The 144179-nt window shown below is 40.8% G+C and overlaps 4 protein-coding genes across 5 annotated transcripts; 2 read left to right on the top strand and 2 right to left on the bottom strand.

Moving 5' to 3' along the window:
• Positions 1 to 40993: 40993 nt before the first annotated feature.
• Positions 40994 to 49336, bottom strand: LOC141776288 (peptidase inhibitor 15-like). Its single transcript, XM_074649750.1, has 5 exons — positions 49011 to 49336; positions 47886 to 48004; positions 46357 to 46489; positions 45274 to 45389; positions 40994 to 42691 (listed from the first exon to the last, which is right to left on the bottom strand). Exons 1-5 carry the CDS (start codon positions 49266 to 49268, stop codon positions 42556 to 42558), a joined length of 762 nt encoding a protein of 253 aa, XP_074505851.1. The 5' UTR covers positions 49269 to 49336; the 3' UTR covers positions 40994 to 42555.
• A 10727-nt stretch (positions 49337 to 60063) lies between these two features.
• Positions 60064 to 111454, top strand: LOC141777713 (junctophilin-1-like). 2 transcript variants are annotated; one of them, XM_074652227.1, is made up of 7 exons: positions 60064 to 60749; positions 78759 to 79518; positions 85151 to 85269; positions 85720 to 85998; positions 88209 to 88609; positions 90043 to 90139; positions 111436 to 111454. In XM_074652227.1, exons 1-6 carry the CDS (start codon positions 60371 to 60373, stop codon positions 90121 to 90123), a joined length of 2019 nt encoding a protein of 672 aa, XP_074508328.1. In that variant the 5' UTR covers positions 60064 to 60370; the 3' UTR covers positions 90124 to 90139; positions 111436 to 111454. The 2 variants fall into 2 exon arrangements, with proteins under 2 accessions (XP_074508328.1, XP_074508327.1); XM_074652226.1 differs by lacking the exon at positions 111436 to 111454 and adding an exon at positions 91049 to 91300.
• A 170-nt stretch (positions 111455 to 111624) lies between these two features.
• On the bottom strand, positions 111625 to 123051 carry tgs1 (trimethylguanosine synthase 1). Its single transcript, XM_074652225.1, has 16 exons — positions 122938 to 123051; positions 122697 to 122804; positions 122502 to 122569; positions 122245 to 122375; positions 122027 to 122114; positions 121851 to 121928; positions 120962 to 121516; positions 119521 to 119641; positions 117986 to 118072; positions 117623 to 117773; positions 116586 to 116943; positions 116301 to 116468; positions 115809 to 115955; positions 115082 to 115298; positions 113760 to 113838; positions 111625 to 112655 (listed from the first exon to the last, which is right to left on the bottom strand). The coding sequence occupies exons 1-16, from the start codon at positions 122967 to 122969 to the stop codon at positions 112542 to 112544; spliced, it is 2502 nt and encodes an 833-aa protein (XP_074508326.1). The 5' UTR covers positions 122970 to 123051; the 3' UTR covers positions 111625 to 112541.
• A 1137-nt stretch (positions 123052 to 124188) lies between these two features.
• Positions 124189 to 140690, top strand: tmem68 (transmembrane protein 68). The gene is made up of 10 exons (XM_074652224.1): positions 124189 to 124341; positions 124912 to 125065; positions 127525 to 127698; positions 128013 to 128112; positions 129876 to 130043; positions 130439 to 130632; positions 132020 to 132080; positions 132431 to 132570; positions 133799 to 137875; positions 138129 to 140690. Exons 2-9 carry the CDS (start codon positions 125006 to 125008, stop codon positions 133901 to 133903), a joined length of 1002 nt encoding a protein of 333 aa, XP_074508325.1. The 5' UTR covers positions 124189 to 124341; positions 124912 to 125005; the 3' UTR covers positions 133904 to 137875; positions 138129 to 140690.
• Positions 140691 to 144179: the final 3489 nt, after the last annotated feature.

The raw sequence follows: 144179 nt of genomic DNA, 5'->3' as shown, positions 1-144179 counted from the left end.
TTTGGCCACTACGAAAGTCGGGATCGACGACCGGCACACTTCCTGGGAGCTTGACCCATCTTCGCACTCCCCTATGTATCCACCTTACTCCTAGCCCCCCAATGATGCCTTGTGTGAATTATGGGCACAACTTGCGGCGCGGCGTGTTACTGAACCGGAACCGGTGTTTGCCATGGTAACAGTAATCCTCTCTCCTAGAGCAACTGTATTAAAATATACAGTAAAACATGTGTGAACACCATCTATTACACCTCAGATGGGATAATGTGATCAGAGCTCTGCCTTCTACTATGGAGGGATGGGAGGACGACCTGAAGAAGTGGCCTCAGATAACCTACACTTGCATATTTAGCTACGTTATCGACTCTGTTGCTACAGACGGTGAAGCGATGAACAATCTGAAAAGCTCTGAGGCAGATCAGTACTTCCACAGTAACAAGTTTTTCTTTTTTGAGCAGGAGACCAACACAGGTTGACACAGACTTCACATTTCCAAAAAGACACCCAGGCAATAGAAGTATCCACTACCATTACATGCTTATATCACTCATAAATGGTGAAAAAGTTTGGCGAAAGCTGGTTGACATATTCAAAGAAAAATGATGCTGTGTACTGTTGTAAATTGTTTTCAATAAAATCAACATAGCTCAGTACAGATGGTCAACGAGACCGGGTCAATATTGGCACATTACTTAAGCAACATTACAACATTCCAGATCATGCTAAAGATTTGGTGTTTGGAAAGAGCTTCAAGTCTGTCCTCAAAAAGGGGAGACAATAGATCAGACTGAACTGTCCCTCTTAGAAGCAGAGAAGAGGTGGAGGAGATGTCAATAATAATGGTAACTTCTTAAAAGAGGTGGAAATACTAGCGAAGTTTGACCCTGTTTTGAAAGAACATGTACGACGCATTGTACAATGGAGCAAATCACACAACATACTCAGGGGAAACAATACAAAATGAGCTCATCACTTGAATCAGTGACACCATTCTCCGTACAATTGTGGCTGAAATCACCAACACACCAGAAATCAGAGAGCACTTTCTGGGGTTTCCTAATAGCCCCTGAATCAACTGGGCTTGGCTTATCCACACTGATTCTAAACAGGCTGAAGGAGCTGAACATCCCCTTTGAGGACTGCAGAGGACAATCCTACGACAACGGCGCCAACATGAAAGGACAAAATAAAGGGGTTCAGGCCAGGATGCTGAAGAGGAATCCTCGAGCTCTCTTATGTGCCAAGTGCAGCCCACACATTATATCTGATGGTGGCAGATTCAGCCAAAGGGTCAGTGGATGCTACTAGCTTCTTTGGAGTGGTGCAGAAATTGTACACCTAATTTGCAGCTTTCTCCCCAGAGGTGGACCATCCTAAAAGATCATGTGGACCTCACTGTCAAGGCCTGGAGTGAAACAAGATGGGAGAGCCGAATGAGCAGCATCGAGCCTTTGCGCTACCACACCATCAAAGTCAGGGAGGCTTTGCTTGAGGTGAGGGAAAAGACAAATGATTAGAATCGAGGCCCAGTCCCTGGCAGAAGACATCGGATCATTTAAGGTTCCAGATCTGCACAGTTGTCTAGTATGACATTCTGTCAAAAATGAACACAGTTAGCAAGCTCCTTCAGTCCGTCAACATGCAGCTGGATGTAGCAGTAGGTCTCATAAATAAGACCAAAGCATTTCTGCAAACCTACAGGGCAACTGGGTTCATAGATGCTCGGACCACTGCAAAAGAGCTCTGTGAAAGCATGAATGTTGAGGAAGTGCTGAAAGAAAAGAGGCTGCGAAGCACAAAGAGGCACTTTGCCTATTAAGCAGCTGACGAGGTAGTGACCACTGCAATGAAGAGAATGGAAACAGGATTTTTTTCAATGTTGTGGTGGACTGTGGCATCCAGTCTTTGGAGGACCGATTCAAGACACTGGAGTGAGTAAAAGATAAGTTCGGAGTGCTTCTGAATCTGAACTTCCAGCAACTTGATGAAGAATCACTGTTGTGAATTCTTTCATGCTGTCAAAATGGCAGCCTCTGTTGGACAGATCACCTAATCACATCATTCCCCTGCCTGCTGGCCAACTACAGACAGGTGTGCCTCAAGCCACTGAAACCAATCATCCACCTCCCCCTGATTGCCAATGCAGTCAGGTGTGTTTCACAACTCTATATAAAGCCCTATAAAACCTTCTTGGGTTCAGTTCCAGAACCCAAGAAGGTTTTAATAGTCACATTTAGACACCAATGTGCCCAGCTCGGGGGAAACATTCACCTGTGGAGAAGAGACTGATATTGATTGGAGAGAGCTAGCCACGGAGAGGCAGAGCCTTCCAGAGCTTCCCAAAGAAGTTATGACAGCATTGGAACTACTCATTCATATCCATGAAAAGGGGCTGTGTAAGCCAAACCTTTGGGTAGCGCTGAGGATATCCTGCACTCTTCCAGTGAAGATGGCAACCGCAAAGAGAAGCTTCTCGAAGCTCAAACTCATTAAAACCTACCTGAGGTCCTCCACGCTCCAAGAACGCCTGAGTGGAATGGCAATGACTAGCATCAACCACCAGATTGGCAGCCAGATCTCATATGATGAGGTTATAAATTACTTTGCATCAAGGAAGGCAAGAAGACAAAGATTCTGAGGAATTAAAAGTCAAAGAGGACGCGTAGCGTCATAGATTTGAAGCACTAATGAGGGGGTGCGCCATTAGGCATAAAATAAAGGTTCTGTCACACAAATTTCCTTTTAAAGGTTAACATTGTTTTAACATTTGAATGTTCTATTTATTATTTTTTATGTAATATTTAATTTAAAAGGGACTCTATGTAAGAATCAGAAATGTCTTGTTAACAGCGACACCTGTAGCCGTTAAGTCAACAAAAGTCAGCGTGCTGTTGCTCGCGCTTGTGCTCGCTCTACATAGACATGAACGAGCATCGTTCAAAACAGTGAGGCGACACACGTCAGCTAAAACCACAATATCACTCTATATTTCAGCGGCTTGGCTGAATGTTAGCTGACCAGATGAAGGTCTCTCCATGAATCAATGCTGATACTGTGTTTTCCTGCTTCAGCCTCCCGACTGCGGTCGGAAGGGACAGGGAAGACACCGCAGCCCCGGTCGGAGACGATAACGTTTCTCGCTCCGGAGCCCCGTCACTTCACAAGACACGGGAAACCTCCGTTGGTCTGGAGGAGCTGCAGCAGTTATTTCTGCACAAAAGTCCACTGTACATTCACTAGATATTCTCAGAACTAAACTAACTCTTCTGCAGTGTGTAGTGTGCACGCATGCACGTGAGAGGTATAGCGAGTGAGAACGAGCGTGGTGTGTGAGTGAAGGCAAACAGACAGGCAGAGGAGCAGAGGAGCAGAGTACAGCATCGACTCCGGCCCTGGAGACCAAAGCTACAGCCTCCCCTGTGTTTTCTGACCACGGTCGGGGGGCCGAAGCAGGAAGAGTCAACACTGTTTAACAGACGGGCTTCACTAGATAGAACTTTGCGGTTTTGGTGCTTCCGTGTAGTTTGTGTTGGAGTCCGAGTCTGAACAGCGTAGCCACATGCGAAGGCGCATGGGACACCGACCCGCAATGATTTATACGTGTTAGGACTTACAAACAGTCCCTTTAATTTGTTTTAAAAATGTATATATTTATTTAATTTATTTTAATTTCATTTCATTATTTCAATATTTTTTTTAGTTTATGTTTAATATTTATTTAAAAATATTTAATGTTCATTTTCATAAATATTTTGTTGTTTTTGTCTCTTAAACTCTCAACACCTTGTTTGGCAGTTATTAAAGATTTATCTTTGATCACATTATAAGTCTTTTCGAGTTCCTCAGTGTCCATTGGGTCTTGCACTGCCATTCAGCTCAGAACCACTAGTGGCATCATATTTGTCCTGTTAGACATCAAACAATTATATATTTAGTCTATATAGTTATAAGGTAGTTATTGTTTTTCATCAGGTCTTACTTAAAAACAAAAGATGTTGTTTCTGTTCCATATGAACTGAGAACGCCCAGGTCTAGGTTTCTGATTACAACCACGGTAATAACATGATCATAAGGAAATAAAAGACCTGCCATAAACAAATAAAAAAGATTGGCAAAAAGAAATCAAACAAAGCGCATTGTAGCAATTAGAGTGAGAGAGTGAACAGGTGGAACCATTCTGTTAACAGTAATTGACTATAAATCTCTGATATGCTCCGACAATACAAATGATTCAGAGGTCTGTAATAACTTCATTGTGATTAATGATGTCATGCAGCTGCAGGACTGTCCACACCCTGCATCATTACCATCCGTTTAGTGGCCACCACTGGGAGACACTCTTACTGGATACACCAAATGACCCATCCTACGATCATACGTGGAGACATTATCGGCACAATTATTAGGAGTCTTGTTGGCTATTACCTGTCCTAACCGCGAAACCGTGCAACTCCAATGTAGTGGAACAATTTAGATGATCCAAACATCAACGTTTTGTGAGATTAATAGCAGTATAAACTGTACAATGGATTACAAAAAAAGTTTGCACGCATTCACTCACATTTTTTTTTCTACCGTGTGACTTTTAATGAGGTAATAAAACTTTTTTTGTGGAAAAACCATATCAGACACAATTTATTATTCCAAGGATGGTATTTTTTATACGTCTTAAAACACACACACATATATACAGTATATAAATGTGTGTGTGTGTGTTGGGAGGATAAATAAAGATTTTGTCCCAACCAGAACACATGATTTGAACAGACTAATATTTATTTCCCAGTGTGCTTACTGAATTATGACCCCCAGCTCTGTCAATATATAAATGGTGTTGGTGCCAGAATGGTTGGAAACCCCTGCCTTAATCCATCCACACACTCATACACATCAGTGGTTTCCCAAGCTTACAATTACACAATGACAGTAATGTAAGAATCATCTGATTACCAATAATTTCAACTATTACATCATCAAGAGGAAAGGACTAACTTTTCACCCATACAGGCGGCACACCCATCGGTGCTCTCAAAAGCTTACTCATCCAGAATACGTGTTGCATTGACATCCTGTTTGTTAAAGCTTCAGTAGGCAGTATATTTTCGGCATCATTAGGCAAACATTCTATAATAACCTTTCTGCATATTGTAATTCAAGTGTTCTGAGAGAAAACTAGACTTCTGCACCTCCTCATGGCTCTGTTTACAGGCTTTAGAAAATCTAGCCCGTGACGGGAGACTTTGACCAATCACAGGTCATTTCAGAGAAAGAGCGCGTTCCTATTGGCTGTGCTTCGGTCATGTGACCGGAACTTGGCGTTACTTCACCAGATTCACAATATATTAACGTAACAGAATATTGATTCATATTTGATCAGCGCTGCCTAGTTTGACCGTTTGGTTGGAGTTCGTGAGTGATTGACAGCCAGCTCTCATAGACAGCAGCTGGACAGCAGACCTCAGATCAGCTCTCACTGCTTGTTTTCCTCCGGTTGGTGAAATCTTGCAGATGCCATTAGGAGCACCGGAGGACACAGAGGCACATGATATTTTTCAGATTACCTGTCTCATGTACTACTGTCACGGTATAGCAACCGTTTTATAAAAATAACTTTTTTTAATCATATTTGTTCCAATCTCGCCTACTTCAGCTTTAACACCAGGTCGTTGAATAAATATGAACTGCTGAATACTGAATGGACATGTGATTTTTTTAATGCAGATGTCACTGTAGGCTGTAAAATTTAAGAATTATAAAATAAAATACGATATTGTGGCGCAATTGACAATGAATGTACGGCAGCAACACACATGGCTGAAAGCAAACGAACGTCCTCTATGTTTGTTTACGCTAAAGTCACGTTTGATCGTGAAAGATTTCGGCATTTTTTTTAAAGGGACTGTTTGTAAGAATCAGAAATGCTTGTTAACAGCGACACCTGGGGTCGTTAAGTCAATGAAAGTCAGCGCCCTGTTGCTCGCGCTTGTGCTCGCTCTACATAGAAATGAACGAGCATCGGTCAAAACAGTGAGGCGACACACGTCAGCTTGAACCACAATATCACTCTATATTTCACCTGCTTGGCAGTAATGTTAGCTCCCGACCGCGGCCGGAGGGAACAGGGGAGACACCGGAGTTTTGGTCGGGGACGATAACGTTTCTCGCTGCGGAGCCCCGTCACTTCACAAAACACGGGAAACCTCTGTTGGTCTGGAGGAGCTGCAGCAGTTATTTCTGCACAAACGTCCACTGTACATTCACTAGATATTCTCAGAGCTAAACTAACTCTTCTGCATTGTGGAGTGTGCGCGCATGCACGTGAGAGTGGAGCGAAAGAGCGAAAATGAGCACAGTGTGTGAGTGAAGGCAAGCAGAGGAGCAGAGGAACAGAGACTTCGGCCCTGGAGGCCAAAGATACGGTCTCCCCCGCGTCCTCCGACCGCGGCCAACACTGTTTTGCAAGACGGGCTTCACCAGATGAGAACTTTGCGGTTTTGGTGCCTCCGTGTAGTTTGTGTTGGAGTCTTGTCTGAACAGCGTAGCCACACGCGAGCGCGCATGGGACACTGACCTGCAATGATTTATACGTGTATATATAGTTACAAACAGTCCCTTTAAGTCGGGACTCGTGTTGTTCAAGAATTAATCTGTTTTTCTTTTAGTGTGGGCCAGCCTTTACCAGTATTCTCTCCATTCCAAGAGAATATCTGATGTTGTGATTACGTAAATGTCTAGTTCTCTCAAATATAACACAACCCACACACGCAGACTGTCAGAGAGCACAAAAACACTGTCAGAATTGCAGAGACTCTTGCAAGGACTTTGGCATACAAAAGGACAATGTTGAGTCTTCTCCCCTGCTGAGAGCTTGATGTCAGTTTACTGATAGCCCGCATGTCGAAAAAGCAAGTTTCAACTGGGACTTAATTGTGTTTGTGTTATGGATTTGATTACGTTGAGTTCGGACTTGAAGCGCACTCAATTTATAATATAAATAGCGTTTTTAATGCACTGAATGACTACGTCTCCAATGCCATTATATAAGTGAATCAGACAGCATTGTTGTCATCAGTGTTTAGTCCAGCGTGCATATGCTTTGGTGTTAAGATAATTGTTTACAATGCGTCATCCTCACTTAATATGTTACTGTGAAGCACCAATCAGAGCCCAGTGAGGGTTTGTGTGAAACCACACCAGCAGAGATGCAATGAGGGAAGTGTATATGTGGCCTGGAGTGTTTTGAATCAAGTGTGTGTGTGTGGGAGACAACAGAGCCTCTGTAGGCACAGCGGTTGTTAAGTGTTTGGACATTGGTGTTTTCACACTTAGCTGCTCTCAGTGATGATACATCTGAGGTCATGTATTACCCCGAACCAAGCAGCGAGGACAGACATACCCAAATGATCCATGAAACCTTGTTAAAATGACTTATGTTTTATAACTGTATTATTTTTGATTGCACAAACATGTCAACAGGTCTTATTGTGTAGATTCAGGTAGGTACTTGCCATCAGTGCACCACCAGATTAGCACCATGAGTTGACGTCCCAGAGGGCTAACTACACACCCACCCACAAACACATACATTGAGATATCACAGTGATAGATGTAATTGTTACTTCTGTATACTGGCCAGATGCTGCAACTGCATTGTAAGCTGAAAATGCAACACCCACCACTCATACGTATGTTATCCATGTTCTGCTGTAGCTGCAGGTCACTGCTGTTGACACTTGTTGTGTTGATGGAAATTAGTGTTATGGAAATTTACAATTTACAATTCACCATTTGAGTTTCAATGTATGAGTGAGGGGGTGAAATGACCTATAATGTCATTTCACCCCTTCACTCATACATTGAAACTGTAGTGCTGTTGCTGGTATGATGTCAATATATACTGTCAAATGATCATTTTCATAGTAAAAATAGGCGAGACCTCGAATCTCTAGAAGAGAGGCAGCTGACACGCAGCCGAGCCGCACTGCTCACGCGGGCGGTGTGGCTGCTCGAACCTGTTCACACGGACGCCAAAATAAAAAACAACAGGTTCCGCAGCCTACACGCACAGCTGACGTCTGTGTGGCCCAGGCTTCACCGTGTAGTCTACAACTTTAAAAAAAAATCACATTCACAAAAGTAAATTCGCTAACCTTTTTAAAACATTTTTAAAACATTTTTATTATTGTCTGAACTGCTATTTTTTTTTAAAAACTGCTCGGTGCTCCTAATGGCATCTGCAAGATTTCACAGACCGGAGGCAAACAACCAGTCAGAGCTGATCTGGAGTCTGTCGTCCAGCTGCCGTCCATTAGAGCCACAAGTCAATCACTCTCGAACTCCGACCAAACGGTCAAACTAGGCAGCGCTGATCAAATATAAATCAATATTCTGTTACTGTAATACCTATTTCCCTCCTCAAATGTTTTCAGAATCATCTTGTAGTGTACTGTTTAGCTGTAAAATGAGAACGTTTGTGACCCGGCAGCCATGTGGCGATCTGCTGAGGACATACCAAGCCTCCCAGCCCGCGGTCCAGCCTCGGTCTGGGTCTCCTTCACATGAACGGAGGAAGGGAAATAACTCTGGATTCGGCTATTAGTGTATTTTACAACGTTTAGGACCTAATGATTTAAATAAGGGCTATTCAAGTGTTCCTACTGGGAAGTTGATTTACCTAAAAAAAAAAAAAAACAGTAGTTGTAGTTGTAGTACCGCCACGAAAATTTGCTTCACAGCCCGACGCTCTTCCTGGGGGGTTGGTTATATAACCCACTTCCACTCCTCGCTAATTGGGGGTGGTTTGAGAAAGGCCCAAGTCTCCACCCTAAGACCCTCAGAGACTTCATTAACATCACTTGGTAAATGGTTGAGTGTGAGAGGCTGCAAGGGCCAGGATATAGGAATATGGGGATATCAATTAGAATAGGAATGGGATAGAAGTTTGTGACGTATCATGCTACTTTTTTCAAATAATCAATTTACTCGTTGTTGTCAAAACAGCATCATTAAGTACATTTTAAAGAAATGGCTTGCATTCCTCTGATGTAATGTGTTTTTATATACCATCTTAAATAATAAATACATGAACAAAAAATGTAGCGTTTCTGTGTACATTTAGGCATGAGGACTGACTTCAGGGTGTCAAGGCAGGCTTTCAATGGTCTTCTCAACATTTTTGCACCAGGAGAGGGATCATGGCTGGGGATATCATTTAGAGGTGCTTAAACTAGATTTTTGGCTGGCCTATGGGGTGTCTTACCGAGTCACGGCACAGCCTTCTGATGTGCCAAAGTCGACCATTGTTAGAGTTGCCAAGGAGATCTGTAGATCCAAATCTAAGGTCATCTTCTTCCCCAGTCCAAACATCTTGGAGAAAGTTAGCTGAGGATTTGGACAGCTGGCACAGCTTGAGGCCTTCAGTAAGGCTGTCAGATAAGAATTAAAGCGCCCAAACACAACCAGTTAGATTATTTCAAATGGAAATGTTTGCCTCCCCATACAGGAAGCCCTTGGCAAAGTTAATGCAATTGTTCACTATTAACCCTTAAGATAATGATCTATACAACTGGTAGTTGTTGGCTCGATGTGCGCTTGATTTTTATGAATGAAGCAGCTCTGTTGGCTCTGCCACAGGCATGTACAGTATCTACCGTTATGGAAAACTGCAAATGTATTTCAACCAATTACTCTGGAAGTGCAGCACAACCTGGTGTTGGTCTGTTGGTCAGAAGGATGTAGTGGAAGCTCTGTTAAGTGTTTGTCTTTAATAAGGGTCATCTAGAGTTCAGAGAGACGGACGAAGGCGAGCTCCTCCGACATGTGATGCTTTAAGCTCTTCACATACTGAAGTGAAAGCTTTCTGTGGGGACGCTAACTCTTTACCAGCATACTGAAAGTGAATTCATCCATTACTACTGATTGAATTCATCCATTATGGCTGAGGGGTTTCATGGCCACAAAGGGGACTGGAAGTACAAGTATTCATTATTGTTCTTGGAATACCTTCAACCACTTGAACAACTTCCATTCAGGTGGATTTACAATCAACCCTGAACTATCCACCCTGAACTATTTGCATTTATTCCAGCATAATAAAAACATTGTACTAAATATATATGTACTTTCATGTTGAATAGAACAGATACGTATGGAGCCAGGATAGTACATTTTGGCATTTGAAACAAAACCTGAACTGAAAAAGGAAAAATGTTGGCATTGTACTTTTCTGCAATCAAGGGATACGTCGCAATGATGTTGTTTCTGAATCAAAAATCCATCCATCCATTATCTTTAACCGCTTGTCCTATTCAGTCGTGGCGGGGGGGGGGCTAGAGCCGATCCCAGCTGACATTTGGTGAAGGCTGGACAGGTCGCCAGACTATCACAGGGCTGACACAGAGACAGACAACCATTCACACTCACATTCACACCTACGGGACATTACTATTAACCTGCAACAACGATGGAGATGGATGGACAAAGATAAAACAGGGAAGATTCCCCCATAGCAAAGACCCACAGGGAAAGCACCCCAGAGGAGAAGAACCAGGTCGAGCGCTGCCCTCCAGGCCAACCCCCAAAACAGGATTACGGGAGAGGAACCAGTTTGGAATTACAATCCTAAAAGCCCTTTGAACTGCATCATACTGGATCCCACATTGGTCACATGACATTAGGTAAACACAGCTGGTCAGACAGCCCAAGCCCAGACTGTGGTAGCCGAATGAAAAAAAGGCATTTTGCTTATATGCTAGATGACGTAAAAGGCCTCAAGCGGAGATGTACCCGCCAAGAGTTCAGGCAAAACTGATCTTTAAAAATTGTGGGAGGGGGGCTACTCATAGCGCTGGGTCTGGTTTGTTCACCTCGGGCAAAGGCTGATAAATCAAAACAAAGAAAAATGTTAAAACAAAACAAGAATAATGTATTATATACTGTAGGGGTGTCACAATTTGGATTCTAAATGGAAAATCAATCAAAATACACTTTTAATTTCGACCTTCAAAGTCAAAAGCAGGATCGGCGATTCTCCCAGTGTTTTTTTTTTTTCTCTCTCCACCTCCACCTACTGGCTCGAGTACAAAGAAAAGACTTTAAAGACAGCACAGCGTATCTCACCGCTGGAAAGAACACTCAACAGACTGCTGGCCATACTGGACAACGCCAGCCATCCTCTGCACGCCGTCATCACCAAACAGGGGAGCTTGTTTTGCTGCTCCCAACGTGCTCCATAGACAGACTCAGGAAATCCTTTGTGGAGGACGGTCTGCAGGACAGATAATGCACACAGTGCACTTTAATAGACTGAGCTACTTTTTTTAATTCTGCACACCACAAACAGCTCTACTCTGCACCTTTATAGACTTGTTTTACTGTATTCTACAAACAATGTACAGCTTTATCCTGCACCCGACAGGGACTTCATGGTACATTCAGGTGCACCTCGTAAACTCTGAGAAACTCTAGCTGTTGTTGTAAAGTACCGCCTGTCATCTCATGGATCTTCTTTTTGTTGTTTTCCCAACTGACTGGTGAAATAGGTTTTGTTATTACATATTAAATACATATATTATTTGACCATATTTTGCCTGAGTGTGGTACATTCCAAAGAAATATCACAATTGATACTATGTAGCTTTTTAAAGAAGAATTTGAAAATGTAAATGACAGTTGTCAGGGCATCAAAACTCTTTTTGATTGTCTAACAGAGGGATAGCAGTCATTACTGAAAAAAAATGTTTAAATCGAAAGTCGAATCGTGGATTTGGAGAATTGTGACACCCCTGGTATTATACAACACTGTATGCAAGTCCAGGTCAAAACCAATTTTGATGTCTGTTGTGTCCACATGAATTCAAACAGAATAGGACGGACAACAGCAGACAGATGTACTTTAATCTGCAGTGTCAGTCGGAGTGGAAAACATTCAGACAGGCTTCCTGAGGCTCAAGAGGACAAAGACCAGACTTGCTTTATAGGTGACAACCAGTCAACGAAGACCTGTGGCGATGCTCCATTTCTCTCTTTGTTTATCTGTCTTTCTATCATCCAGGTGTTGGTCAGCCCTGCGGCAACGTGAAGTCAGCCACACACACACACACACACACACACACTTGCTCAGGTTAAGTATGTGTTGTATTAAATTGTCTGGCAGACACACGCACACACACTCTGCTTTACCTAAGCCCAAAGGTGGGATGTTTGTTTTCTGACGTTCAGACTGAAAGAAGACCACCTACGTCTGTACACACAATCACAAAGTGTCCCTCTGCGTCCTTACCGATTCTCAAATACAAACAGCACCCTCGAGGTTACACTGCTGTCTGAAACTTCTTGGTATTTATGTTGTTTGGCTCACAGCAAAGTTTTTCCACAGAAGTGTGTCCTGGTGGGTGGCAGAGAGATTTATAAGGAGCATTTAGAGCAAAACGTTCCGACTTCAAACCAATTAATTTCTCGAAGGCTTTTAAAACAAGTATGAGTAGCTGCTATCGGTTTGTGTTGTCTTTTTAATTAAACCTGATGAAGTCCAGTCAGTGCTGCCCACCCCGAATACGATGAATGTGATGTGGTTTGATTAATTACATGCCAAAGTAGGCATTAGTATTTTTCTGTCTACTCAGTTTGGAGTTAAGTGGAGTCAAGGTGCAGGCGATAAAGACTTCAAATCATATCTCTGTGTTTTTAGGCTTTGTCACGGTCGTCGGCGTTCGGTACCAACGCGGAAGGCACCCTTTAGCGCTGGTATGAAAAGCAACAGGCGTTCCATTAACTATAATTTAAACCCATCCGCGGCAACCGTAAATGCCGAAATAAAGTGCGGTGTAGTTTAAAAAGGAGTAACGAGAGGCGGCGAGTCGCGTCGGACGCCCGTGATTTGCATAAAGCAGACTAGCCCTCAACTTTATGCAAATTAGGAACGGCCGTCGTGACGCTCCGTCTCTCGAATCATGCTGCCACGCTACCAGAATGCATTGCACGGCTGCTTACATAGACAATGAATGGGAAGCGTGGAAAGGACGGATCCTGTGGACACGTACCATCAGTCAGCGACTCGTGACATACTGTCACATGTGTAGGGCTGCCCGCCCCCTATCAATATAAACAGTATTGTCTCATCTTATATCTCCCTTGAAAAATATCTCGATATTCCTTAAAATGTTGATATACCGCCCAGCCCTAGTAAGGTCTACGTTTTACTTCCCCATTATGGCCTCATGTCATTGGAGATGCTTTTTATTGAGATGTTAATGTGCCACTGATGTATTTAAATTTTATTCATTTGAAAATAATAAGGTCATTATTATAAAAGATCAAAGAAAATGGAAAAGGTTACTCTCAAATGGCGCTGATGTTCTCTCTTTCTCTCTCTTTCTCTCTTTCTCTCTCTTTCTCTCTCTCTCTCTCTCTCTCTCATTCACCACAGGTTGATTGCAAACATTTGTGGGCCATATCTACTTCTACAAGCTCTTGCATCTATTTATCTATTTTCCTAAAATAGAGTCCTTCATCTGTCTAACACTGACTGTGTGGCAGCGGCGCCGGAATGAGTTTTGAAGTGGGGGGGGAACCGGGGGGGGGGGCTTTGGATGATACAGTGTTTCCCACAGATCCGAGGGCATGCTCGAAGACGGAAGAACATTTTAAACATGTTAAAGTTAAACACATCAATCTGAAGCACTTTGAGAGCAAAATTACGAGGCTAGATCTGTGAAGAACTTTGTGCTCTAGTAAACAATTTAATCATAAACGTTTACGAATGCTGATGGCAAAAAAGTCACACAGCACAAGCACGGTAAAAGAGGTTGCAGTTACGTGAGACTCAGCTGAGACGGAGTCGTGAAGACAGCTGCTGCACTGATTAATATGAGAGTGAATCCGTAGAGTAAAAACACCTCTGACGCACTCCAGTCTGGACATGCACGGGGTGGACGGGAATGATTGAAACGTGTTACAGTTTTTTTTACAGTGTTGCAGATGCAGTGATTTGCAACCTTAAAAAGAAAGTAGGACAGGGCCGTAAAGTGGGGGTACAACCCCCAAAACTGCAAGAATCAAATGCAAGTACATCAACTTCATCAAATATGCTGATCGACTTCATGTGCTATATTTAGAAACAAGATTTCTTTTTTGTACTGTTTTTTTGTACTATTTGAAACTTTATACTTTGTACTGGGACTGTATGACACCTAGATCCTTTGAGTAGTGTAAATGGTAAATGGACTTGCATTTACATAGCGCCTTTCTAGTCTCCCGATCACTCCAAGCTCTTTACATGTCAGCATTCACCCATTCACACACACATTCATACACTGATGGCAGAGGCCATGCAAGGTGCCAAACCTGTCCATCAGATCTAATCTATATACTCATTCACACACCGATGGCTCAGCCTTCAGGAGACATTTGGGGTTTAGTGTCTTGCTCAAGGACACTTCGAAATGTGGACTGGAGGAGCCGGGGATCGAACCGCCGACCTTCTGATTGGTGGGCGACCCGCTCTAACCTCTGAGCCTCAACTGCCCGTCAATGATAGTAAAAAAGTAAAAAGTCTGTTAAAAAGGGAAATACACCATAAGGACAGTTTAGTTGATAATCTTTTTCAGCATTGAATAAACAGAGGACATAGCATCTGACAGGCCATTATTCTTCAAATTGCCATGTTATTGTAATAATAATTTGTGGGTGGGCAGGGACAACCGGAGCACAGGCTGAATAGATAACTCTGACACGGCTTTGTGTAAACCCAATGACTGGAACTTATGAGCTGATGAGTGTTTGAACAACGTCAACACTTTTTGAGGACAAAGACACATTGCTTTATTTGACTCTGCTGAACAGCCAGAACACAGCAGACATTTTCAGAATATGATGGAATAATATTACTCTGTACAAGAGAAAATAACTTTGACAAAGTAAGGAGTTCAGACCAAAAAGTTGCTGTGTTGGTGTGGGTGTGTTGCTACAGGTACTGGAAATATAATGAAATAGTATAAACCCTGAACCAGCAGCAGCCCACATATCTGGAGTGGTACAGGAATTCTGCAGTAAATTTGGTTCAGGTTCAAGAGTTATTTGAGAATTTTTTTTTTTTTTAATCAAACCAAAATTTACCTTTCAGATGAGACTGGAATTTAAAGGTTGACTCCATCTGCGTTCATTTTTGGGTTTTCAAATGGGAATGCCCACTAAGCCGTTAGCAAAAAGCAGTGACGTAGGCTACCACAGTAAGCTAATCAATAAGGTTAGGAATAATGTGAATGTTAACACTAGCTGAGTCAACGTCAGCTGTGCTAAGTTTGGAAACAACTGAAAGATTTAGTTCAGATTTTTGTCAAGTGGGGTTGTATGGATACTCCCGTGTTCTGTGAGGTAAAATGACTGTTTTTGTTAATGGAGTCTTGTGGCTTTGAAGAGAGTTCAATAATATCTGACAGTGACAGGACAGTACATGTCTCCCAACTATAGCCTCTAAGTGAGTGTTATTTGCACTGTCAAAGAACAATGCAATTACACACACACCTGAACCAGCATGGGACTCCTGATTGAATCAGGTGCAACCGGCACTGAGCTGCTGCAAAACAAACCACACTACAGAAGTCAGTATTTCATCCAGCTTTCGAAGCTCATGCAGGTTTTATCATCAGGATTGTTCTAACACACACAGAGTTCCATGAAAAATCATTTACAAAATCCACCCTCCTTTGCAAACCACTAAACTCCATCCTTACTAACCCCTTCTCGGTACCAGTGTCTCTCTATCCGATCTGTTTGTTGTCCTCGTTTCTTCATCACAGCTGTTTTATTGTAATTTTTATTGCGAACTCAATGCATGCTCTCTCGAGTTCTCAGGTATTAACTGGCTAGATGATGTGGGTGAAGTCATCCCTTTTCCTTCTGGACCATTTCAGACAGAATTCCTTTTGTTGTTTTCCTCCCTGCCATCCTTGGTAGTGACCGCTATGTTTTGTTTTTTCTTGCGAACGTGATGAACTGTTCCAGCTCACCAGGCCGGTCTTGTTTTAATTCATTGCAGTAGGGACATGCTCTTACAAACTGAGGCAAGTGTCAGCAAGACATCACTATGAAGTGCCTTGAAGGTCTTCAGCATCATCAGATTCTCTTTATACCACAAAAACTGTTTTAGTGTTCAAATTACTGCCAAAAAAAAGAAAATCCAGCTTGCACTCTCCTGGTTCTCGCTTTTCATATCTTTCTCTTTCTCATTGTATTCTGCAGAGGTTAGAAGGTTAGAGTCGGCAGTGAGGATGGATTAAAGTGGTCCGGGAACATCTGATGGGTGGGTGACACCACATTTAACAAATCAGGAAGAATAAGCAGCCAATGCTCTATCAATGCTCATTGCATGTCTCTCTCCTGCTTCCTTTCCTTCCTTCCTCTCCCTCCCATGTTTTTCTAATCTAATATTGACCTCCCACAATACCTCTCTCCCTTGTCTTTGTGTGATGCTTCATCATCTCTCTGTTGAACAAATCCCATCAGTCTCCACTGAACAGGAGGAAGGGTTCAAAGAAGAAGAATGATCATTTGTTATTCATGATCATTATGATGTATTGTTGTAAAGCACAGAATTTTTTATTGCATGGTTGTTGTTTTTCCATAACTGACATTTTCTACACTGTAGTACTGTTTCTGAGAATAGATGAATTGGCTGGTAACCACAGAGAGAGAGAGAGAGCGAAGGGATGAGGGAAAACAGCTTGTTGGGCGGTATGAAAATAGAAGCTCTTCCATACTTGACCCATGGGTAAGTAGTAACCATGTTGTACATAAGAGAGGGCTGTCATAACTGCTGCTGTTTGCTTCAAATAAACAGCAAGCATTACGATGATGACTACAGCAGGTAGGAGGGGGTTGGGGGTGCCATGCCATTAGACCGACAGCCTGTTATTCCCAAAACAAACAGCCATTGTTCCGAAATCCCGTTGTTCCGAAAATACACACTCTCCCTGCACCGCCAGTATACAGTGGCCCACTTCTGAGACATGTCTTCGTGATCAAACGTACCGCTTTACAAAAAGAGGGTGGACACAACAATGTGAATACCTGTAAGGTATAATGCAATTCTATTAAATATGCATGCAATAAATAGAACTTAGAATGTTCACACATGTGCTCCGTGAGCTCCACGCTGACCGCAACACCACACTGACAGGGTGTCAAAAAAAAGGGAACATTTAACAAATACTACAAGTTTGCTGTCGAGGTGAAGACTCCAACTTCACAGCCTCATTCCAGCAATTAGTAACTCCACAATCTGCCATTTCTAAAAAGGAATCTGCCAACACAAATCACAGGCATTATAAAAGAAAAGTTGCCCAATTATTTTTTGCTGATTTGTGCGGAGTAGAAGTCCAGAAAGGTGACTTTTTTTTCATCTTGTGCAAAATACAATTTAACTTTGATAGTTTTAAAAAAGTTTGCCGATGCTCGTCTCTGTGATGATTCTGTTTGGTTTTGTTTGTAGGATTTTTGTGTTTGCTCTCACTCTCTCTTCCCCTCCCCTCTCTGTCTTTTTCTCCTGGTAGGGCATGTGTGTGGCTGGCTCCTCCCAAGGCAGCAACGAGGCACACCAGTTTCCACTCAGCTCATCAACCTGACTATAAAAGCCTGGTCTTCTGGTTAGTCCCATTGAGATTGAGAACCTCTTTTCCAAAGGAGACCTGGCCATGACAGTCAGCAGCAAGAACACAAAGTTGCAGACAGACTGGGACAGGGACCGACAGGGGAGAGGCCACAGCGGCCACATGGCTGTATTTTGGGAGGCCAGCTATAGATCCTCCCACCCTAATGGACTCGACTTTTCAGATTTGTTTGCATAGTTTCTTTTTTTGTGTGTGAATGTCGTATCTCTCCTGCGACAGTGCTGTTGAAGTGATGAGGAAGGATGCTCCGAGGACGCTGTTCTTGCTGGTATAATAGAGTTTATTACAAACAAGCAACACATGTCATAACGGACGTCTAGAGCGTCCGGAGGTCTCAAGTCGAATCTGAAAGTCCTGCTCTTTGGGGCTCTCGCGCCTCCTTATATCGGGCTCAGATGTTATGCAACATCTGTCATGCAACATGCGAGCTGAGCATAAAAACATGTGTGTCCTACATGTTTATCTTTCGACCCCTTGACTTTGGTCCGACCCTTTGTCCCCGTTATGCTGTTTACCCATGTTTACATTTAGGGGCCCCGCTGTCTTTGTGTAACTCCTGAGCATAAAAACATGTGTGTTTACATTTAGGGGCCCCGCTGTCTTTGTGTAACTCCTGAGCATAAAAACATGTGTGTTTACATTTAGGGGCCCCGCTGTCTTGTGTAACTCCTGAAAATATACCACATGAACAATTGAGAAAAACTATTTTTCTGCCAATATCATCGCAGACACCAATTCTATACTGCAAATATACTTTCTTTGTTTTTTAAATTATAAAATAAGTATGTTGCAAGCAAATCAAGCATATGTCCTTTTTTGGAATTCAAATCAAGACAATCCAGTTTGAAGAGATAACAAGGAGATCTTTATTAAATAGAAATCTGTGACATGACAAAAAAGCCAAGGTTTTTAAACATTTCACTTTTGCAACCTAAATTCACAAGGACATCACTGGTCATATTGAAACTGATCATCAGCACATTGAGAAGTGCACATTCAGCCCATAAACCTGTAGCCTGCATAAAGTAATGCAATGTCAGCATCAAAATCAAATGTGATCACCGAGGAGAAATTGCTCACACTCCAGACATTAAAGAAATAAGAAAATATAAAAACAAATGTTAAATATGTGCATCAGTCTAAATTGTCAATAGTAATAGACCAATAATATTATTGCACTGAACATGACTCAATATCAACACTGAACATAAAACTTCTTATCACATGAGCTAATGTGAAAGCCTATTTTAACATCCTATGGGCCTACAAATTGTATTATACACCTGTGGTCTGTCAAGCTCTTTTGAGATTGTAACTGTAGGTAAGGTAATTAAATAAACTAGAGCATGGAAAATGGGAAATTAGACCTACATGAATGTGAAAAAAAAGTGCAGTTATGTGGTCAGTGCTCACAACTGGAATTTTCTGGTGAAAACATGAAAGAAAACATAAGAAAAATAATAACTGAACATAAATTAACAAATTACAAATAGTCATGGTCATTTAACTCCTCGGGGTTATGGTGAGGAGCCGAGATTCGGTTTGCCAGTCTCTCTCGCCAGCCTTGGCCACTTTGTTCCCCCCTGACTGGACGGGGTGGAGACCTTCCAATCTCCTCAACATCTTCGGTGGCTTCGATGATGTCCCCTGCAGTCAGACAAATGTTGTGGAGCACACAACAAGCAGTGATGACTGCAGGGACAAACGTGTGATCCACCTCCAAGGCCTTAAACAGCAGGCACCTCCATCTCTACAATGTTGCGGGCTTTGGCATGGTGGTGGTTAAATCAGCCCTGTACCCTCCCCTGCAGTGGCTCCCGATACGGGGTGATGATGGTCATGGGCTGGACTATGCAGGGGTAACCACCATCACCCACAATGAAATACCCTGGGGGAGGGTACAGAGCCTCTTTATAGATGCTGCTATTTTTGAGGACACGGGTGTCGTGAACGGACCCAGGGTATCCCACAAAGGTGTGGAGAAACCGCCCCTTCCCATCACATACAGCCTGCAGCTGTATGGATGGGAAGAGCTTACGGTTTATGTAGTCCTGGCCACTGGGTCCGGGAGGGGTCTTCAACCGTATGTAACACCCGTCAATGGCACCCACACAGGTGGAAAACACGGGGCTGTTGGCCAGCTGCTGGAACTGCCGCCCAATCGCCTCCAGCTCTGGAGCAGCAGGCAGTGTGATGGCTGTGAGCCGGAGAGCAGCAATCTCCCCGACTCCCTTGTGGACCAGCCTGTGTACAGTAGAAACTGGAACTTGAAAGGCCCGGGACACCAAACTGTACGACAAAACCGTGTGCCAGCCAGTACACGGTTACCAGTATAGTGATGTGGTGTCCCCAGGCCTGTTTCCTCTCAGGTCCCAGACAGAGCATCGAGGCTTCCAAGGACTCACGGCTGAGCCGGTAATCATGAAGTAGGTCATGCTCCTCATCAAAATAAATTTTTAACAGGGGAACAGTGTTGTTCAGGCACTTGTAGACAGCCGCTGGTGGATCTTCAGCCTACAGAATAGAATAAAATAAAAGCTGTTAAAGTGTGCACATGTTACCCTTAAGCCAGCAAACTCATAAAATGTTCTGTCAACTGTCACAGCCCGGCTCTAGAGGTGTGACAAAAACGGGAGACACACAGGTATACTGAATAAATAAAGTGATTTATTAACCAAAAACTATGTAAAAAGTCAAAAGAATGTATGTGAGGAATCTGTAGAGTCAGTAGTGAAGGGAGCGGATGTGTGGAAATGTGCTGCATGGATGTTGTGCTGTAAAACAAAGAACCAAAACCATGTAACAAAGGTAAAATGTGCAAGGAGGTCTGCAAACCCCAGACTGCTGCATGCTCTGGCTTATATGCAGGGAGCACACCGGGCCAAGTGTGTCCAATTCTGCTGATTAGCCTCATCAGGTCTGCAGCCCTGATGAGAGAAAGTAAACACAGTACAAGATCCAAACACAGAGGGGCCGTCATACAACATTAAAAACACAATCCTTTTGGACAAACATGTTGCCCTTCTGATATCCTAATAGTATGTGTCAATATGTGCATTACCTTATTGCTACTTGTGGTTGGTCATCTTTAATGCCAATCAAATGAGTGCCCTCTTTTACAACTACATTTGAAAGAAGCAGTCATAAATAGGCCTACCTCATGCTGGATGGCATGACGCATCCTTGCTCTCCGGCGCTGGGAACGGCGTCTCTCCTGCTGCAGCATACCACGCTATAGCAGTCTTCATAGCCTGACAATGCTTCTAAAGTTTTCTCTTTTTTAATTTCTTTCTCTCTCCCTCTCTATCGCCACAACCATTAGTTCTGAGTTGTTGATGTGATGGAAATCGGAGGTGTACCTTTACCTTATATACTCTACTGTCAGGTCCTTGATATGTTAATTACTGAGCTCCTTGGAAAGTGACTGCAGGTGTTTTGCGTTTACAGAATTGAGGAATGGATGATCAATCATGTCATATAAAAAAGGAAAAATATATAGCCTAAACTTGATAGATAGATAGATGGATAGATGGATAGACATTAGTGTGTTTGCGTGTATATAATAGGCTAAATCACTCAAACATATGTCTCTGTGTATATTGTAGCCTACTTTCTATACAGGCTAAACATTTGTAGTGCTTCACACAAAATACATGCACATTTTCTGAGAGAAAACTACACTTCTGCACCTCCTCATGGCTCTGTTTTCAGGCTTTATAAAATCTAGCCGGTAACGGAAGACTTGTACCAATCACAGGTCATTTCAGAGAGAGAGAGAGCGTTCCTATTGGCTGTGCTTCGGCTGGTGGGCGGTGCTTGGTATTTCCACAACAGATCTCAACATGGCTGCCGAGTTACAAACTTGCATTTCACAGTTAAACAAAGATGATTCTGAAAACATTTGAGATGAGAAATAGGCATTACAGAGACAGAATATTGCTCAGAGATGGCAAGGCTCCAGATCAGCTGTGATTGATTGTTTTCCTTCGGTGTGTGAAATTTTACAGATGCCATTAATTTGCAATAACCTGCCCAGGGATTACAGATGAAAAGTGGTTTACGAGCTAATTCTGGCATATTTACATGAAGGTAGCAACTGACATATTGATTAATGTGCACTGTCCCTGATAAAGAAGATAATTAACTTGTTCTCATAAGATAATAACTTGTGCGCACAAGATAAAAACAATATGACCTTTGGGGACTTTAGGGGCTCCGTAGATTTGTTATTGCGCTGCTTCAGTGCCAGACATCATTGTGTTTCTTTGTTCTCCATGTCATGGTGAGATCTGTAGAGGCCACTGGCAGAATTATAGGCTTTGTCAGTGGTTCATTAGAATGTCTTCATTAATTATCTCTGCCAGGCGTAGCCTGAGGAGATTACGTGTTCGGTCGTGTGTGTATCTGTCTGTCTATATTTATTTTATATTATAAAGGTCTTTAAGTTAAGCATTATTTATTTATTTTGTCGTAAGTGTGATGAATATTTAATTTGTTGGCAAATATAATTTGTTATTCTTTCAGACTCATTAAACATTTTAAGTTATGGAAACCATCTTCACTGTTCTCCAAAATTCTTGGAGGTCTTGAAGGTCTCTTCAGAAATTCCTTTTCCAGACTAATGTTCCGTGGACAGGAGCACAACAGTGTTATCATTAAGTTTGTAGTCACGGGAAGGCATTTCCTATAACCTTGAAACACCATAGACCTCTTTCATATAATATTGTAAATTTCAGTACAAACTGTACTACAAACCTAAATAAATGATACAAATAAAAGCAGGCAGACAATACAAGATATAAGTGAGCCGGTAATGAGATGTTGGGAACAAACTGGAACTTATTTACTGCACAAAACACATGTTTATTTATTTCCTTTACAAGATAACGGCACAACAGAACTCAAACTTAAAGGCAACTTAAGAATATACATAACTAAAAGAAAAGGAGCTTCAAGGCACAGGGCTTATCATATAAAGTGTGGTAATCCTGGCCACTGGGTCCTGGGGGGGTCTTTATGTGGACATGGCAGCCATCAATGGCACCCACACTATTGGAGAACACTGGACTGTTGGCCAGCTGTACAAATGCTTGGCCAACCCCATCCAGTGCCCCAACGGTAAGCAGTTTGATGACCTCCTGTCGAAGAAGGGCTGCAATCTTCTCCACTCCAGCGTGCACCAGTCTGCAGACTGTAGACTTGGGAACACGAAAGGCCCCGGGACACCACACTGTAGGATAAGCCGTGTGCCAGCCAATATATGGTAATAAGTAAATGCACCTCATGTGAGCAGCCTTGCGTGTTCTTTGATGGCAGAATCCTCAGAAGGACCTCGACGGACTGTCTCCCCCCAGCCTGTAGTCCGCCATGAGGTCCTTCTGGCCATCAAAGAACACAGCAAGGACTGACGGGCACATGAGGATTTATTTGCGCATACACTACTGGCTCTGTGTCCATCTCCATCTCCATCTACAAAATAAAAGACACGGTTACTTCCCACTAGGGGTGGAACGGTTCACAAAATTCACGGTTGATATCACGGTTTTCGGTTCGGTTTGGTACATTTATGTTACAGCAAGGAGGCCAATTTCTGATTTCAACATGCTTTTAATTTATTTTGCAAAAATAAGTTAACAAATGTTTGCCTTAACAAAAGTATGGCTTACAAAAGGAACATAAACACTTCTTCATTGACAAATCTTAATTGAAAGAATAGGTCTTCTACAGTTATAAGTACAAACAAAAAATGCTTTTTAACTTCCACTCATTCAACAGTGGCTTATTGGTCATAATTCTTACTAGAACAGTTAAGGCACTCAAATACTGACATATTGTCAATAAGAAAAAATTAATTACAAAAATAAAATCACAAATGTCTGTAATGTAAATGTAATGTTCCATCTTAACGCTGTTGGTAAATCCTCAACTGCTGCTTACGCTGGTTTATACAGGGCAGGCACAACAGACTAAAATTCCAAACTTTCCGGGTAAACTCACGCTCCAGAGTTACTGTTTCGCGCGTGCGAGTAGTAGACATAAACAGCTGTTTGGGTAACGGCGAACCGAAAGGATGTCGCGGACCTAACCGAACGTCCTGTACCGAACGGTTCGGGTCAAATACACAAACCGTTCCACCCCTACTTACCACACCTAAATTTGCTAAACTGTGATTAGAACTAATCTTACATTAAATGAAACTCATCGGTACAACCAGTCATAAAACATTACACTTGTGTGACGCTTACCTCTAAACACAGGATAGCCGGCCGTAGTCTTCCTCTCCTGCGCCGTGCATTTTCCTGCTGCAGTATGTTAAACAATGCTGTTGCACAAACTAATGCATTGGATGCCATCTTCCTACTTCTTCTGGCATCTTCTTTTTTCTATCTGACACTTATATAGGCTACCTTCTTCTTGAATTAACCTCATAAGGTACAGCTGGTAAGGTATCAACCCACCTAATTAGCCTCAATGTGGGTGCTGAATTGCAGTGATAACATTGAATGGAATTTGAAGGGGTCATTTGCAAGAATTGATCGTTTTTTATTTTCCTACTGTCGTATCTTTTCTGCGACAGTGCTGTTGAAGTGATGATGAAGGATGCTCCGAGGACACTGTTCTTGCTGTTATAATAAAGTTTATTACAAACAAGCCACACATGTCATACGGGCGTCTAGAGCGCCCGGAGGTCTCAAGTCGAATCTGAAAGTCCTCCCTTTGGGGCTCTCGCGCCTCCTTATATCGGGCACAGATGTTATGCAACATCTGTCATGTAACATGCGAGCTGAGCATAAGTCCATGTGTGTCCTACATGTTTATCTTTCAACCCCTGGACTTTGGTCCCTATGTCCACGTATGCTATTTACCCATGTTTGCATAAGAGGGGCCCCGCTGTCTTGTATAAGACCTGAAGATATACCACACTACATTATTTTTTGTGTGCAATCCAGGGAGTATTAATCAAACTCGGTCATGGGTTGTTTTGATAATATATCTTTTCTCATAAATCTTGTATTTTTTTTATTGTATACTTAAAGGGAATATTGATGAAATTTGCTTGTTCATTTTAATAATGTTTTTTATCTGTTTTTGCAAATTAACTCTTCATTTATACACTTATTTCGGTCTGCAATTATGACAGAAATGTAAACACAAGTAAATGTGTCAAACAGAGTCCACAGTTGGCGGGGGCTATCGTTTGTGAGTGAACATTGAACAGATAACACGGCTGTCAGCAGATCCAGCTGTGCCGCCGTCATCGGAAACGGACGTCGTTTCACGTGACGCTTCAGAGGAAACAACGTCTCATTTCTCTTAAAACAGATTTCCTCGTTTTCTCTCTCCTCGCACGGTTTCGAAGACGCAAGTGAGGGAAATGTGGATGCAATTGAGAGCTTTGGGATGCACCCAAAGTACCTGGATCATCCGGCGATCTTCCGCATCCATTGGGCCCGTAGAGCAGGCGCAGTAGCGTTTCCTTTAACTCCGCCTCCCGGCCCACGCTCCAGCCTCGGTCTGGGTCTCATTCACACGAACAGAGGAAAGAAAATAACTCTGGATTCAGCTATTAGTGTATTTTACAACTTTATTACCTAATGATTTAAATAAGGGCTATTAGAGTGTTCATACAGGGAAGTTGATTTACCTAAAAAAAATAGTACAGATGTCTCTTTCCCAATGTAAATCTATGGGGAAAAGTATTTTCAATTGTGGTTTGAATTCATTCAATCACATATTACAGCAGTGGTTGTTGCACACCTGGCAGATCTGAACTCTACTGAGTGCACTTTTCTAGTAAAATAATTTTTTTGTATGTTTAAGCAATTAATTGTTAATCAAGCAAAGTAATTTAATCAGCATTTTCAAGATGAAATAAATGAACAAATCTTTTATCCGGACTGAAGGGGACATGTTTCTGGAATTAGATGGGTGCTGTTGAATCATTACATGTCATTCACCTCCATTCTGATATTGTTTAGGCATATACCCCAATACAACAAGTTTCAAAGCTTGGACAAATAAAACCAAAGCTATCTGCATGGAAAGACACCGCCAGAAATAAATGGGAAAAAAAACATGTCTATTTGGTGAACCAGCCATGTTTTTTCATGTTTTTTCTGACTTTGAAACTTAATGACTTGACTGTGCAGTGACATTGAGTCAATCCTCTACAGTGGTGTAGATCACTCTATAGTTTCATAGCTGGAGGCAGGGACAAGACAGAGGGCGTATGGCTGCCACCCTCTGACACACAGATGGCAAGACTAATTATTAGAGCACAGGCCTGCAGCACACACACACACACACACAGTTTTTTTGTGTAGGGTATGTTACACAGTAGTGCGAACAACTAAACCCACGCCGAGTATGAACACACCACATCCACTCACAAACCCTTTTACTGGGGCAAGGCCACACCACTAAAGAGAAGAAAGAGGGGAGCTTTATTAACACACAATATCACACAGTAAGTAGTGCAGGAATGATTAATTGATAATCCATTTACTGTTTAAAGTGATTATCAAGAAAAGACATTCACAAATATATTGAATTCCTGCTTAACTCCGTTTCATTTCTTTGCCAGTCAGATGATCTTGGGGTTGTATACTGCAGGGTTGAGCACAATGCTCTTCTACACCAGAGTGCCTGTAAAGCCTCGTCCACACTGGGAACGTCAGGAGCGAGTGGCGGCTGCGTTACCTGTTGTTTTTTATTTCGGCGTCCGTGTTGACAGGTTAGAGCAGCCACAATGCCCGCGTGAGACGCGCGTGTCAACTGCATCTCTTCTAGAGATTCAAGGTCTCGCCTATTTTTTACGCAAGCCACGCGGTTCATAGGAGCGACAGAGTATATTGACATCATATCAGCAATATTACTACAGTTTCAATGTCTATCTGTAGAATATGTCACGGAGATGAAAAAAGTAAAGATTTATTTTTAAATCAACACTTCCTGCGTTCATTTAAAAATAAAAGCCCCAAAGCGTTTTTTTCTGTGGACAGAATACCTTCATTATTTAACACAAGGCTTTTATTCTGAAATATGTGCCGGACAGTGTTGTAGAACATGCAGTGACTTGGAGAGCTCCATGAATGAACATAGTACAGAGTTTTAATTGTGGATTATTACTATTATTTACAAATTACCATAATGAATTGCAAATTCCATATAGAAAAGAAAGGGCTGACAGCAGCAGCAGAAACGCAATTGGTGTGGACACCCGACGCGTGAATCACGCAGCCGGCATGCAACGCAGCCGCCATGTGCTCCTGACGTTCCCAGCGTGGACAAAGCGTAAGCAGAGGCACCTTAATGTGACGCGAGGCCCTGGGGTTACGGTTTTGGAGGCCCTCCCCTCCCCCTTCACAATATGCCATGGTAACTTTAATTCAGAACCCACCCCCCCGCCCCCCGTCAATGAACAACGACAAATATTAAATGGAGTGCCCTCCTGATCAGTAAACAGAATATGAAAGTCACCATTATAAGACAATACATCAAAATAAAAGTCAAGACAAAGCTAGGTTATTGAGCCAAGTAGTCCTGTGTGCACAGCAGCAACACAAAAAGATCACTTAAAAACCCACAAACATCAAAGAGCTGGTATAAGTTTGGGGTGGGGGTTTGGGAAGTAGGTAGAGAAACCACTCCTTATCCAACCAGTCACCGACCTTCAACCTATACCAATATCCTTAGGGCTATATGCCTACATTTAAAAAGTATACTGACCTGCCTACAGACTTTCTTTCTTTCCCTTCTAGGTCTGTCATCACAGACAACCCCCGTACAATGTTTAGCCTGCCGTAGACCTCAAATAAAGATTTTGGAAACCTCATTGTGTCTGCCCTTTATCTGCCTGCATGGTTATTTATCCAATTCACTGGATAAAACTCATTGCCACCGTAGTCCTCCATATGAACCCATCGGAGTTTGACCTTTACTGAAAATCATTATTCTGCGCTTATCTTGTGATGTGTCAAATGAATATTATTATCTTTTAATCTATTTATTTGTGTACCACTTTTTATCCATTACGTAGCACTTTATTTATCCATGATTTTACTCAGTTTGAATATTTACTGGACCTGGACCCCAACCTGTCTATGGACATATACTGCGCTTTACTTTTGGGGCCACAGAGTTTAATGTCGCAAGGTTACTAAAAGCACTTATTGAGATTTTAATCAACATTATTGTGCATGCTTTAGAATGTATTTGTTTTGTACTATTTATTGCATGTCTACATAAGTAACACTTGGCATTTTACAACCCCTACCGCAGACCATCCACATATATCAGTTATACCAGGATTAGGATTTTGTCTGGTCTTTGGTGTGATGTATTTTGAATATATTGTATTATTCTTTCATTTATTTAATTATTTATTGACTCAAGCCAATACATAATGAGCACTTACAAGATGGGGTCAACTCTGGGGGACTACCGCGGCAAGCCAAAACATGCACATAGCCCAACTCCTAGTATTCTACCCTTTTAACCTTCCCTTTTCTGTTTCCCTTGCCCACACAAACCCATATACCCATCCCTTTTTAACTCAACTCCTAGCATACCCACAGTCCATATCTGTAGGCCAACGCAACAGAACCCCACAAGGAACCCTGGACCAAAAACCAAACCCTAACCCTAACCTTACCCTAACCTGCCAACCTTATTCTACACTGAACTTTAAAACCAAATCTGAAACCTCAAACAGACCTTTGAACACACACACACACACACACACACAAAGAGAGAGAGAGAGAGATGGTGTAAAAAAAGACGTGTAGTGTTGACAGAATGGTGGAAATCACGACAACCTCCCTGCCAGCTTTAGATTACTCATTAAAGACACACACGTACAGATGGGAGTCTGCAGAGACACAAGACATGATGGTGCACGATAGTGCTAAGTGGATTGACTCTGTTAATACGGTGTAAATCACCAGAAACCCCCTGCTATGTGTGCGCGCACACACACACACACACACACACACAGAGTCAATGGATTCAGGTTGCCAGGCAACAAATAGTAATGCTGTTTTTTTTGTTTTTGCAGTTTTCGGACCCTTGATTGGTGCAGGGGGCCTCTGTGATCATCTGTCTGATTCTACTCAGCTAGCCTGAAATTATGTGCTGCTGCTTCTTTTCATTGGACCTCCATTCAGAATAACGTATGACCACTTTGCTGACACTAAGTCAAGCTTTAAGACACAGAAATGGTGAGTAATGGTAAGAAATCACAGACTCATGGTGCATTCCTAGTAGCTTGGATGATTCACCACTTTATGTGCGGGTGCACAAAGAGTGACTAATATGTTCCTAATAAGGAAGTAATGAGTAGTTATTAGCTCTGGGTCATTTAGCGGCTTATTCAGAGTTAAAACTAAGAACGAGTCATTAAGAAAGTGTTCAGTATGCAGAGACATTAACAGCATTTAGGAGTCAGTTCTAAAGTAGCATATAATTGTTCATATTGGGAAGTTGATTTACCTTAAAAAAAAAAAATATCCACTGAGTTACACATGTTTCTTTCTCAATGTAAGTCTATAAGAAGAAGTCTTTTTTTCAAGATTCAAGATTCAAGAGTTTTATGTTCCATTTGCACCTAAGTACATTGGAATTCTGAGCAGTTTACACCGAGTCAGCTTTAAGAAAATAAAAAAGGTAGAAAAGGCACAAGGTAATTACAGTACAAAATAAGTAGCACAATGGCATCATGTGATGGAAACGGAAGTTGTAGTACCACGGGCGCTAAATGGCGGAACACACAAAGCGTTTGCCGGATTCGTCTCTAGTGTTACAAAGCAATTTGTGGGTTTTATTGAGTTAGTTTTGCAATGTTGTTTGTATTGTATTAAAAGGAAAAGAAGAAGAACAACAACTCTTGTTAGGAAGGTTCATGTAAAGTGGCCTAATGTTAGTTTTGTGACAGATCTCTTGTATGACATTATTTGAGAAAAGATTGAGCACCTCTTTGAATCATCTACTGACTGAACTATGAAGAGGACACATCAGCTCTACTGTACAGGCTGCACAGTTCTTATAATCCATTTTACTTTATTTTTTATAATAATAGAACATGTTTACAGTTTTAAATCTGCATTTGGATCTCGAATTTTAAAATATATCAAATTTAAATTTTGAAGAATATTTAATTCCTGGATATATCCCGGCTTTGTACAAGCAAGAGTCAGACTTGTGGCCTCAGTTATAGAATATACATTTATCGGGCCCAATCTTACACCCGGTGCACAGCGCAGCGCAACTGTCATCGTTAGTTTCAGACCGCTGCAGCTGTCATTTTCACGCCCAGCGCCCACATTGTGTAAGTAGCAAATGTAGTTGCGACCATCTGCGCGCCCATGGGCGTGTTGGTCTTAAAATGAGGTGTGGTCAAGGCGCATTGTTGGTGCATTGTTATCCTGAGGAAACAGAAAGCAACTGTGCCAACAAATATCTGGTCTAAAGTCTGGCGCAGTATTTTCCTGCTATTTATAGGGCGAATTATTCAGACAGTAAGATGCGTCTACACAGTTAACAACACGCGTACACTCTGCTTATTACAAACACAGGGACGCAGCAGCAGCTCCTCCTCCTCAGTTCAGACGGCAGGTGACAATTCAGAATATAATGAAGTGAGGCTCTCAGGCATTCTGTATTCATCAACCTGCAGCGCTCTCAGCACCGTGACCAGAGAGATCACGGTGCACACACACACGCCTCTGTGGCGTCTCCTCTCATCATCCCTCTGTGTGTGCGAGTGTAGACGTAGGTTACATCAAAGTTTGAGGGCCTTCCCCCCCTAAACCACGGCATTTTGAGGCTGATGGATCCGTGCGTTACGCACCGCCTCTCCGGCTGCAAGCCCGTATGTAATGCATCTCTGGAGGATTCTGCTCAGCCGGTCCGATTCCCCCGTGGGTTGCATCAGAGAGCAATAAATTTCCTTTAATTACAAATACATGTTTATCATATTTAGCCTAATGCTTATTATCATGTGAATTTACTCCCCCCCCCTCCCCCCCACCATGTGCTATAGATTTGTCTAAATAGGGCTATCGTGTTACTGTAACGACACTCATCACTCAAGTTTTATAAGTGCAAGAGAAGCATGAAAGGCAGGTCAAGAGCTGAATGAGCCAAACAATAAGTGCTTGATAAATGGCCACATGAAGGCTCAATCTGCACCAAAAACTGATCAGTTTCACCTCATTTCACTGAATTCTGTTAAGCTGTTAAGTTCAACCGAGACACACACACACACACACACTTCCTCTCCCATCTTTGTTACTCAAATACAGCTTTGAAGAGCTGATATCCAAATGCTGTTAGGAAAATTAAATCCACCAGCCCCAAACGTGTGTTTCTGAGCTGATGTAGGTGAACCTAATTAAATGTGTGTCTGTGTGTGTGTGTGTGTGTACATAGACGCTTATGTGTGTATGCGTGTACTTTTTTAATTAAGTCAGTTGACACCCCTGGGATAGTGTTATTGCAGAGGTGACAGAGACCTCCTGGACAGTGACTAAACACACTGAGTTTTCATTTACCCGCTCATGCAGCGCATGTGTGTGTGTTCATTTACCCTGTGTGTGCGTGTGTGTGTGTGGGTGTGCGTGGGTGGGGGATAATGGCTTCAGGTGTCACACCATATCGGCTCGTCTTTTTATTAGACCCTGACTGTAACGAGTAATTAACTTCCCGCCGAGAACATGTTTGCTCCTCTGTTGATGTCATAAAGAGAGATATTAGCAAGCCACGGGTCAGAATTTACTTTTCCATACCAGAGGCGAGGGAAACTAGTGTGTGTGTGTGTGTGTGTGTGTGTGTGTGTGTGTGTGTGTGTGTGTTGCACTGTAAATCCATCAAATTTCTCTGCTGTAATTTATAGATAAGTGACAGTTTTGAAGCTACGTCATGTTGTGTGTGTGTGTGTGTGTGTGTGTGTGTGTGTGTGTGTGTGTTTGTGTTTGTGTGTGTGTGTGTGTGTGTGTGTGTGTGTGATAAAGTCACTTGAGTTCATCAAACAACACTTTAATCCCTGACAGTAGTGCATGAGACAGGTAATCTGAAAAAAACAACATGTGCCTCTGTGTTCTCCGGTGCCCCTAACGGCATCTGCAAGATTTCACAGACCGGAGGAAAAGAAGCAGTCAGAGCTGATCTGAGGTCTGATGTCCAGCTGCCGTCTATGAGAGCCACGAGTCAATCGCTCATGAACTCCGACCAAACGGTCAAACTAGGCAGCGCTGATCAAATATGAATCAGTATTCTGTTACTGTAATGACTATTTCTCTCCTCAAATGTTTCCAGAATCATCTTGTAGTGTACTGTTTAGCTGTAAAATGAGAAAGTTTGTGACCCGCCAGCCATGCTGAGATCAGTTGAGGAAATACCGAGCACCACCCACCAGCTGGAGCACAGCCAATAGGAACGCTCTCTCTCTCTGAAATGAAATCTGTGAAATCTGAAGCCTGAAAACAGAGCCATGAGGAGTTGCAGAAGTCTAGTTATCTCTCAGAACACTTGAATTACAATATGCTGAAAGGTTATTATGAAACTATTGCCCAATGATGCCAAAAACATACTGCCTACTGCAGCTTTAAGCCCCACAGGTACATCGTCGTGTGTATGCTGTCTCCTGTGCTGAAACACTTCTAGTCTGGCAATGTTAGACTATAACCTCTCTTTTAAAGTTCCTCTTGTGCATCGCAGAATAAACACTTTGCTCCGATTTGACGTATTTGTTACTGTGCTATTGTCTGAAAAGAGTAAACAGCAACACATTAGCTTTTAAATGCATGACAGTAAGAGCATCACAGGGACAGAGCTACTGTACAGTGTGTTCCTGATGTAGAGACACGCAGGCTGTGGAGAATGTAAATAGTAATAAATAATAATCTTCTCTTTGCAATTCAATGTGGACAGTCATTTCTGCCTCTAAGGTTAGCTTTTAGTACTGATTTTGAAGCTAACGTTAATCTCTACAATGCAAATTACATAAGACCGTATATTGTTGGTCTAAAGTGATAATATTGCACTAACATGATGTTCATCTGTCCATACTCAATGCAGTCTCACGAGAAGGCTTATAAATACCACAACGTTAAACAGACATTCTGCATGTCATGAGTATGCATTTTAGTCTTTTTGCGTGTTATTTGTACGCTGCTTTAATAGTCTCCAGTTAGGTTTAGGCAAGAAAACCACTAATTTAGGTTAAGATAAGAAATCCACTTACATAGGGTAAAGAAAAACATCATGGTTGGACTTAAAATAAGTAAGTAAGCTAAGTAAAACATTTACGAAAACAACTACGGAACTACTACAACTACGGAAAACACGTCACAAACGTCACTAACATAACTTACAAAACAAAACAACAGTCTCGAACACAGGTCTGCTGGAGTTTGTTGGTCTTTCTCTCCTTTAAAACTACGTCCCTAACTTGTACCGTAACATTTATACGCAGATGCGTTCACACTGCTGTCAGTAGGCTACAGGATACATGGCGTAGAAATGACACACATTTATACGCCTTTTCGTGCCAAAGGGCTGACATAGTCACACAGGCTTTGTTTTAGACATACAGAAATATGTTTCCAGCACAGAGACAACACACATATGTGGCTCAATCTGTGACTTAAAGCAGCAGTAGGCGAGATTGGAGCAAATATGATTAAAAAAAGTTATTTTTATAAAACAGTCGCTATATCGTGACAGTAGTACATGAAACAGGTAACCTGAAAAAAAACATGAGCCTCTGTGTCCTCCGGTGCTCCTAACAGCATCTGCAAGATTTCACAGACCGGAGGAAAACAAGCAGTAAGAGCTGACCTGGTGTCTGCCCTCCAGCTGCCAGTCAGTCGCGAACTAGGCAAACTAGGCAGCGCTGATCAAATATGAATCAATATTAGATAGATAGGTTTTTTTAAAGCCTGAAAACAGAGCCATGAGGAGGTGCAGAAGTCTAGTTTTCTCTCAGGGCACTTGAATTATAATATGTTGAAGAGGGGTCCCCCTCGCATCAGAATCCGATGCTGGGGGGCACTGACCAAGCGGCGGTATTTGACCCTGTCACCCTGTCACCATGACAGCGTCATCATTGAAGCCTTACATTCTGCTATTGTCAGAAGTGTCAAAGCAGGTAAACATGTTTGAGGTGACATTTTGGGAAGTTCCTGTATCGAAGAGGAGCATGAGAGAAAGAGAGACATATGTCTGCTTGGTCGCCTGGGCCAAACTGTCTGATGTTGAAAGACCCAGTGACATTACTGATGATGTGTCCCCGTGCACACTCCCCTGACTCCTATTTAAGTGATTGGAGAATCCTCAATGATGACAGACTTTGGTTGATTTTTGGGCCATGGGCTGGAAGATGGATGACAAAGGGAAGCATAATTAGCTAAATGGAAAGTACCCAGGGTCTGTGACAAACCCTGCTATATGTTTTACTTTTTGCTGCAGACGTTGTCAGTAGACAGACCGAGAACTTAGACATTTTATGCAGACGGGTAGAGAGACTGTCAGTCCGTTGACAGCAGAGCAGGTAGCAGGTCTTTTCCTCTCCTCCTCACATCCCCATGGTGCTGCTTAGGCAGAAGACAATCAAATCTCATTTGTGAAAATCTCTCCTCTCTTCCAGCTGGGCTGTAATAAGACACTCAAAAATCAATCTGAAAAAAAAACTAAAAAGATTTTTAAGTGCTGCCTTTGTTTCATGAAATACAGAGATGGACTTATTTCAAATCTAAATGTTAAAATATATTAGATCTTTATTTCTGCTCTCAACACCAAATCAAACCTTCCCATCATTATGGATATTGGAGAGCGTACAGTTTTAAAGCTAGAGAATCTAGAAAACCTGAGGAATCCATCGGTACCAACCATGTCATACTTGCATGTCGAGAATGAGGCTAAATAACGCTCCAAAGTTGGGCAAAATTTTGGCGTGAGAAAAGATGGTATGGCCATTTTCAAAGGTGTCCCTTGACCTCTGACCTCCAGATATGTGAATTAAAATGGGTTCTATGGGTACCCACGAGTCTCCCCTTTACATACATGCGCACTTTATGATAATCACATGCAGATTTTTGCGTGTAAATGGGTTATTTTCACCAATTCTAAAACTATGTATTTGAATATTTCTATTAATAATAATAATAATAATAATAATAATAATAATAATAATAATACATTTTATTTGGTGGCGCCTTTCTGGACACCCAAGGACACCTTACAAGAATTAATTAAAACATAGACAGATAAAACAATATAAAAACAACAGGACATGACAGAGACATATTTGTACAGACACATAGGATGGGTGATGATGAGTGCTAGAGAGAGTATGCCAGTTTAAACAGGTGGGTTTTGAGGAGGGATTTGAATGATATGATATTGATGTTAGTCCCCAAAGTAGCCACTTTTTTTTACTAAGTTTTTATACATATAGTTTGTCTTTATACTATGACAGTTTTCCTAAAATTAGATTGCAATATATTGCCTTAACTTACAGTACTGCAATATATTGAATCGTCAACGCTGTATCATGATGTATCATATCAATAGATTATTGCCAATAAACAGCCCTACAATTAATGGTGGAAATGTCTTTATCTGTGTAAAGGAAAACACAAAATTCAGACAGCAGGTGACGCTTCACAATCTAAACATGTAATGGAATATAATGCAGTAAAGTTCTCAGACATTCTGTATCGCTTTCAAATATTTATTCTCCTGTAATTTTAACCAACCCAATCCAACGAAGGCAACAATTAATCAGAGGCAGAGCGGTGGGTCCTGCCTTCGCCGGTAGGAATAAACAACTGGGAAAGTCCAACCAGAGATGACTCAGTCGTGACCTCTGGAGGATTACACATGAAACAATGATCAGTAGGGGTAGTCCTTTTAAGACAGGCCACTAATGAACGAGAGAAAATGACGGTAAACCGAACTAGTCTCTGCAAGTCTGAACAAGAACATGGATACATGAGACATTTTGGGCTGTGGTCTGTCTTTGGCACCAGGGGGGGGCAGACAACCCATGGATCACGAGCCTCACGGGGCTCTTTGCCTTCATGTGAAATCCTTTTGTCTTTTTTATTTAGGTTCAATATACGCTCGTTACATGCATGGTGTTCTTTCAAAATAAACTTTCGTTTTCACAGGAAGTTAGGTTTAGGCAACACAACCACCAGGTAGGGTTAAGAAACGGTCATGGTTGTCGTTAACCTCACTGACTAATTCCCCATGTGACTGACGATACCGAAAAAGTCACGTGACTAAAGACTTACGTGACAAAATAAGTCAACGTTACTTTTTGTTTCACGTGGGACATGCACACCGGTCTCCTGGTTGAAAGTCTGGTGTTTGTTTGACCCGTCCACCTCCCTCCCGCCCTGAGCGGACTCTCACACTATTAATACTACGTCACTTTCTCCGACTGTCGAATCTATAAACATTACATAGATAGATGGACCAGAAACCAATTATTAACTATCTAGCTAAATAATGTTTATAGATGCTTTACAAAGTATTTAATAACCATTTAACAATGTATTATAATCATCAGTTGTAACTTTATAAATATTGTTTATAGACCAACCAATTATTAACCATTAAGAAAGTGTTACAAATATCTGGTCCATGTAATGTTTATAGATTCTTTACAAATACTTTCTTAAAGGTTTACTAATCATTTCGTAATAATTAGCAAATACTTATATACATTTATAAAATTGTATAATATGTGCAACAATAAGTTGTTAAAATAACAGAAATTATAGCAACAATAAAATAACTACTAAGTTAGTTTAAGTAACTATCAATTTACCATTTACAAATGATGGTTATTATAAAGTGTTTTTTTAATGAATTGTTCACAGGTTGTCATTATGATTGGTTGTCAATCCCAAGAGGGCGGGTTTTAACCTGATATGAGCTGGACTGAGGCTAGAAAGTGCAGGACAGAGAGCGGAGGGTTGTAGTACCAAGCGAGTTGGATGGAGCCAGGCTGTCTTTGTGTTAGCTGCCTGTGTATTCACGGTGAATTGTCCATAACTGCTGTAAATAGAACAGTCAATCTGCTGTCGCTGCAGACCTCTGGTCATTCATAGAACGCTCTTTCTCACTTTAAGGCAATTGAAAGGTGCAGTTATACCACACTGGAAAGAAAAACAATTTTGGCCACCTCTTTTTGGGTAGTTCAATTCACAGTAGTCATGCTTTGCTGAACATGAAATTATTTCTTCTTTGTTGACCTTATGTGGCCTAATATTCAGTGTTATCGCTGACCGGCCACTCCAGTGTGTCTGTCAGCCGGGAACAGGAAAGGTCACTGGTGTTCGCAGGAAACTCTATTTTCCAAAGAGTGGACAAACAAGCGAGGGTGCCGTCTTATTTAACCCTTAAATGCATGGGTGTTTTTACAAACATTTCTACATACAGTATATCGGGCCTATTATTAACATTAAAGGGACTGTTTGTAACTTCTTACACGTATAAATCATTGCGGTTCGGTGTCCCATGCGCGCCTACAGTCCACCACTGTTTTACAGGTACAAATTGTTTACAAGAGCACGAAATCTAGTCTCTTAATCTTGCTTTCAAAGTGCACCAGATTGATGCATTTAACTTTGAAATGTACAAAATCTTCAGGTTACTGTGAAAACCTGGAACAAAGACTGGAAAAACTGCTAGAGGAATGTCTTTCAGTGAATACATTAATTTACTTTGCAAGTAATTCCGGGGTTCCAATTTTCTTTCATATCCTTACTACTTTCTTGCCAGTATGGACGTGAAGTAGGTCTTAAATTGCATTCATAGTGGTCTTAAACAGGTCTTAAAAAGTCTTGAATTTGACTTGTTGAAACCTGCAGATACCCTGTTCACTCTAGCTTTAAAGCTTTAAACATGTTATTATCGTGTTAACTTTGACAGCCCTACAAAATATATACAAAACATGTTAAAACCTCTTCATATTTTGCTTTACTTTGCACTCAGACCAGCAAATTATGTTCTATCAAAGGACTCGCTGGTTCTTATAGCATGTTTATGTTCAGCCAGTCTTGCATGGCGAGCATGCATAAGTATAAGATATTACTTAAGAAACCCAGGTGGTGTAGTGCAAGCGAGCTGTTCTGTAATGCAGGTGTCAGCACTTTCCAGGCTCTGTTGAGAAACCTGATGTATAAATTTATATGTTGGCTAAATGATTCTCAGAACGCCATTATCATGCTACTGTCAAATCTTTGTTTTAGTGTTATACGATACCAGTCACACCTGTGAAAACATTGGTATAACTGTCTTTTATAAAAAGTGTCAGTTTCTATTTTAATGTATGTATTGTTGAATGTTTTTTTAATGGACTTCGAGTCTGTCAATAAAGATTAATTATTAATTGCCTACAGTTTACACTTTGGTCTCCCAACATGAAAACAGCCACATTGACACGGAAGTCGGTAAACCACAAATGAGGTGTTGCAATTCATAATTGACTTCATGTTATATTTACGACCTGATGTAATTCCCACAATGCTTCCTCTGGTGGTTACTGGAGGAAGATGATTCCTCACAAGTTTGTCATTAAGGGCTGGGGCTCTTCTGAAGCTGATGGTAGGGGGCGTCTAGATGAGATTCTCTCAGAGAACCGTCATTTTTCAATATCTTTCTTTTAATGATTTGTTTAATTCTATGCGCTTCACTGCTATATTGTGTTGCAACTGTTCTGTAGTGAGACCTTTCGCTTTATTATAAGCTGTGGATTCAGTCTTTTGTTTATATTGTCTTTTCTTAAAGGGGACATATCATGAAAAACTCACCTTTTCAGTGCTTGTGCACATACATCTGGGTACCTGGAGTGACTACCGACCCACAAACTGTGAAAAGAGACAACCCAGTCAGTTCTTTGTGGGCTGTCTGGATCAGAAAACATGTGATTCAACAACCATTCACGTGTCTCCCCTTCCTATGTCAAATGGCTTTGGCTCATGTCTTGAGCAGTCGTAGATGCATTTAAACCTGCAGTAGGCAGAATATTTTTTGCATCATTGGGCAAAAATTCCATAATAACCTTTCAGCATATTGTAATTCAAGTGTTCTGAGAGAAAACTAGACTTCTGCACCTCCTCATGGCTCTGTTTTCAGGCTTTAGAAAATCTAGCCCGTGACGGGAGACTCTGGCCAATCACAGGTAATTTCAGAGAGAGAGAGCGTTCCTATTGGTTGTTCATCAACGAAGGCAAACTTTCTCTTTTTTGCAGCTAAACAGTACACTACAAGATGTTTCTGAAAGCATTTGAGGAGAGAAAAAGGCATTACAGTACATAATTTTGTTTCATAATATTGATTCATATTTGATTGACAGCTGCTCAGAGACGGTAGGCTCCAGCTCAGCTCTGATTGGTTGTTTTTCTCCGGTCTGTGAAATCTTGCAAATGCCGCATCGGAGGACACCGGAGGATACAGACGCACATGATTTTTATCAGATTACCTGTCTCATGCACTACTGTCAGGATATAGTGACCGTTTTATAAAAAATAACTTTGCTCCAATTCTACCTACTGCAGCTTTAAGTCTCTGAAACCGTCCGAAGTATACGTTATCTATCAATCAAGCAGGATGGAAACTGTCTGCCCTAAGAACATCAGTTGGTTATCTAAATATGGAGGTATGCAAATCACCATTGTCATCTTTAATGATCTTTAGGTAAAGAAAATGGATTTCAGTTAAAGAATAATCTTGACTAAGCTTTAAATTACTGTTGGTGCTATTTAAATGGGAATGGAACTGAAGAAGTTCTGACCATATCAGAAAAATATCATCTACGTATGTACCTGCTCGTGAGACCTTCTGGTTTCCCAAGTTGGAAATTTGGCCAGGAAGACTACACGCATGTTTATATCTTCATCATTCTCATGCTCCAGTTCTGCTTTTAAATGATCCGACTCATAAACGGCACGAAAACCAAATCCGTGGCCTAGAGTACATCTTCATTTTTCAGAGCTGCTTTCATCAAAACCCTCCGATATCAAAGAAAGTGCTGCTCTGCACTAAAGCTGACACCCAGGTGCTGCACCATCACGTTACTGTGACAGTACACTCATCATACTGTATACACACACTGTTTCATCACGCTCTGTATTTCTTCATAGAGACAACAGCGCCATCATGAGGCCAAACAGGGAAACACAACATTACCTGCTACCACCTAACATAACAACTGTAACATTCTTACGTAGCATAAATTGGATCTCTAGTGACCCTACAAACGTTTTAGAGAAACACATTAGAAAAACAATGCTTTTTTATTATTTCTGACAAATAGTTTGAGGAATATTTGAAGAGTTGAGTGCTTAGGTGAATGAAATGAATGAATTAGACAGGTATAATATAGTTCTGAGTTAGACCCACAGTATCTTCAACATCCATATCACCCTGTCCCTCTCCTCCGTACATCCTCTCCTTGTCTTGTTTAAATCCAAACGGCTTGTTGCCGCCATCTAGTGTCACAGTTCTACTGCTACAGCTAAAGTAAAGTAATACTGCTTTGTGTGTTTCACTCCTGTGAGTCACTGACAAAGGTCGACCCATTTGATTTAGTCATGAAACAATACACATGTAACACCAAATATTCACAACAGCAAGAACAAAAGATAACCCCAACAAGCCAAAAACACAGATTAAATCCAAAATGGGACATGGACTTGCAAAATGAACTATGAACTACTGTAGGCTGTCAATCGATTCAAATAGTTAATCGAGATTAATCGAAAATTAATCACATTTTTTATCTGTTATAAATGTACCATAAAGGGAAATTTGTCAAGTATTTAATACTCTTATCAACATGGGAGTGGACAAATATGCTGCTTTATGCAAATGTATGCATAAATGTATAATTGGAAATTAATTAACAACACAAAACAATGACAACTACTGTCCAGAAACCCTCACAGGTACTACATTTAGCATAAAAAATTACTGATGACTGAATACATGTATAAGACATTGCTAATGCTAATGATGTATGAAATTAATGATTCTAGGAAGGCAGGGGATTTTCCGTGACTGCAGTTTTCTCGTGTCTTCCGCTGTAGTCAACCTTTTAGGTGAGGCCAAATGCATCTCAGAAACAAGCCGGACATATTCCTCTGAATCCCTTCCTTCAGCCATGAAGCATTTCCACACCTCTGCACATATGAATTTACTTTGAGCCCAGTACAACCTAAAAAAATAGGTCCTTAAATCTTACCAATCTGGCACTTTATACAAGTTTTTTTTTTATTATTAAATATCCACAATAAAAACAAAGTGCAATGATTTCTGTATGTCAAAGTCAGTTTACTAATCATTGATACAAAATACAAAATAAAAATAATCCTTATAGGCTCATATCCCGTTAGTCATTCCACATGTCACTTTTCTCAAGAATTGATGTGGAATAAAACATACAAATGGAACGTACACAGGTTAAATACAAAACAGAATATAAAAGCATTAATATTAATAAATGTGTATGCATGCCTCTATAGAAACCAGTTTCTATAGTTTGTGTTTTTGCAACATTTATACGCGCTGTGGACAATTCTAAAGACAGTTCACTATACAGCGAAGACGGACATTTATTTCATTTCAGCACCTTAGGATATTTCCATCTACACTGCTTTTTTTCTTTACTTTTTTTACGAGTATCATTTCCAGACACAAGAATTAATAGCAAATTTAATAACAGATTCTTACAAAATTCAGAATAACAGCTCCCACTGCAGTGCTGCACTGCAGCCTTGTTACAAAGCTGCCCCACATTATCTGCAGACAGTATAGAGTGCTGCAGGAATGAGTCCTAAAACCTAGAAATGAGTTAGCATTTTATCACTTCCTGTTTCATCATCTGGAAGTCAATGGGTTTTTAGTTAGATGCCTGAAATAAAGTCTGTGGTTAACACAAGCTGAAGAGATTTTAATGTTTGTTCTACGACATAAATATGTGAATAAATATCCCAATCACAAGTTTTTAAAACTTTTATGTGTCTTAAAAAAGGCGGTTGCTAACAAGTGGCTAGATGAGACTACAAATACTAAATATACTCGCGCTCATGCGACCTTGGTGTTTCATTTATAGCCTAGTGTTAGCTTTTTACTTCTGCCGATTGCATTCATGCTTCAAAATCATAAAAGTGGTGTTCACTTGTGGAGATTATCTTGCTGAACAAAAATGTATGTATCATAAATGTGTGTTTGCCACAAAGCTTATTTCGATGTAGAGTGAGGAACCCACAGTTTGCTGTTTGGCAGATTGTTTAGGTCACTAATTTGATCTTTTATAAGTTTTTTTTCTGGGTTTTTTTAAAAAATGTTTTCATGAAGCACTCAGTACTAATATCTTTATTGTTAAGCACTTTGAGCTGCATTTCTTGTGTGAAAGGTGCTATACATATTTATCATTATTACCTCCACCAATGGAACGCCGATGGAACAATGGCGATGCTAACTTCCTGGTTGGCCTACACAAATACGTCATCCCCGGAGCACTCTATAGCTCCCCCCCAAAAAACTGTTGCAGTAACGATAACTGTTGATACCAGGAAACTGAGTTTGTAGTGTATAGTGGTTAGTAAGAATGTAAACCGTGTCTTTCAATTACTGCTTATCATACATACATCAACATGTATACTGTATATGTGTATACAGTATGGCTTTGAAACATAAAATATGTTGCACTTTCTGATAAGTGTGAATTATGACACATTTTCTGTCCAGACATAAAGAATCACTAAATGTACTCCCTATAACAGGCTCTGGCTGCTATTACTTTAAAAATGTCATTTCCATATTGTATAATCCAGTTACAGGTAGTATAACCATAACCAGCATTCCCCCTTACTCTTTACTTGAACCAGTACATGTAGTTGGACTGGACGGCTGGAAAGCACATATTGTTGCTGCATGAACCTCCGTAGCTGGACGGACAGGCTGAACAAGGAATCCCCACTCTGTACGGAGCCTCTCCTATCCAGTTTCCCCTAGAGAAAGAAAGAAACAACGTCTAGAATTCCATTACAATGGGTGGATATCAACACTGGAGGTGACTCTATCAACACCATGGGTAAAAACATCACAAGGTAGAGATGATGTCATAATCACTGCAGGTAGAATTTACTTGATTATCACCTCCAGCTCTGGCAGCTGCAGTTATCTTGTCATTAGTGTGCTCGCTTTCAGGGATGCACACGAAAATTGTCCAATTTACTCCTTAATTAGTTTTTCTCCTGGACTTTTTTCTCCTTCAACTACTTCACTATTACTTCAGTGAAACAGAAGCTATAGAGAATCTTTCGCTTCTGTACTGTGTGTATTCCCCAGTGAAACGAAATAGTTGAGCATTGCATTGTTACAAGAGGGATTTAAACCTGAAGTAGGCAGTATATTTTTGGCATCATTGGGCAAAAATTCCATAATAACCTTTCAGCATATTGTATTCAAGTGTTCTGAGAGAAAACTAGACTTCTGCATCTCCTCATGGTTCTGTTTTCAGGCTTTAAAAAATCTAGCCCGCGACGGGATAGACAGGTGTAATAGGCATTACAGTAACAGAATATTGATTCATATTGGATCAGCGCTGCCTAGTTTGACCGTTTGATCGGAGCTCGCGAGTGATTGACAGCTGCACAGAGGCGGCAGGCTCCAGCTCGGCTCTGATTGGTTGTTTTCCTCCGGTCTATAAAATCTTGCAGATGCCGTTAGGAACACCGGAGGACGCAGAGGAACATGATTTTTTCATATTATCTCATGCTTTACTGTCAGGTTATAGTGACCGTTTTATAAAAATAACTTTTTTAAATTATATTTGCTCAATTTCCACCCACTGCAGCTTTAACTCAAATCCTTCGCATTTGATTGGACAGCTAAAAAGAAGGTGGGCTTAGAATGTAGCGTGATATGCTACAGCACACACACCTCCCTTGTCGCTAAAAGTTGCAGATTGATCAATGGATGGATGTCATGATATTATTGTTATGTAACAAAACTACAATAAAATAAGTCAACGTTGACTTGATCTCACACGGTACACGAACAGCGGCCTCCTGGGTGAAAGTTCCGTGTTTGTTTGACCCAACCAACATCCCCTCCCACCCGCCCTATACGCAGACTTTCTCACTCTTTATACTGCGTCAGTTGCTCACACCGCAGATGGGTTTACATTGGAGTTGAAAGTCCGGTGCGTCCCATGCAGACGCTAAATGGTGCCTCGGTATCAGACGTCAAGGGGCACTGACCAAGTGTCGGTATTTAACGAGTTGGGAAGTTGGGAGTGAGTGCGGGTTGGCTACTTCAACTACAACTTCAACTGTTCCAGTATTTCAACATGTTCACGTCAGCAGCGAGCATGTACGTTTTCCTCTGAAATGTAATAGCACCTGTACTAGTAATAGTTAGTACCTCACTGCATCTCATGAAAGAGTTGAAACAGAGAAGTCTGTGTCACAGTCGTGTCATTACATTCGTGTTTCCTGCACTATATCCACAGATTTCAAGAGCTCCAGACTCGGGCACCTCCGGCGCTGTCTCTATCATCAGGACCCTTGGTGGAAAATCATAACACCAAGGTAAACAATACAACCTTAATATTTAGATATAACTGTAACTCATAAAGTTAGGTAACGTAATGTTAAAGCTAGGGTTGATAACCTTGAGAAACTATCAAACTCAGCCCAGTGTTGCCAACTCTTTTCCAATGAAAGTAGCTAGCACCAAAATTCAAATCTAGAGAGAAGGTCACCAAGTCTGGTTGTGAAATCTGAATATCCGTATACTCTGAAGTGATGGTCACCTGTATGTATTTGAGCCAAAGACCTCATTCACATTGTCATCTCAGTATTTTGCTACACTTTCTGTACTCCAACACAATAAACTATGCCTGGCCGGCACTCGATGTATTCCACCGATGTCTTCCTGTAACACGTCACCTTGTTAGATTTCAGAATCTTCTCCTTGAGCAAGACTCTTTCCATAATGTCAGACACTTATAATAACAATCAGAGCCTGTCATGGTAAAAACAAGCACTTTTAGTGGACATAAATGATGCTGCCAGCTTGCCCCAATAGGATTACATTGCAACCCGTGAGCAGCTGCCGTGAGCAGCTGCCGTCTACAGCGCTCTCCCTCAATACTGGACCAATTCAGAAACTGTTGTCCTTATTAGTCAGTTAGACACAAAAACATGGGAACATAGGGTCCTGGTTGAAAAATACCTAAGTTACCTTTTAAATACAAGTTATCTGCTACTTAACATTACATTAACTAACTTTATAAGTTACAGTTATATCTAATTATAAAGGTTGTATTGTTTACCTTCGTGTTAGAAAAAGCGTCTTGAGATTTGACACTATATAAAAATAAATTGAATTATTATTGGTGGATGTTGGTGTGGCTTATTAAAACTGATGAACGCATGCTATCGTATCCTGATGATCGTCTCTGGCATACACTATTTCAGACGTCACTTCCTTCTCCAAATTTGGGATCAGAAAGTATCCGACGGAGGAGGTGGACTCGAGTCTGGAGTTCTGCAGCTAGACCTTTCTCACAGATTTACACTCATACTTGGGGGAGTAGTTGCAGACAAGGAAGGTGGCTTCTTTCCACAGAACCCCCCACACAAACATGTTGTAGCAGGTCTGCACTGCACAGCCCACTCTGTTGGTGGACGCCCACACCATCTGAAACAAAGACACAACAGCAGCAATGAGACCTGGCATATACTCCATCATAACTAGATTATGACATGCTGTCCTGTCAAAAGTGTTTCTAGTTGTTCCAAAGGGCCACACTTACAGGTGGAGTGAAAAGCCTGCCGTCAGAGAGAGGGGCTAATCTCACGGCTACCGGTTACCTGCTGCAGTAAAATTAGAGGTTTTCTAAAGGGACTCTGGTGAAACACTACAGCTTTGTCCACAGGGACCGCCAAAATCAACACAAAATGAAAGTACCTCATAGTATTTTTAAAATACGTTTGAAACATCTTCATCTTTGTTGTGGGGATTTTATTTTTTGAGTACCTGATATGCATACCTATATACCTAAAACTTAAGGAGTATTTGGAAGGATTGCTCTTTTCTGTTGTCAGGTTTAGGGGCAGACTGAGCAACATACAACTGAGGCAGCCGTCGTGAAACATCAGTAATTTGGTTTGTATCTACAGCAGCTTAAAACAGACACACTGCTCCAGCAGTACGTCAAAGACGAGGGTAGAGCTTCAAAACTACTGAAGAGGGAACACACCCGCCTACTGAAACATAATGAGCCAGTCATTTTACATCACAGCTCAGCTGGTTGGTGCCTCCAACGAGTTCCATGAGTCAGATGGTTATTTGAGTTATCAGCTTAGAGATAGTTCACTTTAAATAGAAGACTGGACATTGTCTGCTGTGCTGCTGTTTTAATTGATGGAGCTTGTTGCCTGAGAAGCCGATTATCATCCCTTATTTTAGCAAGAAAATTCTATATCATGGTTTCGGGCTTGTAGAAGCAGTTCTGAATTGTATTCTTTTTATCTGGAGAGTGTAGTTGTTTGTACAACGCACTGACTTGGGATAGCTACGCCTTAAAGGCCGTGTAAAGGCTGGATCAGAGGCCTTCCTGATCCCGGTATGTATTGGAACAACTCTAGATGATGACCTTTCTCACCTGTGTGTAGTGTGTACACATGGGCCCGTAGCAGAGCAGGGGGCAGCTGGGGTTGCAGAAGCGAGGGTAGGGGAACACATAGTCGTTGACTTCATCATACCAAGGCTTGACCAGCTGCAGGATAGACCGATACCTGTGGAGGAAAGAGTGTACAGAGTTGGTACAGAGGAGGAGGGATGAACCTCAGTGCATACTCTGATGGATTACACGGCCTGTCGGAGGCGGCATGCGTGGTTAAGCTTGTGACCACAACCAGCATCAATGATGGGTGAAGTCAGAAAGTATGCACAGTCGCACCTGTAACCACACCCCAACAGTGATGTCACTGTCGTCCTGTAGTGGGTTCTTTCCATTCTGATAATTATGTTTCCTCTTGTCCATCGTCTTCTGTCCTCCCTAAGCTATGTCCAGGACTTTTATTGTGAAAGGTAAGAACAGAAGGAGTGGATCTGGTCTGCACTGCCTTCGTCAAGGTTGAAAGCAGTAATACAGTTTGTTGTTCGGACAACAGAGGCTCCGTGTTGTTGTACACTTTAGTGTACGTATAGAATATGTCCGTTCCACACAACGTTGGAGCAGCATTCAACCAGTGGCAGGTGTTTTTAAGTGTTACTGAATCATTTCTACACATTTGACAATTGAGATGCTTTTGCCTCATGAGTAATTGCCGTCACTCACACAGGAGTGAGACAGGACGTTCCATTTGGTCAGCTAGTTCTCATTCCCGTAGGTTCAATTTCAAAGCTTTTATCACGGCCGTCGGCGTTCGGTACCGCCGCACCCCTTAAAGCCGGTGCGTTCCATTAACTGTAATGTAAACCCATCCTCGGCAACAGTAAATGCTCGTAAACGAGAAAGTGCGCCGGGAGTGTGGCGACGTAGTTTAAAAAGCGAAAGACACACACCGGGGAGGTGGATGGATCCAACAAACACAAGGCTTTCATCCAGCAGGCCGCCGTTTGTGTCCCGTGTTCACAGCGTTCAGTGTCATTTTCACTGAACAAACGTCGTAGCTTTAAGCCCAACCATGCTGTTCTTTCCTAAACCTAACTATAGTGGTTTTGTTGCTTAATCCCAAAGTGACACAAAGGGGTGTGACAAAGCGGTGGTATGTGCCGAGTTGGGATGAGAATGTGTTGGTTTGGTAAATCCTTCCTCTCATCTTCACCATGGATGTATAAAGAGAACTGGATACAGTGTAAAAATATGCGCCTAGCCATGAATCTTTGATCCATGTTGTTCATAACTGGACTTTTAATAGTATTAATGCTTTGTCTGTAGGCTACCGCACAACGTTACAACAATAAACACATGTAGTCGTCCATAGCGAATGTTCATGTAGACCTAATATACTGTTCAGTGCACATAATAGGCTAAAAATCTCCATTGTAATTATATCTGGTTAGCAAAAGAAAATTCTGAATTTCTATTTTTTCAGAAGGAAAAATTAATGAATGGTTGTCTTCATCTAAATGTGTGTGTGTCTGTGTGTGTGTGTGTGTGTGTGTGTGTGTGTGTGTTGTATTTACCCTCCGGTTCTGACAGACAGGTTCTGTCCATAGAACTGCAGCAGGTAAGCCGGTCCGTGTTCCCACAGACACGTGGCGGCCCAGGCTTCAGCTGTCCTGGCCAGATCATAGTCCCACACCTGTTGGAGAGAGTTTTCCTGTACTCACACCTGCTGTAGAGAAGCTTGACATAATTAAGTAATAAAAGTAATAATGAATATGTACCATGTCTACTCAAGAGAACAATGTAAAACAGTTTCGGATGGTTTCGAGCAAATCTCCTCCTGGGTCAACGGGAATTAGACATTATAAATGCAATATCTGTCATAAAACGCAACATATTTAATATGTTTTTGTGTATGAATACTGACATTTGTTTCAAATATTTTTATTAAGAAGCATGTGCATGTCAGTGATACAAACTTTGTGGGGTGTTTATCATGCCTCATTTTTTATACATAACAAAAACAGACAAAACTAGGAACTAATGAATACTGACATTTTATCTACATTTTTTTAGATGTAGAGAAAATCGTGAAAACTTCTATTTTAAAAAAAAGAAAAGAAAATGATATCAATATTTACAATGATGCACAAAGCTTGATGAAAATGAATTTAAATGTAAAATGTTATGGAAATATTATAGAAATGTAACAAAAAGAAAGAAAATAGAATATTATAGAAACGAATTTAAATGTAAAATGTTATAGAAATATTATAGAAATATATAAAAAAAAAAGAAAATAGAATATTATAGAAATTTAAAAAGTGAAATGTATAAAATGAACATTATTGTAATGTTGCTGTAATGACATTTAGTATAAGAACAAGTGATGAAAACCATAAAAAATAAATATGTTGCAGATTAAAATCCACTAATCCAGCCTACATGTAATTTTGTGTACCTGTTTATATATATTACATACTCTGATGGTTAAAATTAAAAAAAAAATTAATTTGGGAGAGTCAAAAGTGACCGTTTTTCTCCCACTTTTAGGCTTCCATCATTATTAGGGTATCATAAAAATATGTCTATATAAATCAAATTGACGTATCTACGTGAGGTCATATTTTAGGTCTATATGAACATACTAATGTGAGATATGATGAAGAAGATAATCCTATTTCCCCGGTGTCTTCTCTTACCATGTACTCCATGTTAGCAGCAGGTGGGTAGACTCTGGCTCTGACCTGGTTGTGGTAGTCCAGGATGGACACCATGTCCCCCTGACTGATGAACCGTCTCCTGCGCGCTCCACGGACACCGGACGGTGACCCGGGTTTGATCCCCGGAGGAGTTGAACTAACGTTACCGTGAACCTGAGGAGCCTCCGTGGAGTTCACAACCCGTCCGTTAACTCCGCACAGCAGGATCACGCAGGACAGATAATAAAGGTCTCTCATGGTTAAATATCAGTCAAACTAAATAACAAACAATAAACTCCACTCATGCACAGTCTGTTAGTCTCCTGTGTTCCAGTAGTGTCAATGAGGCTGTTTATGAGCTCTTATTCTGGTGAGGATCTCTGAAAGGTTCAGCCTGCCCCCAGTGTCTTTCAAAATAAAACACTGCTTAACAATGTATTATAGATGCTGTGTAGTGTGCTGCATATGTCTAATATTATGTACTGTATATGAAGAATAGGTGTAGCTTATTAAATACCCAGACAACTTGGAAGGGTTAGATTATTTTTTTGTAACTATAGAATTACCAAAATCTTGTTTCATAATAAAATGCTGTAGCATATGATGGACAAAAAACAACAAAATTAAATGAAGATTTATAGTGAATTATCGATCAAGCAATCAAACTTTATTTATAGAGCACATTTCAAACAAATCGAATGCAATTCAAAGTGCTGTACAGACGATTGACAAAAATGTAGAATGTTAAAAATGGATTTAGAGACTAATGCACACCAAAACAACCAGTATAAAAGTTCAATGAATAAGAAAGCAATAAAATATGTTTATTTAAGATAATAAAAGATAAATAAAATACAAGGAAATAACAATAACAATACAAAATTATTAAATAAAAATGATGAAACGACACAAAATAAGCAGATTGTATCAAAAATAATGACATTTTAATAAAATAAAATAGCATAAAAGAGGTAATAATAATCAGCAATAAAATGTTGATTAAACAAAATAGAGCTTCAGCGACAGTGCCGTCGGTTTGGACAGCGTTATCAGCTATAACCACCGTATGAGAGCAGTGCAGAGCGGTGGCCATTAGCTAGCCAGTGGGGCACGCTCACATGCACGAACATGCACTAAAAGCATGCACGATTAGCCCGGCTATGTCAACAAAGAAACACACTCAGAGGGAGAGTGACTTCATTCTCTGCTCAGGGAGACATTACTCCTCTATAGCTTTACATAAACAATAGTTTGATGCTATATTAATGCTCTGGATATCGTATAGAGCACCTTTAAAGGTACAGTGTGTAGGATTTGGTGGCAGCTGGTGTGGTTGCAGATTGCAAACAACTGAGTACCCCTCCGCTCACTTCTCCCTTTCTAAGACTGCGATAACGTGAGTCACCGAGTGCTAAAACCGCGGTAACGCTGGCGGCTCAGAGGCCATCCATACCATAATAACACTGCTTTAGAAGCAACAGAAGTTGGTAAAGTAACAATGTGAAAGTCTCTCTCTAGAGCCAGTGTTTGGTTTGTCTGTTCTGGGCTACTATAGAAACACGGCAGAGCAACATGGCGGGCCGATTATACACTAATGAAACATAGTTATGAATATTATATTTATATTATATTCCATTCCTGCTAATAGATCCCCTGAAATCCTACACACTGTTCCTTTAAGAGAGGTTTAAGGGAAGGTTTGTATTACTGTGATCTTTAGTATGTCAAAATATGGTGTTATAGAAGCAGCAATAGTTCAGAATAAAATGAAGAACCTTGTTTTGTTGTTATTGTACAGTGTTTTATATATTTATCAGTCAAATGAACAGTCCCAGAAGCCGTTAGTGTAGTCTATATGCACAAGAGAATTAAATGATCTGCTGTTCATGGCCATTTGATCATGAACAATGTAATTAGTAAATCTCATATTTGTATAACCTATGTATCTAATCTTCGATTCAGTTGTAAAACACTGCTATGGTTATTTTAAAGTTTAAACCCCCTCTTGCCTTTTTTAGTTTTGGAGTGAGATACCAAAGGTCTTAAACATGATGTATTTCTAGAAAGCACTCTACAGCCAAACTTTGCTGCAGTAGAAAGCAGAAAGGACGGGAGGGGTTGATTGTAGCCGTACAGAGCTGCTCCACTCAGTACTGTAGTTCATCGAGGTCTCCTTTGACTCAGAGGGTGCTGTCAGCTACATGGAAATGCATCCAGTCAGGTGTCCTCACTTCAGATTTGTTTCTCTGCTATGGATGAAAAACAAACTTAATGGTCCAGAAAACTTGTTGGAAAATAGTCAAAATGAAAGCTGAGTGATTCAGAGCATCTGCTGTCACCCAGAGGAGTGAAACTAGTGTCTCTTCAAAATATTTTTTTTATATACTGGTCTCATTCAAGACCGTAAAAGGCGTGTAGGAAAAAAAATTATGACTCATGTTTTCAGTTATAATGATTGTTTCTCAAATTTATATCAGATCTTGTAAGGGAGAGGGGAGCGGGGGTTAAATGAGGTCGGAGCCTGCTGGAGCTCAGCTAGGTCTACTCAACCGTATCCCTTTTTGGCGTACCACCCACTTTCAGGCAGTGTCTCATGCCCTTACGCCACCCAAACAAATGCCATGCCAAAGAAGAGGAATTCACAAAGCAACTCCATGATGGAAAGTAGGGGATATCGGGGTCGGTTGGGATAGGAGGACTATGCCTATGTCATTCACCATGCTCATACTCAACAACAACACAACCTCCTCTCCACGCCAACCAGATAGAGCCCGAGCAACACGACCTCCTCTCCACGCCAGATAGGTAGAGCCTGAACAACACAACCTCCTCTTCATGCCAAACAGATAAAGCCAGAGCAGCACAACCTCCTCTCCACGCCAGATAGGTAGAGTCAGAGCAACACGACCTCTTCTCGACGCCATATAGGTAGAGCCAGAGCAACACAACCTCCTCTCCACGCCAACCAGATAGAGCCCGAGCAACACAACCTCCTCTCCACGCCAGATGGGTAGAGCCAGAGCAACACGACCTCTTCTCCACGCCAGATAGGTAGAGCCAGAGCAACACACCTTCCTCTCCACGCCAACCAGATAGAGCCCGAGCAACATAACCTCCTCTCGACGCCAACCAGATAGAGCCGAGCAACACAATCTCCTCTCCACGCCAACCAGATAGAGCCCGAGCAACACAACCTCCTCTCCACGCCAGATGGGTAGAGCCAGAGCAACACAACCTCCTCTCCACGCCAGTTAGGTAGAGACAGAGAAACATAACCTCCTCTCCACGCCAAACAGATAGAGCCCGAGCAACACAACCTCCTCTCCACGTCAGATATGTAGGGCCAGAGCCAGAAGAGACTCATCCAAACCACTTTAGTATGTTGTGTTGTTTGTCATCATGAGCTAACGTCATGTGTTGGATATTTCTTGGTTTGTTGGAAATTATTGAACATTCAGCACTTTATCTGTAGACTGTACATAAAGAGTTAGTGTATTCAACAGCATAAGATGAACCATAACGTAACATTATATCATCTGATTTGATCCTCTTAATATATCTATCTCTGTGTTCTCTCTTTCTCTGTGTGTGTGTGTGTGTGTGTGTGTGTGTGTGTGTGTGTGTGTGTGTGTGTGTGTGTGTGTGTGTGTGTGTGTGTGTGTGTGTGTGTGTGTAGGAGGAGAGCTTACAGCCTTTACTACCATATAAAGAAAAGCTCAGACTGTGTTGTTTTTTATGTTTAGGCCTACAGTACTTCACCGAAAAAAGTTCAACATTCTGTTCCTAGAAAACTAAATCATAGTAACTGTAATACAAACACTCCACTCTGCTTGATTTGTCTTTGGCAGGATGCACATGGTGCAACAGTATGACTGCTTTCATAAAAATGTAGAGAGTAGTGGGGTCGTGTAATCTTTTGATATTAAACCAAAACTGTTCAGATTTCTCTGATCTGTAACTCTACTGGCAACGTTCATGTAAATTACAGTTTACAGGATTGCATTACATTGATTTACACAATGTTTAATGCAATTTACTAATATGAGACTACTGCACTGTAAGATCATCTCATCAACTTAAATAAATATACTGATTGGATTGCTAAAGGCTTGATCAACAGTGCCAGCCGTCAGATGTCAAATTGAGTTCTTGAGTTCACCCATTTCCACAGTTACATGCACTCACAATAAAATCTTTAGGAGCAGCAGAAAGTGGCCTGAAGGGTATAGACCATAGACTGTCTATAAAGATGGACGCGTCTTCACTTCCTTCCACTGTACAGAAGTGAAGACAAACTATCCCAGATATAGGAGCTGCCATCTTGAGATTTATAAGTCATTTGGAGCCAGAGTCTGAGCAGTAGTGAACGGGTGGTGGAGCCGTGGTATCGAGGTTACCTGTCTGAACACCCTCCTGAACCAATCGCGATCCGGACACGAGTCAGCGAGAGAGAATCACCGCCGTCAATCATGACGTCGCGTCCCCTTTTTATAGCATCAAAAAGAATCAATCAATAATCATCAATAAAACCAAACTTATCAGAGAAATGAACACCTGAACATAAATCAGCGTGATAAGAACTACCACAAATGACAGAAACCATCATTGGGAAAAAATGTATTTGACGTGTACTTTGACTTTTTAGTTTGACCCATGTCCCATTCGCTAATATGGAGGGGGCGGGACTTATGACCGATACTGCAGCCAGCCACCAGGGGGCAATCAAGATGTATTGGCTTCACTTTTGGGGAGCTGTCATGTCGTCCATCTTTATAAAGAGTCGATGGTATAGACCCCTTTTCTGTTAGTAAACATAATGGCGTATGTTTGTGGGCGGAGCGTAGGTGGAGGCAGAATAATTCTCTGAACATGTTAGCTAATACAGTGCTACAGTAACGAGTCCTACGAGTCCCGTAAATGAGTTAGAATTTTAGTACTTCCAGTTCCCTCGTCTGGAAGTCAATGGGCTTTTTGAATGGGTGTTTAGTTAGATGACTGAAATAAGGTCTGTGGTTAACACAAGCTGAAGAGATTTTAACATTTTGTTCTTCAACATAAAATACATCAATCAACAAGTGACTTAATGAGACTACTGAATGTCATCACGCCGACTCGGCCACCTTTAAAGCCTCGTGGTGTGTACTCGCGTTCATGCGACCGTGGTGTAGTTCGTTTATAGCCTAACGAGGCAGACATTTCAGAGCCAGATATCTCAATCCATGGACAGATTAAACCAACTATCTGCATGGTCAGACACCACTGGAATTAATATTTTAAAAAAAGAAAGAAAATGCATGTTTATTTGTGATTTGGGTGAACTGACCCTTTAACATTTGGTCCATGAAACTAGATCTGATGTTAAGGTTTGGTGTATTAGTAATACACCTTTCTCTCTGATTTCATAACCTAAAATAGGAAGCTTTAACGCCGTGTTCAACTCCAACAATAACAGCATGTAACATCATAGTAAGCAACCTGCACTGTTGCACCCACCCACTGCTGAAGTCATTGTTTCTATACTAGCACATTGACGCAGCTCTGCTGTGTTTTCTCTGGCTGATAAAACACAGAGGGAGAGAGAGTGGTACACTCAGGAACACTGAGAACGAATAGGAGCGTGCAGCTCTCTTTATAAACTTCAGTGATGGATGTCTAAGAACTTGCAGCCAAGTTGGCACCTTCAGCTGTATTTTTCTGTTGTCCCAACATTGTACAATATTTTCCAACTGTTATTAATGGGAGTGAAAACAACCACTTTTCACCTTCCACAGTCAGGACACAATCAAGGTTTGAACCTTAATCTGATTGAATGTCATCATGTGTAAGCATCATACTGAACATTGAAGACATGCGGAGGACTGAACACGATACAAGTTGCAGAGTGTTCTGAACTGCCTACGAAATCGGTGCGCATGGGCGTCCATGTAGAGATATGCCAACTAATGTGAGCTTGGAGTGAAAATGGGCCGAGTTTTGCACTCAGGCAAGACGTGTGGTGACATCATCGACCACAGAGATTAAAAGATGACCTCAGAGATGAAGAAAAAAGTGGTCGACGACATAATCAAAAACAGACGAAAATGATGCGTATTGATAGACAAATCCACCGCAATCACTGGCATGACTGTGTTGGCAGTCATCATATCACAGAAACATTGCTGGCACATCTTCACAAATATGGCTCCGATGACCACTTATTGGGGTGAGCGTCGTGGCCTTTGCATGGGATGGAGCATCAGTAATGCTTGGCAGAAGAGCAGGACAGCTTTGTGCGAGATTCCCAGCACCGTTGTCAAAATCAGAGTTTTGTGTCTTAGCTTCGATACTCTTCGGTTGCAGGGAGGTCTAGATTTTAGCCGGTGCTCCTTGCATCGCAGCCAATTCCACCACTAGTCACTTGTGTTCATACACTCTTTGAGATTAATCAGATCAAACTTAAAAAAAAAACTGTATTGATTAAAATTGTGTTGTAGGTTATTCCCCAATTACCTGAATAGTCTTTTCCAACTTGAATGTAATGTGGGAGTAGCTGACGTTAACACTAGCTATTTATTAGCTATTAGGGTGATATACTGGGGTGATGCTCATGGCAACCCAGAAAATAGGGCATATTTAACAGGCTACATAGTTATGTAGTAGTGGACATTTTTGGTACATGTAGAACATAGTAAAAGTTGTAAATTTAAGGGTTAGATCCAGTGTGAAGTTCTATGAATAACATTCAACATACATATAAAAAGGTTTGAGGAACTGTGTAAAAGCACTTGTTTTGACAGTAAAATTACACTTCCACATACAAATGTTCCTCTTAGTTTAACTTCGTTGTCACAGCAGAACATTTAGATAAATCTGAGTTGCCAAAAACTTGAAAACTCGGCAGCAGGCTGAGCTGTGAAAACTAGATTTTTCCAGAAGATGGCAGTGTTTGACAACGCATTGAGATGACAGTCTTTCTTTGACATGTCTTTGTGCCCAGAGCAGCTGTCTCTCGGGTGGACTGCTGCTGTCTTCGTGGTCATCTACAAAAAGTATAAACTAAGAGGTGCACTTTCCTGAGGCTTCACATGGTTTAATGTTTAATGTCATTTACCACGACATAGGAAAGAAAGCAGTACAATGGTTTAGCTGGAGGTTCTAATTTGTCAGTTCCTGCAGTCTGGATTGTAATACAGTGACCACAGTATCAGGTAAAGTCCATATCAATACAGAAGTACCGACACACAGGACTGAACTTGTTTGAATCTATGGGGACAACTGTACGTTTTTGCAATTTGATTAAGTCATTTATTGAAAAAAAGAAAAGAAAAGATTACATTGCAAATGCAAATGCAAGTCCAACTGAAATGAAAACTGAATTCTACATCAGTAATACAGTAAATATTCACTCTGAATTCCAGATTATGACAGGCAACAGCAATAATTATCATTACCAGTATTTATAGGATATTAAATCCTATCGAAAATAAATATATATATATCATTTTATATTATATAAAAATTATATATTATAAAATGAATAAAAAAAAGATATAATCAAATTTTTAACCACAATTAATTGCATGATTTTCCATAGTTAATCGTGATTAATTGCAAATTATTTGCAAATTTTTTTATCTGTTCAAAATGTACCTTAAAGAGAGATTTGTCAAGTATTTAATACTCTTATCAAAATGTGAGTGGTCATCAATTAACAACACAAAAAAATTACAAATATTGTCCAGAAACCCTCACAGATACTGCATCTAGTATAAAATATGCTCAAATCATAACATGGCAAACTGCAGCCCAACAGGCAACAACAGCTGTCAGTGTGTCAGTGTGCTGACTTGACTATGACTTGCCCCAAACTGCATGTGATTATCATAAAGTGGGCATGTCTGTAAAGGGGAGACTCGTGGGTACCCATAGAACCCATTTACATTCACATATCTGGAGGTCAGAGGTCAAGAGACCCCTTTGAAAATGGCCATGCCGGGGCGCCCCACTTATAAAGGCTCTGTCCTCACTGCAGTGGCTCGGGGTTCGAATCCAACCCAGGGCCCTTTGCTGCATGTCATCCCCTCTCTCTCCCCCTTTCACAACTATCACTGTCACTGTCAATTAAAGGCAAAAAGTCCCCCCAAAATAAACATATTAGCCGAAATTTAGGTTGAGTTTGGAGCGTTATTTAGCCTCCTTCGCGACAAGCTAGTGTGACATGGTTGGTACCAATGGATTCATTAGGTTTTTCTAGTTTCATATGATACCAGTATCTTCACTCTAGCTTTACAACTGAAAACCCACTACAACCTAAAAATCATAATTTGCGTTAATGCGTTGAAGAAAGAAGGCGTTAATATATCGCGTTACCTTTGACAGCCCTACTTTTAACATCAGGAAGTAAAATGGATTCACTGCGTTGCCTCTGATAAACACCACTGCACCAGTATCATAAAAATCGTAATATTCACAGTTTAAATTTTTGTTCACATAACGCCTCATAATTACAATATGGAAAAAATATGATACAATAAAAAATCTGAATCTTTGAAGTCCTGTCAGGATCAATAAACTCTATCCCTGACATTTATGTATGCTGCTGTATGCTGATGGATGGAACAGATCTTAGGCCTACATGAAAACTGTTGATCATCCTCTTGTGTGTCTGTGTGACAGGCCTGCACACTCTCAGTGAGGCGTGAAGCTGCTTACAGTTAGTACAAGCTGAGTGCTGCTTCTGCTTTCAAAATAAAAGCACATTTCTTTACTCTTCTGGGTAAGATAATGTTGCTATGTGTAGCTAATTGCTAGTAGGAAAATTTGAATAAATCAACAACAATTTCTTTTTCAACAATCAGTTTCTTGAACATAGTCTTTATTTCTACCATAGTTCTTTGGTGCCCATATTACATGTGCTGTTTGAGCAACAGTGAGAAACAGCTGGTGTTGTTTCTAAATTTAGAAATCAGCCATGTTAACAGCTTTCAACAGGGGAAACAAGTTGCATTTCATTCCTACCCCGCCCAATCAGTTGAAAACAGTGTTTGCTATATTTTAGTCCTGAAAAAGTTCTTTTAGCAAGAGATTTTTTTTAAAAACCTGTAAAAAAAAGCCCCTGAATCAAATCACTCATTCTAGCCCTTTATGAGAGGCTGCTGTTGTGTAAAGCACTACAACTTAATTTAATATATGTAAATAATAATTATTGTAATTAGGGCTGTTAAAGCTAAGTGATAATAACGTGTTAATGCAAAACAATTTTTAACGCCACTAATTTATTTAACGCATTAATGCAACTTGCGATTTTTTAGGTTGTAGTGGGCTCAGTTGTAAAGCTAGAGTGAAGATACTGGCATCATATGAAACTAGAAAACCATGTCATGCTAGTTTTTCTAAAAGGAGGTTAAATAACGCTCCAAACTTACGCTAAATTGGCGAGGAAAACTGTCATGGCCATTTTCAAAGGGGTCCCTTGACCTCTGACCTCCAGATATGTGAATGAAAATGGGTTCTATGGGTACCCACGAGTCTCCCCTTTACAGACATGCCCACTTTATGATAATCACATGCAATTTGGGGCAAGTCACAGTCAAGTCAGCACACTGACACACTGACAGCTGTTGTTGCTTGTTGGGCTGCAGTCTGTCATATTATGATTTGAGCATATTTTTTATGCTAAATGCAGTACCACTCCCATGTTGATAAGAGTATTAAATACTTGATAAATCTCCGTCAAAATACAAGACCTTTAATCAAATTACTGGAAACTAATTGACACTAATTGACCAGAAATTTCAATAAAGAACTAATGCTTGGATTGTGTAACTTTAGGCAAAATACAGTAGCCTATGTTTAAACAATGTGTAGATGCTGTTTGCACACAGCAAATAAAGCATGCACTGCTGTTAAATTATTACAATTGAATTGAATACCATGAAAATCTTCTCAACTGCCTATGAGTTCATTGCAGGCAAGTACTTTGACATATTTAATTAGCTGGTTTAGCGGGCATTCCTGGATCTTTTATGAACAAATTGTTTCTCAGTTTAATTTCTTGGTAATGTGTTTACCACAATGTCACTATGGTGACATGCTATGATAGAAAAATGGATACCTATATATCCTAATTATTGACTATTTTATATTGAGAAATAATAAATAATAAAAAATATTCTATATTTTTCTTTTTCTGTATTGGCTCCCATGTCTGCTTTGCTGCTTCAGTTGTAAAGTAGAAGTAGTTTAATTAATGATGGACATGAATTACTTGTTTCTGTGATATTTCTTTGATATTTTGTAACATTTTGTAGAATTATGATGATCATTTGATTGCTTCCCATTGGTTGTTGATACCATTTAGGTGAGGCCACATCTGCCTGTTTGTCTGTTTGTAAGCCCTGATGAAGACCTACAGTGGTCGAAACATGTTGGCTTTTGAAATGATTTAGCCGCTACAATAAAGGCTTTTAATATATTCTCTTCCTCGTTGCCACTTGTTTTGATATTTTGGAGTGCCTGGATTGCCTTCCTGATTTCCCCCCTCTTTTTCAACCTCACACACTCACACACACACTCACACAGGTGGAACATTGGGTTTGTATGAACTTGTATTAATAGTCATTCAGTTACATTAAGAAGCTGTGGAGATATGTATGAGCTAGTTTAGCTCTGCTTTCTGTAAAGAAAATGATTGATTGTGGATTGATAAATAACATGAATTGTTTTTATTTTATTATGGAAAGTTGATATTTGGCCCAGACTTGTAACCATATAGAATCATATAGGGATACACTATTTTGGTTGTGTCAGTTAACACTATAGAGGGCAGATTTGTTCCCAAATGAGGGGGTGGTGTCATTTCATGATAGCTGAATTTTATTGGATATAATTTTTATGTGAGCACCCAACACTTTTTGACTTACGACTGAACACACAGAGCAACCAGTTATCGCTCTCTTTCCACATATCCCAATTATTGTTGTTTTCTCTCCTGCAGTCAGACATGAGCCTGCAATACTCGAAAACATTAGTTCAATGTCTGGCTTTTTATTGTGAAAGCTCCAACAGGAAGTCCACCTCGTTTCATCCCGTGTGTGTTGGCGGGCTTTACTTCAGGGCGGGAGTACAGTCTTCCAGCAGCACAGCTCTGGAGCGACTCTGGCAGCCGTGGCGGCCGCCTCTCACCCTCCCACGTCCCGCTCTCAGTACCCGGGCAGTGCGCTGCTGATGTCGCCATCACTCCCCCGTTCACCCTCACTACCTCCGCTGAACAGCTCCTCTCTTCACCGGGGCTTTCACGTGTTACCCGTTAACCGCGAAACAACAACTCTGGACTTCCCAATAAGCCACCGAGTAGTGCTCCTCGTACCCTCCGTGTCTGAATGACGGGTGGTCGGTTCGACTTCGACGATGGTGGCACCTACTGCGGAGGCTGGGAGGACGGCAAAGCCCACGGCCAGGGTGTGTGCACCGGACCCAAGGGCCAGGGCGAGTACTCGGGCTCCTGGTCCAACGGCTTCGAGGTGGTCGGGGTCTACACCTGGCCCAGCGGGAACCTGTACCAGGGCTACTGGGCGCAGGGGAAGCGCCACGGACTCGGCGTGGAGAGCAAGGGGAGGTGGATTTACCGCGGAGAATGGACCCACGGGTTCAAGGGCCGGTACGGGGTCCGGCAGAGCCTGAACACACCGGCCAGGTACGAGGGCACCTGGAGCAACGGACTGCAGGACGGGTACGGCGTGGAGACGTACGGGGATGGAGGTGAGAGGGGGACAGCACTGGGGGACATCACTGGGGGTACATCACTGGGGATATCACTGGGGGACATCACTGGGGATATCACTGGGGGACATCACTGGGGACATCACTGGGGATATCACTGGGGGGCATCACTGGGGGACATCACTGTTGACAGCACTGGGGACATCACTTGGGACATCACTTAGGGACATCGCTGGGGGCATCACTGGGGGACAGCACTGGGGACAGCACTGGGTACATCACTGGGGGACATCACTGGGGGCATCACTGTTGACAGCACTGGGGATATCACTGGGGGACATCTCTGGGGATATCACTGGGGACATCACTGGGGGACATCACTGGGGACATCACTGTTGACAGCACTGGGGACATCACTGGGGGACATCACTGGGGGCATCACTGTTGACAGCACTGGGGACATCACTGGGGGACATCACTGGGGGCATCACTGTTGACATCACTGGGGATATCACTGGGGGACATCTCTGGGGATATCACTGGGGACATCACTGGGGGACATCTCTGGGGATATCACTGGGGACATCACTGGGGGACATCACTGGGGACATCACTGTTGACAGCACTGGGGACATCACTGGGGGACATCACTGGGGGCATCACTGTTGACAGCACTGGGGACATCACTTAGGGACATCACTGGGGGACATAGATTCTGGTGGAACATTAATAATAATATGTCTATTTATAGAAACTACTGCGGAGGGAAAACATTGTGCACGTGTCCAGTGACCACACATCAACCCAAATTTCACATTGACACACACACACAACCTCACAAACACACACACGCACACACACACCAACACAGGTGGAACATTGGGTTTGTATATGAACTTTGCATTAATAGTCATTCAGTTACATTAAGAAGCTGTGGAGATATGTATGAACTAGTATAGCTCTGCTTTCTGTAGAGACAATGATTGATTGTGGATTGATAAATCATATGAAGTGTTTTTATCTTATTATGGAAAGTTGACATTTAGCCCAGGCTTGTAACCATATAGTTATAGTATCATATAGGGATACACAATCTTGGTTGTGTCAGTTAACCTTATAGAGGGCAGATTTGTTCCAAAATGAGGGGGTGGTGTCATTTCATAATAGCTGAATTTGATTGGATATCATTTTTATTTCATTATAGCCATTTTATTTTGAAAATGCCCCTTTTTAATGTTGTTTAATGGCATTTTATTCTAACACATTTCATCATGACATAATTTAGAATAAGAAGAGGAACAAGACTTTACTATTCCCTCTAGAGGAAATTCATTTTTTTCACTCTCTTGTAATTTTTACACACGGTAACACACGCACACACACACACACACACACACACACACACACACAGGCCCGAAATACACATACCGGTACGCACAAACAGGACATGTATTACTGTATGGAGAGCTATCAGAGGGCTGCATCATAGGATGGCACTCCAAGCAGTTGGAGGTTCGGTGCCTTGCTCAAGGGGCACATCTGTAGTGCCCAGGAAGTGAACTGCCACCTCTCCAGCTACCAGTCCACACTCCATAACTGGTCCGAGCTGGACTTGAACCAGCGACCCCCTGCTCTGACATCCACTTTGATGTGTTGCTCCACATTAACAGAGCCCCCCTGGAAACACCTGTTGTGGAACCTAACTTTGATTAAAATTAAATTTCCCCAAGGCAAGTCCCCCCATGATGGACTGAGCTACTGCTGTCCCATTTTTCATAATGTCCCTTTTGACGACAGTGGTGTTGTCACCGCCCCTCTCACCTTTCAGCCAATCACGTACTGTATTCCCCTCCCTCTCTTAAAGCAGCAGTGGGTAGAAATGGAGCAAATATGATTAAAAAAAGGTTATATTTATAAAACGGTCACAATATCCTGACAGTAGTGCATGAGACGGGTAATCTGAAAATAAAAATCATGTGTCTCTGTGTCCTCCGGTGCTTCTAATGGCATCTGCAAGATTTCACAGACCGGACGAAAACAACCAATCAGAGCCGAGCTGGAGTCTGCCGTCTCTGAGCAGCTGTCAATCACTCGCAAAATCCAAATGGTCAAACTAGGCAGCGCTGATCAAATATGAATCAATATTCTGTTACTGTTAGGGATGCTTATTTTGAAAAATGTTCTTAACCGATAACCGACCCTCGTTAACCGATTATTAACCGTTAACCGACAAGATTAGTGCGTACTCTGACTTTTCAGAAAATGTCTACTTACGAGGTCGTGAACGTTTCAACAGGGTTCATTGGGACTCTTCTTGTGAACACGGTAAACACGACCCCATTTGAAGGCACCACATGACATTGTTGTTACTTTAGCTAACAGGTGCTAACTGGCTAATTCTGGTAGCAGTTGTTGAGCTGGCTAGCTGAAGAGGCAGGGGATATGTGATTGGCCGAAAGGGGACATGATTTGGAATAAAAAGTGACATATTAAGTCCAATATAACTCTGTTATTATGAAAATAAGAAGCATAATTTTTTTTTTAATTATTACATTATTTCATGAGCTCTTGTTTAATTTAAATATGTTCAACAATTTATTCAAGTTATCATTTATTTCAGAATTATTATTATTATTATTTTGTTTAATATGGAACACCTTGTAGCTCCATACTTATCCACCATACTTGTTTGGTTGTTGTTGAGCAGTCAGTTATTTATACCACAGAGTTCTTATGGTCATCAACATGCTGTATTTCTCAGCTTGTAGCAGGAGGATTAATGTTCAATGTGCAAGTCAAATTCATCAATTTACCAACATTATGAATGACGTGTCTCCCATTATTAACTTGTATTGCATTTTTTTATAAATGAGTTATTTGAATCCTATACTGAGATTAGCCAACAAGAATGAATCTGCCCTCGGTCCAGTCTAGACAGTATAATTAACCAGAACATATCTGGAGTGAACCAACACGTTAAATCAAATATTTAATGCACTTAGGCATAACAATGAATTATCCTATATTTATCTAAGACAGATAGTTTCATGTGATAGTTGAACTGAATAAACTGAGGGACACCAACATGTGGTCAGCCAAGTTCTCTCTCTTTTGCAGTGTTCAATTAGTACTTTATCATATATTTACTTATGATTTAATAGATTTGTTGAAATACCACTGAGTAGAAATGTACTTCTTTTACACAGCAGACATTTATGTATCAGGATTTTCATTGCTTTTTTTGTCCTGGGTAACTCTGGCACAGTTAATTGTGGAAGCATTATATGAAGGAATATGTAATGTCACTATTTAAAAAGTGGAACACACACTTTTTCTTTTTTTTAGGGCTGTAGAAGTTAATGCTCCAAACTTGCGCCAAATTTTGGCGAGGAAAAACTGCCATTTTCAAAGGGGTCCCTTGACCTTTGACCTCCAGATGTGTGAATGAAAATGGGTTCTATTTATTACTTGGGTACGTTTTGAACAGATGCAAAAATTTGATTAATTTGCGATTAATCACAATTAATAATGGACAATCATGTAATGCGATTAATCATGATTCAATATTTTAATCAATTGACAGCCCTAATTTATACACATAGTTTTGTTTGGTCTCTACAAATATGATGAACTATCGTAGCTCTGGCTCCCCAGATATTTATATTATTCATATTTTTCAACAACATCAGGCTAGGCTACGATAAGCTTTCGTGACACAGCTTCATGGAAATTTTGAACAAATTTCACGTATTGGCATCTTTGCATTGACTTAGTATGTAAGTCGAAAATTGCGCTTTGAGTTTGGTGTGAACACACAATTAAATTATGAAGCCTCATTTAAAAACGTACCAAACTAAGCTGTAGGATGAATTGCTAGAGCATTAACTGGAACTTTGAAAGTGTTTACTTTCACTTTTTACTCCGTATTTTATAATTCTTTCTCACCACTTCTTACTCTAGTAAAACTCAGTGCTGTGTTCCATTAATGTATAGCACTAAAGGGTTTGTGGAGCCACTTTTACCCACTACCGGTTATCTGAAACCAGTTCTGCTCCCCAGCCAAGGGGCCTCTCTCTTTCCTTCCCTCTCTATCTTTAGCTCTGTCCTGCACCTTGATGTGGAAGGAATTAATCCATCTAACTTTGTCAAATTGTTCCTAACCAATGCATTAGGATTATGCCAATCAGACTCTGTGAGACTGCTCATTAAAAACAGCAGTGCTAGTGTAATATTAGCCTGTTGAGCTAAGAGTGTGCATTTGCCAGGTAATGTGTGTACAGCGCAGTAGGTAACAACAGATCCAATGACACCTTTCAATGTATTACAGGGGTTCATAGTAATGGACTTTTCACTGAAACTGAATTTAGTATTTTAGTTTCATTTGAACCTCTAGAACCCTGTATAGTGGTCATTTTCCCTTGAGGAAGTAAGGACATTTCTCAAATACAAATTGAGGGGAGAAATGACTGCAGAACTATTGCTAAGTATTGCTCTCAATAGTCCTCCTTTAGTTTGGTCTCTGTTAAGCTGCTGTGGTAAATTAAAACATAATATTATTTCAAAATATTTCCCATGCTTCTGTGGAGAAGTCAGAGTTCTCTGATTGGGATTAAATGCACTGTTGGGAGGCTATTCTTTTCAGGAAACAACTGTTGATTCACATAAGTGCTTTCAACTTCACTGAGATAGTGCTTTTAGGCTGTGCCTTTTAACACACAAACAGCAGCACATCATACAGTATGTGCTCCATATTTCAAACTGCAAATCACCATAAAATGGCTGAATATACATTAAAGCTAATATGTGTTAGTAAATGAATGGAACACCTCTGCATCAGTATCTTTAGAGAATATATATTGATGATATTGATGCTCATGAATTAAACTGCAACAGAATGTACAGTAGAGCGATATAGAGTACAGTACATGGGCACCACATATGATTTATGAATTGACCTCATGTCACATTAACAGGGGTTAAACACTATATTTATTTTATTATTCATTTTTTTACTTAGACTTACTGACCAAGAAGAGACTGAAAAATAAGGGGTAAGAGGATCCCAACCTGGGGGTTGCGACCCCCACAAGGGGTCACAAGTTAAATCTGAGGGGGATGCAAGATTCTTAAAGGGATACTTCACCCCCAAAGTGTGTATATCAAGTACTGTGCCCGTGTTACCTTGAATTCTTGAAGAACACTTCTCATGCCTCCACGGTGAATGGAGAATCCAAAAACGGAGAAAAGTCTTGAATGAATTGAAGTAAATGAGGACCGCGTTTAACAAGAGCTAGACTATATACAGTAGGTTTGGGAAGTAGAGAGCATACAACTGGATGAATGAGACTTTGATTGTGTTGATATAGTTTAGCTGTTGTTAAACGCGGCCCCCATTTACTTCAATTCATCAAGAATGTTTTTTTTTGATTCTCCGTTCACCGTGGAGGCATGAGAGAAAAACAAAATTTTCTTCAAAGAATTCAAGCGAACACAGGCTGAGTACTTGATATACAGATGTTCTACATCGTTTCTATCGCGATATAGGCTAGGTCTATGTTTATTAGGCTTTAATAGGCTTTACTATGTGGTTATTTCATACTTTATAGACTATTTATTGATTGAATTACCAGAAAACATGCTATATCGTGATATATATGGTTATCGAGATATGAAATGACCTACTGTATATCGTGAGAGAAGATTTTGGCCATTTCGCCCAGCCCCATATTGGATGTTGTTTGGATGAGTTTCAAGCCTTTTAGAAATAAATTATATGCAAACCGAACTAAGAAAATAAATTAGTCTTTGGTTGTACTGGTAGAAAAGCCATGGAGTCCTTACAAATGAAAAGTGAGATTGTACAGGAATAACAAAACAACAAATGTGCGGTGGAGACTTTTACTGGGAAAGTGGCTGAATGTCCGCGACACTACACGCAGCATCTAAGTTATCTATCTGCTAAGTCAATGCTCCCGGACGGGTGAACCGGGTATTCAGTTGTCTGTTGTGCTCATACACTGCAGCTGGTGCACCGCTGCATGCGAGGCACACATCTTTTCAGTTAACGGTTAATAATCGGTTAACGATGGTCGGTTATCAGTTAAGAATTTTTTTCAAAATTTGCATCCCTATCCAAACTGGGCTTTAGTGAATCTGGACCTTCATCTTTACTGGCTACTTGCGTGGAAGATTTATGGCAAGTAAACATGCCGACACTAACTTACTAATGTTTTTACTAGGGATGCTCATTTTGAAAAATGTTCTTAACCGATAACCGACCCTCGTTAACCGATTAATAACCGTTAACCGACAAGATTCGTACCAGCTGCAGGAGCACAACAGACAACTGAGAACCCAGTTCACCCGTCCGGGAGAGTTAACTTAGCAGCCACGGTGCTTCCTGTAGTGTCGCGGACATGCAGCCACTTTCCCAATAAAAGTCTCCACCGCACATTTAGTTTAGTTTAGCAGGTTGTCAGCTGTGTATCTGCCCGGCGTAACGACACTCTGTCTGCCCGGATTAATGATAGCGATTGCCCAATAAACTGTGTGTGTATTTGTGCTACGTTAGCAGCTCTAGCATTGCCGGAGGCTTCTTGCTCCCCGCCGCCGCCACACACATACAGTCTGTCAGCGCGACGTAACTTTAACGAGTGTCCGTGTGTGTGTTGGCAGTGAGTGTGAGGTTGTTGGTGGCGTTCTAGCTGTGAATGTAGGTGTAGCAGTGTGTGTATAGTTTATTTGTCGCTGAATAATTGTTACGAAACTACAACTACTCCGCTCCACTCAAGCGAGCCGGAGAGACCGGAGCCGACTTCCTGTATTCTGCAACTCTGGCTCCGCCTCTTAAACGGACTGTTTGTAACCTTTTACACGTATACATCTACTGGTTCGGGATCCCATGCTCGCTCGCATATGCGCGCTCGCGTGTGGCCGGAGTCACTGCTCCTCTGCCTGCTTGCCTTCACTAACACACCGCGTGCATACTCGCTGTCTCGCTCCACCTCTACACGTGAACGTGCGCTCACTCCACACTGCAGAAGAGTTAGTAGCTCTGAGAATATCTAGTGAATGTAGACGTTTGTGCAGAAATAACTGCTGCAGCTCCTCCAGACCAACAGAGGTTTCCCGTGTCTTGTGAAGTGACGGGGCTCCGCAGTGAGAAACGTTATCGTGTCCAACCGGGTGCCGGTGTCTCCCTGCGGGCGCAGTCGGGAGGCGATAATGTTTCTCTTCCTGCTTCAGCACCGGCACCGACCCGCTTTTGCTGAAGCAGGAAAAGCCAACACTGGGATCAGTATTGATTCATGGAGACTTTCGTCTGGTCAGCTAACATTACTGCCAAGCAGCTGAAATATAGAGTGATATTGTGGTTTTAGCTGACGTGTGTCGCCTCACTGTTTTGAGCGATGCTCGTTCATGTCTATTTAGAGCGAGCAAGCGCGAGCCCGACGCTGACTTTCGTTGACTTAACGGCCACAGGTGTCGCTGTTAACAAGCATTTCTGAAAGTTACAAATAGTCCCTTCAAGGTGGGATGTTAAGGTGGACCAGCTTTTCTCCTTAAAGTGGCGAGCCGCTCAGCTTTTTAATTAATTATAAATATTTATTTTAACCGTTTTAGCCGATAGCATTAATTCGGTAAAAATGCTCGGTTAAACGGTTAAACGGTTAATTATGAACATCCCTAGTTTTTACCACTAAATGAATGAATTCACTCCAAGATGCTGTGAGATTTTCACTGTGTGTGAGGTGAGTTTCCCAGACGGGCTCTGTTTAGACAGAAACATGTAGAATACAGGCCACTGAGTCTTTTTCTTCTTTAATATATTCCAGTGTCTTCAGTCTGCCACTGTGGAAAAGGCTTATTCCACATTGCAAGGTAGCTGCTTGGAGTTATGTTTGGCCAGCCAACAGACTTCCCGGTGTCTCACGTTACTTCCATCTTTTAAAATAGCACATTCTCACATTCTGCAGCTGAAGCCACCGGGGCCAGATCCTCCTGAGCTTTCCTCACTGTTTCATCACCTAACAACGCTCCTGCTGCTGCTGCTGCTTTTACAATCACAACTGTTTCATATCCAAACTTCAGACTCTCAGACACTCAGACAGACGTACAGGTGTCAGGCTCCGGGTGTGTGGTCTTGTCAGTCAGTGATTTAGTTTCGAGGCAAGCTCCAAAGATAGAAGTACATAATGAAAATACAATGTAGATGACCACTTTTGTATCATTTCACAGCAAAAAGATCAAGTATATGATCCCCTTACTAAAGTCTGTACCGTTGTTTTTTTTATTTAACCTTTATTTAACCAGGAGTAAAAACTCATTGAGATTAAAAATCCTGAGTGTCCTGGCCAAGATAGGTAGCTAGCAGCTCAGTTACATGGTTGCAGACATGACACAAACATAACAATTTAAAACTAAGACAAAGAGCAAATTACAGAATCATAAGGTTTTAAAAAAACAGATGCCAGATGTACCAGATGTGGTTGCTTCCACGTCTTTTAGAGGCACTCTAAAGACACTTCGAGACAGTTGTAATCGAGTAAAGTAATTAATACGATCATTGATGGATAATTAACATCTCACATGCTTTTCAGATGCCAAATGAATCTCAGAGCTGCAAATCTAGTTACAATGTACATGCATTATGCAGAGTGATCGCAAATCAGGCCTGAGATCGATTTTGTGTCACCATTTATGGATTTCTGATGCAGGTACCACTATTTAGTTTGTTTTAAGGTTGCAAACTAACGATTATTTTTATCAATTAATCTATGGATTATTTTCTGATTAATCGATTAATCCTTTGGTTAATTTACCAATAAATAATAACCATAACTTCTAACATTAATCTTTCTACCTTTTATTCAATGTAATATAATATCATATCATATAATACTACAATATAACATATATGATATTATTACTAATAATATAATAATAATAATATTATTATGGTATTGTATTGTATTGTATGTGTCAGTGACTAAAGGGATGAAAATGAAATATTAGAGAAGAACAAAATTCATACATTGTTTGTGTAATAACAACCGTCCAGCCTGCAGAAGTGGATTTAACTTATCACACGTGGTCTCGGATAAACTGATGGGATGTTCTTGTCTGGGAAACAAAAAAAGTCTTGTTTGATTTATTAATTAATTATTTAATTATTATTACAATAACAGGTAACCAGGTGGCTTTATAACAATATAATAGATATAGAAATCTACATTTTTTGCAAAACTCACAAAAACTGAAATTCTAAATAATTTCCACTTGATGTTGTCTATTCATAGATTGAAGCCTGCATGTTCCAGAGGAAGTTGTGTCTATTCTGAAGTTAAAAGTCCGGTGTGTAGGATCTGGCGGTATCTAGCAGTGAGGTTGCAACCAAATGAATGCCTCTCCTGTGTGCCAAGCGTGTTGGAGAGCTACGGTGACCGACGCAACAATCTGGAGCCATCTGGAGCAGAGCCAGCGTGTAGAGTGTGTGTGTTCGTGGGAAGTGAGTGGTGAAGCAAGAGATAGAGAGTGGTGGCGATGGCAGCAAGTAACGCTATCGACTCTGGCCCAATCAGGAAAAGAGTTTGGTTTGTCCGTTCTGGGCTACTGTAGAAAACATGGTGGTGCAACATGGCAGACTCCGTGAAGAGGACCCGCTCCCTACGTAGATATAAACAGCTCATTCTAAGCTAACGAAAACACAACAATTCTTATTTTCAGGTGATTATACACTAAAGAAAACATGCCTATTAATATTATATTCCATTTCTGCCAATAGATCCCCTTAATTGTTACACACTGGTCCTCCAATAACTGAATTTAATTCCAATAAATAACGAGCATCCTGTTTAATTTATCACGTTTAGAACAAACCAAATTTCATGAAAATCGGTTCAGAATTAGGCTTAAGCGAGTTACAGTCTGCATCTCAATACACATTGTATTTGTTTACTGACGGTTAATATAAATCCAATATTCTCTGTCTTTTAGCTCCGTTTTTGGTCTCCACCAACTCCTGAGGGAAATATCTGTCTCTTTAACTGCTAAATGCTTCAAGATGTCCACCAGCTGGTCTTTAACTGTGTCTGTCTGCTGAGGCAAAAGATACAGCGTAAGATGAAAGACACAGGAACATGACGTGTTTGAATAACAACAGGAAGTTACACGGTGGTGCAGTGGTTAGCACTGGCGCCTCACAGCTAGAGGGTTGCAGGTTCGAATCCGGCTTGGGACCCTTCTGTGTGGAGTTTGCATGTTCTCCCCGTGTTAGCGTGGGTTTTCTCCGGGTACTCCGGTTTCCTCCCAAAGACATGCAGGTTAGGTTAATTGTGGACTCTAAATTGCCCGTAGGTGTGAGTGTGAGCGTGAATGGTTGTCTGTCTCTATGTGTCAGCCCTGCGATGGACTGGCGACCTGTCCAGGGTGTACCCTGCCTTCGCCCAATGTCGGCTGGGATCGGCTCCAGCCCCCCCGCGACCCCTAACGGGATAAGCGGTTGCAGATGGATGGATGGAGTTACATATCGTAGTATTCAACACAGTCAACAGCCGCAGAGGCTATGACAGCTCATAGAGGCAATTCAAGAACTTTTAATTAAAGGGACTGTTTGTAAGAATCAGAAATGCTTGTTAACAGCGAAGCCCTGTGGCCGTTAAGTCAACGAAAGTCAGCGTCAGGCTCGCGCTTGCTCGCTCTAAATAGACATGAACGAGCATCGCTCAAAACAGCGATGCGACACACGTTAGCTAAAAGCACAATATCACTCTATATTTCAGTTGCTTGGCAGTAATGTTAGCTGACCAGACGAAGGTCTCTCCATGAATCAATACTGATCCTGGTGTTGGCCTTTCCTGCTTCAGCCTCCCTACCGCGGCCGGAGACGGTAACGTTTCTCACTCCGGAGCCCCGTCACTTCACAAGACACGGAAAGCCTCTGTTGGTCTGGAGGAGCTACAGCATTTATTTCTGCACAAACGTCCACTGTACATTCACTAGATATTCTCAGAGCTACTAACTCTTATGCAGTGTGTAGTGAGCAGAGACTCCGGCCCTGGAGACCACAGCTACGGTCTCCCCTGCGTACTCCGAAGGCGGCCAACACTGTTTAACAGACGGGTTTCACTAGATAGAACTTTGCGGTTTTGGTGCTTCCATGTAGTTTGTGTTGGAGTCTTGCCTGAACAGCGTAGCCACACGCGAGCGCGCATATGAGCGTGCATATATGCGAGCGAGCATGGGACACCGACCCGGTTGATTTATATGTGTAAGAAGTTACCAACAGTCCCTTTTAAGGAAGCTTGTCAAGTAATCCAGCGATAGTTGTCTGTACATCAATGGGTACACTGCAAAGTTTTAGCTCACAGCGTAACTCGCTGAATCCACAGCAATATTATCCTTCCAATTTACATCCCTCTAAGCACGATGGGAACTGTAGTTCCAGGGCACAGTTGTCTCTATTTAGTCTGAGGGGAGGCCCTCAGTGTCAGCTGTTGAAAACCCCCCAGTGATAAATTAATCTTGACTGATGTATCCAGTATGGGCCTGGACAATCTATCAAGCTTTGGTTCTTCCATGCCTCACCGTTGGAAGCCATCAAATTGCTTTGCACAAATACTAACAAAAGGAGCCAAGCTGAATGTTATTGAAAAATATTAAGTGTGTTTCATTTCACAACTGTTTCTTATTAGTTTCTGTTTTGCTCTTCTCCCCTGTCTAAACTGTCTATTTTGTACTTTGCATGTTGTTCCTGAATCTTAATATCTTTGCTACCAGCAGAGTACAGCAGACATGATGCAATGCAGTAAAGTTCACAGTAACATTTGGGGTTTTGGTGGCTCTACCACCGTTTTACACAAAAGAACTAGGGATGCAACGATAGCTGGATCGGATATTGGTGACAATGGGGCCGATCTACTTAATTAAATTTTATGTTTACATACTATATACATTATAGACTGGAATTTGAATTCCTGTTTACGTTTTACCTAAGTTGTTGATGCATTAAAAAGATTTGCCTTTGAATTGTAATTCCTGTTAATTTTTATACCCCCACGACAACATAGTTGTGTTCCGCGTGTCCGTCCTTCCGTCCTTCCATCTGTTCGCGTGTCACACTTTCGTTTCCGGAGCAGAACTCAAAAACGATTTAACTTAGGAACTTCAAATTTGGTATGATGGTTGACAGTGTGGTCTAGTTGTGCCTTTTGGGGGTTAGAAGTATGGGAGATTTTATTGGACTTCACGAGATTATCTACAGATCTGCCGCGGTACCAATCGGACAACATTCTGGAAAACAAACAGGAGGAAAGTGACAAATATCATGTGGCCCATAAATCCACAGGAAGCGATCTGCAAATGTGAAATAGATACACAAATGTGTAGATATCACTTTACATGTAAACCTTAAAATACGTATTTACAGAGTAAGTTATGCGTATTTGCCCTGTATTTTTGTGGATGTGACTTTACACAACACAAATACAAAAATACATGTTTGTGGACAGTGAAATATTTGCAGATCATGGTACACATTTGTGTAATGTCTTCTGTGGGTTACAACTAATAAAGTCCAATAAAAACTTCCATATAGAAGTCCATGGTGCCCAACATTTTTGAAATTTTCCCAAGAGGGCAAAACTTTGGGCCCTGCTTTAACAGGGGGTCAAGCAGTGAGCGGGGGTACGCGAGCCATGCTCACTTTTGCCTTGTTTACCAAGACGCTGGTGTATGATTTATTATTTTAATAATAATCAACAATTCACAAAATTTATATCTATGTATTTATTTGTTACATTTTATTTTACAAAGTTAGAAAAGTGATGTTTAAGTCAAGCCTGATGTTGCCTTACACATAAAAGAATAATGCCAGTCACTTCCACACATTGAGCCATACGGTTTATTAATTAAAGACTGGTATCGGATTGGTACTCGGTATCGGCCGATACCCAAAGCCCAGGTATCGCTATCAGTATCAGGACTGAAAAAATCGGATCGGTGCATCCCTAAAAAGATTTAGGAAAAACACAGGTGTACTTAATAAAGTTAATAATGACAGGATTCCATTAGGTGTTCCCATCCAAGGGACCTGGTATTGTGCACACTGGGTCACTACTGTAATATGGCTTACTGGGACACTTCCAGGGATCATTAATAGTTTTACATACTGAACACCTGTGCCTATACCACTGTAACAAGTCAACATCTCTGCTGTGAATAAGGTCTTTTCGGATGCTACAGCAAATGCAGGGGGTGTATCTATATCTTTAATATAATGTATTGAGGGTTTTCTAACTGCTACTGCTGCTGCAGGTCATCTTCATTTAGCTGTGAGACAGACAGACTCAGGAACGGCTGATTGGCACACACTGATTAGTGATGAGCTCCTGCAGCGATAAGAGAGGTTTAAGATCAAGTGATTAAGTGATGAGGGGAATCTGCCTTCTTGAATTTAAAGTGATTGGATAACAGCAGGAAGAAAGTGACACAAAGCCGAGATGTATAACCTAAATGTGACCGGGATGAGTACTACCTGAGCTTTTCCTTTCTCTTAATAAGCCACTAGTACGATTTTATCATTTTGTTAGCTTGGCTAGGCGTAAGTCTGTTAGGAGATCATGTGTTCGGTTGTGTGTGTACTTGTGTGTGTTTGTGTGTTTGTGTGTCTGTCTGTCCACAGCTAATCTCGTACACTACTGGACCCATCAACTTAATATTTTTTGTGCTCATATATGACTGTATCCTAAAGGATCTCTCGTGGTTGCGGCGATTCACATTTTTTGAAATCTCATCGACTGTTTTATAACGTCATTGACCGCTGACTCCTCGTTCCTCTTAACAGGGCAGTAGAGGCCGCAAGTGATCAACAACTGCTCCAGTAGCAAAAGGCATTTCCAGTAATCAAACAAACCTTACCTCGTCTGTTGCAGGCCACATTCTAGCCTTTGTCTTGGCTCAAAAAACTGACATCCATAGAAAATTTTGGTCTCATTGTGAACCGGAGCATCTGCAGATTAATTCTATACCCGATATGTTATGATCCACTAAAGGTCGGCACCATACGAAATTAATGAATCCCTGTTTTTGTTATCTTTGCCACTATTGTGACTGTAAGGGTGCCAGGAGGGACAAGTGAGTGAGATTCAAGTCTTCTTTGTTTGGTAGGGGAGAGGGAGACACGCCTGGTGGATATCGGTAAGGGTGCCACTTTTCTAGTTTGAAATGCTTCTTGTTTTATGGGCCCATCAAAATACCAGTACATCAACACACATGTTGTATCCTTCAGTCGTAACTGAACTGTTGGAAAGAGCGTGTCGACAATACTTAATGACCCGATTGACTGACCCTCTTTTGTTTACTGCTTATTCCTGGTAAGAGTTTGGCAGGCTGTCATTTCACAGCAGTTACTCTGTGTTCATATGTCATTAACTGAAAAGTATGGCAAAAATGGTCTATGAGGTTTGTGTGTGTGTGAAACTTTAAAGATATATACATCCCACTGAAATAATTCTATTAGAGCCTGACCCATATTGATTTTTGAAGGTGATACTAATATCAAGATTATATTTTTTTAAAGAATTGTGAGTAGATCTTTGGCATTCTGTACAACAGCTTCTTGTTACTTAGTAGATGGCATATAGTCTATGCCACTACCAATGTGTGATAAGCTAACATCCGCAGATAAAATCAGCTGGCCTATTACTCTTAAGTGGTGGGCACACTACCAACGTCAGGAGCGCGTGGCGGCTGCGTCGCGTGGTGACTGAGTGATGCACGAGTCTGGTGTTCACACCAGACGCCTGTTGGCTGCGTGTCGGCTGGGTTTCTGCTGCTATATAATTTATATTTATTTTAGACAGAGAAAGGTTCAGAAACGTGTGGTAATTAGTAAATAATAGTAATAATACACAATTAAAACTCCGTACTGTATTCATTCATGGAACTCTCCAAGTCACTGCTTGTTCCACATCACTGTCCGGCACATATTTCAGAATAAAAGCCTCGTGTTAACAAATGAAGGAATTCTGTGCAAAGAAAACCCGCTTCAGGGCTTTTATTTTGAAATAAAAAGCAGGAAGTGTTGATTTAAACCCCAAACTTTATCAATTCTTGGAGCTCTCAAAGTGACTGCGTGTTCCACAGCACTGATTGCTCATATTTCAGAATAAAAGCCTCGTGTTAACAAATGAAGGGATTCTGTCTAAAGAAAAAAGGCCTGAGGGCTTTTATTTTTAAATGAAAGCAGGAAGTGTTGATTTAAAAATAAGTCTTTACTTTTTTTCATCTCCGTAACATATTCTACAGATAGACCTCGAAACTGTAGTAAAATCTTGCAGGTATGATGTTAATATACAGTCACTAGATCACTTTCATTGTCTGTGACATATTCTACAGATGTCTAGACATAGAAACTGTATTATGTAGCTGGTATGATGTCAATATACTGTCAATAGATCACCTTCCCTGTCTGTTGCTGCTGTGACACGCAGCTGAGACGCAAGCGGCTTGCATGAAAAATAGGCGAAAAATTCTCTCTTGCGGGCAGTGTGTCCACTCTAATCTGTTAACATGGACGCTGAAATAAAAAACAACACGCCACGCAGCCGCCACGCAGCTGCAACGCGCTCTTGACGCGGGTAGTGTGTCCACCACTTAAGTCTTCTAAACTGCATGCATACATTTTAATTTGGGCAAATATTAGTCAGTAGGCTTATTTATTGAGATGACCAATCACTTTCCCTCTAAATATAAATGCAATAAGAATCAAAAAGAAAACATTGATCTTAATTAATGCAATGTTTTTTAATAGAGTTTGAAGAGTTGAAATTCCCATTGAGTCTTTTTGACATAGTCACTGGTTTTTGGATGTATTCCCCCCCCCCCCCCAACTGCAAACAGGAGCTGCTAATGGGACTCAAGTTTTAGAGGTTACTGGGTTCGCATCCTGTGTGAAAGTGTAAAACCAACGCGTAGTTGTCTTTGTGTTCGTGAGCGTTAAGTTTCACTTTTCAAACGTAGTTATATGTACGTAAACACAAAACATTTAATTCAGTTTTACAATGTGTTAGAACGTGTTGCTTTTAAGTTTTGCCTTCACTTTTACGCCGTAGTAGGTGCAGTAGGCCCCTACTGACCAACATCTATGAGGCTTTTAAGGACTGATAACGCCCATTTAATGAGCTGATAACAGTTGAATCGAGTCAAGAGCAGTCATTAAAAACAGATTTAAATGGAAAACATACAAACAGAAGAAAAAGAAAGCAAGTAGATTGCTGAAAAACACAGTAAAGTCCATAGAGGACCTTCAAGTGCTACAATCAGCACTGGCACTTCTATTCTCCTGGCAGTCCTACAGAGTACTAAAGTACATCAGGAGTACATCAGGATATGAAACCAGTTGTGATGGTGAAAGGTCGCACAGGGGGAAGGACTTTAAAAAGAGAGCACTACAAACATAGTGATGTGCACAAATTCATAGTGTCATACAGAGTTATTGGGGTCTAATGAATGTAGCAATGGTGAGCGGACATGATGTTGAATATCTGAGGAAAGATTGTGTTTAAATGCTTGGTTGGTTAACTTGATGATTACAGTCCCAGCATAAGTAAAGGGGTCTTTAAGCTGTGACTTATCTGCTGGTGAGTATCATAGTCGAGTGGAAAAGCTGCATCAGTGTTTGAGCGTGTTGTCTGGTAGTTCTGCTGTCCCCTGAACACAGAAGTGTAAATCCAACTTAAATTGCGTGAATAGCCGTTGTTTGTCATTCAGACAGGGCGACAGGAAGTTGTCAGCAGCAGCAGAGAACAGGACAAACAAAGTGAATATGAATTAGAAGGAAATGTTGTACATAATGTGTGAAATGTAAAATTCAAGCCTACTAAAGAGCCCTGCTCTAGGGTTATGTTTAATGTTGCTACTAACGATTATTTTTTTTACTTGATTATTCGATTAACATCAGAAAATAGTGAAAAATGATCAGTTTCTTGGAGCCCAAGGTAATGTCATCAGGTGTCTTGTTTTCTTCGACCAACAGTCCAAAAACCCAAATATATTTAATTTATGTATTATGTTAAAAAAAACAAATTTTTCACATTTGATAGCTTAAAAAAGACACTTTTTTTTTTGCTTAAAAATGACATGATTTATTGATTATCAAAGTAGTTGCTGATTAATTTTCTGTTGAGTACGATTTTTTTTGTCAGAGAACACAAACCATACAGCATGCATTCTTGTATTCCATGTAAAGTTGCAATGACAGATTATATTTTTATAGAATATTGTTTTTTTTACAATTAGTCGATTAATCCAATAATTATTTTTATCGATTAATCTATAGATTATTTTCTGATAAATTGATTAATCCTTTGGTTAATTTACCAATAAATAATAACCATAACTTCTACCATTAATCATCCAACCTTTTATACAAGTAATATAATATAATATAATATAGTACAAGTAATATAGTACTACAATACAATACTATAATATCATATAATGATATTATCTAACAATAAATATAGAAATCTACAATTTTGGAGAAAATCACAAAATCTGAAGTTGTAAATAATTTCCACTTGATTTTGCCTATAAGATCGGAGCCTGCATGTCCCAGAGGAAGTTGTGTCTATTCAGATGGTAAATGTCTTGATGTAACCGGCATCATGTTCAAATTCTCACGTTTATAACAAACCAAATTTCATGAAAATCGGTTCAGAATTAAACGAGTTAGTCGATTTTGAGTAATCTGCATCTCTTAATACACTGTATTTGGTTACTAGCGGATCTTGACCTCTCTAATATGGCGGACGCACAGACGCACGTCAAATCACAAAGCGGTATTTTTTACAACGACTTGCGTGATGTTAATGTAAATCTACGGCGTCTAGTCGATGCCATCGTCAACATTGATGCGTTGATGCAGCCCTCACAGTTACTGCTTCTGTTCAATGACTTCTGTAATCTATACTTATCCATCCCTCTTATTTTACAGTTCACTCACTGTCTGCCGTGTCTCTCCCTCCCTCTGCTCTGCTCTTGCTGTAGGTACGTACCAGGGCCAGTGGACCGGTGGGATGCGTCATGGCTACGGCGTGCGTCAAAGTGTTCCATACGGAATGGCCTCAGTCATCCGCTCACCTCTACGGACCTCGTTGTCTTCCCTCCGCAGTGAGCAGAGTAACGGTACAGTCCTGCGTGACAGCCTGTCCGACAGCCCCGCCGGCACACGCGGCGGCTTCGTACTCAACTTCCACTCGGACGGAGAAGGTTCAGAGAAGAAGAAGGGTCTTTTTCGCCGCGGCTCCCTCTTTGGGAGTCTTCAGCGACTGCGCAAATCGGACTCGCGCTCGTCGATTTCCAGCAAGCGCAGCTCGGCGCACAGCGACACCAACATGAGCCGCATCAGCTCGAGCGACGCAAACTCCACCATCAGCTTCGGAGACGGAGACCCCGTCGATGACTACCTGCCTCTGGAGGACAACGTGGACGCCACCACCACCGAGTCCTACATGGGCGAGTGGAAGAACGACAAGCGCAGCGGCTTCGGCGTCTCCGAGCGCTCCAACGGCATGAAGTACGAAGGCGAGTGGTTGAACAATAAGCGCCACGGCTACGGCTGCACCATCTTTCCCGACGGAAGGAAGGAAGAAGGGAAGTACAAGAACAACGTGCTGGCCCGCGGCATCAGGAAGCAGCTGATCCCGCTGAAGAACACCAAGACCAAACAGAAGGCGGATCGAGCCATCGAGGGAGCAGTGAGAGCAGCAGCTATCGCCAGAACCAAAGTAGAGATTGCCATCTCCAGGTAAAGATCATCTCAGAAAGCCGTCAACTTTCACCCCCTTCTTTTGGGCCATTATTTGCCTTATCTGCCGAGGCAGCGCTGATCAAATATGAATCAATATTCTGTTACTTGCTTTAGGAGGGGAGAAATAGGCATTACAGTAACAGAATATTGATTCATATTTGATCAGCGCTGTCTAGTTTGACCGTATGGTCGGAGTTCATGAGTGATTGACAGTTGCCTCCGTTGAATGAACAGCCAATAGGAAAGCTCTCTCTCTGAAATGACCTGTGATTGGTCAAAGTCGCCCGTCACGGGCTAAATTTTTTAAAGCCTGAAAACAGAGCCATGATGAAGTGCAGAAGTCTAGTTTTCTCTCAGAACACTTGAATTACAATATGCGGAAAGGTTATTATGGAATTTTTTTTGCCCAAAAACGTTCTGCCTACTGCCGCTTTAATACAACATACGTATTTGCTTCCTAACTTTGGGAGTGGCCATTATTAAGTTGTTGTGTATTATAAGGCACTGGCCTGCACTTTGCTGTCAGTAGGTAGATGTGACAGAGAGTGAGCTCATGCTACTGTAGCAGCTTCAGTAGATAAACACATCTGCATACTGCTCCATGTAGACTCTGAAGACTGCTGATTTAGCTCTCATTATGTTCCTCATAGTTTTGATGGACCACATTAAGGTTCCAGCAGTTGTAGCAGGCCAGAAAAAGTGCTAGTCCCCCCAATACAGTATATCATTGTAAACATAACTATAGAATTTTAAGTAATGTAATAATATGCCTTGAAAGAACTTGCACTAATTATAAATGCAATACAATGCGTTCTTACTAGGGCTGTCAAAGTTAATGCAATAACATGTTTTGTTTTAACGCCACTAATTTCTTTAACACATTAACACAACTTGCGATTTTCATGTTGTAGCGGATCAGCTTTAATGCTAGAGTGAAGATAATGGCATCATATGAAACAAGTAAACCTAATGAATCCATTGGTACCAACTAGGGATGGTTTTTGATTTTTTGAATACCCGTTAAATTATAAACCTTGTGTCTGCGTGCAAGCGGCGCCGCGCCTCACGTAGTTTCAGCAGGTAGATCAGCTGTTCCAGAGGCGGAGCATATCGTCATTCAAACCCGACAGAAACAAAATAAAACTCACCAAAACCGTCTCGGTTTGTCTTTCCACTGGCCTCCTCCACTGTTCAACAATATGGTTGAAAAAAAACGCAGATTATTTGAATAATAATCGACTAATTCCCAGTGATTTTCGAATAGTATTTTTGCTTGGAATGCACATCCCTAGTACCAACCATGTCATAGCTTGTCATGAAGGAGGTTAAATAACGCTCCAAACTTGCGCTAAATTTTGGCGAGGAAAATCTGGCACGGCCATTTTCAAAGGGGTCCCTTGACCTCTGACCTCCAGATATGTGAATGGGTTCTATGGGTACCCACGAGTCTCCCCTTTACAGACATGACAACTTTATGATAATCACATGCAGTTTGGGGCAAGTCATAGTCAAGTCAGCACACTGACACACTGACAGCTGTTGTTGCCTGTTGGGCTGCAGTTTGCCATGTTATGATTTGAGCATATTGTTTTATGATAAATGTAGTACCTGTGAGGGTTTCTGGACAATATATGTCATTGTTTTGTGTTGTTAATTGATTTCCAATAAAACATATACATACATTTGCTTGAAGCAGCATATTTGCCCACTCCCATGTTGATAGGAGTATTAAATACTTGACAAATCTCCGATAAAAGATGAAACAAATGTGATTGATTTGCGATTAATCGCGATTAAATATTTTAATTGATTAACGGCCCCAGTTTTTACTTTTCAAAAGATTGCCCCCCCCCCTGGATACAGACATTTCATACACCAGATGTAATATAATGCGAACCCTGCCGATGCACATTCAACCCACGCTGGACCGGTTCATATGAGTCAGCTGTCACTCTGTTTGTCACTGTTAATAGAGAATCCTACCCCCCCCCCCCTGTCTGTCTGTCTCTCCCTCTCTCTCACATCCTTATATTTCTCACAGTACAGTAGGAAGTGATATTGTGTCTCCACCTCTCTTGTATGACAAAGTGAACACAGCCCGGAGTAGTACAGTAGGTGGTAGTGGGTTTGAGTTTAGTGAATCAGACTTTTTTTATTTTTTGGTAGTTTTACATTGCATTTTACCAGTTGTGTTCGTGCAGGACGCACAAAGTCCAGCCCGTCAGGACAACCCTGTGTCCTACAAAATTACGTTACCAAACAACTATTCTGCGTTCTCAATTATGTCTGGAGGGACGCTTTTCTCGCAGTTTTAAACAGTTTTGAACACGTGGTTAACGTTGTTCATTATAACAAAACAGAACAACGTGGTTAGGTTTAGTAAAAACATGCTATGAACGTAAATTAAAATAATTGAACGCTAACTTTTAGTTACACATGGGACACGAACAGCGGTCTCCTGGATGAAAGTCCTGTGTTTGTTGGAGCCATCCATCCTCTCTGACCTCCTCCATACGCAGACTTCCATTGATTATCATTACAAACGTATTTGTGATACGTCTGAAACAAACGTAATCCGCAAAACAAAATGCGTTTCACTTGAAATGTAATTCATAATGCAGTTTAGTTGTATGGGAACGTGAGTTTTAGTAGACGGGGCTGGTCAGGATGTGGAGTCTGTAGTTTAGAGGAGAAGGAACCAGAGCTGCACTAGTTGAATTGAATTGAGAGAGAGAGAGAGAGAGAGAGAGAGAGAGAGAGAGAGAGAGAGAGAGAGAGAGAGAGGGTGGGAATAAAGAGAGAAAAAAGAGACATAGGGAGGTCAAGAGAGTAGGTGTGTGGGCTGGAGGGAGAGGGAGAGAAGCAAGTAGGCACATTCTTGGCCAGATTGCCAGTTTGTGCACAAGTGCATGTGTTACCTGTGTGTGTGTACGTGTGCGCGTGTGTGCGTCAGAAGTAGTGCTTGTCTAAATAAGGCCAAGGAGGACGACGCTTATCAACAGCTGACAGCACCCCCACCCCCCCACCCCTTCCCCAATCCGTCAGCAGTGTGCTTTATCTGGTATCCTCCGTGGTCAGGTCAAGAACTCTGTTGATGACACGGCTGACCTTTGGACTGGAGCTTCCTGGTTCGGTTTCTGTTGTGGCTCGAGGTTGATTTCTAATTGATTATTATTATTATAATATTGTATAAATAGTACCACGGACAATAATAATAACATAGTACTGAAAGATGAGTTAGTGCATTTCTTTTAGTTTGTTTGTCACTCTTAGAAATAAGGGTTGCAAATGAAGGGCTGAGGTTCAAGGGTTCTTTGTAAGACTAAGGGTTCCACAAAGAACCATTTTCACCCAAAGAACCTTTTTTGGAAGAAACAGTTCAAGGATTGTTGAAAGCATGGGTGTTAAAAGCCCAACCCAGCCCACACCCCCTTCAAAAACTGTGATTGTGAACCATGATCGTCGTGGGTTACGCTGCACCACATCAGCGCCAGCCCTTTAAGCCCCTTCCCCTCTGAAACCCATTATTTCCAATTGGCTTGCGCAATGCCATGAAGGCGTTTTGAGCAAAGCGTGGGCATAGCGCGGCGCTCGCTGAACACTGCCAGCCAGTCACAGTGGTAGTTTTTAGTCATTAAAAAACAACTAGAAACCAAATAAACAATAACATTCAGCTGAAAATAATACAAAATAAGAAAATGATCCACCCTCTGTTTTAATGATGAAGGTTTTACTGTTAATAATAATAATGTTAATAATATTAAATATTACATTATGGTGTTTCTTTTATTGTACAAATTAATTTTAAAGTAAATTATAAAATAAATAAAAATGAAATCTAAAATGACCAGTAGTGTGCAGTAAGTGAACACACATTAGCAGGAGGTTGGTGGAGAGGGCAGCAGTAACAGCTGGTTAGGATTGGATGATACTGGGGCTGTCAATCAATGTCAATCAAATTCAAAATGTACCTTAAAGGGAGATTTGTCAAGTATTTCATACCCCGTATCAACATTAAGCCTGCACGACATGAGGAAAACATCTGCGATGTGTGATAACATTGTTCAATTCCTCGATATGACTTGCAATAAATAAACAAATATTGAAGTGTGCATATTAGCTATACGTATGTCTGCCTGGTTGTCTTTAAATTCAGAACTGGATTAGAATTGAATATTTGAAATTAACCAGGCTAAATGTTGTTTCTAGAGCAGCAACAGTAATGTTTACAACAGCAAAGTCACCATATTAACTCACTAATATCTCACTGGAAACAATCTAACATGTTAATAAAAAGATGATAAAGACTGAAGAACACAGACGTCCTTCTTCCTGTCCTCTGACCTCTTGTCGTCTGTCCTCCTCCCTCTGTCCTTCGTCTCAGCCAGCTGATGAGTTTACCAGTAAGAAACATGACAAACTAACCTAAACAGTTGGACTACATAACCTACTGCAGCTTTTATTTTAGCTTGTGTAGCCGAGGGTTACGTTGCTCCTATACTTTATGAAGATAATAAATTAATAACACGGAGGTCTGCACCCTTATTAATAAGACCGCTTCACCTCTTCCGTTCCTGCCTTCACAATAAACTCAAACACTGAAACACGGCTTACTAGAGGGAAGTAAAGTCATTCAGAACTCAACTAAATAACTCACACGTGTTTACAGTTAGCTGTTAGCCGCCGAGCCAACGCGCTGTGCTTGTGTAAACAGCGGCGGTGGATGACAGACTGCGGACAGAGCAGATTGCTTTCCTACATTGTTTAACAGTTTCATCATGTTTATCCTTGTTGAACAGGTGTAATGATAACGTATCTTGGCTTTACACTTGCAAAGTTTTATTGCACTTACTGACAGTAACGAGCGTAGTCGTCATCAACTCGTCTCCACCGCGGCCTCTCTGATCAGCTGTTCACTGACTTCACTGTGTGTGTGTTTGTGTGTGTGGAGAACTCCAACACAGAGCAGGAAGCGTGATAATAAATACTACAGTCTTTAGCCCCGGAGCCCCTTTACTAACGTTCATATCGTGCTGGCGATGAAAATACAATGTATTGGTCAGCCCTACTGTAAAGGGGAGACTCGTGGGTACCCATAGACCCATTTACATTCACATATCTGGAGGTCAGAGGTCAAGGGTCCCCTTTGAAAATGGTCATGACAGTTTTTCTTCGGCAAAATTTAGTGTACGTTTGGAGCGTTATTCAACCTCCTTCACGACAATCTGATGGTTTCCTTAGGTTTTCTAGTTTCATCGTATGATACCAGTATTTACACAGAATTTCCAGCTTTAAAACTGAGCCCGCTACAACCTAAAAATTGCAAATTGTGTTAATGCGTTAAAGAAATTAGTGGCGTTAAAACTAATTTGCGTTATCACGTTAACTTTGACAGCCCTAGATGGTAATACTAGTCAATCATCTAACACGGGGCTCTAAGTTACTGTACTATACTTCACTCTGGTGAGGTTAATAATCTCATTCAATTTAATAAATCTCTGCTCAGACACTTCCAAATTAACCATACGTAGTAAAATGGGGGCAACTTCGCTGTGTGAGTATGTTAGTTACTTGCTGGATGCTGAATTCACTCTCAGTCTGAGTGTTTGATGTTTGTGTCTTTTTGCAGGACGTCCCATGCGCGGGCTAAAGGAGAGACAGCAGACCAGGCTGCACAGTCAGCCGGTCAGGATTCTGATATCGCCAGAGCCGTGGCCAGAGAGCTGTCCCCGAACTTCCATCAGCCAGGTACAGTAACAGCAACACACAGCACAGTAGAAAAGCATAAAGTGAATTAAACGCTAAAGAAACTAAACAATCTTTTATTTTGTCCTTTGACATGACAGAAAGCATGGTGTGTACAGGTTTTGTTTCTGCAGATTACAGCCATGTATAGCCTATAGCGCCAACTTCTGACCAAACTACGCTGTAGCCGAGTTTATTCGCTCACAAACAAGTTAATGGAAATGTGGCTAATTCACTTTCAAAAGTTCGCTTCAGATTCGCTTGACAATTGAATGGAAACACAGCTAATGTTGCCTTGCTCCCGGATCTCAGCTATTACTTTGATGAGTACAATGGTATCATAAGTGATAGACTACAGAAATAACACCCAAGTTGTAACAAACCAGATTTATCCTTTGATGCTGGGATATTTCCCTGATAAATATCATTTTCTTTTAACTTTTGTTATTTCAGGCCCTGACTACGTACGGCAGAAGTACAACGAGCCAGTGGAAGTGAAGGAGGTTGTGGAGGAGAAAAAGGAGAAATCTCCATCAGGGAGCCCTCATTTCTACCGGAAAGGCACAACGCCCGACCCGTCTCCGTCTCCGAGCCCAGTTCCCAGCCCCACTCCTTCACCCGTTGCTGCTGTTAAAAAGAGCTTTTTTAGCAGTAAAACTCCCGCCGCTATTGCTCCAGCAAAGCCTGCTGGGAAAGAGAACACAACCCCAACAGCTGAGTCTTTGACAGCAGGTAAACCCCTTTTTAAACTGACAACCATGTCTTCCTCATGAAACACCCTTCATCAGCAATTAACAGTCATCAAGGTTACAAGGTTCATTTGTTTTGTCATTTTACAACTCAGGGTTGCTCAGTGAAATGTAAGGTGTAGCCTCTTCACACTACACACACATAGAACATATATTTAAATTAGAATACAATACAATATTTGTATGTACATTCAGCTATATGAAGCAGCAGCAATGATTTTAGTTTAACTTTGCTCACTGTCACTCTGTTAGTGTGGATATTATGAAGTGAATGGTTGCTCTGGTTTGCATTCTACAATGAAACATAGAAAGTGTTCAAATGGAGCACAGTGGGATATGATTAATAGCTGGTGTTCCTTGGTTGCAATTAGGGGTGCATCTACTACATCAATGTATTGATTTATTTTCTTACGATCCAACTACATCGATAGGTGCTCGGCAAGTTGTCCTTCACAGGGACGTATATCGATCTAAAATCGATTTACAAGGTCAATAATCGATTGGAACGATACTAAGAATTTGTATTTAGACACCACAAACGTTACATGGATGTATTTTTTATTTATTTTTTTAGCACTTTTATTCGTAAAAAAATTTAAAACGTTACTCCGGTTCACTCTCCCTGTGTATGACGTCATCGACATGCGGCAGCTTGCAGCGCAAGTGTGCATGCAGACGAACGGCGCCCCTTTGCCGGAACTCCTCGCTCTCTCTCACCCGGTAGCGGCGTGGAGGGAGACCGGCGCCAGTCTGCATGAGGTGCCGGCGCTGCGATGCAGAGGAGCCGGTCGGCAGAATTTCACTTTGGGAGTGTTACGTGACGAGGTGGTGTTCATCAATCCACCTGACTAGAGACGTCACGAGAACCAATACTTCGGTACCAACTCGGTACCAAAATTCGAAAAATGTGACGGTACACGTTTTCTTCGGTACCAAAGGTACCGAACGATGCCTGTAATGGTCATTTGGTACCGGAGCGGAGGTACTGGAGATACGATTCTTCCGGATCTAATGGGGGCAGTATACGTTTACAAGTGTTCTCATCTGCTGTGAAATGAAGGAAGAAGAAGAACGCCGTAACAGCACGGAAAACAACATCAACACGGAGACGTGAAAGAAGCCAGCTGGCTAGTTAGCCAAGCTACGTGCAATGAACGAGAGCGAAAACGCTAAGCAACCGACCGGCCAGTTGTAATTATTTTCCAATACACCTCCAACTCCGGGTAGTTTGTGAGCTGCGGCAGGGAATAAATACGGCTCTGTTGAGCGCAAAAGAGGAATCGTTTCCAGTCTCCCTTCTTCTACAAGTTAGCCACACGCAACGTTACAATGGATTCGCAAAAACCAGTATGCAGTGCAGTAACGGTGCCGTTTACTTTTCTTTCCAAAGGAGGAAATTCTTCCAATTTAGCAAAGCACCTGAAAGACAGACATCCAGACAATATTGTTTATTTTAAATACTTGAAGGCTACATGCCTCTGTTCTGTTTTGCAATGTTAATAGACGTTTCTTTTTATTTATTACTTAAAGGCTACATGACTCTGTTGTTTGTAATGTTCAAATGTTTTAATAAAGGAGTGCGTGTTTAATTAAATGGGATTCATTGTTTTTTTTTGTTTTTTTTACCGTGGTACCGAATTGGTATCGAGAATCGTGTAAATTCACTGGTATTGGTATCGACTACTAGATTTCTGGTACCGTGACATCCTTAAACCTGACGAGGCTTCACCCGCAGGCGCTTTCCTCATACACATTAGTTTTCATTCAGAGAAAATTACTTTCTTTTCCCGTTATGATATCAGTGTGCACGCAGCATCGGCCTCACGTAGCCAGCCGGAAAGCAGACGGGTCCGCGGGGCAAAGTATCACGGGAGTTAAGTAAAAAACACAACAGAAACTGTTGTAAAAACGTATCGTTACTACTCTAGTTGAGATGGGTCCCAATTAATTAAAGTGGATTACCATGCAACGTGCTGGCCTGACCATCAGGAGCAAGTTGGGGTTCAGTGTCACTCAGTGTTACTCAAGGACACTTTGTCATGCGGACCAGATGAGGATGATCGAACAGCCAACCCTGTGATTAGTGGATAACTCGCTCTACATCCTGAGCCACAGCCGCCCCCCCAATCAATATATGTGTCGGTTCTTTGGCTTAACTATCTCTCTTCTCTTTTCCTTTCTTCTACTCATCAGGCATAACAAAGGCAGCATCAAATGTTTCTCTCAGACAGGAAGTGAGGCAACAGGAGGCTCCTCCAGCCACGACAGCCAGCAGTTACCCCAGCAACGGGCAGATTCACTCCCAGTACCACGGTTACTATGTCAAGGCGGATGTCAAGAGTCCGCCACCCGAGGAACCAATCGGCGTGGAGGACGAACTTCATCCGTCGAGCTATGCGTCCTTACCCCCACCTGCCAAAAAGATGTGGGCGCCAGCGCCAAAATCCCTGCCGGCCCCGAGCCCTTCACCAGAGAGCACCAAAGCACCGGAGCCTCCCAAGCCAAAAAGAGTGGAATCAACGAGACCAAAGAGCCTCGCAGAAACCAAGAAAGCTAGTATGGAAATAGCTCCTGCAATTGTAGAGGAGGAGTCGGTGAGTTGGATCAAGTTACCTTACATGTTTGATTTAGATTCTAACTTGCAGTTTTGAGTGCATTGATGTGTAATTTGCTGAGCCCCAGTGGCTATGAAACAATCCTGCAACCCTGGTAATGTTAATGGTTAATGCCACCATTTCCGATTAGCATTAGAACGTCCGTACTCTGGGCTCCCAATGGCACGTGATTGCCAAGCTGTACCAGTTGAGCCACACAGGAAGTAGACTGCCTATCGTTGGTGGTTGGTACCTTGTTGTACAAGTATAACTGTATATGGATCAGAAAGCCAGAGGTTGGCAGTACACTCATGGTTTGGGCGGATTTGTTTGTGGTACAAATAAGAGAGCTCTCTTATATCGTTGTAAGTAGGGCTGAAAGATTTGAGAAAAATATTTTGATTTAAATCATTTTCTATAAATTAAATTGCAGGCCTCTATTGGTGATCTACAAAGTATTAAAGTGGCAATCGTTAAAGGTCTAATTGATAACAATAAAAAGGTGCCAAATATAAGTGTCGCGTTTCCTAAAAAAAATTATGATGATTGTGAATTAATCATTTAAAACATTTTGACGGGTCCAAAATGAATGTTTTGTTTCTTTGTGGAAGATATCTGACGTTCCGGTTCCCACCTCCAACAAGGCTTGTGAGCCAACAGTATAACGACGTTGGTATCACGTGGTATCTCTGCGTCGTCAGCGGTCATGTTGCCAGTTAGTGTGTAAAAAAACTGATCAATAGTTTGACAGTTAGCGCCCGGTACACTCCGGTACTAATCCCAAGTGCTCAAAAGGAGGCTGCCTCTGCCGTGCCTGGACCCACTGACACTGGTGTCTCCATCAGGCTGCAGAATAAGTGAATATTAACCGTTGCGACAAGGGACAACTGACATGAGCACATATTAGCTGTTTTAGCTTAATCGTCCGAACAACAATGACCCATAAAATTACAATTCGGCATATTTAAACAAAACCAACAACAACTACCAACAGCCATAGTTCTTACAGCCTTATTAACTAAATGTGTTGTCACTGGTTAGATTGTCAAAATGAGAAAAATAACAGCTTTAATCTCTGAGGAGCTACGTTAGCATATTAGCATTAGCAACGGTTGCGCCCAGTTACCTAACGTCATTGTTCCCTCAAACAATGTATAATGAAGGTGCGCATCAGAGGGTATTTATAAGTGGATGGCCGACTGAAAAATAAGTAAGTCCACGCCGTAGACCTGCGTACTTCCTACACTACACCACTGCTTAGACGACAAGCTAAACATTACCTAAAACTAGCCATATCCTCAGACTACCATAGATTGCGTTACATGAATCTTTAAAACACCACGGCACATTGCAGATTACCACTTTAAACAAGATATATATATATACAGTATATACTGTATTTTTCTACAGAAACTTTTCTTGTGTTTTCACAGGGCCCGAACTCTGTCTTGGTGGCTCTAGTGATGCTGCTGAACGTAGGTCTAGCAATCATTTTTGTCCATTTCCTCACCTGACCAAATCTGAACTCAGGTAAGACTTTCTATGAACTATCTAGTTCTGAGAAGTATGTGTTCGTCATAACCGAAACTGTGTTGGTGTCGTTAGTTTATAAATGACACAGGGTTATGTGGAAAATTTAAAACGCGTCAAAATCAAGTGCACGTTTGAAACGTTTTAGCTATATTCTTTTTTTCTAATGTATTTATGTACAGTATGTATTCGTTTGGTCAGAGCGAAGACCATCCGACTCCTCTGAGACACATAACAGCCGCCGTCATGTAATTTTCTTCATATTAGCAAAAAGAAGAGTATTAATCTTAATGCAGTGCATGATGGGAAGTATATGCAAATTAGGGTTTTTACAGTCCATTTTTCAATGTGAGAAATCTGTACAAGTGTTGAGTTTCATTGACACCAATAAAAAGTAAATTTTATTTATATAGAGCTAATTCAAAACAGAAGTTACCTCATGACTCTTTTCATATAGAGCAGGTCTAGATCGTACTCTTTAATTGTGTCAGCTTCTCAATAAAATTTGATGAAATATGCTTATAATGTAGAAGCTTGGCTTGTTGTATAAAACACGAGCTGTAGAAAGTATGGATGAACCGATCCAATTTTTTCAGTCCCGATACAGATACCGATACCTGGGCTTTGGGTATCGGCCGATACCGAGTACCGATCCGATACCAGTGTTGAATTAATAAGCTGTATGCCTCACTGTGTGGAAGTGACTGGGATCTGAAGCTTATGTCAGGTCACGTGGGAAAAAGGTTTTAGAACGGCTCGGGAACATAACCTTTTGAATGTTTGGATTTGAATATGTACGGAGCACCACTGGGAACTCCAAAATAATGGACCCGCCCTTTAATATATGTGCATAGTTGCAATATGTCATTCACCATCTAACCCTAATCCCCAACTCTTCTGACCCTGCAGTGGACTCGTCCAAACTAGTCGCCCAAGTCGCTAACTCTCCATCAGCCAAAGGGGCCTTTTAAAAAAAAAAAAAAAGGCGCCCCTCAGAACGGCAGACACGGGCAAAACAGAGGACTGAAAATAGACGAGTGAAGGTGGAGAAGAAGTGGGGGGGTGTGGGGGACGACACATGGAGGAGAGAGAGAGAGGGGAAAAAGCAGAGAGAGAGAAAGATGAAACCTCCACCACCTCCACCCCCCGCACCCCCTCTCCTCTCTCTCTCTCTCTGGATGGACTGAATGACTGTCTTTGGTGCCCGAGTCCAACTTGATTGGACTGGCGATGATTTGTGACTCCACTTAGAGTGCAGTGAAAGCTGAAGCAAGCGGTCGCTGGCTGGAAATGGGCCCCTGAGCCCCAACTATGGATTCTCTATCAGGCTTAGAAATAACAGGAGGCCTGGAGAGTGGAGTGAATGTGAGTGAGTGTGAGGCCTGGCATCTCTGCTGCCTATAAATGCTGCGATGTGTGTGTGTGTGTGTGTGTGTGTGTGTGTGCTTGTCTGTCTGGAGCTCCATTTCCATCCAACTGTTCAGCAAATTTGGAAGTTTTTTGAAATGCTGCAATAAAAAGTTTGGGAAGAGAATTTGTTTCCTAAATGATCCGCCAGAAGAACGTTATTGAAAAGTAATTATCGCCAATCTCGGTCGCATGCCGTGCTTTCGTACAATTGACCTACCATCAGATAGGCTACTTCTACCGTGGATGGACAACATTTAGAACACATTTGCAGGTTGTGGCAAATCAGAAAGCTCATTTTGAACCGTGCACTTTAACTGAACTGCTCACGAGGGCCTTTATTATTTAGTCAATCCTATCTGCCGCATCATGTGTTGATTAAGAAACTATGTTCTGCTTCAAGTGAGCATGAAGAAGTTTTTGCAACGGCGAGCGACCTTTTGTTGAATTTGGCTGCTTGTCTCTTACGTAAAAAAAATCCACACAAAACTATTTGGATGGAAACCAAGCTTGTGCATATCTCAGTGTATTCACACGTGTCTGCTTCTGCTGCGTGTGTGTGCATCCGTGCGTGCGTGCGTGCGTGCGTGCGTGCGTGCGTGCGTGCGTGCGTCCGTGCGTCCGTGCGTGTGTGTGAGTGGGTGGGCGGGTGGTGCACTGGATATGTTCAGAGATGCACTTTGAGCTGATGGAAGCCAACAGCTGCCTTACTATTTTACAGGGTGACGTGGTGGTGGGTGAGAAGGGCCCAGGCAGGAATGTGAAGCGCTCGGCTGATTCTCCCTCTGCCATGTCCTGGGAGAGTGGCTCTATTTCTATCGGTCTGTCTATCGATCTGTTCATATCTGTTTTTATCTGTTTCCGTGGGTCTCAGTGCCTGCCGTTTTATATACCACATCAGGTGCACATTTGACAATCAGAAGGGGTTTATAACATTTGTAAAAAGCAAACCTCACGGTTTTTAAAAGGTTCAAGTTGCAATTTTACAAACAGTATTATTCCATAGTGCATGTCCTACTTAAAATCTGGAGTCTTTTAATGAACTTATTACTCAAATTCAGAGTGATAATTTCAGCTAGGTGGCAAAACATCAGCAGTGAGCTGGGAGGAAATCAACCAGGATCTGAATTGTTAGTAGGAATAGGAAAACTAAAATTATGAATGTCACAATTGAATGTTACAAAATGATTGTTATTAAATGCCTGGATTGGATTGGAAGCTACCAGGCCTGACCTGGTTCACCTGGCTGTGCGTATCTGCGCCACCGAAACGCCAAAATGTCATTTTGAAATGTGTAGTCTGCTCTGGTCTGAATCAGGACAAGTTGATACTTGGTACAGGACGCTCCCCCTATCCAGATACATAAAAACAGCAGTGTGAGGGGTGTCATCCAGAATTCATAGAACCATAAGTTGTTTGGAGTTGTAATATGAAGAGAGATGAAGAGTGTGCGACCGTCAGAAGGTTTGCAGTTATGCGTGAGCAAAGCACAGGGCGTTATGCCCTGGTCATAGACAGCTGTACTGTACAGCTGAGAACAGGGCTGAAACACGGCGTGTTCAAGCTAAAACATGGTGTGAAATTGCTCTTTTAAACTCGACGATAAGGTCTCAATCTCCCAATAGCGTCCCGCTGCAGAGCTCCGGGCTCGGGCCCCTTTGGTGCTGAGACTCATCTCTATCACAAGGACCCTTGGTGGAAAATCACGTTTATCGCACTTCCTTATCAATAAATAACATTTACATGCCACTGTATTGTATTGTTTTATCATGCTTATCGTTAATAAATAAAGTAGCCTACTGAGCGTATATTTAATACAAACTTAATATTTAGATATAACTGTAACTTAAAAAGTTAGATAATGTAAAGTTAATCAGCAAATAACTTGTACTAATCTTATGAGTTTGCTAATATTAGCTAGCTACGCTAATGTCGTTAGTAAACTAACGTCAATGTTAGCTGAAATGATGACACGGGAAAAACAAGCAAAAAGCTTAATGTAACGACATTAGCATAGCGAGCTAATGTTAGCTAACGTTAAAAAACTCATCAGGTTAGTACAAGTTAGTTGCTACTTAATGTAAAGTTACTTAACTATGAGTTACAGTTATATCTAAATATTAAGGTTGTATTGTTTACCCTTATTGGTGGAGGTTTTGTGGCTTATAGCAAACTAACAGCGTTAAAACAGGGAAAAATACAAAAAGCTTCATGCAATAATTTGAGCTAACGTTAACGTTAGTTTGCTTCATTAGCATAGCTAGCTAATGTTAGCTAATGTTAACAAACTCATCAGGTTATTGGTGGAGGTCGTGTAGTTAATTCAAAGTAATGAACGTAATGTAAGCTAGCTATGCTAATGTCGCTAGCGAACTAATGTTAGCACAACAACCGAGAAAAATAAATACAAAAAGCTTAACGTGATAATTTCAGCTAACGTTAATGTTAGTTTGTTCGTTAGCATAGCTAGCTAAAGTTAGCTAACGTTAGCAAACTCATAAGGTTAGTACAAGCTATTTGCTGTTTAATGTTACCTAACTTAATAAGTTACAGTTATATTGGAAGTATTAAGGTTGTATTTATTGGTGTTGGTGGCTTATTCAAACTAATGAACACATGCCTTTGTGTCCTGATGATCGTCTCTGGCATACACTATTATTTCAGACGTCACTTCCATCTCCGAGCTCGGGATCGGAAAGGGTCTGACGGAGGAGGTGGGCCTGAGCCTGGAGCTCTGCAGCTAGACCCTTCTCTTTAATCTCCTTTTTTCACAACATTACCTTAAATACCATGATGACCATGCTGTGCACTAGTGAAATGAATCTACAAAGATACTGACTTAAAGAGGAACGCTGAATGTGTCCTACACTGTCCGCTGACAGTGACACACTTCCACTGGTGTCGGTGTACCAGTATACAAAAACATGGGATCCATGTATAACACAGTACTTGCTGATATTCTTCTTTTGTTTAAACTATATTTTACTTTATATTGGAATAAGCAACACACTGAGGTACAGCTGTGTTGCTGTCTCTCTCTTCTCTGCTCAGAGCCACAAGGCCACGGTTCACTGCAGGCCGACTACGGTTTCAGGCAGAGCTGTTAGTAATGTACGTTTTGTTGTACCATTTTAGTCCGCATATTTTTGTATTGTTCTGTTAATTGCTAAACTAGCAGTAAATTACTCTGTTAAGGAAATACTATTTATTGATGTTGAGTTGATAACGATTTCTCTTATGTTGTCACTCCTCATACAGTTTCAACAGAATTTATATTCAAGCCTTTGTCACACACAGTGGTTATCATGCAGTATTTGAACTACTCCATAATAACAATATTAAAGTGACAATCAGTCCTTGGAAGAATGAACTTAAAGTGCGCTAAAGTGTCTTTATAGCATATATGCCACAAAACACAGAGCTGTGATGCTGGAAATATATTATTTATTTATTCATATTTTGATGTGAAAATATGCATTTTGCAGCGTTAACCAATACAATTATTTGTTTTCTGATTAAGCATAATATGATTGGCATTAACTGCCGGCGACTAACAGTCTGTGTCTGCAATTTGATGTATTATTATCAATGGATTTAGTCATGATACCTGTTCTGTGTAACAATGGCCTCATGATTCATTTTCAGTAATTGTTCAATATTCTGTATGTTACAACAACAACAAGCCAAAATGTCTACATGTTTTTTATTAATTTTATGGGTTGGTAATTTACAAATAATTTCCATTAAGTTATAATTCTTTCCAGGAAACTTTTCGGAAAATAATTCAGAAATTACGAACTTGAAAAATAAATGATGGGATGTGTATTAATACATACAGTGTACAGTCAGGTTTACCTTCAACAGGATTTATTATTGGGTTATGTTATGTTATGCGATTGTAGATCAATTTCTTAGTTTACTTTCTGCAGATTATTTCTGCAGGTTAATTAGGTGGTTTGTCGCTCACATTTAGATCTAGATCAAATGTGTGCATGGGTTGGATGATGTTGATCACTTGCATTATTTTCTGATAACTGCACAGCTGTGATGTTGTCTTATCATCAGCATTTTAAATTCACAACTGGAACACTACTCCCTTTTGAAATAGTGCAGTGACCGTTTGTTTCAGACCAAGAAAGGTTCCATTTATATGTTGTATGCCCTAAAATATGATAAACTGATTGTTTCATTTTGATCTCTGACAAGTGGCCGTGGTGTAATCTGAGTAATGCACTCAGACCTGTAGGTTTACGAAAAAATAACAGCGCCTATAGAAGCCGAGAGCAAGATCAGCTTTTCAACAGTAGGGGATTTGAGATAATTACGTTCTGAGTTCTATGTTGTGTTTTTCAGATGTTTTTAATTTATTTAAAGCTGCTGGTGTGTGAATGGTGGTTTCAAAATAAAAGTTTCGCCCCTCAAAAATCAGCCACTACTAACACTTATGATGGCGTGTCGAACATATTTATGTATTTGGATGAAAGGTTTAGATAGCATATTTGAACTCTTAATTAAGTTTACGTTAGGAGAAGAAAAAAACGTCTTAAATCTGTTTCCACCCAGATTACTGGATTTAGCGTCACTTATTTTTGTTATTATATGATTGTGGTGCCTAGTTTAGCATGCAGATATTGGCTGGTTGTGTTTCGTTAGTTTGGATGTCAGAGTTAAAATACTGTATAAAGTGTGCGTATTCAGTCAGACAGAATTTAATTTGGAATGGATTGCAGAAGTTAAAGTCAGTGTGTGAAACTTGTTTGCAAACTCAGTCCCAACAAGGCTGCACGGTGCATTTTTAAAGTGATAACTTGATAAAAAAGCTCCATTCCCATTTGTTTATAGGATCCCAATGAAACAATAAAGAACAATTCTTTCAACAACACATTCTCATTCACAACTTTTCAAATACCGACGCTTGGTTATTTCAAAGATGCAAAATTAACGAATTTAGAAAGATTATCCTATCGTTTCATGCGTAGCATCCTTTCAAAATAAATGTCCAACGTAAGCTTACTTCGTTTATTTACGCAACAAAACTACTAAGTAAGGCTTAGGCAACAAAAGCACTTGGTTAGGTTTAGGAAAAGACAGCGATTTGGGTTAAAATAAGTACGTTTGTTATGTAAAATAAGTATGTTTGTTACAGAACTGGCATTAGTAAAGTACAGAAGTTACGTATCAAAACTATGGTTAAATAAGTCAACATTTACTTTTGGTTTCACGCGGGACATGAACAACTGGTTGAAAGTCCTGTGTTTGTTTGACCCATCCAACCTCCAATCCCACCCGCCCTACGAAGACATTTACATTGGAGTTAGTTGAAAGCCCAGTGCGTGTCATACTGACACTAAAGGGCGCCGAGGGCCACTGACCAAGCGCCGGTATTTGACAATGCTGGGAGTGAGTACGGGTTGATCAGAAACACCACTGACATGCGTCTTCTTAATTCCGTCACTGGGAATATAGCGCTGTCCACTATCTGCAGGAAAAATAGCTTCATTTTGTTTCGTTGATAATAACACAGTTGACTGATACATGGCGTATGATCAGCGTGCTCATCCAGGCTTGTTATAATAGTGGAAATAGTTCAGAGTATATAACATAACTGAAAATATCATCTTCATACACTTCAGCCATATCACCAAAGATTAGCCAGAGATATCGGTTAGAACAAATATTAATATATTCAACGTATTGTACCAGTAGTAGATATCCAGTGTCCCATCCTAATGAGAGTAAGAGTAACTTAAAGGCCCAGACCCACCAACCCGACATCAAAGAACTAGCGGCTACGAAGGCGGAACTCTGAGTCGTCTCACGTCGCCTTGGTCTTGGTCAAAAAGTTGCATTCGAACACACCGCAAAGACTACACCACGTACATTCTGCGCCTTCGTGAGAGGAAATAACTCTCCACACCAGCAGGTGGCGGTAGTCTGTTTATCATTCAAAAAGGGAAACAGGAAGACCGAGGACGGCGAATATAAAAAAACGTTGTTATGATACGTACAACAAAGCGGCGTCTGCCGTCTTAAGGCAGGGTGGACCCTCTAGCTATACAATGATGAGGTCTTAAATATCATGTGACACAAAAACACATCCTACATAGATAACTTTCACTGAATAAGTGGTGTATTGGAGCTTTTTGCAAATCTTGATTTTCCTCAATATAAGTTTGGTAAACATTTAAGAGATTTTCTTTTCCCCAGTTTGAGGGTCTGGGACTGAGAATTCCCAGTTGAGAGCTTTTCATCAAAGCTGGTTTCCACTTTGCAGTGACTTATCACCAGGAAGAGACCTTTCAGTGAATGAATGAAAAGCCATTCATTGGGAAATGGTCTATAAATATAGATATTTATATCACACGTGTATTTAAGAAAATGGATCATAAAGGAGGAAGTGTTTTGTCTTGTTTTACTTTGAAAGGGATTACAGTAAATGGAAGCAACAGAGGTGTCAGATAAGGTGCAGACTTTATGGCAAAGACTGTAGTGGAAGACCGTGTAGTGCTTCAGTGTCTGAAGTTGTGTGGCTCTTGTGAATGGTGCTGTGCTATTGTTAATAACTGGAACAAGATCTCTTGGGCTTACAGGTATGAAGTAGGTGAAATGAGTCAGCATCATTAAGCAGCACGTAGTTCACATGCAAGAGGTATGAAAGTCCAACATCTCCTCACTCCCAACTCGTCAAATCTGGCAGCTTAGTCAGTGGCCCCTACGCGTCAAACTATGACGAACTCGGTACCCCAGTTTAGCATATGTCAATTTCTGCTTGTTACATGAATAAATTGTCTTTTCAAAATAAACTTTCATGTTCACAGGAAACAACCTGGTTAGGTTTAGGCAACAAAAATACTGGGTTAAGTTTAGGAAAAGGATAAGTATCTTTGTTAAGTAATTAAGTAGACTATGTTACATAAGCGACGCAATAGAGCATCATAGTTTGACGCGTAGGGCCACTGACCAAGCTGCCGTATTTGACAAGTTGGAAGTGAGAACGGGCTGGAAACTCTGATCTCAAAACTGTATCAGACCCACTCTCCAGCAAATGCATTTATATGTATGACACTATCCGCGGCCCCGTCTCCTAAATATTATGTTCCCATATAACAAAACTGCATTGTGAATTACATTTTGTCGCAGATTGTTTTTGACAGATCACAAATACGTTTGTAATGCTAGTCCGCGGAAGTCTGCGTAAAACAAACACAGGACTTTCATTCCGTGTGAAGCTAAAAGTCAGCGTTGACTTATTTTGATTTAGGTGCGTATCTTAGTAACTAGGGCTGTCAAAGTTAATGCGATAATAACGCGTTAACGCAAATTCATTTTAACGCCACTAATTTTGTTAATGCATTAACGCAACTTGTGATTTTTAGGTTGTAGCGGGCTCAGTTTTAAAGCTAGAGTGAAGATACTGGTATCATATGAAACTAGAAAACCTAGTTAGTCCATTGGTACCAACCATGTCATGATATACTGTATATATACATTTGCATAAAGAAAACATATTTGTCCACTCCCATGTTGATAAGAGTATTAAATACTTGAAAATTCTCCCTTAAAGGTACATTTTGAACAAATGTGATTCATTTGTGATTTATCGCGATTAGCTATACACGATCATGCGATTAATTGTGATTAAATATTTCAATTGATTGACATTTTATTAATAACATAACAAACATGATGTTTTTTTTTACTGAACCTAAGTTTTGTTCCCTTTTTTTGTTTTGTTTTGTTTCAATTTACTACATTAACCACGTGTTTATTTTTGTAGGAGACAGGGTTGCCATCCAACAACGTGTTTAGCTCCATGTTTAACTCACGGTTATCGCTACAGATAATAAAATTATTATTGTCCCAATAACTGTCCGTAGATGTTAAAATCCTGCCTCATAGTTTTAACTGATATGCAGTGTAACGGCCTTCAAATGACCATACAGTATATCATCTTGTCATTCTCGCAACAGGCACACATCAAACAGCCCTTGTGCTTTTTTTAATCCAGTGCTATTATCAGCCTGAACGCCCGCTCATGTTTGGGCCTCCCCTCGGCCTTCATCGGTGTAGACGATCATAAGCTAATCCCCCAAGGAAGGCCTGTGGTGGGCGCAAACACGTGTACCTCATAAATAAGACGTAGGTGATTTTGTTATGAACTTTCCATTCCTCTGCTGGAGTGTGGGTGTTGTTCAGTTTTAAGCAGAGAAAATACTAACAACATGCTTTACTCAGTCAGGTCTGATGTTAGAGAGGAAACAAGGTTGTTGTTAGAGAAAGAAAGAGAGGATTGGTAACAGCGCTGGTCTGATAAAAGGCTGTTTCTGAGGAGAACGGGAAAGAAGGTGGGAGTCTCGGATGTATCAGGAAGGTTTTTTTGTGGGCTAAAAATAATAATTGGCAGCAAATTTGAAATTGAACCTGGGTCATTAATTTCATCAGAGCAGTTTGTCTGGAGCTGGGTTTAGGCTGAAATAGGTGCCTACAAATCAAGGAGGAGCCTTTAATGTCAACACAGTCTCACGGCAGTTTGTCAAATAGTCACGACATTTAATCTATTTGATTTGTGTACATCGACACCAATTTCCCTTTTTTTCGTGACGCTCATCACGACTTTCAACAACGTTTTTTTGTGTCTTTTCCAGCAAATTTCCAGCAACACGTGACACACGTGTCTATTTCCGCTCCAGTCTTTTCAAAATAAAACTACTTAGTTAGGTTTAGGAATAGATAGACTTGGTTAGGCTTAGGCAACAAAACTGCTTAGTTAGGTTTATGAAAAGATTGACATGGTTAGGCTTAGACAACAAAACTACTTAGTTAGGTTTAGGAAAAGATCGACTTGGTTAGGCTTAGGCAACAAAACTACTTAGTTAGTTGCTGCAGCGGCCTGGGGTTCGAATCCGACCCTCGGCCCTTTGCTGCATGTCACGCCCTTTCTCTCCCACTTTCATGACTATCACTGTCTTGATCAAATAAAGGCAAAAGCCCCAAAAAAAAAAAATTTTTAAAAAAAGGAAAAGATCGCGGTTCAGGTTTAAATAACACCGGATGTGCCATAACGTGACAAATAAATCAACTTTGACTTCTGGTTTCACACAGGAAACGAACCCCGTTTTTTTGACCCACCCGTCTGACCCAACCTCCTCCCTATGTGGCGTTCGCTGCTCTCTCCCGGTTCACGATTACGTCGATTACATAGAAATTGATTTTGTGCTGACTGTCGCGAGTGAAATTTGTTTCTATGTACACGAATCAATACATTAAATTTCGTGACTATTTCACAAACTGCTGTGCGACTGGGCTGTTAATGTACATACGTATGTGTATGAAATGAGCTCCAACACCTATCTGTACAGTATAGTTTCTACTGCCCCAACAGGACAATCTCTTACGACTGAGATCTGAAATAAAAAATGACAACCTTTTATTTTTGTCTCTGTATAGAATTTCTACATCGCTGTATATTGTGTTTGGTTTTTAAGGCATTTTGAGAGCCTTTTTTCTAAAACTGTTCATGACTGTATTTTGAATATTTGGCTCGATTGCTGAATGCAACTTTCATCTTGGCTGTTGCTGGTGATACAGTGCACATATTGTTATCATGACAACATTTTTGTTTTTTTTGTTTTTTTTGGCAGTTGTTTCTATGGAGATATATTAAAAAGCGGGTTTACATTTTACATCATGTGTTGTGTATTCTTTTTCGAGACTCACTTCACGAGCGACGATGAATTCATTATCACTATCACGTTCTAATCACTGCAGTAAAATGTAATGAATCTATGTAATCCTTATGATCACAGCATGACGGTCTTACCCAGTGTAGTCGGACAATGAGGGGCATTCCCTGTTGCTTAAGTTGATCTGGCCCCCCAGCATGCAGCGTTCTGTTCCATTAGAGATGCTCTAACTAAAAAAGTAACTAAAGTGTGAAAGTTGGCTCGGCTCCGCTATGACCAAAATAGTTCAGATGTCTGACAGCTGCTGGCCTGCCCAGAGACTACAGCACACTTTTGAAGGTTTTAGATGGGGGGGGGGGGCTTCGACACAGAAAGTTAATATGACTTCTGATGGTGGTGCTGGGACAACTATGCACAGTCTGTCCAATTAGGGTTTGTTTTTTTCACAGAAAATATAAATTTAGAGGTTTGAGATGAATTGTAGAAATACAAATTAGGCATGTGTAAGACACTTCTATGTAATTTAAGCATCATCATTTTGAATTCATGTATAGTTCCTCATAAAAACAAAGCCTGTCCATTTTATCCATTTTCTTTAGTTCTTTCAAGTGCGTTGTTTTTAAGCCATGGTAGCTGATGTGTTCAGGTCCTCTGACATCTTTCTGGCTGATTGTGATTTGTACTTGATTGTTCCAATTTATTAGCGTCCCGCTCCAGGCTCGGGCACCTCCGGCACAGGGACCCATCTCCATCGACAGGACCCATAGTGGAAAATCATGTGTGTTTATTGCACTTCTTTATCAATAAATAGCGTTTACATACCACTGTTCTTTTACACAGTGTATTGTTTTATTGCGCTTATCGTTAATAAATAAAGTAGCCTACTGAGCGTATATTTAATACGTTGTATCACGTCCATCCCACACGACCTCCACCAATAACACCAAGGTAAACATTCATTCATTCATTATCTGAAACCACTTATCCTATTCAGGGTCCTGTGGGGGGCGGGGTGGCGGGGGGCTGGAGCCGATCCCAGCTGACATTGGGTGAAGGCGGGGTACACCCTTGACAGGTCTCCAGACTATCACAGGGCTGACACATAGAGACAGACAACCATTCATACTCACATTCACATCTCCGGGACATTTAGAGTCAACAATCAACCTAACCTGTATGTCTTTGGACTGTGGGAGGAAACCGTAGAACCCGGAGAACACCCACGCTAACTTGGGGAGAACATGCAAACTCCACACAGAAGAGCCCCAAGCCCTTTATAAGTTACAGTTATATCTAAATATCCAAGCTGGATTCGAATCAGCGGCCCTCTAGCTGTGAGGCGACCACTGCACCACCGTGCCGCCCTTCCAATGTTAACAATTCAACCCTAATATTTAGATATAACTGTAACTTATAAAGATAAACATTAGCTGAAATGATGACAGGAAGAAAATGTAAAAAGCTTAATGTAATAATTTTAGCTAACGTTAACGTTAGTTTGCTAACGGCATTAGCATAGCTAGCTAATGTTAGTTATGCAACCCTATGGTACCATATGATATAACTGTAACTTATCAACTGTAACTTAAGTAACGTAACGTTAAGTAGCAATTAACTTGTACTAACCTTATGAGATTGCTAATGTTAGCTAACGTTAGCTAGTTATGCTAATGTCGTTAGTAAGTTAACGTTAACGTTAGCTGAAATTATGACAGGAAAAAATGCAAAAAGCTTAATGTAATCATTTTAGCTAACGTTAACGTTAGTTTGCTAACGGCATTAGCATAGCTCGCTAATGTTAGCTAACATTAGCAAACTCATAAAGTTTGTTACGTTACGTTACGTTGCGTTGCGTTGCGTTGCGTTGCGTTGCGTTGCGTTGCGTTGCGCTACGCTACGTAACTTCATAAATTACAGTTATATTGAAGTATTAAGGTTGTATTTATTGGTGTACCTCGGTGTTGGTGACTTATTCAAACTAATAAACGCATGTTATCATGTCTTGATGATCGTCTCTGGCGTACACTATTTCAGATGTCATGTCCTTCTCCAAGCTCGGGACCGGAAAGGGTCAGACGGAGGAGGTGTGCCTGAGCCTGGAGCTCTGCAGCTAGACCCTTGTAACCTGAAAGGATGACAGGGGCTTTGCATCTGTAGGTTAATGTTGTTATGGAACTTGCAATCCCTTACACTACTGTTACTGGAAGAAGTAATCACATTACCGTAATGGGCTATGATATCCAAACATCCGTTATCTATAGGCTACCCGCTTCACCTTGCAGGGCGACAGTGACCAGTCAGGATGCTGAGTTACTGGCCATTGTGCCTACATGTACCGCCATCTTGACCAGATGACCAGATTCCATGTACTGGTTTTGCATTCCACTATTACAGAATTATATTTGTGCATCAATTTGGAGCAATTTTTTGCAAGCGCATGAAATTATATTTTCTATAGTAAACCTGCAACTGACCATTATTTTCATTACAGATTAATCTGTTGATTATTTTCTTGATTCTCGAGTATTTATGAAATCTTATCAATGCGTAGGACCCCTGACCATCAGAAACCACCACAGCCTCCCAGCCACAGATGTGTTCCCTGCTTGGCACAATCGAGCCCAGACGTTTGAGAGAGGGATCAGTCATTTATTGCTCCGTATGAAAGCCTCTAGTCTGAGCTCCAGGGTGAATTTAGTCCATGTTCTACAGTTTGGGAGGTACAGTATTTCAGTGTGCGAAACGCCAAGGTCAAGCGTCACTGGTTTCAGGCTGCCACCGGTATGTAAACGAGAGACAGCGTCAAACCTCAACCATCTCCCGATGCACACACCCTCTCCTATTTCACAGGTCATCACTTCTCTGCCGTGGGATACCACACACGTTAACATTTGCATTGGTTTTCACCAACCAGAGAGCGAGTCGCCCGGTCTGACCGGAGGACTATGTGCTCAGCCAAGGAAACATCAAGATTCGCACCTCACTCTGGAGCACCAAGATTTATTGGTAGTGTTTCACATGTTCCAAAACTCAATGGACATTTCCATTTGGTTGATTTTTTCTAAAAGCTAAATCCACAAACTATATTTTCAATATTCATTGTATGTATCATTTTAAAAAATTATGTTTATGTGTATGACTTATTTCTATGTCTCTCTTAAGATGGCAGCTGGCTCAGTGATTTCATATATGCAACTCAATTTCTTATTATAATAATGAAAAAGGGATTGTTTATGAAATATTTGAACAGATACAGATGAGGTCTCCAAACTACGTTTAGTCACGAAAACACACGAGAGAAATACACTGATGTTGTTGTTGGCATGTGTTTACAAAATAGCCTGTTTCCAGCTGTTTCCATACATGGATGCATTAAGAGAACTGGATACAGCGTTGGAGGCGGGGCCCCATTCATTCTTATGAAAGTTGCTCAGTGGCGCATGATGCCGAAATGGCTCTACTTGTGAGTGGAAAAGTACCCAGATCTTCCAGCGATCTTCCGCATCCATTGGGCCCAAAAAGAAGACGCAGTAACGTCCACTCGGTCACATGGCTCGGTCACATGGCTCAGTCACGGGGTCACAGCCGTCACTCTGTCGTCACAGCTCGCTAACTCCGCCTGCCAGCCCTCGCTCCAGCCTCGGTCTGGGTCTCATTCACATGAACAGAGGAAGGGAAATAACTCTGGATTCGGCTATTCGTGCATTTTACAACTTTTAGGATTTAAATAAGGGCTATTAGAGTGTTCATACTGGGAAGTTGATTCACCTCCAAAAAAAAATTATCCACTGGGTTACAGACGTCTCTTTCTGAGGGACATTTTGTAGATGAAGGCCAGGGGGGCATTGCATCATTTTTCCTCTTTTTTCTCTGTATAAATGTATATTTCCCTGTATTCAAACGTGGTGTTTCACTCCTATTATTTGTATGTTGTTGACACAGTTTGATGCATGTAAGAGTAGTGTAGCAGCTGCTTTAAGGAATAGCTCAGTGTGCAGCAAGTGCAAATTTGCAGTAAAGTTGTCAGGTAGTAGTAAATGTGCAGTGTTGGTTTCAGTTTATCTATGAATGAATGCTGCAACTCTCCAGCGTTGCCAGATGTACAATAATTATCATATTTGTATGATAATTTTGCCCTCTGTACGATGTACAATCAATAATGCCAAAAGTGCCGTAATGTACCATAATTTGACCATTTTGTGATGCTAACAATTAGTTGTTGGTTTTAGTCTCATTTTAATTCATTTCCGGATGAATCCTACATCTGTGTTTACACGTCTCTTCTCACGGGACCTCTTTCCAGCCAATCATGCTTGGTGTCTGCTATGAATGTGACTTGCGAGCACGGCTGCTCAACATTTGCTCATTTGAAGAGAGTTTGCAAGAGAGATAGTTTTGAATGCACCAGTAAGACCAGTTATTTATATAATTAGCTTAGTTTATGGCCTTAACTGTTTTCATACAGAGTATGAACAGGCTTCCAGTCTGCTGTCTTGTTATTTCATTTTAATAGTAGGCTGTTACAAATATTGTCAGACTTATGGACACATACGCCCCTCTACGCATCATAGCTACGTCAGCTTGCTTTTTGTAGGCGTGTAAACAAGTCATTTAAATAATTTTTTTGTAAAATTACACATTTGCTCCTATTTGTTCTCGTGGTTATGACTCGAGAACAAATAATCCCCCCCCCCTCTTTCTCTCTATGGCCCCATCACCACCACCACTACTTTCTCCTCCTGCACTCACACCTTCACACACGCTCACACAACATTTAAAGGCAGCATCGGTAAATCTATGGAATGCCATTTCATTCAATATTAAATAAATAAATACAAAAATAAATAAATAAATATGCCTATGAAATAAATAAATATGGCTATAAAATAAATTCTGTAATAAATAAATTAGGCAATAAATATAGAAATACATGTAAATATAAATACATAAATAAGTTAATTTAGTAAATATAAATGTATTATTTATAAATAAATAAATAAATAGAGTTTTATTTAAAAGTGTTTTTTAGAGGATTACTTTTATTTTATTTCTTAATGCCACAAGAATTAGCGAGCTAGCTAGTGTACCCCTGCGGTCCTTTGAAAAACATCCTTTTTAAAATAATTGTATTTATTTTTTTATTGAACTTTATTGATTCGTTTATATATTTAAATTTTATGTATGTATTGCCTCATTTATTTCAGGGTTTATTTCATAGGCAATATTCATGTATCTATTTATTTAATATTGAATGAAATGCATTCCATATAACTCTTTCTTTATCCATATGTGAAATATGTGTATACAAGCATATCACTGGGCAAATATTTTTTTTTTTTTTAAATTAAAACATGTTTTAACACTAATGTTATAACAGTGTGATTATCTGAGTCCTAGTTGCTTCCTACAGGCAAATCAAGCAATTTGTGTCTCTTTTATTTACTCAGGAGCTGAGCCACCGTCTCTTTGCCTCATCTTGTGTCTTGATTCAACACACTCGAACACACACACACCTTCCTGTGAAGGGTAGTAATCATATCTGGAGCGTAGAGGGCTCTTAATGAATGACAGCAGTGAGCAGCTGATTATGTACCTCCGTCACCCTGTAATAACTTTATTTATAAAGTGGTCTGCAAAAATAGATTAACAGCCAGACACCTAGAATATTTTCATCTATCTTATACATCCTTTTTCTTCTTCTGTCCTGTCGTCAGCCATTCAAACATGTCATCATCACTATGGGTACAACAACTGTGCAAGCATTTGTGTGTCTTTGTATTTTTTATTTTTTTTTTTCGGTCTGGGTGGTCCTCGAGGCAAATTCAATCTGAAAGTGTAACCGTGTGGTATAAACTTTATTTACATAGCACTTACAACATTACAATGTGCTAATGCTGCTTAAAACAAGATTAAGACAGGTGAACGAGGGATCACAGAAAAGTAAAGTACTGAAATGACTTCAAACTCAAATCAGTGATTTAAATACAATAATGACAAGGCCTAAAGTACGGAAGCTCTGAGAGGCAAGTGAGAAAAAAAAGTCTGGTGATCTGTTCTCTAAGTATTATCTAAATAGTTTTCTGTCCTGTGTTCATGACTTAAGAACAGGTTAAAAAAAGTTTTGCCAGGATCTTTTTTCTAAGTTACTTTTTTTAATCTGTGATAAGAGGTGGGGAAAAATTGACAGGTAATTTTTTTTTTTTTATTGTCACGATCGTTTTTTTAAAAGCGGTTGTTATTGTAATACTCATTTTGGCCACAAGAGGCTGAAGTGCACCACTACCCCATGTTCTAGATAAGACTAAAAGCATTCATGTTTTCTTCCAGTTGAGTTTTAATTTGCATAACTTGCTAACACACAATAGATAAATAGTGTTTAGAGTGCATGGAGAAACATATTAAGAAAAATTATCCTGACAAAAAAAAAAAATTCACCTGCCAAACCTTTTTTTCACCTGTTTCACAGATGCAAAATTAAGGAACGTAGAAAGATTATCCTGGTAAAACCATGTTTTTTCACCTGTTCCTAAACCTTCAGCAGGCAGAATATTTTTGGCATCATTGGGCAAAAAATCCCCATAATAACCTTTAAGCATTTTGTAACTGAAGTGTTCTGAGGGAAAACTAGACTTCTGCACCTCATCATGGCTCTGTTTTCAGGCTTTAAAATATCTGGCCTGTGACGGGAGACTTTGACCAATCACAGGTAATTTCAGAGAGAGAGCGTTCCTATTGGCTGTGCTCCGGCTGGTGGGCGGTGCTTGGTATTTCCTCAACTGATATCAACATGGCTGCCGGGTCACAAACGTTCTCATTTTACAGCTAAACAGTACACTACAAGATGTTTCTGAAAACATTTGAGGAGAGAAATAGGCATTACAGTAACAGAATATTTGATCAGCGCTGCCTAGTTTGAAGCGTTTGATCGTATTTTGCGAGTGATTGACAGCTGCTCGGAGACGGCAGGCTCCAGATCAGCTCTGATTGGTTGTTTTCCTCTGGTCTATGATATCTTGCAGATGCCATTAGGAGCACCGTAGGACACAGAGGAACATGATTTATTTCCGATCACCTGTCTCATGAACTCCTATCAGGATACAGTGACCATTTTATTAAAATAACTTTTTTAAATCATATTTGCTCCATTTCTACCCACTGCTGCTTTAAGTCATAAACACAAGAGAGAACACAATTTAGATCAGACTTACAAAAGGGATCACCAGATTTTTGCCTCTCAAGGCTTCCGTACTAAAGGGTCAGTTCACCCAATTCACAAGATGCAAGACTGAAGCCTGATGTCCACTCCCACAGTTACTCATAAATGGACGTATCACTTGTTTGCATATATGAATACCTATTTATTTGAACTGACAGTCAAATGAACAGCAATTATTTTTCACACAGACAAGAACAGCCACACACACAGACAAACAACTCTTACACATATAGCACCCATAGTGTCATGTTAATGATTTCTCAGTCATCATCATCAAACATCAAGAAGGTCGTCAATAATGTTTATAACACTCATATTGAAAGAAACTGTGCAGTAATAATACAATAAAGAAAATAAAAATAAAATAAGGTAAAATGAGAAATAGTGAAAGCAACACAATCTGAAAGAGTAATGATGATTTTTTAAACTGAAATTGAATTGAATTCTATTTATTTGATTTAATTTATCCCCCGGGAAATTGTAAAGATGTAGTTGTTATCATGTGACCTATTATGTTTTATTTATTTGTTACTGTGCAAATACAATGAAGAACTAAAAGGTAAGTGAGCAAATGTCAAAATAATATAAAAAACAACTTGCTTTGACTTGTTTCAGGTTATAATACCATGTAGTTACGGCATTAAATGACATATTCTAGACATCTTGTGCATCATGTTATACACATTTCCTCCATATGTGCTATTGAAATGATTGACTGTAGTTGTTGAGCAATGCTTGGCTGCATTACATGATGTTGTTCATAGAAACCTACCTGTGGATGCAGAGGAAGGGTAGAGGAAGTACAGATGGTGTGTGGGTTCAGGATGGTGAAGAGGAAACATGGATGTCATGTTGCCCTCTGGTGGCTGAAAAGAAAACCCATAAGACGAGGAGAGGAATCTGTCAAGAAATGCTTCAGTTACAATAATATCTTCAAAATCCTAACCATACGGATGAAGAGAAGAGACGTCAGTATATGAGTGGGTTATAAAACTGAAGTTGTTATTTTCCAGAAAAGGCACAAAATCCCTAGAAACATCAGAAACAGCACTATTGGAAACATTCGTACTGGACCGAGCTGGAACAACCGTCTTCATCTCATGTAATTTGTCACCTATTGCTTGGATACCTGCCCCAGCAAAATGTGTAAAGTGAGGAGATAATATCAAAAATAAAATGTTAACTCCATTAAACCCTATGGAGCTCAAGATTTCAGAATGTATCGCCTCTTACAATGTTTATATGTGTTAATGATTAAGATATTATTGTAAACCTTTATGAAATTGTCTGTAAAACATCTATAAACATTACATAGATAGATATTTGTAACACTTTGTTGATGGTTAATATTTGGTTTGTAAACCGTCTTTAAAGATTATTTGGATGGTTAATATAAAGTTGTAACTGATGATTATAATAACTTGTTAAATGGTTAATAAATACTTTTTAAAGCATCTATAAACATTATTTAGATAGATAGTTAATACTGTGTCAATGGTTAATAATTAGTTTCTGGTCCATATATCTATTTAATGTTAATAGATGGTTTACAAATGTTGTATGTTAGTATTAATAAATAAACAAGTAAATAAATTAATGTTGGAAATAGCTGAAGGGAAGGGAATAATGACATATTAATAATAATAATAATAGTAATAGTAGTAACAATAACTGTGACAATAACCATATATATAATGATAATAATAATAATAACATTGATAATAATAATAATATCAATGATAACAATAGTCATATTAAAAATAGTAATAAATAAATAAATAAACCACTTAATTCAATCGTTCATTAGTTAAACAATAATAGCAGAAATTGTATTCATAATGACAAATAAAAAAATATATATATTTTAAAAAATAAACAATAAAGATTGTTGTGAAGTGTATGTTTTTCCAGGAGTAATGCAGTGAAGGTTGTCTCCCAAACCTTTTGGACCTGATGTATTTGATGGTTAATAGATGCAGTTAGATTTTCCATTGTTCTGTGTTCTGTAAAGAGGTCTATCCATATTATTTAGTTTTTTCCTGTCTTTCCAGTTTAGGAGCAAGTTCTACTTTGTAATGTGGTTAGGAGGTTTGATTGATGATAGGTCGCCTAACAGGCAGAGTGATGGGGAGAGTGGGATCCTGTAGTTCAGTATGAGGGACAGTTTATAGGTGATCTCTTTCCAGAGTTGTTGTACAGGTGGGCAGTGCCAGGATGATAGATTTACTGGTGAGAAAAAGTCAATGCGGGAGAATGAATGATGTAATGGTGAGAAATATGAAAATTCTTCTGCTGTTGGATTCTTTAGACTCCAACTGTCGTCAAGTCTGAACCCCACCATATACTGCTTTATTGTCTCTATGGAGCGTCTTTTTCGAATTACCCAATGATGTGAGAAATGTGTAAAAGAAGGGGGGTCGTCTGTATTTGGGTCCATAGATATTTGCTTTAGTCAGACTGATATTTATGATTGATGTATTTAAAATAATGGATCTAAGGAGTCTGGGTCAGTAACAGTGGTGGTATGAGTTAAAGGGATTTTCCTGTGAATCAACATGGATACACCTTTTAGTCTTTAGTTAAAGGGGGCAGAGAAAATCTGACTGAATTCTGGTGAACTTAATATATGGTTGTTAGAGTTTGACATGTGGGTTTCGTGAAGTAGACATATATCTGGGTTTAATTGTTTTAAGTGATTAAATATTTTATTACCTCCGCCAAGGCCGAAGGCTTAGGAAAGAGGTTATGTTTTCACCGGCGTTGGTTTGTCCGTTAGCAGGATTACTCCAAAAGTCCGCGTTGGATTTGAATGACATTTCTTTGGAGGGGTGGGGTGTGGCACAATGAACAATACATTAGATTTTGGTGGCGATCCGGATCATGATCTGGATTCAGGAATTTCTTTTACAGTATATTCCAACTCAGGAATATAAGAGGAGCCAAATCTTCAATTCACCTGAACTGTATTTTTTTTTTTGTAGTTTTTACAGATACACGTTAACAAGAAACAAGAGAGACATAGATGTAAGGGGTGGTTGTACAGATAAAAGTCTGTGTGGAGTGGGGTCTGCTAGCATTGGGGGGAGGAGAATGGTGACCTCATAACAGTCTAACTGGCTGAACTAAATGGTGTAATGAAATGTTACTGTATATAAAAAAATGAAGGTGAAAACAAACAATATTCTGAAAAAGATTTTATTAGCTCTAATTTACAATAAAAAAAGATACAATAAAATTGTTATTTGTAAAACTCTCATAACTCCACTTTTTCCAAGTGTTAACTTAAAGGGCCAGTGTGTAACAATGAGGGGGATCTATATGGCAGAAATTAAATATGATATATTAAAATAAGTATGTTTTCATTAGTGTATAAACACTTGGAAATAAGAATTGTGTTTTCGTCACCTTAGACTGAGCTATGTGTAGCTACATAGGGAGCGGATCCTCTTCACGGAGCCGGTCGCCATGTTTCTACAGTAGCCCAGAACGGACAAAACCAAACACTGGCTCCAGATAGGGATATTCACGTTTTGGCGTCGGCCACCTTAGTTCTCCTACACGACAAGTTTCAGGTGTTTGCAATCTGCAACCTCACTGCTAGATACCGACAAATCTTACACACTGACCCTTTAATCTTAAGGATTCATAAAACCTAAAAACACCTGTTTTAAAGGAATAATTCACCAGCAAAACGACCATTTGTATATCAATTACTCACCTCGTGTTACCTCGAATTCTTGAAGAAAACTTAGTTTTTCTCTCACGCCTCCACGGTGAAAAATTGGAGAAAAGTTTTTAAAGAATTCAAGGTACCACGGGGTGAGTAAATGATATACTAATGATCATTTTGGGAGTGAAGTATTCCTTTAACTCAATCATGCAGGGTGGTCAGAAAATGTAACTTGTGATCATCAGATTCAGTCTGAAATATTTCTAATTTGCATATTTGACAAAAGTGTGATGACAAAAATACAGAAAAGTAAGTCAAATTGAATGGAACCCTAGTAGAAATAGAGAAAGAGTAAAAATACATTTTGTTCCACTCTCATGTAGCGGAGGAAGAAATCCTCATTTGTCCGTGCCTTTACCAGGGTCACTAGCTGTCAGACTTTATCAAGCTGCCAAAGTAAGCAGTCACCGTCTTCAGCTTGTTGTTGAGGAAGTTCTGCTCCACCTCCACCTTCCCTCCTGGACCGGCCAGAGAGGCGATCTGTGGAGAGATGACATATGATCAGTCAGGTGTTGGTTAATAATGTTACACCAGACCAGAATAGAAAGGAAAGACACAGATTGCTGTGTTGTTGTTGTTGTTGTTGTTGCAGATCCATTCAGTAATGTTCTGACTACTATTGAATGATCTGGTGTAGTAAACAAGCACCTGTGGTGTTAGAACCCGGTTTGTTTTTGCTCAGATTATTATTATCATATTTTCCGCCAAATGTGCTCTGAAACGGGTTCTGCAGTCCAAACTGTGAAGCAAGGAAGAAAGAAATCTTGGAAACCACACAGCTGCTTCTAGTAGACCACACCAACTTCTGCACATTAAATTTAGAATCTTCTGAAACTTGATTGTCAATAAGCATTTCAGAATTTTAATTAATTTGCAGTTGTTTTTTTTTGGACGACTATGACTACGTTTGTTTGTTCAGTGTCATTTTTGGAAGCACAATAACTCACCAGGAGATGAGCCCTACATTTGGCACACCCATCCTCGATCTGCTCCAGATGCACCATCCCAAATTTGGTGAAAATGTATCAAGAAGTGCTGCAGGTTTTGTTAGTAGCTAATGAATTTCATATGCCTCTCCGACACATTACTGGTACAATGTACCAGTACATTCTCCAAATGAAACCAAATTCAACAAGGCAAAAGTGAGCATGGCTCACATACCTCCCGTACACCGCTTGAACCCTACTAAAGTAGGGCCAAAGGTTTTGCCCTTTTGGAGCTAATGGAATTAGTCTATTGAGCACAATCTAGCTTGTTATTAGCTCACCTTCCTCAGGATAAAGTCAGTAGAAGACAAGAGTTCGAGGTCTACTCCGGAAACGAAATTGAAGTCGAAAAAAATCAACATTTTTGGACAAAATTTCAAAAGATTTCAACCATCATACCAAATTTGAAGTTCCTAAGTTAAATAGTTTCCGAGTTCTGCTGTCATACTAAATTTGGTCAAATAATGTCTTACAGTGTGACAGAACAGATGCCCAGGTCAGCTCAGAGCTCCACCAGGCGCTTGGACCCCAGTATTCCATATGTTAAATGATGTTAACCACTCATGCATCCACACACATAAAGACTGAACATACAGACCTGATCCATGTCAGCATTACGAGGCAGGAAGTACACTATGTTGTCTGATATCAGTTTGGCCAGGCGGAAGATCTCAAATGTGTCGACCGTTAAGGATGAAAAACAATATTTAATGAACACAATCCACTCTGTCTAAACATTTCTATTTGAAGCTGCATTTCAGATTGAATGGAGAGTAGATACAGATGTTATATCTGGTGTATAGAGCAAGGGGCAACCTCCGGGTCTGAGAAGTGAAGCCAATGCTGAAGTGCGAAAACCTGCATTCTTCAAGCAGCCAGCAGGGGGCGACTCCTCTGGTTGCAAAAAGAAGTCTGGTTGTATAGAAGTCTATGAGAAAATGAGCCTACTTCTCTCTTGATTTATTACCTCAGTAAATATTGTAAACATGAGTTTATGGTCTCAATCTCTAGTTTCAAGTCTTCTTCAATACAGCATGATGTTCATTTAGTAAATGATGGTCCTATTTAGAGTCAAATAGACCATAAAGCAGGGGATGCTTTAGGGCAGGGCTACCTTGTGATTGACAGGTCGCTACCACGGCGCTGTTCAGCGTTAGGTTGTACCAAGAAACTCTAAAGAGTGGGCTTTTCATTTTTTTCCGGCAAGTACATTTTATCAGCATGTTTCTTCGCTAGCCAAAATTAGCATTCCAATTAATATCACGGTAGCATGAATTACAGATAAACCTTGTTAGCCAAGCTAGCGCTAGCCGCTGGCCCATGTCAGGCATTGCTCCTCTTCTGACTACAAAAAAGATGGCGACAGCCCAAAATGCAAAACTCCACAAGTCATAAACCAATGGGTGACCTCACGGTGGCTATGTCCACTTCTTATATACAGTCTGTGGTATAGAGGACTGTGCTACAGGAGAGCTCATGGAGTGTCCAAAATAAAAGGGTTCACTATCAATCTGCCCAGTAGACGTTGATATTTCATGTGTACAAGTGGAAGTTTTGTCTAGTTGATGTGAGAGGAAAGGTCAGGAGGTCATCCTCTCGAGAATGAGAGAAGAATATAAACAGCAAAGTTAATGTCATACCTGGCGGAAACACTGACCATCCTCAAAAATGTGTGTGCACACACACACTACTACTGCAACTACTACTACTACTACTACTACTCATACTACTACCACTACTTTGCAGATAGGACCAGACCCATACTTTAAAACACAAACAATAAACATGCGAGGGTAGACCGATATGATGATAGCCTATTCCATGAATTCTCACTCATTGTGCCGCTCCTCCCACAGCAGATAGACCAGCGTCAGTAAGGCTGTAACTCCCCCCCCCCTCCGACTCTACATCAAAGGATATCCATCAGGCTGCATCATGGTCTTGATGTCAAACACGTCAGCAGTCAGGTAGTCTGGCCCTCCCCACGGTGGCGACAGGAAGACCACATCGCCACGGAGACGGGGTGCCAGCTGGAGGAAGTCCCCTTGCACGAAGTCCATCCGGTCGGCGACGCCGTACACCGTAGCGTTGTGCCGCGCCAAGTCCAACTTCACGGGGTCGATATCGATGGCCAGGACTGAGAGAAGGAACACAGCGAGGACTCAGTCTTTAACCTTGCTGGGATACATTAAACCTGGGGGCACTTCAGAGGCTCGAATGTCAGTCTGGACTATTTTGTTCACACTCCTCAAGGGGCCCTGTTCTATTTTCATCATATGTGCTCCCCTTTATTTAGTATTATTAGTCATCATAATGTTTGCATGCTCATACCAAGCCCCCAGGAAGAGCACAGGGCTTTGAAGAAAATTTTCATAGGAGGTACACTGTCCCTTTAATCTTTACTTATTTTATATAAATGCAAGTCCATTTACCATTTGCTTGTTCTGGTCTGTTATGTTATGTTAACCATTCAGTACTTCATTCATGAAATAAAGCCTGAGCCCTGAAGACTAACTGTACATCCTAAAAGAAGTCAGTACCAGACAAAATGACACTGATGAGAAAAGGTGTCACCATTGATATTATGAAGTGGTAGAGGTGAACGGAGGGGCAAGAACACACTCACACTGACACGCATCAGGCTTACCTCTCTTTCCAGCGAGGGCGAACTGAATGGCGTTTCCTCCCACACCACAGAAGGCGTCTATGACCAGCTGGTAGTCAGGGAAGCTGTGCTCCACCCTGAGGGCGATGTGCTCGGCGATCCTCTCCGGCGTCACAGAGAACCAGCCCTCTGAAACACACGACGACGTTAATGAAGAAGTTCGGCATTTCCTGAATTGTCAAGTTGGCTGAAAAAACAACTTTTTTTCTCGTAATATTATGACTTTTTTTTTTTTAAATCTCAGATGTTTTTCCCCTCAATATGGCCCTAATACTCCGTCGTACATTTGCACTTTGGCCCTCACTGCATTAGGCTTATATACTATATACTTAGACTATAAACTGTGTTACCTTCATCACAATGCTCAAATGTTTTGCAGCTCCAGACAGATTTATTTTTTTCCTTTGCCTAAAATGTCTCTTTTGATAGTAAAGGTTGCTGACCCCTGGACTAATCAGTAGAGTGCAGACTGACCTCGGTCCAGCCTGATGCCCTCATCGAAGCGAGAGAAGAGTCTGTAGCGTTGGGCCCAGTATTTAGCCAGCTCTGGTTCGCCAGCCATCTCTGCTGGGACCTGCTGCCTCCTCGCTCGCTTACCCTTCTTCTTCTTCTTTGACTTCTTTCCAGGTTTCACACTCAACTCTACACACACACACACACACACACACACAAACACACACATTATTCATTACTAGACTGCACCAATTTAAAAAATACAAACGTATGCCATCAGAATCATTTGACAGATGCTATGCTTACCACTGTTGCCTTCAGGTGCGTCAGGTATAAGAAAGTCAGGAATTTCTAGACATTTTAACTGTCTGCCAGGCTGCTCCTCCTCCTCCTCCTCCTCCTCCTCCCTCTCACTGTCCACAGTCCCAGTAGCAACGTTCAGAATCCTCCCTACATCTAAACTGTACAGACAACTAGATTCATCTTCTTCTGCAGCCTCTTTATTTCCTTGCTCAGCACTTTTCATTTTCTCTTCCCCTCCGGTTACTTCTCCCAGAAATGGAGGCTTGTCCTCAGGTTCCTGTGTCCTTCTTCCTCCCATCTCACCCTGGTCACATCCGGTCAGCTGGGTCTCTCTCTGGGTCTTTTCAAGGAAGTTTTTCACCTGTGAAACATTTATTTAATTAAACTAACTTTATTACATTCGTCACATACAGATACATATATGAAATTTGACCTCTGCATTTAACCCATCCTTAGGAGCAGTGAGATTCTGTAAACCGCCCCGGGGAGAGACTCGGAGTTAAGTGTCTCGCTCGAGGACACTTCAACATGCAGACAGTAGGAACCGGTGATCAAACCACCACTCTTTCCATTTCTGACCGTCATAGACCATATCCAAATGGTACGGACGGACAGGCAGACGACCCGAAAACGGAACTGAAACGCTGCCAGTGACTCTGGTATGGTGTTCCTGTTTGATCAATACATGTGGGGGCAGAATGAGCCTGAAAACAGACACAAAGGCCTGAGTAAATTCGGCTCTGAATGGCGGCTAAATGAAGTGGATCAAACTGACCAGATTCTATTCACTGGAAATCAGCTGGTTGTGGAACAACTATGGAGAAATGTTGCCTCCAACACCTTGGGTAGATGGATGTACGGGAACCTGCAGCTCCGGTTGGTAACGTCCAACGTGAGTCAGCACAGATTACTTTAGCAACCATAAGTCCATTCCAAGAAATCAGATCAGAACCTCGTTCCAAAGGAGAACTCCCTTGCTCTGAGCCCAGTCAGTAGTTAGAGACAGTGTAAACCTTTCAACAGTGCACAGGCAGTATTACCTTGCAGAGGGAGGAGCTGATCTGTGTGATGCCTCCACCCGTCTCTGAGAACCTGGTGTGTTTGTTGACGCTGCGGACCGCTCTCTTAGCCCACCGCTGCCTCGGACGCTTCTCACCAGCACCGCCTGTAAAGCTCAACACGCTGTCGAACCTGAGACACAAACAGAATAGTATGGTAAAGATTGTAATGGGATTATGTACTGAAATGTAGCCTAAGAGTTCACAGTGCTTTGAGCGGACTCCAGGAAGAATAGCTGGGCTTCAGCCACAGCTAATGGAGATCCGAATAAAAGATAAAGATAAAGCACAACAGAGCTTTAGATCGACCGAGAGGCAAGCAGAACCACAAGAAACCAGACTTACAGAGGCTCTGGGTTGTTTTTGAGTCCCAGTTTACTCCAGGCTTCCTCAGGTGTCATCTGTGGGCTCTCCTCCACGTCCAGCTCATGACTGCAAACAAAGAATTCAAGATTTACATACATACGATTTTTAATTTTCATATCTACAACTCTTTATTTTTTAGCAGGATAAACATTTGCTTATGGAGGTTTATTTTGTTGTATATCTTATTGCAAACATTTTCTTCATTTGAGAACTTAATTTCTACATCAGAAAAGTGTCAAGCTGAGGATCTCGTGGAAGTTTGGAATCAACCAAAAACACGAAGGTGATATAACTACTTAAGTTCAACATATGATGTCCCTATAAAGCCGTGATCATCACAACCTTAAAGGTGCTAAATTACAAATTCAGAGCATATCTATGATTGAGGGATTGCCTCCGCACAGCTCTCACCATGGTGACGACTGAGCCGGCGGCTAACAGCTAATGGTGCTAACGGCACTAGCAGTGCAAACAACATCAACAGTTCTGGCAGAGCTAACCACAGAGGGTGGGCGCTACACTTCCATGACAACGCCGTCGGTCGGGACGTAATCGCCGTATGAGAGCTGTGCAGAGTGGCGGCCGTGAGCTAGCCATTGGGGCACGCTCACATACACTGACATGCACCACAAGCATGCGTGACCGACCGGCTATGTCAACGGAGCACAGAGAAGTTCTGATTACAATACACTCAGAGGGAGAGAGACTTCGTTCTCTGCTCAGGTAGACATTACTCCTCTATATCTTTACATAGACAATAGTTGATGATGATATATTAATGCTCTGGATAACGTATAGAGCACCTTTAATTTTTGTGAAATTGGGTGCATATATTCTCATGAATATCAGTGTGCAAAGATTTTTTTTTTTTAACTGACATTATTTGAACAGTTTCCTCAACAAAGACATGTTTGTCATCTGAATCTGGACACTAACCACTATTGTAAACCCACTTGGTGTGACTGGCTCTATCAGACAGTGAGAGGGAGTGACCCACCACACCACTAGCCAGAACCCACTGACCTTCAGTTCAGTTCAGATCTTTATTGCCTCACACTATGAAATACAAAGTAAGGTAAAAGTCCATAAAACTGTAACAAATAAAAATAAGGAGGAGCTGAAGTGCTCGGCTGTGCGTGGAACCAACAAGCAGTTTATAGTATATTAGATTTAAGAGTGGTTATTGCGTTTGGGGATACTGTTTTTTTTGCAACAAATTTTCAGAAACCTGTATCTGACCAGAGGGGAGTATGTTAAGGTCCTTGAAGAGACGATGGTCTGGATTTTCTACCACAAGCACATAAAGAAGACCATCAGACTCTGATGAGACTCAAACAAGACTCCAATTCTCACAAAACACGACACCTACAGTATTTGTGAGGTGGTACAAAGCACTCGTACTACAAAAACACAAGCTAGTTTGTCTACAAGAAAAAATTGATGAACAAACCCGTTCCTCATTAAAAGTTGCTCAGAAGTTCTTGACATTCAATACACATATAATAGAAACTCGCCTGCGTTTGACTTTAGCACGTCCTCCTGGGAGTTTGTCATCATCGTCATCATCTTCTCTACCTGACATCTTATTCCTTGAGCCATGCGGTCTGTCAGGCCTGCCAGCGGCCTGCTGGGAATCTGAGTCAAAATATACACCATATTTAACTCCCCACAAAATACACATTAAATGAATTAGCATCATTCCAGAGTACTTTTTCAGAGTACTTCAGATGAAAAAAGTTTCAAAAAAAGGTTAAAGAGAACCTTCTGATTACAGTTAAGGACTTGTCTAAATATCTCAAAGTCACTGAGGATGCTTTTTATGTCTGAGCAATAAGAAAATATAGGCGACAATGGTGCTCATGAGAGGGCACCATGGAGGTTCTCCCTTCAAATAAATTGATGACATTGTACATGTCAAATTGGCAACGTGGATATACTATTTCATTAATGAAACCATGTTATGAGAAAATCTGAAAGAAAAGACTATATTTTGTTGCACTTTGTTTGGATGTAATAAAGCAAACTAATAGCCGACCATAACATCAAGCTTGAATTCAATAGGTGATTTTGTTCATTTTCAACAGGGGGGATGGACGAGCAAATCGCCCCGTGAACAACTGTTTTGGGTCTGTATTTTTTTACAGCTGTATAGTTTAGAGAATATTATAGATCCAAGACAAAACTGACAGAAGGGCGAGACTCAGTCTGCTCCTTCAGCACCACGGACAGCGTCGTGGATTTAGCAACACGGTCAGGCTGCTGATGATTCAGAGCCATGGTGTCGGGGCCATAGATTCTAACTTACTGATATTTTAAAGTCTGAACAACCATTACTCATTGAGAAAGCAATGCACTCATACATATGAAAATCATTTTTACAAGTTTAAGTTTCAGGGTAGCTGTCGGTCCTCTGATGCTTAAGAAGTTGGGAGATGTGACACAAAAATGCCCTTAAACACAATGTAAAAAAATTAACTACAAAATGGCTTAGACATACATAAGAAAAGTGATGTTTCAGAACGGTTAAGGTCAAGCCCGGCCTCAAATCAATTGGGATTTGGTGACCTGAACTGAAGAGAGCCATTCATTAAAGACATTCCTGAAATACAACAAACAGTTTTGTATTTGGGAAATGGTCTAACATTCCTCATGGCTGATAGAGATGTGATTAACACATGCAGGAAACATCTGGTTGTAAAATAAGGTTTAACTAGTAACTAAAACTAAGGGTTCACTTTCTTCTTCCAACCTGACTTTGAATGTTTAAGCAAATTATTCAATAAATACACCAAAACATGTAACTGTTTTAATGTTACTATTTCAAGCAGATGTAGCTTGTTCATTATTGTGACCTTGAAGAATCTCAGACCACATTTTATGACTAATTTATGCAAAAAAAGAAATCACTTAGTAATTCTTGGAACTGTACACACATATGCATTCAGTTATTATTACCTGTATGTCCAGCGGTGTTCTGCTGTGAGGAGGCAGCAGTTCTCTTGCGATCATTCCCACCATCAGAAGGCTCATCGGAGCCACAGAGCTCCGTCTCTGACTGCTCTCTGATATCAGCCACACTCCTGCGCTGTCTGTCAGACGTCCCACCTGCTTCTACCGAGCAGCTCTGTCCAAACAGATCATTCAAAACCTCCACGTCATCATGAAGAGACACTACTTCTTCTTCTTCTTCTTCTTCTGTCTGTTGGCTCTCAGCCCCAGTCTGTCCATCCCTCTGTTCCTCTGGGTGTGTCTCCAGGTCTCTGTCCATCCCCCCTGCTGCTGCTGCTGCTCCTCCATCAGCGTCCCCATTACAGACAGACTGGTCAGTGGTCCAGCCCTGTGCTGACCAGTAGGAGTACTGCTCCCAGTAGTAGTAGTAAGTCTCTGCAGCATGTTTGTCCCATTCAGCCTTTGAGTCTGGGTCATCCCAAGGAGCAGTCACTGTTCCTGGATCAGTCTCTGGATGTTTCTCCAGCCAGCTGCTCCACAGCAGAGCTTCACCCTGTTGAGCTACAGGAGACACAGAGGAAACAGTTTGTCCACCTGGTATCATGTGACACAAGTTACATTCTTGTATCTTAGTGAGACAGGCATGTGAAACTGTCTGATCGTTTACGTGAGGAGGTTCTGAGGATGTATGTGTGCCTGATGCAAAACAAGACACTATATTAGTTTGCTGTCTTATTAGAGGATGTCATTCTCACTGGGCATTCAATTAGCTTTATCATAATTTATATTGTTAAATATACAGTACATACAATGTTAGAAACATATCTACACATTTGATATAGTCCAATAAGGGAAAACATGTAATTTAATTGGGTAATGTTCATGTCCATTTTACCCCAGTAGGATTCCCAGCCAGCAGCTTGGGTCCCTCCTGTTCCTTCCTCTGGTGGATCACAACCTTCCTTCTCATCAACTAGGTCAAAAAGCACAAAGCAGAGTCAAATAGCATCACAACACTAAGCACATAATAATGTGTAAATAACCAGAATTACAATAAGTTAACAGTCTTACCTTTGTTGTCTTTTGTCTGTAGACATTCTTCCTCCTCTTCAGCTGATTCTGCCCTGTATGTGGCAGGCTTCCTGTTTGACCTCCTCGCCTGTCACCAAAACACAGGTTCATTCAGCAGCAGGAAGTGCTCCAGACATTTGAGTTTACATCTATTTCATAGGAGGAACACCACACAGACATGATGCTGAAAGGAAGATCCAGCATCAGGTGTGACTTACTGCTCTCCTCTGGTCAGAGGAGCTGAAAAAGGCCAGAGGCAGACCCATGCTGGCCATCATCTGAGCCTCTTCATCCAGCACCTCCTCCTCCTCCTCCTCCTCTCCTTCGTCCTCCTCTTCATCACCTGCTTCTGTGAGTTGAGGGAAAATGTTGTTTCAAATGGACTATCTTTTAGGCAATGTGTGTGTGTGTGTGTGTGTGTGTGTGTGTGTGTGTATTCTGACTGATCCCAGCCAACCCAGCATGTACCACACACCTTGGTCTGCAGAGTCTGCCAGATCAAAAGGGAGCCATCTATTATCAGAGCGATACAGCTCTCGATCCCTGGACAGAGTCAGAAGACAAACATGAAGCAGCTGATGAAGACCTCCACAGCTTCATTCTACAGAAACACGTGTTGATCATCACAGTATAACTGTCTGTCAGTAACTAACTGTTATGAGAGGCTTACTGCACGAAGGCTCTGGAGCAGCGGCAGTGGATCCTCTGCTCCTCCTCCTCCTCCTCCTGGGATGATGAGAGTCTCCTGCTGAAGAAGATCTCCGCCACCAGCTTCACCCTGCTCCTCTCCAGCAGCATCATGATGTCAGATCACTGAGACTCAGGCACGCACACAGCAGCACGAGCACATACGTTCACACACACAAACACACACACACACACACACACAACTACTACTGGCTACTGTTCACCTCTGAGTCAGGACCAGGACCAGGACCAGCATGGCTTCACCTCGCTCACCTCAACACCTCAACAACACACTCCGGTTGTTCCGCCCGCCAGCAGCGTGGAAGCGACAACATTGAAACTTCCGGTCATGTCTTTTCAGAATAAAAGTGTAGAAGTGTAGTATACTAATCCAGGGGTTCCCAAACTTTTCATATATATATTGCTATATATATATATTGCTCTATATATATATAGAGCAATATATATATAGCGACATATATATATATAGCAAATATTATATATATATAATATTTGCTATATATATATATATATATGTATCAATAAATAGCAAATATTATATATATTTATATCATTTTCTTATTATATACATATATATATATATACATATATATATATGTATATATATATGATATTTGCTATATATTGATATACGTATATATTTAGCAAATTGGAGGCAATTTGCTGAGGCCCCCCTGGTGCACCCCACTTTTAAAATCACTGTACTAATCCAAAGTACTTAACACTGTTTTTGTGTGTACAAAATAAACAGTTGAACAACAACAAAATGCAAATGAAGACTGTAAAATGTTTTCTATTGCTGAATTTCAATAAAAGTAAAAAAAAAACATGAGATTCCCTCAAATTCAGTCATACTGTTTTTGAGAATGAGAGATGTAGTACACACACCGTACAGTTCTCTTTACAATGTTGCTCCACAAATACTGAAAGTGTAATACAGCCCTATAAAATAACTTATAAAACAATATATTATCACACGTATTGAGTGACAACTTTTGATTTTAGTTATTAGAAAGCATTAGCTCATTTTAGTAGACCCTTTTCTTATTTTATTAGACTTTTTTAGATTGCATTTACTATATTAAGTACTGGGCCTGTGTTGCTATTGTCGGATTGTTTTTGTTTTGAAATAGAAAGTATGACATTTATAGTATTTGTTTTTGCTGCTTTTATTTTGAAGGTTGTGTTTTGACATAAAGTTTCCTTTATGTTGCCGCTGAACGGAACCTTTCTGTCGGTGCGGTGTTTTCCAGGGGACACTGAATAACCTCAACACCATGTAGTGTCACAGAGAAATCGTTCCGGGGTTAGAACAAGGCCTATAAAAGGAGGCCAGGTCACGGGTCCTGGGGTGCGGGGTACAACGCATGCGTAGTGTAACTGAAGCTGCGGTCGTGCAGACCAGATTCTACTGCGCATGTGCAATACCCCCAGTGGTATGACGCGTGTGCAAGCCTCCTTTCTATAGGCCTTGTAGTTACAACAGGACAGTTGTTACGGTAGCTAACACATTTGTATGTTGTGTTGTTGTACATCTATGGTGTAGCTCACAGTAAATATGCGGTGGCGTGTTTTTACCGTCTGTGTTGACAGAGTGACAGTCTGAGGTAACCTTGAACGTCTTCTATGTTTATTACCGTGTTTAGTGTTTAGAGTTTAGTGGAGGTGACGTTGAGCTGTTGACGTTCACACTGAAGGCTTCCTGTCAACTCTCAGTTCTGCTAAATGAACCTTCATTAGCTCTCTGTTTTACCACAGGTAGTACTATTCTTATTGTATTATTTAGTCTCTTCGCTGGGCTGCTCCTCATAGCTCGAGTAACGTTAATCTGAACACTAGCTGCCATTGAAACATGCAACACAGCTGTCACCTGATTCAGTGACACTAAGAGGGCTGGCTGTCATGACTCGTGACTAAACTGACATTCAAACACCCATATTTTTTGTTGTAAACCTTACTTACTGCTCAGCCTACTTATTACTGAAAGGCACGTTGTTATTATATATATATATATATATATTATTGACAAAACAATCCCAACCCCTCAGATGTCCATGTATTCCCTTCACACAGACAGCTGAACTCTACCTAATGGAATGCAGTATAACAAGAATAAATACTTGTGTTCATTGAGCTGTTGAACTAAGTGAAAGGTGTTTTCCTCTCCTCTCCTTTAGTTCACCGGTGTGTAAGCAGCAGGTGCTCCATGTAGTGTGTTCCTTCCCCTTTGAGGCTGTCACCAGCTGTTTGAACTACAGCTCCAGAGGCAGGATGTCTGACAGTGGGAACCAGTCCTGTCTGATGGGAGCAGAGGACACCGTCTCCTTCCTGGTATGAAACCCTGTCCGTTGACATCTACAACATGATTGCTGTTCATTCTCTCTGCAAACTGTCTCCTATATCAGGCAACAGCTAGGAGGGACAAACGGTAAAGGTTTCAGTGTGTTGGTACAGTAATAATTGAATTCAGAGCTCATACGATTAACTTGTTTCAGGTAATCAGTTAGTTGGTAGACAGAGGATTCATCACCAGCTATTTTCATAATCAGTTAATTGATTGTGATTTGCTAGCGCCGAGATCGAAAAGTGGCTGATGGTGTGGCACTGTGGTTCAGCGGAATAAGCCGGTCCCTGGAGTGGTATGCTGCTCCTGTTCCACCCATGGATGTATTAAAAGAACTGGATACAGCGTTGGAGGCAGTGGCCCCATTCATTCCTATGAAAGTTGCTCAGTGGCACATGAAGCCAAAATGGCTCGACTTCCGTCTGGAAAAGTACCCGGATCTTGGGCACATGGAACATGCGCAGTAGCGTCCGCTCGGTCACACGACTCGGTCACGGGGTCCCAACACCATGCCGTCGTCACAGCTTGCGCTCCAGCCTCGTTCTGGGTCTCATTCAAATGAACGGAGGAAGGGAAATAACTCTGGAAGTCGCTATTAGCTCGTTTTACAACTTTAAAAACTTAATTTTTTAAATAAGGGCTATTAGAGTGTTCGTACTGGGAAGTTGATTGACCTAAAAAAAAATCATCCGCTGAGTTACAGACGTCCCTTTCCCAATGTAAGTCTATAGGAAAAATTATTTTCGGGTCCAATGCATCAAGTGACAATCACAGAAGTTGCAGTACAGCGGTTTGGCCACTACGAAAGTTGGGATCGACAACCGGCGCACTTCTTGGGGACTTGGTTCCACCGGCATATACCGTTTCCTAACGGCAGGTGCCGCTTGAAAGTGGTGGTAGGACACTGTCAGACTGTCATACCAGCACTTTCAAACGTTAACCGGTTATCATCGTGGCATAAGCCGTTTATACCGGCATAGATATGATAGACATCGGGGTATTTTCTCACTATAATCTATCTTTTAAGGCTAAAATAGAGGACGTACCCCGATGTTTATGCCAATCATATTTATGTCGGTACAAAACGGCATATGCCGCTGCAGGGAGTTAAATGCTGTGAATTAATAAATGTAAATCCCCCTTCCTGGCAGACAGGATGTATACCTGCCTCTGCAGACTCCAGCCAATATTGAAATTTACAGTAAAATTATCAGGTGTCTACGTAAAAACACACATTGTCATTTCAGACTATCCAAAGATATATTAAAGTGAGAAAATACCCTGACGTCTATCATATCTGTGCTGGTAGAAACGGCTTATGCCACAATGATAACCGGTTAACGTTTCAAAGAATTTATGCCTAATAATAATTAATATGCCATTTACGTATACCTAGTTAATGTTCCATGTCCTGGAGTTTTATTAATGTGAGATGAGGTGTATTATACCAGTATTATTTGGTTAGTTGCCTCTAAATTTATGTTATCGATTAGTCAGACTGGTTATGGTGGCTAGGAGGCTAGCTCTAGCCTCGGGGTACATCGGCAAGTATCAAATGACTTTATATATTTATGCTTACGGCGCTGTGTTGTTAATAAAGACAAAATATATCAGGAGCCGGTGCTGGTGTGACAGTCTGACAGAGGCCTACCACTTTAAAGCAGCACCTGCTGTTAGGAAATGGTATATGCTGGTGGTGGAACAGGAGCGGCATACCACTCCAAGGACTGGCTTATGCCACTGAACCACAGTTCCACACCATTAGCCACTTTTCAATCTCAGCGTCACTCCAAAATCACAGACCATTCAGTGGTTGCAGCTTCTCTACTGTGAGAATTTGCTGCTTTGCTGTTTTATACCACTGCCATCCCTCGCCTTCAGAGAAAATTCAGGCTTAGCTCTGTTAAAGGCCTTTAAGCCTGCTTAAAGGGTCTGTTCACCGTGTTCACCATACAGTATGAACGCGATATGTCAGGAACACCTGGAGGGAATTTCTTATAATTTGGCACAAACGGCCACCTGAACTCAAGGATGAACTAATTAGAATCTGGTGGTCAAAGGTGAAAGGATAAAATGATGAAGTGATTACATTTTGGACAGACATGGATGTAAACTGCAACTTGACTGTTTGGCGGAGGCATTCAACTGCGAGGTAGTAATTCTAGTTATTTAGTAATTATTTATTTCACCTTTATTTAATCAGGATATCACTTGAGATAGAATCTCTTTTCCAAGGGAGACCTGGGTCAGGACAGCGCACCAGTTTACAGTTTAAATAGAAATAAAACACAACAGACAAACACAATCATCAAACACACAAGGAAGAGACTAAATCCAGCTCAAATAAAGCAGTTGCATTTCTATAAACATGAACGTCTTTACAAAATTCCATGACAATCCATCCAGTGACTATTCTACTTATTGACCTGTCTGTCCCGGTCCACAGGTGTGTGTCTTTCATGCATGTGAGGAATGGGCAGGCCTCGGTCAGTTGGAGGACTACCTGAGTGTTCTGGAGTACCTGCTCTGGGTCTTCACCCCTCTGGCCATCGTCTTCATCCTGCCCTTCCTCATCGTCATCCTCCTGTACCTCTCTATACTCTTCCTTCATGTCTACAAGGTATGCAAACCCTCTTTCACCCATCTGCACTCTCACGTCTAATGTTTACCTAATGTTTAGTATGTGTACTTGCAAGTAATGTATCAGAGGGATTTATAAGAAGAGAATAATAATGAGGTCCTGCAAGCCCAAACAGATCTGTTATTTGACAGTCATGTCCAGTCACAGTCATTAAATCGAAGCTTAAACAAAGGGGAATATTAGGAATACAGCGTTACGGACAAAGCTATTGAAATGACACCCAGGTTGCTGTTTTCCCATCCTCTCTTTGAGCTACTCCAAACCGTATACTTTCTGATGTTTTCTTCTAACAGAGGAAGAATCAGCTGAGGGAAGCTTACTGCAACAACCTGTGGGACGGAGCCAGGAAGACCCTGGCTACTCTGTGGGACGGACATGGAGCCATATGGCATGGTAAGACACCGTCATGGACTTCATTTATTGAAGATTCTGTCCCTTCAGATAGGATTTATACACTTGTTATCACCATCTGAGGTGAATCTGCACTTCTTCCTGTCAGTGCTGATATTGAGCCCCTGAGCTTGATGGAAGGCATATGTGAAGAAATGCGTGTCTTTGCCTTATACCTAAGCTTTGCAGTAGAAATGTGTTGTTTGTGTTTATCAATGTAGTATTTTATTTATTTCTTACTGTCTGGGGGCACCGACCTGTGAGAATACCCAAACAAACCTCTAATGTATATTTACTGTCGGCTTCCTCTTCCTCTTTCTGTCCCTGAGCACATGTACCTTATATTGTCTGTGCTTGCTAGTTTCTATATGAACAGTTATTATGGGAAATCAATTAACAACACAAAACAATGACAAATATTGATCCAGAAACCCTCACAGGTACTGCATTTAGCATAAAACAATATGCTCAAATCATAACATGGCAAACTGCAGCCCAACAGACAACAACAGCTGTCAGTGTGTCAGTGTGCTGACTTGACTATGACTTGCCCCAAACTGCATGTGATGATCATAAAGTGGGCATGTCTGTAAAGGGGAGACTCGTGGGTACCCATAGAACCCATTTACATATCTTGAGATCAGAGGTCAAGGGACCCCTTTGAAAATGGCCATGACATGTTTTCCTATATACGAAAAGCTAGTATGACACCAACGGATTCATTAGGTTTTCTAGTTTCATATGATGCCAGTATCTTCACTCTGAGCCCGCTACAACGTCCGACAGATCGATTGCATTAAAGAAATTAGTGGCGTTAAAAAGATTTTACGTTAATGTGTTATTAATATTTATATATATATATATATATGTATGTATGTATGTAAGTATATACATATATATATATATATATATATATATATATATATATACAGTATGGTATTATTTAGTTCTGTTTTCTCACTTTGCACCTTTTTTTCTAAATGCCATACATGTCTTGTCAAATTGGTGAATATGCTTACCACATTATGTCAACCAGGCGTAAGCCTGTGGGGAGATCATGCATGCGGTCGTGTGTGTGTGTGTGTATCTGTCTGTCTGTCCGCAGCTAATCTCTCATACTACTACACCCGTCAGCCTCATATTTTTTGTGCTCATTTGTGACTGTATGTTCAAGGACCTCTCGTGGTTGTGATGATTCACTCTTTTTGAAATACCTATCTTATTGACTGTTTTATAACATCATTGATTGCTGACACTTCACTCCTCTTTACGGGGCGATAGGGGCCGCAAGTGATCAACAACTGGTTCAGTAGCAAAAGGCATTTCCAGTAATCAAACAAGCCTTACCTGTTGCAGGCCACATTTTGGCCTCTGTCATGGATCAAAAACTAACATCCATAAAAAAGTTTGGTCTCATTTTGAACTGGAGCATCTGCAGATTAATTCTATACCCGATATGTTATGATCCACTAAAGTTAGGCACCATACGAAATGAATGAAGCCCTGTTTTTGTTATCTTCGCCGCCATCTTGACTGTAAGGAAGCCAGGAGGCAAAACTGAGTGAGATTCAAGTCTTCTTTGTTTGGTAGGGGAGAGGGAGACACACCTGGTGGAGATCTGCTCTCTACTGAGTGCACTTTTCTAGTTGGCTTGTGTTTGCATGTGTTTTCTAAGCTGTGAGTGCATTTAGCTCTCAGGGCCACAGTACTTATTCGCTTTTAATGGAATAACATGCATTCCTCATGTTCTCTGACGTGTGTACCAGGTTATGAGATCCATGGGATGGAGAAGATCCCTGACGACGGACCAGCACTGATAGTGTACTATCATGGAGCCATTCCCATAGACTACTATTACTTTCTGGCCAATGTTATCATCCAGAAGGGACGGCCCTGCCACTCTGTAGCCGACCACTTCCTCTTCAAGGTCCCAGGTACTCACATTGTGCTTCACACATGAATGCATACACCACTAATCTCCACAAGAACTGCTGATCTCCTCATATGTGCATCTGGTTTACTTTTCATTTTGTTGTTTTGAATTGCTTCTTTTCACACAAATTCAGGCTTAGCTAAAAGGTTTAAACTCTTAACTCCAACTTTATCTCAATCATGCAAGTCCACTGTTTAGACTTTCATATGTGTATTATAATCAAGGAGCAGCTTCCTGGTCTGAAAAGTGAAGCCAATGCTGAGGTGCCTTAAACTTCCATTCTTTCTAACAGCCAGCAGGGGGCGACTTCTCTGGTTGCAAAAAGAACTCTTCCCCTCGGCTCTTTCTTATCCTGCTGTGTCCTTTCCCTAAATCCCCCTGTCCCCGTTCCTCCAGGTTTCAAGTTACTGTTGGAGGTGTTCAGTGTGATCCACGGTCCTCAGGAGGAGTGTGTGCGGGCTCTGAGGAACGGCCACCTGTTGGGCATTTCTCCAGGAGGAGTGCGGGAGGCTCTGTTCAGTGATGAGACCTACCCTCTCATCTGGGGCAAACGCAGAGGCTTCGCCCAGGTCGCCATCGACTCTCAAGTGGTGCGTTGTTCTTCCTGAACTCTACTGTCATATAAAAAATATATATGACATGCGTGGGAGTAATGCAGTGATGCTCAAAGTGGGGTCCGTGTCCACTAAATAATTTGCTATAAATTATAAAGTTGTGCTGTATCATTAAAAAGTACATATCTACAGATGGGGACCATTTGCACCTATAAAACAAACATATTGTGTCCATTACTCCCACCCATGTTAGCTTTGGGCCAATAGAATAGTAAACCTCTGATATGATTGTGACTAGCGATGTTAATAATTAACCGTTTAACCGTTAACCGACATTAAGCATTTTAACTGATTAACGCTATCGTTTAAACCGGTTAAAAGAAATATTAATAATTAATTAAAAAGCTGAGAAAAACTCATCACTGTAAGGGGAAAAGCTGGTCCACCTTAAGAGAGTCTGAGCCGGCGTTACAGATACAGGAAGTTGGCTCGGGTCTTGAGCTCGCTTGAGCGGAGGAGTTGTAGCCTCGTAGCATTTATTCACTGTCAAATAAATGTACACACTCTGTCTGCCACACCTACGTTCACAGCTATAACGTCACACACACACACTCGCTGAAGTTTCGCTGCACTGACAGACCGTTTAACGGGTCCCTGGCCCGTACAAGTTAGAGAACCCCTGGAATAATGGACACAACATGGTTATTTTAATTGCGGAAATGGTCCCCATCTGTAGATATGTACTTTTTAATGATACAGCACAGTTTTATAATTTATAGCAAATTATTTCGTGGACCTCCTGACAGAGTTCCACGGACCCCACTTTGAGAATCACTGACCCAGAGGAATCTGTGATATAATCAAACTAACAGTGCGTTTCATTTGGTCGCTTGTTAAAGCTGCAGTTGGTAAATTGGAGCAAATATGAAAAAGAAATATTTTCATATTTATCACTATATCCTGACAGTAGTGCATGAGACAGATAACCTGTGAAAGAAATCAGGTTCCTCTGCCTCCTCCTGTGCTTCTATTGGTATTTGTAGGATTTCGGTCAAACTAGGCAGCGCTGATCAAATATGAATCAATATTCTAGTTACTGTAATGACTATTTCTTTCCTCAGATGTTGTCAGAAACATCTTGTAGTGTACTGTTTAGCTGTAATATGAGAGAGTTTGCTCCAGCTGATGGGCGGTGCTTGGTTTTGGCTCAACTGTTTCAATATAGCGGGGGCGTCACAAACTTTCAAATGGTTCATTCAAATTGTCTTAAAAACGGCATGTCTGGATTGTTCTGAATAACAGTTAACTAATTAGATTCTCGTTACTCTGCCCTTACAGTAAACATGCAGCATCCTTGTATCCATGTTAGACCTTTGCAGTGTAGAAAGAACCTCGTCTCTAATCTTCTCTCTCTTTCTTCCAGCCAGTAATTCCAATGTTTACTCAAAATCTGCGGGAAGGCTTCAGATCTCTGGGGACACTCAGTAAGTGTAGAAGAAAGCTCAAATCACAAAGATAGCTGATGGCATCACTGATGGACGCACACCTTGAACTTCACAAAGGACACAGTCACACGACATTCCATACACATGTTGCAGGTAGATGTTGTATCCAGCTGTTTGAAGAGCGTAGTGACACTCTCACTACTTACACGATACTTGTTAGTAGATATATTCAGTGTTCGTTTTGGTCTGCACATGCAAGTTTGACTATTACCAGACGTGTGGTAGCAAGGGCAGGGTGCTGACCTGACTCAGGTGGATATGAATCTTCTCTTGACATTTCTCCATGTTATATGCTTTCTCTCTCTCTCTCTCTGTCTTTTGTCATTCAGGATTTTTCCGCTGGATGTATGAGAGTTTTCGCATCCCTTTTGCTCCCGTCTACGGTGGATTTCCTGTGAAGTTCCGGACGTTCCTCGGTGATCCCATCCCGTATGACCCCAACGTAAACGCCGCAGAGCTGGCAGAGAAAGTCAGTGAGCTTTCTTTCTTTCTTCTCTTCTCTTCCATTTAAATAATGTGAGCATTGACCATTACACAGTCCATTGGGTTGAGTCTATAAGATTTCTAACCCTTGTGCCTCACTAGGGACATTTTGGGGTTTTAAATCTTTCGATCATTTTGGCTGTATTAATGCATATGGCATGCATTTTGGCAAGGGGGGGAGTTTTTTTTTTCTAATTTAGGAAGTTCAACCTCAGCTCCTATAATAGTAAGTCTATAACAGACACTCAGACCCGTAATATGTCCCCATTGAAACCCATTAAAACAACAGTTTTTGATCCCACAGCCGTTACTGCATAAAATAAAAAGAAAGAAAAAAAGCAGTAGATGACGGGATGAGAGACAACGTAGTGTAACGTTCTACAGACATAAGAAGGCCGCTGAATGAGAGAGGCATCCGCCGATACGTTACACGGAAACACACCGTGTTAATAACAAGCCGACCACCTCGCGGTACAGCTAGCTGTGAGCTGTGATCTGTTTTTAAAGTCAGGCATCTTGGCGGAGGTCTGTGCTTTCCGAGTGCCATTCTAATTTTGACTATTTTCAACCAGATTGAGGCATTTTCTCATGTTTGCCCTATTGGTAAAATATATGCTATTCTCCTGCTTTCCACTAGTGGCATCACTGCTGTATTATGGAGCACTGCAGTGTTTGATGCAATGCATCGAAATCAATGTTGTTGCTAATCATCGACATATCCCAGACTGTGAAAAAATAAACCCCTCTAGCATTTAGTATAGAGAGAAAACAGTGGTGTTATGTAAACAAACTGGCATGTAAAGGGTTACAAGTCTGAAAATTAATTACTATTTGGTAGTTATGATCAGGACTGATGTTGGTTAAAAGATTTAACTCGGTGAAAGTGGAAAATAATATGAATATATAGTATTTTAGTGCAGTTTTTTGAAGCAGACAGTTTTGTCCTCTAAGGACATCAGAGCAACTTTTTAAAGTGAGGCACAAGGGTTAAATCTGTGACTGTATTTTTTAGTTAACACTGTATTTGTCATAACAATGATATTATTGATTTTATATTACATTGTTTAGTACAGAATCTCACAGGCGTCATGGAGGAAAAAACTATTTGTGTGCACAGTGGCAGCAGCTCCCATCACTGTAATTCTAAATCTGTGTGAGCTGTTCTATAAAACAGCAGTTGTCCATCAGTCATACGCCGTGCTGTTGCTCCGCAGATACAGCAGGCGGTCCAGGCTCTGATAGACCAGCACCAGCAGATCCCGGGGAACATCCTGAGAGCCTTGTTGGAAAGATTTCACACCAAACACAAAGAGCACTAACACCAGCAGTGCAACAACAACAGAGACAAGCTATACGGTGCGTAACCAAAAGGACCCGTCACGTCAGCTCAGACGGCTGCAGTGTGCACAGGTTTGGTGGCCTCACACGTTGGAATATTTGCACAGCTTTCTTCTCAACACTACTGACTGCAGCTGCTGAGGTTCGTTTGACACACTAGTTCTTTGTATCGCACCTTTCTCACATGTTTCCTTGCGACTTATCTGGTGAATCTGTTTCAAAGCTACACCTCGTGAAGTTGTGATATTGGACTTGACAATAATCATACCTCAAAAAACGATAAATGAAAGGATAATTATTTTTTCAAAACAGACATGCACAATATCTAATTCAGTGTGTTGTGATGTCTTTGTCGTTGATGTTCTCAGTTTAAATATATGGGATTCAGGCAACTTCTTTTTATTGGAAATTGTGATAGAAGTACATTTATGTCATCATAATGTTGGTTAGTCAATACATTTGGTTTATTGTCCTTTACCTATAAATTGCAGTGACTATGCAGACAATTGTATACTTAACATCACTCTGAGTTTCACTCGACCTGGAGCAAGCACACACTAATTCCTGACTCGACAGGCGGAGTAGACGGAGCTGAACGCAGCGGCTCAGTTGGCCCACTATAAAAGGCGTTTTGGTTTTCATGTCTTTAAAGTTGGAGTTTCCGGTATGAGCCAGTATAGTTGCCCCAGGTACATACCAGACACTGACCTAAAGGTTAAAGGAGTATGACAACATGGTGTAACTTGTATGTAGAGTTAGGTCTAGGTATTGTTTAAGAGATTACGATACCAGTACCAGTAGGAATGGGAATCGCAGAACATTTTTTGGACGCGCCACCATTTTTGGAGGGTAGCGTACGGAGCTACAGTAGACTGTCATTATCTGTCAATCGTTCATCATCACAAATGGATAAAGTACGTTCGAAAGACAAATGCCCATATAAAGAGAAGCTGACAGACACAAAGGGGCGACTTATTACAAAATTGAAGTTAGTTTATGATCTCCATCCTTATGAATTAGGAGGACCTTAACAGTTTTCCACCCATTACAGTCAATGATGTGTTTTGGCGTAAGTGAAAACCTGTCAGCAGTTCACAATATGTAAATCTTTCGGAGGCCGATGTCCAGTTTAAAAACGGGCGGGTGTATGACATTAAGATCTACAAGCCAAATGCCAACTACACAATCATCCGGACAAAGATAAACTAGCTAATGTTATGCAAACAGAATACTAAGAAAATGTTGACTAATACTGCATATCTAATCTACCGGTATCTTGCAAAATGAAACCCATAACATTAGCCTACCTTTGTGTCTGACTGTATACTATACAGTATATACTACAATTCAGCTTTTGAATATGATTCACTGTGCAGTGTTTAGTGTTATCTTTTGAACAGCCAGCGGATGACACTCGTACACTTTATCCTCCAAAAATGGCCAATTTACTGTTGGTGACGTCCCATTCCCATTCCTTATACCAGTACCCTTAAAGTGATACCGATACCAAGAGAGTACTTCATTTGATACCTTTTTTTCTACTTCTTTCGAGACCCATCATGTGACTGGAAGCTGTGTGTGTGTGTGTATCCAACTGACTAGCTGATCACCACCGCTCTGCACTCATTTGGCGGTTACCGCAACAATGTCGTTCTGCCATCGTGGGTCGGTACGCCGTTGTCGCGGAAGCATAACGTACACCCTCACGTTATCTCTTTCCTAGGATGGCGAAGGCATGACCCTCACTACTCTGCCTCTTATTGGATTACCCTGACGTTCTTACCCTAACCCTAACCAATCTCACTCCTCATGCCTAAACCTAACCAACGAAGGCAAGTACCAGTACTACTAGCCAATCGGAGGCAGAGTAGGGCGGGTCATGCTAGGAAAACAAAATTTGACCTCCGGTTCCCCCTAAGATTAATACTGTTAACTCTGTCAGCACTGCTGCCATTGTTAGCAACGTTAGCCATCGTCATGTTGCGAGCCGTGTGCAGGCAATCCCAGCTGTTTGGGTTGTAGCTGCTGTGGCAGTGGGCCAATCACACTTGACATTAAATCAAAGGACGCTTGTGGTGATTGGCTGCTGCAGCAAAACCATACAAATAGTCCTTTCTTCCAGATCTGGGTACAAAAAGGATCGAATGCAGGTGACGTTTGACTGGAGAAGTTTGGATACTCCTTGATACTGGGTTATTTCAGTCGATACCTTAAAGGCATCGTGTACCGATACTCAGCCCTATATACACACATACAATAGAAAACAGCATTCTTCATTCTAGAGATCACACAGTGTTCATTATATTGACTATACATAAATTCCAGTGGGTTTCTTTATCCCTCAATTCATTGATGAATTAATGCAGATAATGATGCTTTACGCTTTATTCTTCAGGCGTCTTACTTTTTTTCTAATTTCCTGGAAAGTGTCCCAATCATTTAAAAAAAATAAAAAAAAATAATCTGTTGTGTCGTTAATAATTAGGACATGTCTTAGAAATTGGCTATCTAACTTGGTAGTAGAGTTATAAGAAAAAGGGTGGGAAATTATAGGGACAAGGAGAATGTTCTTTCCCCCCTGGATATTAACGACTGCTTATAACCTCCACCGACCTCCACTCTTCAGCTACCATGTTAAACACTGAATGGAGCAGGTCTTTAACCAGCTGAACACCTTGTCCATTCCCCCTATAAGTAGTCATTCAATAGGTACATACTAGCTAATTTACTCAGGAAAGTTCCAGGATATCAATGGACTGTCAAAATAAAGCGTTACCTAATGAACCTGTAAAAATCAGTAATGAAAAAGTCCCAGTTATGTAAACAGTTGTAGTCCTTTCACTAAACGTAGTTCTTCTCACACTACAGTAGCTTCTAACTGACTGTAGACAGAGGCTGGACAAAATAACTAGAACACCTGAGACCGTCACAGAGGTGTCGATTCACCTCTTTGTGAAGTTTATGTAGTATAAAATGACATTATATTGTAATGTGTTCTTTTTATTTTGTCTATTTTGCACAAATATATATTTCCAATAGAATTGGGCTTTAAAATGAACCAAATCACAGACATATGGTAGATAACTCCTGGTATGATTATTTCTCTTCTTTTTTTTTATTGTCAGTGAACCGTCCACTGTTAACTGAGGGATTATTTTGGGTGGGCCTGTCACGATAACTACTTTTGTTGGAAGATATACTGTCCCCGAAATAATTGTGCCATTTTATACCACTGATATATAATGACAATATAATAGCATAAGAATGCAAGTACATCCTTTCAAAGAGCAATGAACTTTTAATTCTTAACAACATTCAGACATTGGCAGTGGAATGTGAAAAAAATTACAACAATCTAAATAAATAAAACAAATAAAATAAAACCACACAACCAAAAACAATAAATAAAATGGACTCTCGTACTCTGTTAACAAAAATGTGCAATGTCTGCACAATGTCCAAGTCTTATTATGGTAGAGGAAACCCCGCCGTTTATTCTAGGATCATGTTGGCTAAAATCCTGGTGACATTCGTATTATCATTCGTAAACAAAAAGGCGTGTAAACACAACGAGCAATATGGAGGTCAGCAAAAATGATCGAGGTCATGTCCATATATATCGTACGATAAGTCAATGACTTAAAAATATCGAGGTCATGTTCATATATCGTCAATAATGTAAAAATGATCAAGGTCATATCCATATATCGTATGATAAGTCAATAACGTAAAAATGATCGAAGTCATGTCCATATATCGTACGATAACTCAATAACGTGAAAATGATCGAGGTCATGTCCATATACCGTACATAAGTTGATAACGTAAAAATGATCGAGGTCATGTCTATATATTGTACGATACATCTATAACGTAAAAACGATCGAGGTCATGTCCATATGTTGTAAAATAACTCGATAACATAAAAATGTTCAAGGTTATGTCCATTTATCGTACGCTAAATTGATTACATAAAAATGATCCAGGTCATATCCATATATCGTACGACAAGTTGATAACGTAAAAATGATCGAAGTCATGTCCATATATCGTACGATAACTCAATAACGTGAAAATGATCGAGGTCATGTCCATATACCGTACATAAGTTGATAACGTAAAAATGATCGAGGTCATGTCTATATATTGTACGATACATCTATAGCGTAAAAACGATCGAGGTCATGTCCATATATTGTACATAAGTAAGTAACGTAAAAATGATCGAAGTCATGTCTATATATCGTACGATAACTCGATAACGTAAAAATTATCAAAGTCATGTCTATATATCGTACGATAACTCGATAACGTAAAAACGATCGAAGTCATGCCCACATATCGTACAATAAACCGATAAGGTAATTACCATGACAGGCCTAACCTTGGGGTTGTCAGTGTCAGACCATCTCATGTTGATTGCTTCCAATTGTACAACCTTTTTAATACAGTATATTGATTTTGTTGTAAGAAGTTTCCATTGGCTCAGAAGCAACAGCAACCATCTTGTTCTGAGACCATTAGTTGATCAACTCAAAATGAATCAACGCCGATTTATGTTACCGTGAGGATTTGCTGCTTTTCTTTTGATATTGGACTTTTGGTCGGGCAAAACAGGACATTTGAAGACATTACTTTGTGCTCCAGGAACTCACGATAAAATGCATTTTACACTATTTCTTTTGACATTTTACAGATTAAAACAATTCATGGATCAATTGAAAGAAAAAAATCAATTGATTAATCAATAATGAAATTATTCGTTGTAGCCCTTTAAATAGCAGTGGACTTTGATGTGCCATACCTCTGAAAATGCCAAACGAGATCTGATAGGTGAGCTGATGCAGTAGGTGCCTTTTATCAGTCACAGGTAACTGACAAACTGAGGATAGAATATGACTAGTAAACTATATTTAGTTAAAGAATATCAAATAGATGAAAGACATAAATTACCTTTGAGCAGAGGGCAGGTTTTAAAATTCTGTTTGAAGATACCAGCACTGTCAGCTCTCCTCAACTCCTCTGTCAGGCTGTTCCAACAGCTCAGAGATGAGAGCTAAAAGCTGCCTTACCAAAGGGTTTCACTGTGGAATGACTCTTAAAGGGACAGTGTGTACGATTTGGTGGTATCTAGTGGTGTGGTTGCAGATTGCAACCAACTGAGTACCCCTCCGCTCACTCCTCCCTTTCCAAGACTGCGGTACCGTGAGCCGCCGAGTGCAAAAGCGTGGTAACGCTGTTAGCCTCGCTCAGAGGCCATCCTTACCATAATAACACTACTTTAGGAGCACCGGAAGTCAGACGGCGGCTGGCGGTATCACAGTTTTGCACTCTGCAGCTCACGTTACCGCAGTTTGACGAGCGTTTCGGAGAACTACCGTGGCCTTCAGGTAACATCAAACCACAATAGATGCTCTGTAGAGCCAGTGTTTGGTTTGTCCTCTTCTGGGCTACCGTAGAAACATGACAGAGCAACATGGCGGACTCCATGAAGAGGACCTGCTCCCCATATAGATATGAAGGACTCATTCTTATTTTCAGGTCATTTATACACATTAATGAAAACATAGTTGTGAATATTATATTCCATTTCTGCCAATAGATCCCCCGAAATGCTACACGCTGTTACTGAGAAGGGTACAACACAGAAGAACTGACATTAAAGGAATACTTCAATCCCCAAATGATCTTTTATATATCAATTACTCACCCCGCGTTACCTTGAATTCTTGAATAAAACTTTGTTTTTCTGTCACGCCAACGGAGAATCACAAAAACGGAGAAAAGTCTTGAATGAACTGAAGTGAACGGAGGCCGCGTTTAACAACAGCTAAACTATGTCGAAAGAATCCGTTAACAAAACGCAGGCGCGCTGCTCACGTGTGAGAGTCCAGACGAGTCCAAAGTGTTTTAAACAGTCAGGTTTTAGAGAAGATGCATGTGTTTGGGAAGTAGTGAGCATCCGACTGGATAAATGAGACCTGGATTATACCACATGAGTTGGGTGAGAGTTTGTAAACGGATGTTTTGATATAGTTTTGTGCTGTTAAACGTGACCCTCTAGTTAAGTCTTTTTTTTCAAGAATTCAAGTTACCACGGGGGGGTGGGTATTTGATTTACAAACGGTCATTTTGGGGGTGAAGTATTCCTTTAAAGGCGGGTAAATAGAAATGTTCTGCAAATAAGTCTCAAGTTGAATTCAAGTAAATAAGATTAAATGAAATGATCACTGTAAGAAAACATGTTATGCACTTCAGTGTGATTTCTATAATTGTGGGCCTACTGTATAGATGTGTGTTTGTGTGTGTATGTGGTCCAACAGCCAGGGAACAGACCAAAACTGAGCCTTTCAATGACAGCTCATACCACCAGCAGCGTCCACTCACAGAACTCAAGTATCTTCTCACTGTAATATTTATCATATCCCTATAAATAGTGATCTGTCACTTTATTGTATACATTGCATGAGTATGTAAATGTTGTGATTCAAAACATGGTTTTACACACATAGTCATCAAAGTATCACTGCCAACTCTGATTATTTTCATTTTTAAAGAATCCTTTGTGAGACCAACTGTGTTTTTGAGTGATGTCTAACGGGAGGCTTTTCCTTCTGTAACCTGGTTGCCTTTTTATTTCCATATTTATGGATTTCATTCGTTTTGAAATGATCTAACATGTCTTTTTAAATTATGTCAATATATAATTGTTGCACTTTTAAATATTGAGATTCAATCCAACCTGTTAATAAATCTATTTTATTAAGATGTTTCATTCAAATTCCTTTCCGCTGTTTATTTGATCAACTGTATTATCACAGTGGTTTGTGCTGGCAGTAAGTTAGGTGGCTTAATGAAGACTGAGAATAGTAGTGTGGAGATATAGAAGGGTGGTTACTGAATGCACATCTAATCCAATATGCCAGGCGCAAGATACCACATTGGTGAAGTATTTACACACTGGATTATAGTTCATCAGTCCCTTCAGGATTTCACTGGCTTTTTTTGGGATTCCTAAAATGCCTCATTTTGTGGCAGCTTTTCTAAAAAATTGTAATGCATGTTGGGATGTGTTTAGGTGTTTTTTTTGCTATATAAATTGCAGGAGCAAGTCAAAATTGCAAAAAATAGTTGCAATATTTTTTTTTAATATATATAATTCAGTAAAAATCAAAGGCAACTTCTCCAAGTGAGAATAAAACTGCACTGTTTTGAGTGATCTAAGTAACTTTAACAAAAAGGCTCAGCATTACAAAAATTCTTACAAAATATACTTTTATTTATAAATGAAGATGTGCACCTGGGGTATTCCACAAAGCTCACAGTCAAACTAGCATCAAATATTAAAATGCACAGAACATTCATATTTGTTAATAACAATTACAAACCTAAAACATTGAGCCTGTTCAACAGCTGACATGTACCTCACAGGAGAGATGCACCGATTATATATATTTTTTTTAATTTGACAAAAAGGATCATTGCAGAACAGAGCTAATGATGAGGTATCAAAATATTCACGTTTTGAGTGTTTCATATTCAGAACATGTTCATCTTCATGCGAACACACATTAAGAATACGGTTCATGTGAAGTGCTGTAACTACATTTATGATCAGATCGACACATGTTCTGTTACACAGACTGGTGATGGTTATGGAAAGTTAAGTTACATCTTCTCTCTCGTATAATTCCTAAGCCTCCGGCTGTGTGACTACCACTTCACTCAGAGCAGCTGTCAATCACAGCTGTCAATCATGACGTCTCACCCCGTTTTTATAGCATCAAATAACTAATTAAAACCAAACTGATCAGAGAAATGAACACTTGAACATACATCAGCGTGATAAAAACTACCTAATATGACAGAAACCATCCTTGGGTTTTAAAGATGATAAAAATTGTATTTGAGGTGTACCTTGACTTTTTATTTTTACCCATGTCCCATCGGCTAACATGGAGGACGGGGGGATAGCTGCTCTGAATGAAGTCGTCACACAGCTGGAGGCTCAGGAATTGTACTTTTTGCTTTAAACTACCCTGCTCCCCTTACTATTTAAACTAATTATTATTTATCTATTTATTTAAAAAAAACTTTTTTGCTAGTGTGCCCCTTTAATATATATATATATATTGTAAAATATATAACATAAGGTAACATTCACAGGCTGAAAATTTAGGCATGGGCCACCATGACTGAAGGAATGAAGTGGAAACACTGATATATGTTACTGATACTGTAGCTATACTGTATGTGACAGAGTGTGTGTGTCTACCTGCAGCAGATGTGCTGTCCTTAACATGTAATATCATCCAGATGTAGTGAGGTTGTATTCAAAACCACTGTCTCGTACATCCTTGCTCTCACGTGGCTCTCCGAGATTTGCCGTAAACGGCAACGCAGACTCAGAATCACAGATCCTCTCCCCCCCACTCCTTTAACCTTTTCCTAATTTTAATATGAAATTCACATAAGTGGAACACAACATAAGTCAACTCTTTTTTTCCCCTTATCCCACTCCCAAATTGTGATTCTCTGCCTGACATGTTGTTGCTCTGCTGCACCTTCAGGTGGTTGATGACTGCTACTACATCCTGATGGAGGACCGCTTTTCCAAACAGGGGCCATAACTGTTAAAGGGAAAGTGACCTTCCTTAATGACTGACATGTTAGTGATACAAGGGGATGACTTGGGCTCAATGTCCACTTTAGATCAATATTCTATCTTTTTCACAATATCTGTGTAAAGCACATTCAGGGTGCCGCCTAGATTGCCTTCTTTTTCTTTTTACTTTTAGTACATACTGAAGTTGCCCTTAAAAAGTACGTATTGTTGCATGCAGTATGCATACAATTGGGACATACTACTTTGCCTTGAACTTTGACCCCTCTGGCTCATATATTCCACTGCATAGAGGATTGTGGGTCCGAATAGCCAGAAAATGTTGCATGTTGATAATACTATCTGCTGCCTCCAAGTCCCCATCTAAAAACAGCACAATCATCTGGAATATTTTTTTGTATATACTTTTGTAAATAATTAAGAAATATATAAATATAAAAAATAAATTAAAAAAATAATAAAATAAAACTCATTTTAATATGGTGTAAAGTAATATGTAAATGAAACAACTCCATTTGAAATAATGTCATATTATAATTGAATTAGCTCATTTGACATATGTCAACAGTGAGACCACAGTTGTGGTTCATGAAGAAAAGTGTGTTTGGACCCATAAAATGTATCATAAGTTGTATTAAATAATATTATTTAGTAATTACTTTTATGTCAAGATGGGTAATAACACTGTGTATATATTTATCAAGCATTGCACTGCAAATTTTAACATAAATCCAAAAAAACACCCATTTATAACATGTAACATATGCAGCACTAAAGCACTATATGTCTGACCTTGAGGAGGTTTTAACACCTTTACTCCTTCAACTGTGTGATTACATGTTTATATTCATAAATGAATGTTTTAATCAGGTTACCACAGCAGATCTGGGGCCAGCTAATATTTAATTAGCTGTCAACACAGCACAGAGTGTGTGAGAAACAGGAAGGCTTTAATAGTGGCCCAGCGGCTGCAAACTTCATCTGGCCTCCATGAACTCTTTCAAGGGGTTGAGTGGGCTGATAGGTCCATTATGCTGCTGAAAGTAAATGTCATTTTTACAGGAAATGGAGAAATTCAATTCACTTTTTTCAATGGCAACTGTTGCTTAACATGAGTGTGTATTGTTGCAGTGTGAGGTCAACCAGAGAGGAATGAGAATCTCTGTGCAGACAGGTTTACAAAATGGCAAACACAGTGGAGTATATATATATATATAGACTCACATTTCAGTAACTTTCTTATTAAGCTCCGTCAAATATTACTGATTCACTTCACTTCACTCTGTGACTTCAGTTTTTAATTTCAAGTTCATTTTATTGTCCTTGAATTTAAACTCTTCTTGCAGCCAGGTGTAACATAAATAAAGTTTGTATCCTTAAAATCCTGTAAAATGGACAGGATCTATGAAGGGTCTTTGATTTTAGTATGTAGTATGTTGAAAAATTTCATTAAAAAAGTCATAGTATAGTTTGTCGAAAAAATGTCATGTACCTCAAGTACCTCTCTGCAGTTCATCTGGTGTAAATGATTCTCTTGTGAGATTATAAGAGCATGTTATTAAGTAAGAAGATTACCGGAGCCTGACATCCTCTCATGTGTTGTTGACCAGGGGCCGAATTTGAACTGAAAGCGC

The sequence above is a fragment of the Sebastes fasciatus genome, chromosome 11 (genome assembly GCF_043250625.1).
Source record: "Sebastes fasciatus isolate fSebFas1 chromosome 11, fSebFas1.pri, whole genome shotgun sequence".
NCBI classification, from domain to species: domain Eukaryota; kingdom Metazoa; phylum Chordata; class Actinopteri; order Perciformes; family Sebastidae; genus Sebastes; species Sebastes fasciatus.
The sequence above is the reverse complement of the archived record's forward strand: the minus strand, read 5'-3'. Positions and strand labels throughout refer to the sequence as shown.

Excerpts from the sequence above, each read along its gene's own strand:
- tgs1 (XM_074652225.1), bottom strand. The coding sequence starts at position 122,969 with ATGCTGGTCCTGGTCCTGGTCCTGACTCAGAG. Across the intron at positions 116,944-117,622 it reads TCAGCTCCTCCCTCTGCAAG|GTGAAAAACTTCCTTGAAAA; the intron begins GTAATACTGCCT and ends AATGTTTCACAG. Across the intron at positions 113,839-115,081 it reads ACCATGATGCAGCCTGATGG|ATTTGAGATCTTCCGCCTGG; the intron begins ATATCCTTTGAT and ends AACGGTCGACAC.
- LOC141777713 (XM_074652227.1), top strand. The coding sequence starts at position 60,371 with ATGACGGGTGGTCGGTTCGACTTCGACGATGGTGGCACCTACTGCGGA. Across the intron at positions 79,519-85,150 it reads GTAGAGATTGCCATCTCCAG|GACGTCCCATGCGCGGGCTA; the intron begins GTAAAGATCATC and ends GTCTTTTTGCAG. Across the intron at positions 85,999-88,208 it reads AGCTGAGTCTTTGACAGCAG|GCATAACAAAGGCAGCATCA; the intron begins GTAAACCCCTTT and ends TCTACTCATCAG.
- LOC141776288 (XM_074649750.1), bottom strand. The coding sequence starts at position 49,268 with ATGAGAGACCTTTATTATCTGTCCTGCGTGATCCTGCTGTGCGGAGTT. Across the intron at positions 48,005-49,010 it reads CTGCTAACATGGAGTACATG|GTGTGGGACTATGATCTGGC; the intron begins GTAAGAGAAGAC and ends TCTCTCCAACAG. Across the intron at positions 46,490-47,885 it reads CTGTCTGTCAGAACCGGAGG|GTATCGGTCTATCCTGCAGC; the intron begins GTAAATACAACA and ends TTTCCTCCACAG.
- tmem68 (XM_074652224.1), top strand. The coding sequence starts at position 125,006 with ATGTCTGACAGTGGGAACCAGTCCTGTCTGATGGGAGCAGAGGACACC. Across the intron at positions 128,113-129,875 it reads ACATGGAGCCATATGGCATG|GTTATGAGATCCATGGGATG; the intron begins GTAAGACACCGT and ends CGTGTGTACCAG. Across the intron at positions 130,633-132,019 it reads TCGCCATCGACTCTCAAGTG|CCAGTAATTCCAATGTTTAC; the intron begins GTGCGTTGTTCT and ends TCTTTCTTCCAG.